General features: G+C 40.8%; 9 protein-coding genes and 1 long non-coding RNA gene across 14 annotated transcripts in view; 7 read left to right on the forward strand and 3 right to left on the reverse strand.

Moving 5' to 3' along the window:
• The first annotated feature begins 3,894 nt into the window (after positions 1-3,894).
• Positions 3,895-14,562, forward strand: prkacbb (protein kinase, cAMP-dependent, catalytic, beta b). Its single transcript, XM_056391766.1, has 10 exons — positions 3,895-4,232; positions 8,055-8,116; positions 8,197-8,325; positions 8,620-8,718; positions 8,828-8,910; positions 9,086-9,212; positions 9,349-9,444; positions 10,351-10,473; positions 10,634-10,798; positions 13,055-14,562. The coding sequence occupies exons 1-10, from the start codon at positions 4,187-4,189 to the stop codon at positions 13,178-13,180; spliced, it is 1,056 nt and encodes a 351-aa protein (XP_056247741.1). The 5' UTR covers positions 3,895-4,186; the 3' UTR covers positions 13,181-14,562.
• Positions 14,563-15,328: 766 nt separating this feature from the next.
• exosc4 (exosome component 4) lies at positions 15,329-17,071 on the forward strand. Its single transcript, XM_056391768.1, has 3 exons — positions 15,329-15,547; positions 16,208-16,414; positions 16,545-17,071. Exons 1-3 carry the CDS (start codon positions 15,377-15,379, stop codon positions 16,902-16,904), a joined length of 738 nt encoding a protein of 245 aa, XP_056247743.1. The 5' UTR covers positions 15,329-15,376; the 3' UTR covers positions 16,905-17,071.
• A 481-nt stretch (positions 17,072-17,552) lies between these two features.
• On the forward strand, positions 17,553-23,341 carry gpaa1 (glycosylphosphatidylinositol anchor attachment 1). Of its 2 annotated transcripts, none has more exons than XM_056391892.1 (13): positions 17,553-17,645; positions 17,968-18,088; positions 18,524-18,703; positions 18,935-19,046; positions 19,199-19,346; positions 19,537-19,638; positions 19,740-19,936; positions 20,056-20,252; positions 20,359-20,512; positions 20,636-20,707; positions 20,805-21,001; positions 21,583-21,753; positions 21,855-23,341. In XM_056391892.1, exons 2-13 carry the CDS (start codon positions 18,015-18,017, stop codon positions 22,096-22,098), a joined length of 1,848 nt encoding a protein of 615 aa, XP_056247867.1. In that variant the 5' UTR covers positions 17,553-17,645; positions 17,968-18,014; the 3' UTR covers positions 22,099-23,341. The 2 variants fall into 2 exon arrangements, with proteins under 2 accessions (XP_056247867.1, XP_056247868.1); XM_056391893.1 differs by having other exon boundaries at positions 20,808-21,001.
• Positions 22,458-32,722, reverse strand: LOC130179124 (ranBP-type and C3HC4-type zinc finger-containing protein 1-like). Of its 2 annotated transcripts, none has more exons than XM_056391895.1 (9): positions 32,224-32,722; positions 29,233-29,407; positions 26,951-27,043; positions 26,660-26,801; positions 26,489-26,579; positions 26,086-26,371; positions 25,322-25,425; positions 25,008-25,106; positions 22,458-24,890 (listed from the first exon to the last, which is right to left on the reverse strand). In XM_056391895.1, exons 1-9 carry the CDS (start codon positions 32,485-32,487, stop codon positions 24,840-24,842), a joined length of 1,305 nt encoding a protein of 434 aa, XP_056247870.1. In that variant the 5' UTR covers positions 32,488-32,722; the 3' UTR covers positions 22,458-24,839. The 2 variants fall into 2 exon arrangements, with proteins under 2 accessions (XP_056247870.1, XP_056247869.1); XM_056391894.1 differs by having other exon boundaries at positions 25,008-25,109; positions 32,224-32,721.
• Positions 32,723-34,075: 1,353 nt separating this feature from the next.
• Positions 34,076-38,178, forward strand: LOC130179390 (alanine aminotransferase 2-like). Its single transcript, XM_056392335.1, has 11 exons — positions 34,076-34,747; positions 34,859-34,948; positions 35,077-35,185; positions 35,908-36,041; positions 36,123-36,366; positions 36,462-36,541; positions 36,629-36,765; positions 37,200-37,374; positions 37,489-37,644; positions 37,747-37,859; positions 38,025-38,178. The coding sequence occupies exons 1-11, from the start codon at positions 34,643-34,645 to the stop codon at positions 38,113-38,115; spliced, it is 1,434 nt and encodes a 477-aa protein (XP_056248310.1). The 5' UTR covers positions 34,076-34,642; the 3' UTR covers positions 38,116-38,178.
• Positions 38,165-49,373, reverse strand: dhx30 (DEAH (Asp-Glu-Ala-His) box helicase 30). Its single transcript, XM_056392334.1, has 19 exons — positions 49,202-49,373; positions 48,409-48,530; positions 48,193-48,303; positions 47,818-48,087; positions 47,582-47,731; positions 47,350-47,502; positions 46,434-46,904; positions 45,500-45,883; positions 45,280-45,358; positions 45,067-45,171; positions 44,809-44,984; positions 44,459-44,665; positions 43,810-43,891; positions 43,501-43,694; positions 43,241-43,400; positions 42,150-42,307; positions 41,911-42,014; positions 41,685-41,824; positions 38,165-38,794 (listed from the first exon to the last, which is right to left on the reverse strand). Exons 1-19 carry the CDS (start codon positions 49,371-49,373, stop codon positions 38,535-38,537), a joined length of 3,498 nt encoding a protein of 1,165 aa, XP_056248309.1. The 3' UTR covers positions 38,165-38,534.
• Positions 49,374-50,067: 694 nt separating this feature from the next.
• Positions 50,068-52,072, forward strand: LOC130179084 (chymotrypsin-like elastase family member 3B). The gene is made up of 8 exons (XM_056391820.1): positions 50,068-50,202; positions 50,354-50,442; positions 50,535-50,617; positions 50,822-50,947; positions 51,230-51,366; positions 51,525-51,667; positions 51,756-51,908; positions 52,000-52,072. Exons 1-8 carry the CDS (start codon positions 50,163-50,165, stop codon positions 52,015-52,017), a joined length of 789 nt encoding a protein of 262 aa, XP_056247795.1. The 5' UTR covers positions 50,068-50,162; the 3' UTR covers positions 52,018-52,072.
• A 51-nt stretch (positions 52,073-52,123) lies between these two features.
• On the reverse strand, positions 52,124-58,569 carry wrnip1 (WRN helicase interacting protein 1). Its single transcript, XM_056391825.1, has 7 exons — positions 57,798-58,569; positions 56,635-56,829; positions 55,907-56,145; positions 55,008-55,231; positions 53,884-54,039; positions 52,932-53,011; positions 52,124-52,815 (listed from the first exon to the last, which is right to left on the reverse strand). Exons 1-7 carry the CDS (start codon positions 58,431-58,433, stop codon positions 52,534-52,536), a joined length of 1,812 nt encoding a protein of 603 aa, XP_056247800.1. The 5' UTR covers positions 58,434-58,569; the 3' UTR covers positions 52,124-52,533.
• A 179-nt stretch (positions 58,570-58,748) lies between these two features.
• Positions 58,749-80,454, forward strand: mylk4a (myosin light chain kinase family, member 4a). 3 transcript variants are annotated; one of them, XM_056391824.1, is made up of 15 exons: positions 58,749-59,571; positions 72,531-72,668; positions 73,144-73,240; positions 73,602-74,049; positions 74,635-74,984; positions 75,721-75,826; positions 76,388-76,481; positions 76,875-76,984; positions 77,280-77,421; positions 77,532-77,602; positions 77,699-77,827; positions 77,904-78,056; positions 78,182-78,260; positions 78,620-78,674; positions 78,927-80,454. In XM_056391824.1, exons 1-14 carry the CDS (start codon positions 59,491-59,493, stop codon positions 78,671-78,673), a joined length of 2,052 nt encoding a protein of 683 aa, XP_056247799.1. In that variant the 5' UTR covers positions 58,749-59,490; the 3' UTR covers position 78,674; positions 78,927-80,454. The 3 variants fall into 3 exon arrangements, with proteins under 3 accessions (XP_056247799.1, XP_056247796.1, XP_056247797.1); XM_056391821.1 differs by lacking the exon at positions 58,749-59,571 and adding an exon at positions 68,937-69,829; XM_056391822.1 differs by lacking the exons at positions 58,749-59,571; positions 72,531-72,668 and adding an exon at positions 68,939-69,829.
• Positions 80,455-140,689: 60,235 nt separating this feature from the next.
• Positions 140,690-141,835, forward strand: part of LOC130179177 (uncharacterized) — a 2,965-nt gene continuing 1,819 nt past the window's right edge. The window contains exon 1 of the long non-coding RNA XR_008829247.1: positions 140,690-140,793. This is a non-coding gene — a long non-coding RNA (uncharacterized LOC130179177). The remainder of the gene's footprint in view (positions 140,794-141,835) is intronic.

Here is a 141,835-nt window from a genome sequence, read left to right on the forward strand (position 1 = left end):
AGCCTGTTTTTTAACCTTACTGAACTTGGGTAAATTTGGCAGCATCTGTGTATTTTTCTGTCTTTTTTCATTTTGTCCTTTAGTAATCTCTGATTTTGATAAGTGCTTTATAAATAAACTTTATTATTATTATTGTAGGCTGGACATTTCCAACCTTGAGATTGAATTTAATTTAAAAAAATGAATTATATAATATTCCTTTATAATGCAATTCAAAGGTGAGAATACACACCTAAACCTAACTGAGGAATATTGTACCAACCACTAGCCTCAGTGGTAGGGTACCACAGAGGAGATATATGCACTAAGCTACAGAGTAAGACTGCAATCAAACCGAAAACACAAATCATCAGACACCTTATCAAAATATGACAGCTGGCTGAGTATGTCAGTGAGGGAGGAACCTCCCATCCCTTATGTTGATGATAATTAGATCCACGATATCTGCATAAGGCTGTGCAGTGACTTCGGCCATCCCGACCACCTCAACTGTTGTCGGCTGCACTCTACATTACCCTGTGCCAACTGAACACTTGGGCCTATCAGTAGTTATACAATCATTTCTAAACTTGCTGTCGGTCCTATAGACAGTTGGCTGATTGATCTGCCCTGAATCGGTCAGTTACTAAGCAAAACTACAGCAGTACACAGATTTAGCTTCTTTACTTACATAAAAGTAAAAATACACTACCACAATGTAAAAATATTCATGAACTCATGTACTTAAGTAACAGAGCATAAAATCATCAAATTGTAAGTAAATGTGCTCCCTATAGGCAATAAAACTCCTTTCAGAGAGTTACATTATCATATATATGATGCTGGATGTTTATTATTACTGATGTGATCATATGTAAGTAGTAATATTGCACCTGGTGGAGGTGTAGCTATTTTTATAATTATAACCATATATAATAATAATTATTTATTTTGCAAAAACCAGAGATTACAAAGTGTTTTATGTTTTAAAAAAAAAGAAGCACATTTTGCTCAATTCATATATACAAACATATGTTAAAGAAAACAAACTTCCATAATACACAGATGCAAGAAACATTACCAAAATTATTATTATATTATTATTATATTATTACATTTTGATTGAAATACATTTTTACAAGGTATTCAAAGAAGAATTTTAATTTGAAGTCACGGTAGTTTAATGTATAGTGATGATTTTAATTTTTATTAGTATAGGCTATTTTTGTATGCAAAACTTGAATTGCTCACTGGTAAATAATCATCCACCATTTTGTCAGATCTGTCAGATCTTTCTGTGATCAGATGACTGCTGACCAAGCTAGCCATTACACCAGCTGTCCGAAGCTAATGTGTTGCTAATACAAAATTTTATGTAAGTGTTAATTTCCTGCTGGGTTACAGTGATGTTACTTGTCTCTTTTTACTTTTTTCTTGTGGACTTTAAGTAATGGCACACTTTATATTTATTACTTTCTACTTGCTTGATACTGTGTTGACACTTTTATATTGTCTTTTTGTATCACCTTGTGTAACCTTTATATCTTGTCTCAATGCCTTTTATGTGTTATGTAAAGCCCTTATTGTATTTGCTGGAAGGTGCTTTACGAACAAACTCTACTAATTCTCTTTTGCAGTATCTTTAGTATTAATGTATGTTTATTGTATCCCATCTTTTTCTGATCTGTAGTGACTATCCTTGAATTGCTTGTGTTTTATTACAATTGCATTCAGTAAAGATGTCAAGGGCAACTGCTGTTTTCAACCCTTACTGGAAGCCTATATAGATCTGATCCCACTCGCACAATGAGGATGTAGCATATAGTGGAAATATTAAAATAAATTACAAGTGCTTCATTCATTCCACATCAAACTTGGAACAGTTAACAACAAGCTTAACCACAACTGTACTAAACAAGTTGTACAGCTGTGGGTGGGTGGGTTCATTGTGCTTGCTACAGTGATTTAGAATGCTGCAATAATACTGCAGGGCCCAGTCATTACATCATTTTGTAAGTGTATGCAATTATGTAATTTTGACTGCATGCCGTTAAATGAGGCCAAATTTTGAGGAAGTGAATGTTGGCTAGAGGAGGAGCTTGAGACTGTGCTGACAAGTGGACAGTTTCAAGTGGATAAATGTTGGTCATATCTGCTAAAATTATGCATTTTACCTTGAAAATTAAAACTTAATATTATGGTATTTGAACAATGTGGGCATTGTATTATATATAATAATGGTATTTCACACTTTTATCAAAAAAGTGAAGATTTGTCTCAGATGTTAAGATTTGTTCTCTTTTGATACTTTACATTTACATTTTGCCCGTGATACATTAATGCAGGAGTGTTTTTACATTGTGGTACTATTACTTTTGCTTAAGTTAAGGATGTGAGCACTTCTTTTTTGTTTTTTAAGCATTTTGGGTTATAATGAAATTAAATGACTTCACTTTCCAATGATTGTGGTATAATATTTATTTTTTGGATTGTTTGACATTTTTTTTTATTAAACTGTATCTAAATATCAGTTTCTCTATCAACTTCTATGCTTGTCATTTATAAACACAAAATGCTGTTGTGCACATGATGTCAAAGCATAAAGCATGTATTAGAAAGTCATATAATAGGATAGAACTAAAATAAATAGGATAAAAGTTTCTAGGAATGCTTAAAAAAATTATGGTATATACAAAAATGTTAAGTCATCATGGATGCATTGTGACTAAATTTCAGATGCATCAATTGACAGTTGGATTAGCACTGGTTGAAAGTAACTACTTTTACAAGTACTGTGCTTATCATTTTGAGATATCACTACTTGGAGTGTTTTCATGTTATCCTACTTTATACTTCTACTTATGAAAGGCTAATATATCCTTTTATTTATTTATTTGACAGCTACAGGCCTATCTTTCAAATTAAGATCTAACTGAGTTTTCATCATACTCATGATTGTCATTTCTAAATAGATGAACCTGCTGAGATGTGCAAGAAGGAAAAGTTTCAAGGAATGCTTAACAATTAAATGCCTGTTATATATTAAAAGGTTAGATCTGAATGACAACAGCCTATTACTCTTTGAGCCATAAACACTATTAAAAATTGCAGTTGTCACAATTAACACTTTAATAAGCAGAAAATAACTACTGATAATTGTATTTACTCAAGTACTGTACTTAAGTGCAATTTTGAGGTATTTCTACTTTGAGTATTTCAGTTTTATCATACTTTATACATCTACTTTACTAAATTTAAGCACGACTTTTAATTGTAATAGAGTATTTTAGCATTCTCATTCATTATTACTTTTAAGTATAAGGATCTGAGTACTTGTCATATGTAATGTTAGATTATTTGAATAAAATAGATGTGACTTTAATTTTGTCTTGTCTTTGTCATTTTATTTATTTATTTAGATTATTTAAATACAGTCTGTTTAAGTTAGTTATGCTTGCCATAGCTAAATACATAATGACAATTTTCTCACACATATAATAAAAGTAAATGTGCTGCTAATAGAAAGCATAATTGTCACGGGGTAAAAGTTTATAGGAACACTTAAAAAAGAAATGTCTGCTCAATACTAAAACATGAGGTCATAATGGCAACATATAAACACTCCTGAAACTGCACTTGTAGCCATTAATAGCTGCATTAGTAATTGCAAATCAAACAAACAAGAGGCATTAATAAACGCCTGAGTTATACTTAGCCTCTAATAAAGTCAGGCAAACGAGAACTCAAATGTCATCCCATATCTGTGAATGCAATCGTGATGCTCCAAAAACGCGGAAGCAAGGCTCGTTTGGTATCTTGACAGAGACATCTCTGACCAATCCTAACTCTAACCATATACCGTGAGTGCAGCTGAGGGCTTGGGGGGAGGACGGGGGGGGGGGGGAGCAGCAGCTCAGTCAGAAACAGAAGTGACCGCTAGCTTCATGTCAACCACACAGATAGTGCTCCATTAGCAAGAGCGGAAACCTTTCAGAGGGAAGAAGGCGAGGGAGAGACAGAGGGAGAGTGAGGGGGGCTGCTGGAAGGGACACTGGCCTTTATTTCCTCGCGTTTGAACTCAACAAAAATATTTGTATCGATTTGTGTTTACCTATCTGAAGGAGCTCGGGAATATCAGCTGTAGGAAGGTTAGCTATAGCCACCGCCATCTCCTCTCAGTCGGAGCGACCGCCGTGTCTTCCACACCATGGGGAACGCTGCCACCGCCAAGAAGGGCAACGAGCTAGAGAGCGGTGAGTCCGGGCTGTTGTTTTGGCCTCAACGGCGTTTCATGTTGTATTTAGTCGTTTGACACTTATCAAGACCAACCATAAAGTAGCTAGCTACCCTTGTTATAGCACTTAACACTGTCCTATCTGGCAGCTAAAGTAAAGCAGGGGAGGGCCGTCCGTCATCCCCCGCACAGTTATCCCACCAGCGCTGCAGACACTTCGCCGTTTAGTTGTCGAAAAACAACAATTCAGGCTTTGTTTTGTGCGTGTAATCTTGCACATTTAATTAGTTAAAGGCCTAGCGAAGGTGGCTAGCAGCAACAAGACCCCGTGAATGTTGTGGTTTTCTTGGCTGTAAGGCAAGGGGGTGGGTAAGGGGAGCATTGACTGACAGTGTTAACAACAAGCTATTAAAGCTTATCACAGAGCTGTGAATGCAACGCTTATTGATATATTCTTCGTATGGATGATTTCACACGTTTAAAAGGTTACTCCGTGTGTGCCAGCTGGAGTACAAGAAGGATCAAGCTAGATGACCAGCTAGCCTGCTAACTTTAGCTGTGAGGGGGGGATTAGCCCTCAGAAGGCCCCTGTCATTTCATTGCCTCTTGATGGTGGTAGCTGTTCAGGCCTGTGCACATACAGTTAGCCGAAACGTGTTGTCGCCTCACATCTATATCTTTGGATAATGGCCCCAAACTAGCATCACCTCATCATCTCTTCTGAGGTGTCATCCTTAGCTTATAACAATCACGACGTGCTTCTTACTGTATGTTTTGTTGCAGCCTCCTCTCAGCACAGGCTAGCTGTGTGAGATAGAAACTTTGTACTGATGATCTTAAATCTGCAGCAATAAACCACAAACCCATGAGTAATTGTTATAAATAGCCAATAAATTTTACTTGAAGGCAGTGTGGGACTGTTTCTGCCTAGGGCTTCACTGCTACATTTTATTCCTGGCTACATAAACAAAGCTTTCCCTCTGTGCAGCACCCTTACCAAATATGGTGAAGAAATGACAAATGCCCTCTTTCCATTCATAAAACTGAGACCTACTACTGTCTTCCTGGCATATGCGCACACACACAAATACACTACAATTGTGTCAGTTGTGTTTATTTAGAGCCCCATTTCTAATCTTGCTGTGGTAAACGTCCATCAAGGCTCACTTCTCACACTCAGCTTGTCATTGACTGGAGCAGCTTGTCATCAGACCTTCGTCAGAGGATAAGGGGTATTACAAGCTTTGAAAGGTTTGACGTAACTCGGCCCAGGCCAGTGTTACTTTGCGCTCGTGTACTTTGATGTGTGCAGCTGGTCATCGTTGAGCATCCCATGCAGTATATCATACATGTTTCCCTATGCCTGGTTGTAAACATAAAAGCTGTAGGTGTTTATTGCTTGTTGCAGAATCAGTTGCATTTGATGGCTTAAAATCAGTCACGTATGCACTGACTTTTCTCTGCTACCTTCATGCACTTTTACACTCTTAAAAACTTGCACAGTACCCTCTGTGTTCAGTTATGCACTTAGTTTGTTTAAAGTAAAGTCACTGTATGATGCAGTGAAAACGTTCCTCTTATTTATCGACCTGTTGAGAGAGACCAGGCAGGCACAGTGAACGGTGCCAACCAGAGACACTCGGGCAGACAGAGATGATCAGATCAGCAATAGTTCTCATACTGCTAAGCATTTCTTTTGAGTGTAACTATGATCCTGAGATCCTGGGCCTCAGCTAACTGTTAAACCTGTTTAAGCTGACACTGTGCCCTGAGCTGCAGATTTGTCTGGAGCGTAACCGCTCTGACAAGACGTCCTGGTTACCTATAGCACTGTTTATACACTAGACTACCTGTGTTTACGCTATATAGCTGCCACTAGCTGGATCAGTTGGTCACAGGGAGATTAAACAGTTGCCTTCATGACACCTATTTTGTATTGTGTTTCACAGTGTAGTGCAACAGGACAGACTGACATAACTAAACCATGTTATGCTTGTCTGGATCTTGGCATTGCTGTCAGGAAGGGCTGGCCAACTGTGCTGGCTTTGGACCATTTATTTTTCCCTCAAGGTACAAAATGTTGGAGAGACGTTTGTGTGAACAAAAAGAGCTCAGATTTTTCAACTATTTAAAGTTTCTGGATGGGGAATATTAAATCAGCATGTAATCGATGCTGTTATTGTCATTGTCATTATCAATTAATCTGTAGGTCAATTTCTTGATTAATCATTTGGCTCATGAAAAGTCAGACTACAGCTGAAACAGTTAGTGATTAATCTGTTAGTTGATCTTTACAAAATTAATCTTTGTCTGTTTCATAATTCATTAATTGTTTAAATCATGTTTCAAGCATAAATGAGGAATCCCATCTGTTTTTGTTTTTCTCTGTTTACATCATTATAAATTTAATATATTTTGGATTTGGATAGTTGGTTGTACTAAATATGACATTTGAGGACATCATCTCAGGCTCTGGAAAATTTGTTGCAGCCCTAGTGTTGGTCTATAAAATGTCTGAAAATATAGAAAAATGACGTCACGTGACGTCTTCAAATTGCTTATTTTGTTTAATGAAAAGTTCACCAGTCAGTCATGTAGGTAAAAGAAAAACAGCAAAGCCTGGCTGTTGAGAAGCTAGAAGCTAAGACATATTTGGCATTTTGAAAAATCAGTTCAATCAGTCATCAAAATAGTTTTAATTCTTTTTGCGTCAATCAACCAAGTGAGTAAACAGCAAATCGATTTAGATTTATTTTGTTAACGCAAATTCAGTTTTATCTCAGTTTTCTGAATTAGGTGCAAAAAACCCAAATTATATTTTTTACAAAAACCCAGAAGCTTTGTAGAACATAGTATGGTTTGAATTTCTTTTTCTCTAGTATGGATTGTTATCTTTTGGATCTGACTTAATGTGCATGACTGAATTTGTGCTACATGGCATTTGGGTACACCTGTTCTTCGAAAACCACTGGAGACAGTCAGTCTCTGTGTAAATTCCTCAGGTGAATGTCAACTCTGTTTTCATTCTTGTTGCTTTGGTTCACTACATATGCCTCATGTTTTTTGATGTGGTATACTTGTTGTTATGTACATGAACTCTATATTTCTCTCTGTCTTCTCTTCTGTATCATCCCATCCATGTGGGTGATTGTTCCTGCAAAACGTTGGTGATCAATAGAGACTTTTGGTATGCTCATTCCTCCAAAAGATGACCAGAATGGCAGAATGGCATTGGTCTCATTGTGAAAAACTTGCTAGATGTGCTTGCTTATATTGTGTGCTTTGATAATAAGTTGGTGTTTTTGTTATCCGCATTCTCTCAATCTGGATATCTGCTGTCTGCTGTGTTCCCCATACATTGGTTTGTCTCTGCTTACCATTTTTATGCTGTTTTTAATAGTTTTCCCTTAAACCGTATCAAGTGATGCACAAGTTGCTCAGATAAACCTACCCTGTAAAGTGTTGTGGTCCCTTTCCCTTTTGAATAAGGCTACTAATTAACAGAAAATATACTGAGTTTCTTGGCATGCATCACTAGTCTGCCTGTCTTGAATGGTGTCGTCTTGTGTTTATGTTTTGTCTCACCTTTAGAACAAAGTATGCGGTATTTTTTTAATATCCTGTTTAATTTATATCCAGATGAGAGTTGACGTTGCCCCGTTTTCTTCTCCATTGATTTACAATTTAATTTCCATTTCCCACATTTCTTCCTTTCCCCTTCTAGTAGAATAGCATTTGGTCTTTTTGCCAGTTCCACCTAAAACCTGTACCTGTCTTTATAGTAATGACTCAAACTGTGTTGCTAAACTGTGTAGGCTAACTGTATCTTTTTTTCTTTTAGTGAAAGAGTTTCTAGCCAAAGCCAAAGAAGATTTCTTACGGAAATGGGAATGCCCACCACAGGTCAGAATAATGGAAAGTTGAACTTAACATTTGCTGTAGCTTCGTCCACAGAGTAATCTAACACATTGTTATTTTCACAGAGCACAACGTGCCTAGATGATTTTGACAGATTAAAGACCCTGGGTACCGGCTCATTTGGGAGAGTCATGCTGGTGAAACACAAAGGAACAGAGCAATACTTTGCCATGAAAATACTGGACAAGCAGAAGGTCAGTTAAAACATGTATCGGGCCTCATGGGACATTTTCAAATAAATAATAGTGTTGACATTAGCAGCTTTATGTGCAGCGACAATAAATGTTTGGTGGCACTTAATATATCCAGCAAATACCCTAAAAGATGACATTTGAACCTGTTGCTGTTGCATTACAGGGTTACTAGAGGACACAAGTAAAATACATAAATAACTAAAAGCTTTCTTTCCTCTCAGTGTTTGCAATCTCTATTGCTAGTGTCAGTGAGATTGGCCCGACAAAATCATCTTATCTCTTTTTATCTGACAGGTGGTGAAACTCAAGCAAATAGAACACACATTAAATGAGAAGAGGATATTACAGGCTGTGAGCTTCCCCTTTCTCGTCAAACTTGAGTACGCGTTTAAGGTACAGTATCCTTTTTTTTTTTTTTTTTTTTTTTTTTTTTTTTATGTAGTAATTAAGATTCCTTTTTAAGGTTATCAGCATTGTTCAAGTGTCTTTTCCTTTATGGTAGGACAACTCCAATTTGTACATGGTGATGGAGTACGTTCCAGGAGGAGAGATGTTCTCACACTTAAGAAGAATTGGAAGGTTCAGGTGAGTATTCATTACGTATAAAATATACAGCGTCTTATTGTGCAATGCCCCCTTGATTTAACTTTTTATTTTCTGCTTATAAGAAACATTGATCAGTTTTTGAGATTACTTGTGTTGCATGTTTTTTTTTTTTCGTGTGTGACTGTGACCACACTTATCTCTTATTCCTTTCCAGTGAACCACATGCACGATTTTACGCCGCCCAAATAGTGCTGACATTTGAGTACCTCCATTCACTAGATCTCATATACAGAGATCTGAAACCTGAGAACCTTCTCATTGACCACCACGGCTACATTCAGGTGAGCTAGAATGAAACCAATGAATAAGTAATGCTGCTGTGTCCTAAATGTCCACACTGTGCACATGAATGGTGTGTATATATATATATATATATATATATATATATATATGTGTGTGTGTACTCCTGACTTCTAGGTGACAGACTTTGGATTTGCAAAGAGGGTAAAAGGCAGGACCTGGACGTTGTGTGGGACACCGGAGTACCTGGCACCAGAAATCATCCTCAGCAAAGTATGGAGTTTCTGTTTTTTTTTTTTGTTTTTTTTCTTTTTAAGTGTTTGAACAGATGAATGGTCTTTCCTTTCTCTGTAGTGCAACAAAAAGTCCACCCCACAGTTCTTAATATAGTAATACAGTAACTGTTTTTGCATTTCCCAGAAGACCTTGTTTGGCTGAGTAATTTACTTCCCCTAGTAGATAACATCAATTAATCAATCAATTTTTTTTTTTTTTTTTTCCAGCCAATTTCAAGCAATAAAGTTGTAAATTTACCTAAAACATCCACAGTAGATGTCAGGATTCTTTTTATACTGACCACTTCAATCATCAAGAGGAAATCTGCTCAAGAGGAAGAACTTTTTTCACTTTCAGTAGCCTCAGTAGACCATAATGTAATGCAGCAAAAAAGAGGAGTGATGGGTTTTTCCCCCTTTTTTTTGTGCAAGGCTCCAAATCTAAGTTTTTATCAACTGGAAGAAATTGGACTTTGCTGTTGCAAAAACTCTTTCCACCAGAAAGTACAAACTACATTTGAATTACACAAGTAGAGAAAATCACTTCGGTTGCTGGTATAACAAAAAGCTCAATTACAACACACAATAAAAGTATCATTAACGTGTTGTATCCCACAGTCTGAGTAAGCAATGGTGGATATTGCCTTTTACCTTATGTGTTGTATGTAGACAGAAATGAGCATTGTTATGTTATGTTGTGAGTTTTCATACTGAACATGGTAATAAAATTACAATTAAAATTAAGCATTTTTATGCAAGTCTCGAAAAAAAGAATATCTCCCCAGCTTAATGTTATCATTTGGTCCAGATGAGGATGTAGGAAGCATTTGGAAGTTATTTCTTAATTTTAGAAGATGTCCTAATAAGGAAGCTCTTACACCCGTGTCTGTCTTGACTGTTTTAGGGCTATAACAAAGCTGTGGACTGGTGGGCCCTCGGAGTTCTCATCTATGAAATGGCAGCTGGCTACCCTCCATTCTTTGCAGATCAACCTATTCAGATCTATGAGAAGATAGTGTCTGGAAAGGTAAGCAGGCGTTTGTTTCGGAAATGTTTACATTTGAAATGTGCTTCCTCCCTGCACTTTGCACTTTGAGAATTACTTAGGTCTTATTGTGCTTGTACAGAACGCTGCTATTTAAACTGATTGAAGGAAAGTCTAATAGATTCTTGCTTCCTATTTCTAGGTGCGATTCCCCTCCCACTTCAGCTCCGACTTGAAGGATCTCTTGAGAAACCTGCTGCAGGTGGATCTGACCAAACGTTACGGCAACCTGAAGAACGGAGTCAATGACATTAAGGGCCACAAATGGTTTTCCACAACAGACTGGATCGCTATCTACGAGAGAAAGGCAAGACACCAAATGCATTTTGTAGTGACACCAAACAGCGTTACCCCTGTGAAAAAAACAAGTTAATTAGATATTGATTTGTTCATATTGTTTTTTGCAAGTTGTAAAATTCCCAGCATTGATGCCGCAATAGTATTATTTTACACTATTTTGTTATCTGAGGACTGTTCATCAAATTTATTTTAGTCTTTTTTCTGTGTGAATGTCAACAGACATTTCAAAACTGGGCGGTCAGAGTCTTATGTTTTTTTTGGTTTTTTTTGGTCACTTGGAAATCACCCAACTCCACTGATGGCTGTGAGGTATCAGTGTCACATGCCATTTTACAGGGACAACAATAGAAATAGTGTTTCGATTAATCAAAGTAGATATTTAGCTCGGGCCTGAATCCTATTGATCTGTTGATTCTTTTTAACCTCAGTTAACAATTGCAACAATTGTACTATGTTTTTAGAAACTTTAAACCAGCTCCTCCTTGTCAAATGCACCCCTTAAATCTGAGCCTGCTTGTCCAGATTTATTACAAGATTGTACCATTTTCATTAACTTTTTATGTTTCTCTTCGATTTATTGTTGGTCCCCAGTAGTTACTGGCTGCAAAATTTCTGCTTCTACTAGACAAAACCTTGTGACAAAACCTAGTGATTCTGATGTAGAAACAGTTAGTGAGATCCAACACACAAATCAAGAAGCCTGCTTTGTTTTTCTTGTCTATTGACAATCATTAAAGGTGACTTTTTTTGACTTGTTAAATACTGCTGTGTGACAATGATCGAATATAGTATTATACTGCAGGGTCATTTCAAAAGGGGATTTTAGAGCCGTTTTCACTCTGTGTCTCTTTTGCATTTAAATTTTGTCTGATAATATATTTTCTCCTGAAAGATGAATTAAAAAAAAAAAGATAGAAAGTCACTATCTGTGCAGATGTAATGATCAGATCAATTGGGTTATATTTGATCATCTGCAAACAATTAACAACTCAGTGAAGGTTGGTGTGCACACAAACAAATTCCTGCATGTTTTTGAATCACAACTAAGGTCATTTTCTTCCTCTTTCTCTATCTCTCCGCTTTCATTCTCTCTACCAGCCAAATACAGTATGTTTACTAAATACAGAGCTGAGGGAGGTGGACTGACACCTTTTGAAGGAATAGTACGGCAAAGATTTGACATTTGTGTCATGTCAAGCTTTAGCCTCAAGAAGATGTTGATTGCTGTATACTGTGTGCCTCTTTGAAAACATGCAAAGTGTAATGCAGCCCGGGAAACAGAAATGACATCGACATTCATTAATAATGAAGAGAAAGCCCACGTGCTCTGCCAGTCTCTGGTTTTTAATTGGTTGAATGTCAAGTGTTTCTGTGTAAATTTATTGAAAATAAACTGTTAACACAAAATATTAAAAGGAAATGGGTATAAGTAAATTTACAAGTATGTTTTTTTAGGGATTATTTGCAAAATGTGCAACTTCACAGCCAAACATTTGGTAAAAACATTTGGTAATAAACTGTGAAGGTTTAATCTCAGGGTGAATAATATACAGCCAGCAGAGGTACAGTCATATGCAAAACAAAATCCATGACATAAGATACCTTTTTAATGCTGGGCTATGCTTGAGATGAACTACAAAGTGTACAAACTGTTGTCCGACCATGTCTAAAGGCACAAGTGTCCGTGCTGTAGCTGTTCCAGATGGCAATGCTCAAAGGTGGGATGAAAAGCCTGCTGTCAAAATTGTTAAAACACGGATTAAGGCGCACACTTTCGGGCACACTCTTCCTCAAAAGAAAGTCATGCTGTTGCACTTGTTTATACATACAAAAATTTTGGGAGGTAGTTGTGTGGAAGAAAAGAACGCTTAAAAAAAAGTTCTAATTCTTCATACTGACTTACCTCGCTGTGTGAACGGGGTATGATTGTCAAGTTTGGAAAGTCACAAAAATTGTTTGACCCAGACATTGGAGAAGTGTGGAGGGAGACAGTTTCACATACTGATCATCTGACTAGCACTTCATTTAAAGCTTACTGCCTCCTTTAGCTGTCAGCCTTCAGTGTATGTTAGCATAACTGATGCTACTTAACACACAGTAGGTCTGTTCTATCTTTCATTTGTGCTTAGTGATTTGAATCTTTTTCACAATTTCTCTGTAAGAATAGTTTTCATTTTCTGTCTCTTGCTGTTTTGCCAACTGGCTGTTTAGACATAAATCTAAATCCTGCATGTTAAAATGAGTATTTCTCTTATTCTTGCAGGTGGAAGCCCCATTCATACCAAAGTGCAGAGGCCCAGGGGACACCAGCAACTTTGACGACTACGAAGAGGAGGAAATCCGCGTTTCTTTAACAGAAAAATGCGCGAAAGAGTTTGCAGAGTTTTAGGACGCGGGAACATGGATAAATCAGGGAAAATAAGGGGATCTTTGCACTCTTCTAAAGACTTGGGATGGAGCAGAGACCATCGTTTTTCAGATCTACTACATAGTCCCTTCATTCCACAAGGCTGAATGAGGTCGCCATGATCCTTGGGTGCCGATAACCTCTCACTGTCACGTACACCTGCGTATTAAAGCAGACACACCACTTGTTTCTTTTTCTTTTCTTTTTTTTGTACCTACCCGCTGTTTTTTGTTTTTTTTTTTAACTTTGAAGCAGTTAGTCTTGGATGTTGTTATCCCCTTTTAAAATGTGATATTTTTCAATTTATGAGGAAAAACTGAGACAACGGCCAATAATAGTCCACACATTTTAACTGACTTGTCTGTGGCAATTTGACACACAGTTGTGTGGGTTGAAGGGTACTCCCTCTAGTCGTCAATGGTGTATATTTAATGGTCTGTTACAAGTCCACATCAAGTACTGGCCAGCTTTCAGAGGTAGTATTTGTCCTATGTGCATATCTGTCAGTTTTGTAAGACATTTGAACACGTCAGGTGTTTAAAGCATGACCAAATAGAAAACAGTGGAAGACACAAAAAGAGAGGTCCTTTCCTTTCTTTGCTTTTTGCCTTAGAGAGCCAAGTCCTCAGACCCCCACAAAAGCATCCACTCACTGTCTTCTTGGTATTCTGGCACAGCAAGCCATTGCAGAAAATGACAAACCTTGTTACATTAGTAAAATCCAAATCCAGTTGTTTGTTGGATCCTCTTGGATCTGTTAGTTACATGTAAAATTTGTCATTCGGTATCTTAACCTTTTTTGTCGCTGTGTCTAACATTATAGTCATATTGTCCCTAGATTTCAGGTCTGCTTATAAAGACCTATCGTTACGAGTCTGTGGAACAATGTGACTCCAGTAAATGGAAAAGAGTGAAGTGAAAACCTTTTTAGGGTTTTCATTGAGTGTAATGTAAAGCTGAGAAGGTCAATGTGAATAGTGTTGCGGCTTTGTGCCTCAACATTGTTAGTGATACCTTAAAAAAGTACAGAATTTATAATGTATTAAATCAAAGATGTTTTAAAATCTAAAGAAACGGGAACGCAAAACTGCAGTTTGCCATATTCTCCCTGCCTCCAAACAGATTATGTTCTTTCATTCTTGTCAAAGAATGTAGATTTGCAACTTACAGGTATGCCTATTTGAAAGCTTAATTTCAAGGTACAGTTTTCCTCACAATACACTGTCTAAAATAAAGACTGCTCCTTTGTATCACATGTAACCCTGTTATTGTTAAGCTCATTACATTATACGTATATGCATTGTTTCATATATGTTTTTATTTATACACATTAGAGAAGCTAATAAATTTTATTTTTAAAAGTGTTGAAGTTGTGCAACTCTCCTTGCATTGTGACATTTACCGCTGGTACACTCGCATAAAGATGGTCTGAATTTCACCACACAGTAATCTAGAATAGTTAATGAATGTGATAAACACTAGGTTTAACCACAGCCCTTATAAGTCCTTGTTTAACTTCTTTGTTGCAGTTTAGTGGATCCCAGTGTGTGATCCAACAAACCCAAGATGATTTGTGACTAATTACAAGGGTTCTCAAGAAAAATTAGCATTTTATTTCAGTCCTTGAAAGTCAGCAAAATGTTTTTTTTTTCTTATTATCTAAGGTGTTTCACATATAGTGAGAATGTATACACACACTCATATATATATATATATATATATATACACACACAAATATATAAGAGGTTTTAGTAGTGAAAAGAAAAAAGCACGGGAACAAATTAAATTTAAATTATGGATCAGAAGTAATAGATGAGTCAACAACTCTATATGCCTCGATTTAAATGTTGAGTAAATCATTTATTTCAACTAAGTAAGGAACACGGCTTGTACATAAACTTTTTTTTCATTTTTTTCAATAGTTAACAGAAATGTTTTAGTTCAGTTTGAAACAAATAAATAGTGGTTCGCTTGCTGACCAGATACTTTTACATTATATCTACTTGTATCTGCCGAGGACAGAACCCTTACAGCGTTCCCAACCCAAAAATCCAAACTGTACATTTTTTAACCTTTGGCTTTGCCGTAGTCCTTCCAGTGAGCGGGTTTGTGGGTAATGTAGTATAGCGCAGGGCACGTGGGGCGTCGTGTTGCTGTTCATTCGAAGTTTGCGGAAACATGGCGGGTTTGGAGCTGCTGTCTGACCAGGGATACCGTCTAGATGGACGAAAAGCCACCGAGCTGCGGAAGGTTCAGGCCCGTATGGGTGTGTTCGCTCAGGCGGACGGTTCTGCGTATCTAGAGCAGGGAAACACGAAGGCTCTGGCTGTGGTGTACGGTCCACATGAAGTAAGTAGCATGAATGGAGGGGTCGGTTAGCCAACTGTTCTAGCATAACATAAAATTTATGTAGCGAATGAGCGCAGCAGCTGCCACCTGCAATTTTTGTAAATCTCTGCAAAGTGTAATTGAAGTAGGTTCATTACTGTGAGGTTAGAAAGGGCGTAGTTGTTTGCACGTATGTTTATCCGTGATCCAGATGAGCACGAAATGTCATTCAAAGTGAGTGAAAATCCAGTTAATATTTTGACGATGAAAAACACTTTGTTTAAAGCTGACCCAGAGAAAAACAAACTGAGATCAGACTAATCGGGATTATCACCAGACATAATCCTACTTTAGTATTTTATGATCAGTCAAGTAATGAGTTACCAGAGCCCAAATAAATGTGTTATTAACTCATTGGTCTGACCACCACATTAGGGCTTGTCAACATTAAATACACAAAAGCATGTTCTTGGCCTACATCTGTTTTTCATGGTTTAGTTATAATGAAGGGAAATCTTAATGGTTCAGCACACAATGACACTTTCTTCCAACTTTGAGGAAGTTTAGGGAGCGACAGAGCCCTGACCTCAACCCCATGCAACAGCTATGTGATGAACTTGAACATTGAAGCCTGGCTTTTCTGCGAGATGTCATGAGATGTTTCATGTTTGTCATCCCTAGATGCGAGGTTCACGCAGTCGCACTCTTCACGACCGGGCCGTTATCAACTGTCAGTACAGCATGGCCACATTCAGCACAGCAGAGAGGAAGAGGAGACCCCATGGGGATCGGAAGTCCACTGAGATGAGCCTCCACCTGAAGCAGACGTTTGAAGCTGCTGTGATGACCCAGCTCTACCCACGTTCTCAGATAGACATCTATGTCAAGGTCAGTAATTAGACTGTTGAACAGGGAGAAGCGGATTTGATGGGTTTACATGTACTTTTTGTGAGTTGATCGGTGTGATCTGATATTTTTGTTGTACTAAAGTTCTTTAAAAACTTTTCTTTCCAAACAGATTCTGCAGTCAGATGGAGGAAACTACAGCGTGTGTGTGAATGCTGCCACTTTGGCAGTGATTGACGCCGGCATCCCCATGCGGGACTACGTATGTGCCTGCACTGTCGGGTTTGTGGATGAGACACCCCTCGCTGACCTTTGCTATGCAGAGGAAAGTGGAGGAGTGAGCTCTCTGGCCTTGGCACTGCTTCCCCGAGGTGGACAGATCGCTCTGCTGCAGATGGACGCCAGACTACACCAGGATCACCTAGAGACTCTGATTGAAGCTGCCATGACAGCCTGTAAAGGTGTGAGCAAGGTGCTGGATGAGGTGGTGCGACAGCATCTTCAAGAAGTGTCAGTGCTCACTGGAGAGTGATGTAGGGAGGAGGGGGAACATCTGGACTGTGTTTTTGGGTGCAGCCTGGAAATGTTATTTGACTGTGAATGGAGAAGAATGATGGATTTTTTTTTATGCATTCATAGCAATTACTGTGTACCTTTTGTATATATGTAGTGAAGCTAATAATAAATATGTGAACTCTGCATCCTTTCTTTGTTGCTTGTTTGTGGGTAGTTGAATTTATGTATTTATTCAAGTAGTTCAAGACATAATCCTTTTCCCAGTGCAAAAATGAATACAAATGCTCACTTATTATTCAAATAACGAGCATATAAAGAGAGTGACAAATTAAAGGAAAAACTTGAATATGCTCTGGCCTTTACAGTCACCAGATCCCAATTCAGCCTGATTTGCCATTTATAACTATCAAATTTATGTTATTAAAATTGCAGTGGATTGAGAATTTTAATGCACATAAACTAAGTTCTTTGGAAGGTCAATTTATTATTGAAATAATAACAATAATATTAATAACAACAATTATAATGATAATAACGACAATGAAGCAATTGATTGATGTGTCCAGTAAAATTCAAAGCTGTGGCTGTCTTATACCACATTTTTTAATTTAATTTTATTTTATTTTTCTGGACCGGATGTCAGTCCGCCACATTAATGTTCCCGCAGAAACAAGGAAATTGAAAACATTTAGCAGCGGCTGCTGTGAATGAGCTCCACCTCTGCAGGTGGATGTGACCGGCTTTACACTGGAAAGAGGTATGTCTTCATACATATTATGCGAAGTATTGAAAAATTAACCACGGAACCTTTAATAATCATTTCCCCTTCGCAGAGGGCGGCTGTTTTAAGCACTTCACCATCCAGCGAAGTTAGCCTGCTAGCTAACACAAGGCTAATCACAGCTGTCAAAAGATGCAGAGACAGAGGACGGCAGTAAACCCTCATAATGTCCCGACTCATATAAAGATAAAACCTATGATATCCATGGTATCCAGTTTTGCGGCTGTCTGTCTCAGTGACAATTGATCTATAATTTGAAATAATAGTTACAGTTATTGCCTATGTGTGCTGCCTTCAGGGTCCAGTGTGTCTAGGCTTCAGCACTGTGTTACAGCCGACAACAACATGGGGCTGCTGTCCGACCCAAACAGAAGACGGGCCCTGATCAGCCTGCTCACCCGCCTCAATACCCCAATCTGGTGAGTTTTAGCATGAAACAATTCCTGCAAAGGCCCATGGGCTCAAGGGGTCAGAGCCAAAGTTGTAAGTGTGATTGTTATTCATTGTTGGCAAGTCAGTCAAGCAATCACACGTGGATGCAAAATGACCATTAAGAGACAAAATAACCGCAAAGAAACACAAATCGACAACTAAGAGATGCAAACTGACCAGTTTTTGTTGTCTTGCTTCAGTCTGGGTGCCTTGCTTCTATGTATGAGGGGTGGGGGTCCCTTTACACTTCTGCAGGGGCCCATTGTATGATAACCCATTCATTGTTTGTAGTCACTGAAAAATTTAAATACCAAAGTTAAATGTTACATGCACAAGCAGATTTATCAGTTTAGTACAATACCCGCTGTGCACCTGTGTGTATACCTTATATGATTTCTGCCACTTCCACGTCTCTGTCTCAGTGTGGTCTGCTACATGGCGGGCGTGGCCTGGTTCATGGGTTTAGCTTTTGAGCCGTTCACTCTGCGGACATACATGTCAGAGAACGCCATGGGGTCTACCATGGTGGAGGAGCGGTTTCCAGCCGGGGAGAGGGCACTGGCCACCGGCAGGGAGTTTGCGGCTCATAAGAAGAGAGCAGGGTAAGTTACATGCAGCTTCAATTAAAAAATTGTAGAAAGCCTGAAAATAATCTGGTGTTGGAGATTGTGGAGGGTCTCATTTAGGACCATAACAAACAAAAGTCAGTGTTTAAATTTGTCATTCTAAGTCTTCTCAGAGTCTCACAGGATTTTAAAATTTTCCTTTCTGTTTCTGACTTTAGCCGCCATACTAAGTCCAATAGCATTTGCTGTTATGTTGTTTATCTGCAGTGGGATGCCTGTGGATTGGTTGGTGAAGACCATGCGGGCTAGAGGGCTAGAAGTGTTTACCCAGAGCTTCTCTCGCACTCTTCCCTTTCCTGATGAAAACAAAGAGAGATATGTGAGTTTGTGATGGAAGACTTGTTGCTTTTTTGTTATAAGGATGCCTCTCTGTTCACTTTTCTTTTCTTCCTCTTGGCAAGCAACTGACTGATTTTTGTTATTATCTTTTTGCATATTCTGTGTCTCTTCTTCATCTCACCTCGTCCTCAGATGGTGAAAGGCACAAATGTATATGGGATCCTTCGGGCGCCTAGAGCTCCACGCACTGAAGCCCTGGTGCTGAGTGCTCCCTGCAGCCCGGGCGATAACAACAACCAGGCTGTGGGACTGCTGCTTGGTTTGGCACACTACTTCAGGAGTGAGTTCAGCTCCCACTGTCTTCTCCCAGCCTGTGTTGTATCTGTATAACACCACAGTGTAACTGCATGCAGTGCTGTCACTATGTCACTAAGTCACTATACTGGATAGTTGGTGCATTTCATCCTCCAGTTCTTCAGTTTGTGTTTCAGTTCCATCTCTTGTTTAATGACTGCTGTTTTCCTCAATAGATCAGATTTTCTGGGCCAAGGACATCATCTTCCTCGTGAATGAGCATGATCTGATTGGTATGCAGGCTTGGCTGGAGGGCTACCACCACACCAACACTACAGGTGATCACCTGCTTTCACCCATTAACAAACCACATCAACAAGAACAGTGAATTTCTCTGTTAACTTTTCTTCTGCAATACCAATTGTAATGGTTCCTCTAGGAATGGACTGGTCCCCGCTGCAGGGCCGCGGTGGTTCAATCCAGGCAGCTCTGTCCCTGGAGCTCAGCAGTGATGTTGTCACCAGTTTGGACCTAGTACTGGAAGGCCTCAACGGCCAGTTACCCAATCTGGATTTAGCCAACCTCTTCTATGCCTTCTGCCAGAAGATAGGAGTCCTTTGCACCATCCAGGGCAAGGTAAAGTCTTCTTAACACCTCTCTTAACACATTTTCTCTTTTCTCATGTGTTTGGTGAAGACATTGGTGATGACCCTGATGTATGACAGGTCATATTCAGATTTGATCTGTTTCTGTAGCTGCAGAGGAATGACTGGGACAGTGTGTCTGGCTACAGCCACGCAGTCAAGACCATGATGCTGATGGTGATGAAGCAGGCCAGTGGACGACCTTGGGGGGACCACGGCCTGTTCCTGCGTTATCACATCGAGGCTGCCACCATCAAGGGCGTCAATAGCTTCCGCCAGTACAAGACTGATACTACCACTATTGGCAGGTCAGAGCAAGTGTCTACTGCCTTTTGCTTGATGTACTTTATTTTCTAGATTACACATATTTATAAGCTGACAACTGCTGCTTTTGTCCTGATCAATATCCTTTAGGCTTCTGGAAGGGATGTATCGTAAGCTGAATAATCTCCTGGAGCGCCTGCACCAGTCCTACTTCTTCTACCTTATGCCGTCACTCTCTCACTTTGTCTCTATTGGTTACTACATGCCTGCTTTCGGCCTGCTAGCCGTCATCCTGCTGCTTCGCGTATCCTTTAATAATTATTTTACTTACAGTTTGTCTGGTTTAGATTACATGTTAAAATTATGACTTTTGGCATTGCTGTTGACATGTGCTTGATTGCCAGACTTTCCCTTGACAATTCTACAGGCCTTGGACCTGTGGGTTCAACTTTCGACTCCACCACCAAGAACAGAAGATGGAGTTGTTGACATTGAACAGGTGAGACACATGCATCCCATCAGCGTGGCAGATATTGAAGTGTTTACATGGCTTGAGTTGATAAATCAGCACTTTAATAAAATCTGCTTCCTCTCAGCAGTCCAGTCCAGGAGTGCTGTCTGTGTTGACTCCTCTGGTGATCAGCCACCTGACCGGAGTGGCTCTGTACACACTGCCAATCCGTTTTCAGGAGATGGCTGGTGAACACTTCCCGGTGTCAGAGACTGAGGCTGTGGTTCTGACAGCTATTGCTGTTTACACAGCAGGGCTGGCTTTGCCTCATAACACACACAGGTAAGTACTGTCACCTGCAGCACACCTCGGATTTTATGATTTTTCTTTTTATATGGTTTTAATGCTTTTTGGACTTAAAAACGGCATTACTCGTTATGATATACAATATTCTGAGTTGTCTGTGCAGTGTGTTATGTACAAGGAAATCCTGTTACACACCGAATCAGAAAAACATGCGAGTACAATGTCAAAGCAGAACACTGCACCCAAATTTCCCACTTAGTGTGTGACAGTGAAGTACACATGCAGATACATGTAAGTGTTATGCAGCCTTGCATATCCTGTGTATGACCTCATTCTTGATATAATCTGTTCCCAAATCTTATTTTAACCATCTCAGATTTTAACTATATGTTTTTATACATTTACAAACTTCAAAGGTTTACAAAGGGCGATGAACAACCACAGGTTTTGAAATTATTCCTGACCGTCACGTCACAAGCTTAAAATCCTATTGACCCCGTATTTGAGGAGCTGAAAATGACCAAATAACAATTAAGTTGAGACAGTGGGAAACTTGCGCAACTTTAAGGTCACCGTGATGCAGGAGAGTGAAGTGTTCGTCGTGCTGTTTGTTGCAGATTCCTGTCAGGTGAGGGGACGGAGCAGGGCTGGAGAGTGCTGAAGCTGGTCGCGGTGCTGTACCTGGCTGTGCTGCTGGGTTGCACCGCCCTCATCAACTTCTCCCTGGGCTTCATCCTGGCTCTCACCCTGGTGCCTGTGGCTGCCTTCGTCACACCCCACATCCCAAAGTAAGAAACGCACATAGATGCTTAGTGAGATGTAACTCTGTACCGTTGTATGTTACTCACATGGAAGTAATACTTAACTCTTCTTCTTCTTCTCCCCTAAGAGTTCTGTCAGCCTTCATCTTGGTCGTCCTCAGCCCAGCCTGCACGCTCCTCTTTTCTGTCTTTTTCTTCCAAGAGCTACAGGAAATGCCCATCAGCTTCCTGGAGGGTTGGTTGCTCTACCTGTCAGTCATCTCGCAGGGCATCCTGGACCACTCCCTGTACGGCTCTCTGGTCTACCCACTCATAGCCCTGCTGGTCTATCCTTGCTGGCTGCTTTTCTGGAACATCCTCTTCTGGAAGTAGATGCCAGTCATGCGGAACCACTGAAGGCTTTCATGGGGAGAGAAACCCTCTGAGGTGTTCTCAGGTTTGCCTTCAGCCAGGGGAATATGAAGAATGACAGTTAAATCCACTGGAGAGATCGGAAGTCGACTTGGAAAGTGCAGAGACCCTCTTTTTTTTTTTTTTTGACATTTTGTTGGTATTTTAGTATCAACTCCAAGTATTTCATTCTTAAAACAGTGAAGAAAAATCAGATGTTCTTGATAAACTAAGCAGAACGGACTGTTTTTTTTTACATCTCATTTACAAATAACTAAGTGGAATAGGGGACGAGCTTTTCGCAAGTAACGATAAATGTCATGTTTGGGTTGCTTTCTGTAAAAAAAAAAAAAAAAAACTAAACAAAAAAACTATTTGGTTTAAGATTTTTGTTTGTGATACATAAGGAAAACTACTGCACTGTTTTATGTTTCATTTTTTTTCGGGCAGGATTGTAATGATGGAAGAAGTTGAGACAGTACCAACATAGATTATTCTAAGAGTAAACAGTGGTGAAACAGAATAAACCAATTGGCTGGTTGATTGTCTGCATCCTTTAAAGGATAACCCTGAGATTTTTTAACCTGGGCCTTTTTCCCTTCATGGTTTTGGGTGTAAATGATTGATATGGAGAAAAATCAGTGCACTATTGAGCAAGAATGGGGGCAAAGTACCCCATTCTATAGCTAAACAGCTGCTGCAATGTAAACAAAAGGACGTTTGGTCTGCGTCAAAGTACATCCACTTTAAGTGCTTGTTTTTGCCACTGACAGGTTCAGACTGTTATAAGTGCCTGACAGCATTATGGATAGGATTCCTACTGAGATGCAGCTTTTTGTTAAAGGCCAGAAACGGTCGTTACATTGCTTGTTCAAAAGACACCAGACTCCATTGACAGGAATAGAAATCGCTGCCTCGATTGCATGACTTTCAGTAATGAAGTGTTCAGACCCTTTAAGTAAAAGTATCAACACAATAACAAATAAGCTAATCGATCAAGGCAGCTCAATAATGGACCCATTGCAAAGATTTTTGCCCATTTTACACTCAAACTTGGAAAAATAAGGCCCAGGTTATAGAAAACTCTTTATCCTTTATGATGTTTATACACCTGTGTCTGAACAAGCCATCGCTGCGTCTAATGTTTTATACTTGTTTTGATAACTGTCTCTGAAACATGTTTATTTTATATTTATGAATGCCAAAATAAAAGACTGGAAAAGTATGGCTGCTGTGTTTGGAGCGTGATACTTCCCTGTATATTACTGCGCTTGCATACAACCTCAAAACTAAGGAACTGATATTTACTTCAAAGTTTAATTCAAAAACATTGTACAAAGACAAAATCTGGAATATTAGCAACACAACCAGCTGCATTTATACAACTTAAGACTTGAGCCTGCTACAAACTGAATAACATCAAAAAAGGGTGAAGTTTAGTGATTTAGTGTATCGGCTCTGTAAGGCAGTACTGAGATTATTAAATCCTGTTCATGTTAACCTTCTGTTGGAAAACTCGGGATCACTGAAGTAATTAAGATAAAATTAACTGGGAAGCATGAATGTCTACAAATGTTTTTGCCAATTAGTCTAGTAGAGAGAGAGATATTTTGCAAGATATGTGAAAAATCTAACCCGCCGGCGGCGCTATAGGAAAAGTTGGCTATCAACAAAGTCCTCAGGTGACATTGTCTGAACTCAAATTCATTGCAATCCATCTCATTGAAATATTTCAGTCTGGAGCAAAGCGGTGGATCAACCAACAGAATCAAGAGCCAGGCTGCTCACAAGACAAAAAATTGCTAATTCATGTTCACACTGAAAGTCACAAACATGTTTAGAGCCACAATTTGTCCATCAATCAGTGTATCTTAGAAAAATAGATCAATAGGTGGATCAACAGGATTTCTTTAGTCCCATTATGTTTATTCAGCTAATGTAAGTTTTTACAGTATTATGTACTGAAAACAGATCATTCCATTTCTGTCACAGCTCAGAGGGAATCGAGTAAAATTAGATCTGCTGCTAAAATGTACATCAATTACTCAATGCATCTTGTTAAAAATAATACACTTAATACAATGTTATAAAAAAATAAAAGCACTTGACAACCCTGTAAATGCAACATTACTTCTGTTCATTTTCCATGGCTTTTTTTTTTATTTTTTTTTTTATTTCCAACATTTTGGCTCCAACAGATGACACACTTGAACAGAACAGGGTATTGCACAAGGCTTCACCTTTCCTCTCATTTCACAGTTGGCAGAAACTGAAAGGGCGACATTCCCTCAACTTCCGCTGCAATCAAATGCCAAGAACTTACATCATTCTCTCTCCCTTAAAATAAATATAGGCCGTCTGTGTTTTTTTTTTTTTTTTTTCACCACACGCACGCACGCACGCACGCACGCACACACACACACACACACACACACACACTCCCTGTAAAATAAATAAGGTCTGGCCAAATTCAGATGTATGTCATGGTCATGTCCATAAAATTGGTCTAAGCTGACGCTGCAGTTCATCGTCTGTGCCTCGACCATCATCTGAGCCTCTGTGTCATGCTACGATGCTTCAAACGCTCCCGTCTTCAGCAGCCAGCCCGCTGCCAGAGGACTCTCAGTGCACTTGACAGTCTTGATGTGAGTATTTTGTCAACATGTATGTGTATGTGTGTGTAAGTGAGTGAGAAATTGCAACTAGACCGTGATGATGGGCAGTCAGCTGCTGCTTAAACCAGACTCTCCCCGGTCCTCTCTCCTTCCTTTCTCCTTTGTGAGAGATGGGGGAAAAAAAAAAAAAGAAAAAAGGAGCGAGTGACTGTCACTGAGGGGAAATGTTAAGGAGTTGTAGTAGAAGGGTATTGATTGTGAGATATCATGCAGTACCTGCTGGATGTGTGTGTCGGGTCTGGCTGTAGCGCAGATTTCGCAGCCCGGACGAGACGGTTTGTTGATGAAAGTGCACGAGGGACAATCCCACTCTGTCTGCTGAGAGGAGAAAAGTTGATACAGATTTAGAGGGCCAATTTAGATTTGGGGTAACTTTTCTATTCTGCCTACTTATGAAGAGTCAAACAGCTCATGGATACAGCATCTTTTTAACTATCTTTAAATAATTAGACGCCTATAGGATCCCGTAGCTGATTTTTTGTAAAGATAATGAGAAATTAAATTATAAACTGTATAAACTGGTCACATACCTGTGTTTTACTGGCTTTGGTGGTGTGATCATTCAGTTGCAGATTCTCTATGTCAAGAGCATCTTTAATATCACCTGATCTATCGCTTCCTCCACCTGTGCTCCCTGAAGTTGACAAAAACAGCAACAAACAATGAGTCGGAAAATATTCAGACAGTGCCACATTTCTGGTGCGGTCTCTGTACTGTGACTGTTTACATCCATATCAGATGTTGGAGGGAAGTACTGAAAAAAAAATGTTACAGGTTATAGACAAACAACGCTAAAAAAACACAGTATTTTCAGTATTTTCTTGTCTATATTAACTCATGAATATGTAGCACGCTGTGGGAGTTGCAGCCTTTTTTCGATTAGAACAGTTCGCGTGAACCTAAACGAAATCATCTTATTTAAAATTTGATTACAAATCTTTTGCAGGTTATGACTGACTGAAGTCTCTAATCCATAGGAATCACCAAACACTTAATATCTCTGCTCTGCTGAGGTCCTGCTGGGTTCAGGTGCTGTTCGTTTCTGGATATTTTTGATCGCAAATTAATCGTATGATCAGATGATTGAGGTCAGGTGACTAAATGCTCAGAAGATTGCAGTGTTTGGCTCTAAAACTCTCCTTTCCTTCTTTGGCTGTATGTTAAGGTCACTGTCCGGCTGCCTTGTCTGGGGGACTGTATGAAAATGGGTGTCATCATCACCCTTGAACACCCTTATAGCTAAAAGGCAGCATTTTCTGCCTGAGGTGTGATGGCAGATAATTATCAAACTGACCCTGGTTGTTGTGGGGTAGCCTTGAGGGTAGGGTGCTGTAACCCCTCCAATCTTGGGAGGTGGGTCCATTGCCTGGGGGGAGAGGTGGGGCGAGGAGGGCGCTCTCCAGATCCTGCTGGAACAGCTGGCGGGTAATACGGGCCTGTCGGGCAGAGATCAGGTAGAGGTACGCTGTGTCACCGTCCTTCTGCACCCCGTAGGACGCTAATGACCTCGGCTCGGTGCACAAACACTGACCAATCACCCAGCGCTGCACGCGAGGATGGAAACCGTACTCGAGAAACACCTAAAGAAGAAGAAGAAGAAGAAGAAGAACAACAACAACAACAACAACAACAGGAGTCAGGGCAGCTGCAAAAGCTACTACGTGATGTTCTTATTCCATTATTGATAGTCTTCTAACCTGTTGCTTGAGTGCAGCCACAGTCATGTAGGGAAACACTTTCACTGTGACGCAGCAGGATGACGAGACATCCTCCACTACCACAGATAAACTGCAACACAGATTGGGCACTGTTAGCACACCCCCGATGCGGAACACCTATCAGCCGCCATGGCCTTGACTAAATCTCACCTAATCTCTCCGTCTGCGTAGTTCTTTTCAGAGAGTTGAATGGTCAGCGCTGCTTTTTGGCGAGCCAGAGCCGACGCGTGTTGGGAAGCTGCTTGAGTGTCACCTGCTTCAATCGCCCTGGTGAGCTCCAAACACAGCTCCTCTACAAACAACGAGGCAGTGATCAGAAGCGATATTTCTGGAGCACGTTTTGTGTGTGTGTGTGTGTGTGTGTGTGTGTGTGTGTGTGTGTGGGGGGGGGGGGCAAAACAAACAAACAAAAAAAACTTGTTGATAAACAGCGATACTCACCGGTGAGCGGCAGCGAGGCTGAGCTCCACTGCTCCATAGCTGCTGCCGTGAGGTTCTGTCTGCCATCTGATTCGCACGTGTTAATATTTGCAACTGTCAGAGGAGAGATGAAAGAATAATGTCAGCTGATATCTGTATTTATTTTAGCTGCACTTGGCCGATACAGGCTCAAAGTACATATCAGCAACATACTTTTATCACAGGCAAAAGGTTTAAGAAGTTTTCATGTCTCAGGAAAGCGAGCATTTTCTTATGTACAGAACACAGAATAGATGAGTACACCCCCTCTGAACATAAAGAAATCATTTTTGGTCCTAAATGATCAACATTCCAGTTAATAAAAAAGGTGGCAAGTGAAATTTATTAAACATAAATATATAATAACATAGAAAGATATGTCATAAATATCTTAGAAATAAATAAATTCCGCCGCTTCGCTTAAATCTAGGGTTGTAAAGATGAGTACACCCTTGCATTATTTTAGTGCTTATTATGTCCAACCTTACTTTTAAAGAACTGCACTGAACTTTCTTGGCATCGAGCGTACAGGTTCACAACGTATTGTGCCGTCTATCCTGTTCCACTCCTGGAGGGCGACCTCTTTGAGAGCCTTGATGTTTGAGGCGGAGTGCTGCTCCGCTTGTCTCTGCAAAATCCCCCACAGGTGCTTGATAGGTTTGAGGTCTCGTGACATACTTGGCCACTGCAGCACTTTCACCTTGATCTTCCTTAAGAAAGCAGCAGTGGCTTTGGAAGAATGTTTAGGGTCATTGTCATGTTGAAAAAGTGCCCGCTGACCCAGAGTGTGGAGAGAGGGTAGCATCTTCTCTTTCAGGATTTTGCAGTAAATCTTTGAATTCATGGTGCCATCAATAAAGTACAACTCCCCAACACCTTCAGCACTCATACACCCCTACATATCGACACCCTCTTAAAATAATGGCCTAAGTCATTTTTTCAGGTTTTTCAGGAAACACAAAAAACTCAACAAAAGAGTCACACTTTTGACATAGGCCATTATACAACCGGGGGTAGAATTGCATGTTCCCCTCAACTGAGGATTCAGGCGATTTTACCAGAGGTGGCCAGCATCATGAGGGGGTGATTTAGGCAAAAAAAACATTTTTGTCAAAACATGACTTAGGCCATTATTTTAGGAAGGTGACGATATACAACTTAACCACCGTCATACTTCACTGTTGGAACCATGCACCTCTCACTGTACTCCTCCCCCTTGTGATGACATACATTTCGGGTTGCCATCAGATCCAAAAAGTTTGATTTCGGTCTCATCAGACCAGAGTATAGATTCCCAAAAGCCTTCAACTTTATCAATATGGGCCTTAGCAAAGGCTAAACAAGCTTTTTTGTGATTTGGCTTCCTGCGTGCACGACAGCCATGCATTGAGATGTGAGATGAAACAGTCACTCCAGTTTGCCGATTCTCTCGCACTTTTCTCAACAAAACTCACTCAATCCCCAGGTGAAAGCTTACGACGACGAACTGGACGTTTCCATCCTTTTTGAAGTCCGTCCTTTTTATATTTCTGTATCAGTTTTGAATTCTGACTCATCCTCTTGTACCCTCGCCCCCTTTCTGTGCAATGAAATAATTCTGTTGCTCAAGTCTCCAGACTATTCTGTCCCAAGTTGTGCCATTGTTGTTAGCATTGAGTCTGAGAGTAATTCAGTGGGTTAGGTGTCTAATTGTCACCTAGTTACACCTGTTTGAGTGGGATGGTTCAACAGACTCACCAGGTGAGTCTGGTGCCCTTAACGAGCACCAAAAAAACCTTCTTATTAAGACTTATTTTGTAACTTTCAGGAGGGTGTACTCATTTTACCTTTGACAAGAAAATTTACTTTTACTTTATATCTGAGGAAACCAATTTGTCCTTCTAATATTTACTCAACGTGCAGTTGCCTCTTTACATTTTTCACATTGATCTGTGGCTTATTGATTTATTCATTTTCATCTGAGGCCTGAAAGAGGTGGAAATCTAGATGTGGACACATAAGAACAGTCTTGTTTTAGTTATTTTTTAAGATGGCTGTCATAAAGTTTGCCTTTTTTCTCCAAGGCTATTACTTCCACATAATTATCAGTGCTATGCTGTAAGAATAAATGTGGTCATGGGAAAACCATATAATCTATGTGCTATTCTGTTTCTGCTAATTCTGCTATTCTTGAATAATTGTATTGAGTGTGTTATTAAGCATTTGTCATTTTCTTTTGAATTGAAAAAAATGTCATAGACAAAGGAAATAATTGTTAGACTGACCTCGATGTGCCTCTCTTAGCGACGACATCACCACTGTGGCCCACTCCTCGGCCTCTCGGTCGCAGCGGAAGTTGAAGCGGATGCAGTCGTGGGGCGGCGCAGCAAGACGCATCTCATGGCAGCGAGGGGACTTGACCTCATACTGCACCGAGCGAAGGTCAAACTCTGCAATGAACTGAGGGTAAAAAAAAAAAATAATAATTATATAAACAGATCTCAAAAGGTCCGTCATTCTGCTCAGCCATAATGCAGGAACTACAGTACATGTCATTCATGTCTCTTTACAAAAACAAAAGACAGAGAAGGGTTGTATTAATTACTTAAAAACCAGTCGAAATGTAAAAATATTGATACTTCATATTGTGACTTTTACAGGTTTGTTCTGTCTGACCAACTGGGAACAAGGAATCAACAACATTGTTTCAGCTCTACAGCGCTTGATTTGGAAATAGGCGAAATTACATTAAAGCCCTTGGCAAATTAAGACAGCCTTTGGAATTTGCAAATACAGCTATATGTTAATGTGAGAAAAAGGAAATAATCCCCTGAAATATGACAAAAACCAAATGAAATCCTTGTTTGGACAGAGAAAGACTTGTCATAAGTCCTCTAACTTTCACTGTGGAAATGGCGGGAAACATTAGTGCACTAAAGTCTGTTGTGAGTAGACAATGGCTGCAAAGGGGGATTTGCCTGCTGCCAGAGAGTGTGTGTGTATTTTTATAGAAACTCTGATACGACTGTACGAAAAGTCTGACAGACAAGCAAAAAAAAAAAAAATCTGTCCAACGTGAGATGACAAGCTGATTGCAAGTGTGTCAGATTTTAGGAAGACGGCACATAGTGAACATGATGAACAAAGGACTAATTTGAGAGTGACGTTAGTACATGATGAAACAGGCACAGTCCAAATAAAGGTCAGCTTCAATCATGATCAGTCATGTAATTCTTCAGCTGGGGCTGACATGACCATTGTCAGTCATCACCCATAATAGTGAAAAAAGGGAGAACTTGTCTGTGTACTGAAATCTGTCCCTTTGTGGTTGAACAGAGCAGTGCTGTCTAGAAACAGAGTCCCTGAGATTTTTTGAGTTAAATATGTAAAAGTAATACAGTCGTAAAAGGAAAAGTAGATCAGTAGTAATCAGCAGTGTACAGATAAATATTACGATTTAAAGCATCTACTTCAGCAACAGAGTGTAAATTTGTTAAAATCAAACCTGCTTACAACAAAAAAGAGGAAAACAACAAATACAAAACTAGCAAACATGTACTGAGGGGTTAAAGGGAAACATAAAGCACATTGGAGCAAATAAAGAAATTATACTGAAATGCTTCCATCGACCCGAAGTATAGACATCAAGCAGTGGCCGAGCGCAGATCTCATCTTTCTTCTATATCTTCAGAATTAAGATTATGATGTGTTCTGTCAGGTTACAGTGTTTGCTGAAACAGCGTTCTTGCGTCATTACTGTACGTAACTCTTTACTAAAAGGGACTAAAAGACGTGGATATTCACCAGGCAGGGAGGGTGTATTGATAAACATTATTTAGTTGCATTATGGGAATTGTGGGTCCCAGTGTTTTTGGAGCTTAACCCGTACCAGGAAGTAAAATTTAGGAAATCTCGACCACTGCCAGTTCAATTTTTTTGTTTTTTTCCGTCTCTCATTACATACCAAAACATAAAACTGTTAACTGAAAATCTGAGAGAAAACATTGGTATCCTCAGATCTTTACCACTAGTTGGGCAAAAATATGTATCATGTATATATATGGAGTCAGAGGAATAGTATGTTGTTAATCAAGTCAAACCGCAGTAGCACGTCTCAAACTTATAAGTTCATCAGGCTCAGCTCTTGCAGTCAGTCTAGGTTTTGTGCCTCAGGTGTGCAAAATAAATTTGTCATTTCAGCCCAGAATAAAGTACTTGTCAAGCTGAAATGTGTGAAATTATGTATTTATGTGTGAAATTATGTAGTTGTTGCTGTTGCTTGAAACTTATTTTAAGCCTCGTGTGACCAAATTGTATGCTGAGGTGGTGTTAAAGCATCTAGGTGAAGGTAGCTCTGATAGTGTTGAAAGTACCCAAAAAACCCTGTAAAACTTGCTGCTGCTCCACATGGTTATTTATACCTGTTTTATTGTCTACATTCACAATTGCACTTGTCGACACTCGTTTCTCCTTATTTAAAGGCTCTATGCGCCACACCAGATGTTAGAATGCAGGTTATCGTGTAGAATTTAATGAGAAGAATAGAGACTTCCAGCAAGATATAGAGAGAGGAGTGTCATGGTACATTAAATTCAAGTGTGTCATGCTACATATGACAAATTCACAGCTGAAACTGGTAGTTTGTTTGTTTGTGGAGGTAAGGAGTGAGAGGGAAAATACCCACTTGTCTTCCCACTAAATCCAGGAGTCTCACTGCAGCTGTTAACCAATACAATCACAGCTGAAGGATTTCCCCCTGATGCTGTTATAATTCTAATAAAACTAAATGAGTGGTGGTTGATGGGAAGGCTGAAAATGAAAGTGAAACTAAAAGCCATCTTAACTACAGCATTGGTAACTCATAAACAACAATTTGAGGCTGTTTACATCATACAAGTTATTCCATTGGAAAAATAAGGACTAAAATAGAGTTACTGTCAGATGGGTTCAGTTAAAAAGAAAACAAGAGGGAAAGTTAAGATTTTGCTAAAAGTTTGGCACATAGTTGTTATTGTGGATCCAGAGGGAAGTTTTAGGTTCTGTTTTAACTGCCTGCCATGATACAGACATGCACTGAAAGAAATCTGATGTGACTTTATCCCCAAATCTGAATCTGTGGAGCTGAGTCCGTGGCTGACTGCACCATAAAATGGCGTGTACAGGCCTGAGCTGGTATAAAATATAAATGTGATTCAGTAAAATGGTTCATCCAAAACATATCTAAGCGCATGGTGACAGCACTTCTTCAACACACAAGTGTATATGCGATCTCTCACCACACTACGGTTTCCGCTCGTATCCCGCAGTGCAAGTCTGAACTCTCCGGCCCGGCTCGGGTCCATGCTGAGTTGTAGGCGCAGAGTCTCGCTGCCTGCTCCGGGGAGGCACAGGGGCCGGATCCCGGAATGGCACACCGACACCCGGACTGACATCAAAACAGTACTGCAGCAAGCCGTCGGCGCAGGGCCGCCGCATGCAGCCTGCTGGGACGAGGCAGGGACCGGGGCTGGAGGAGCCCAGCCACCCGAGCTGAGTGCCATGTCGCGAGCACCAGAGGCGGAGTGAGGGTGTCTTAAGCCCCGCGGCGGGTGTTACTGCTGCCCGCTGCCTCTGTGTGGTTTATAAGGTCCACCGGTATCTGAAGGGAATGCGTTTCGTCACGGGCAGGCTTTGGTTTTCTCCTCTCTTCGCAAATTCTTCCATATCTACCCGACCCGAGCACGGAGCGAAAGAAAAACAAAACAGGAAGTGCAGGAGTACGTCTCTTGTTTTTGTCCGTAGAGAAACGTGGCTGTGAAACATTCGACCTATCTCAAATGCCATACTGAATGAATAGCACTGCATTCACAAAAAAAAAAAATCGTAATTATGTTGTAGTGTGTAATTTAGAAACGAATTACTAATAATTAATCCTAATTATGAGAACATAGGGGATGAGGACATAAACAATAACAGACAATAAAACAGCACGAAAGAAATCAGAGAGCAGTAAAAGAAATAAATCAAACAAATACATTTTGCAGATATAGGGCAAACAACATCAAAGTGATACTTAATAAGAAAAACATTTATCAGATAACAGCTAAATAATGCATTCACAGATAGATTACACAGGATTCCGTGAGTTGAGAAATGTGGTGGGTTTTTAACAGCCTCACCAGACTTTAACTGAGTTTTTTTTTTTTTCTAATCATTTAACATTTAAGTGACATTGCACAGCGACGTACACCCTTTTGCTGTAGGCTATATTGTAAAATACAGTACATCCTAACTGAGTAACTGGGTGCCAGTGTCAGGAGTTAACAATGAGAGTGATGTGGGTGGTTTGTTGTGTGCCAGTGGAAAACTTGGCAGGAGAACTTTCTATGAGTGGTAATTGATTTATAGACTTTTTTTGAAGACCTGAGAGCAATGCACTGTGTGCAGAAATTTTATGTTGTCCACCTAATCAATGACTGACTCAGGGTAAAAGGTCAGTGTGAGGCCCTAGGTCACTGTGAGCCAGCTACTGCACTAAATCTTATTAGCTTTGAGATGCTGAGGCGGCTCCTCCAGACAAAGCTGTGCTTTTGGCTGATACTGCTGGTGCACAGTCCTTGGATGGGCGGTAACAAGCGGCTGAGTGTTCTGAGAATCAGAACTCCTACATATAGTCATGTTTCCTTGTTTATGGTTAATGAACCAATAGTGTAGTAACACATCCCTCTCCAACCCCTTCTCCGTCTTATGGGGTTAGTTGACCAGTTATGGAGTGCAAGCTATCTATAGTATTCTTTATAAATGTATAAAACCTATCCCCAGAGGTTCCTGCTTCAGAATTGAGGTGACATCATGCACAGAAGCCTGTATTGATGAATCCTCCTTTCTCCTTGATCAAGCATCAATAAACATCCTCAGTATAAGACATCCTGGACTCCAGCGCTCTTTCTTCCCCACCGATGATAAGAATTTTCCCTAACACAGTGCAGTTGTTGAACCTGCTTGTAAATGAAACTTCTCTGTCAGGTCAGGCCTTTTGTTTATCTCATGCATGCAATCTGGTTTTATCTCATTCAATAATAACACCCACACTTCTTGCCTGTGGTGCACTGCATTGTGATATTGTGGAATAAGTACAGACAGTTGTGATAGTCATCACCGGTTTAATGTCGCCAATTGCTTCTACTTTTGTAACTTTGTAGCCATGAAACACAAATAAGATTTTCTTTATTTAGATTTTTGTCCCTTATGTGTTCTGAATATCTTTATCTTTTTAAATGGATTTATAGATTGAGTATAAGCTCCAGATCAAACTCAATAGCTGACTTATTCAAATCTCTGTCAGGATTTCCATAATTGTAATATATACTACAGACTGATACACTAGTGGTTATAGTTTTTAGAGAGAAGATCTTTGCAATTTCAGCAGGGTGTCATGTTCAGTCATGACTGAAAGTTAATATCTGATAAAACTGTAAAGGTGTTTCAGAATTGGGTAAAGGAATAAAGTAAAATGACAAACTGCCAACAGCAGATCGTCCCTAAACTGCATTGTCTGTTAATAAGGCACATATTACCACGTTTTTCCTATGTATATCTGTAACTAGATGTCCTCATGCATATAATTGAACTTGGAGCAAGTTGACCTGCAAGACAAAGGACCGGTCAAGACAGCCGCTGGTCTGGTCTGATAGAGGTTAGAGACAAATTGTGGAGATGTCTGTTCTGCAAGAGATCAGTTCAAATGTGAGGAACATGAAGCAGTTAGAGTATGCAGTCCTGGCCAGACGAGTAAACCAGATCAAGGAAGAGGTCAAGCAGGTAAAGAAAAAAAGGTTATGACATAAATCTACAATATATGGATGCTTGAGTCAATTTTCCAATTCGTGTTGTGATTTCTTGAACCTCTGCTTTGAATTCACCTGTCAATAGGGAGTGAGAAAGCCCTATAAAGAAATTATAGATGTCTCCTGGGGTGACCCACACAGGGCAGGCTTGAAACCTCTGTCATTTGTCCGACAGGTAATCTTTGACCTTCGGTTTTTTTTTTTTTTTTGTTAGACTTACAAAAACTGTATGTGCAAACTCCTGCATTCTCTTCTGAACTAAAATCTCCGTCTTTCTTTAACGTGTGTCTACATATTTTGCAGGTTCTTACAGCATGTATTTACCCTCAGCTTATCAGCAGCAACAAACTGCCTGCGGACGTCAGACAGAGAGCTCAGAGGCTGCTGGGGGAATGTGCTGGAGGGAGTGTAGGTAAGGGCCTGTGTATGTGATACTACAATGATGTGGTTTGAAGGTCTGCTCTCTCAAGTAACATAACCCCCCCCCATGATAATCATTTTTGTCTCTCACTTTTTTCTATATCTGTCTCTAAGATTTCTGCCCACATCCCAACACATTGGAGGTGAATGGAGTTGCGTTAGAGGTGTCTCTCAGGTCCTCTTGATAATCCACAGAGCTCACTGTGAACACTTTCCACACAAAAAATAGTTCCTATAAAAACTATTGACATCTGTGCTACTGTGGATTATTCAGAGTAAAAGGGATGCTGTGTTATGAATTTCTAAGTGTAATTTTTCAACGTTTTGAGCACCACAAATTAGATTTAATTCACATGCATAATGACAGGGTGCATTGCAGGAGAAATCTTAGAGACACTACTGACTAGATGTATGTAAGAGAGGGAGTGTTTTTTTTGGTTGTTTGTGGCAAATGGACTTTAAGCAGCTCTCAGCATTTTTTTTCTCTTGCTTTTTGTGTTAAGTTACAGTTTATACATTATGTTTGAAAAATGCTTCTATAGATTAAATACAAGTACAACTGTATAGCATATAATAAATTGATAAAATAAAATACAAACTAGAAACAGGGCAGTAATTATATGATCAACCTGCTCTACAGTGTCATCTCAGTTTTGTTTTTTTTTAATCAGTCTGTGTTTTGTGATTGTTCACCAGAATCTGTTATTTCTTCAGGTTCCTATACAGCTACAGCGGGTATACCAGAACTAGTCCACAGAGTCTCTGACTTCATAATGAGACGAGATGGTGGGGCCACGTCTCACCCTGAAAACATATACATCAGCCCAGGCGCACAATGCGCGCTCACGGTAACAGTCTCTATCCAGCCTCTTCCTCCTGTAAATGATTGTCATCTTCAAATTAACCCAGTCTTTCCCCGTGCTCACTAGAATATTCTCAACGTGCTGGTGAACAGAGAGGCTTCAACCAGAACAGGTGTTTTAACTCCAGGGCCATGCTACAGCATTGCCAATCTGTCCATAATGGAACTGGGAGCGGTCATCGTCCCCTACTACCTGAATGAGGAGCAGGGCTGGGAGCTGCAGGTAGAGGAGCTACAACGAGCGCTGGAATCTGCAAAGGGAGTCTGTAACCCTGTTGCTCTGTATGTCATCAACCCTGGGAATCCATCAGGTAGTTAAACAAAGACTGGAGATCATCTATTATATTTTTGTATCAAAGAATGTACAGTATATCACACGGTTGTTTTCGTGCTATGTCGACGACAGGTCATGTTCAAAGCAGAAAATCGATGCAAGAGGTGATCCGGTTTGTTTCAGAGAAGAGGCTCTTCCTTCTGGCTGATGAGGTGGCTGTCTTAAAGCAGTATTATCCATCCATTTGTGCACATAAACGCACACATGTACATTAAGTTAGCACGTGTCCCTCTCCACAGGTTTATCAGGACTGCATCTACGGGGAAAAGAGTGAGTTTGTCTCCTACAAGAGGGCGCTGATGGAGATGGGGCCTCCTCTTTCAGACACAGTGGAGCTGGCGTCCTTCCACTCAGCGTCCAAGGGCTTAATGGGAGAGTAAGTTCTCAGTTCCGATGAGCGTCTGGAGTTTGTCAGCTACTTTGTGATAGGTGATCTTCACAGAAGACAAGACAACGTTCATTCTTGACGCTGGACACCAGCAGCTGACGGGACAACCTCGCTATGGGGATGACAAGACGATGGAGAAGATAAAAAGCCAAACATTTAGTAAACAGTTTAAAACGCACTATAATGTAGTTGTATGCAGCTAAGGGCATTTTAAGAGTTTATTAACCACACTTATGGGTGCCCACAGGGCGAGTTATAGTTCTTGACAAATAGATATAGCTAACTATATTATGGCGTGTTAAGTGAAACGTAAGTTCTTGAAGTGCAGAAGATCATGTGATATGATGGAAATCTCCCAAACAGCTGGTAACTCTGCACGTGGTGAGACGGTTACGACTGATTGGATTCGTCTCTCCCACTAGGTGTGGTCTGCGTGGTGGATATGTGGAGCTGGTAAATCTGGACCGCGCTGTCATGAAATACATCCACAATCTTTTCTCGAAAGACAGCTGTGCCCCCGTGTTGGGTCAGCTTGCCCTGGATCTGATGTTGAACCCTCCACAACCAGGAGATCCCTCATACCCTCTGTATAATGCGGTGAGAACAGAGAAACGCTGCTCAGATTACCATCCTGTTCTGCAGGATGTCTAATAGCCTGCTGCCCCCCCCTTTTTTCATTTTTGTCCTCTTCTCCAACTCTCCGTTTTGCAGGAGACGCAACACATCAGGAACACGATGGCTCGTAATGTGAAGAGAGCCTGTGAGGTTGTGAACAGTCTCCTGGGTTTCTACTGCCAACCAGTGGAGGGAGGAGCATTTGCGTTCCCCAGAGTGTATCTTCCACCTAAAGCCATTCAGAAAGCCAAGGTTACTATACTGTCTTATAGAACCATTATATATTATAATCATATAATTATCAAACGTCACATATCTGGTGCTTTGGTTATGTGATGTCTTTGGATATTTTAGGAAGTGGGAATGAAGCCAGATACATACTACTGTATGAGACTGCTAGAGGAGACTGGTCTGTTAGTCAGTCCTGGTTCTGAGTACGGGCAAAAGGAGGGCACCTACCACATCAGGTATAAATCAAGTGTTTTTTAGTAGACAAACTGTGGTATGATTAAAGATAAGTGGTCCACTTCAGAAAATAGGTGCATATTTCAAAAAGGCATTGTAACTGCGCTGTCAATAGAGGTTTGCAACATTTTACACTTAATGTTTCCAACCCTCTTTTATTTCTGCAGATTTTGCATTATTACATCTGAAGACATCATGGAGGAATTACTGAAACGCCTGAGCAGCTTTCACACACAATTTATGAAGGATTTTTCTTAGATAAAGTGACTTAAGCAGTTCATTGAGGAGATATTTAGTACAATAAATATGACATTTACAGCATGCAGTCCATTTTAATGATGTTTGGCCAGTCATCCTTTCTCTTTACTCGTTATAGTAAAATATAGTCAACTTCTGCTTTTCAGAAAGCAAATAACCATAAACAATAAATCTCAGTCCAAAATCCATATGAATGGATTTCCTCACGCCTCAGTGCGAGTTTATCATTTGCTTCAAAAACTACAACAGTCCAGAATCCTGATCAGTTCAGCACATTAAGTGCCAACTCAAGTACTAAAAAATTTCTTAAAACAAAATGACCCTCTCCACAGAAAACAAAAATAAAGATACTATCATCTTTCTTGGTTCTTCTGTACCAGACATTAGATCCAACGCATATGTGTAGAAAGTGCTCATCGTCAATCCACCTCACTGTCGCTGTTGTAATTCTGAGCCGAAGGGTTGCAGTGTGTATTGTTGAGCAGCTCTACGAGTAAAGAGATGAGCTTTCCGTCTTGAGAGGAGTAGGTGAATGCGTTGTTGGGACTGTTGAGGTTTCGGTACAGCATGGTCTGAATGGAAGTGCGTAGCTCCCACAGCAGCTCCCACGTCTCAAGTGTCACCTCAAAGTGGACCAGAGAGCGACCAGGAAATGACACTTCCAGTCTGTCTCCTCTCACTGGGACATAAGAGAAAACAGTTATTTATCATCAAGGTAGGAGGATTTCAGTCTGTACATCTAGCAGGACAATTATATTTTATTTTTTCTGGTTTATTGCTCATTGACAGCTTTAATGCTGTTTGGAAAACCAACCCAGCCAATCAGAGAAGAATTGGGATGTCGTGTTTCTTGCCAGAATCAAAGACTAGCAAAAGACAAAAGATTGTTGGGATTTACACAGCTATACAAATTGCTCAATTAACAGAAACAATTTTAAAAATCTGAATATATATCATTAATGAAACTGAAAAATGTTAAGTGCTCCTAGCAACCGCAGCTGCTAGTTGACTGAAAATCACAACCCGGTTAAAATGACTGAACTAAACACACAGTATGCACCAGCATACCAAGTATACCTACTCTGAATGTTGAAGCAAAGGAAAACATTTCATTCTGGGAACATGTTAGAGTTTATTACACTTGAATGACTGTAATGTAATGTATCATGTAGATAAAAACGGGCCCCATTTACTGACTTTAATCATAATAAAAGAAGGGTGTTAATGTGTGGTATTGTTTATTTATTAAAAATGGTCCCACATACATGTGGGACCAAAAGTGCAGGCAAATTGCTCTTTGTTGTATTTTCAGTCTCCCTGCTGCTAGATTAGGGACTGTTATTAATGACAGTGCAGTTCATTTCATAAACCTCAGAGATGTACTTAAAAAGTCTGACAGGGTTAGGGTCTCAACAACCAAAGGACTTCAGCTGACACTGCATTTCCTCAGGTCCTCAGCAATACACCTACCAAGATGAAGTTGATCGGATGAGTGGTTGTTGTGAAAGAGACAGATTACTCTATTATTGGGAAGCCAAAATAATAATAATAATAATAATAATAATAATAATAATAGATTTTATTTAAAGGCGCCTTTCTTGGCACTCAAGGACACCGTACACAGTTACACAAATTGAGATTAAAACACATTAAGAATTAATTAATTAATTAACAACAATAAAAATGAAATATAAAAATAAAAACAATACAAAAGTGACAGAGCAATTGGCATCAGATGGCAGTTTTAAACAGATGTGTTTTGAGTTGTGATTTGAAATGGGGGAATGAATCGATATTTCTGAGTTGGGGTGGTAGTAGGTTCCAGAGACGGGGAGCAGAGCGGCTGAATGCTCTACTCCCCATGGTGGTGAGACGGGCGGAGGGGACAGACAGGTGTGTGGAGGAAGATAATCTGAGGGAGCGGGAGGGAGTGGGAACATGAAGGAGGTCGGACAGATATGGGGGGGCGAGGTTGTGGATGGCCTTAAATGTTAATAGAAGGACTTTGAAATGAATACGGAACTGAACCGGTAGCCAGTGGAGCTGTTGGAGGACAGGAGTGATGTGGTGGATGGAGGGGGTACAAGTAATGATACGGGCAGCTGTGTTCTGGACCAATTGAAGTTTATGGAGGGATTTAAGAGGGAGGCCGAAGAGGAGAGAGTTACAGTAATCCAGACGGGAAGTGACGAGGCTGTGGACAAGGATGGCGGCAGTGTGGGGGGTAAGGGAGGGGCGGAGGCGATTAATGTTTGGTAGGTGGAAGTAGGCAGATCGGGTAATGTTACTGATGTGGGATTGAAAGGATAGTGTGCTGTCAAGGATGACACCCAGACTCTTAACCTGGGGGGAGGGTGAAACGGAGGAGTTATCAATAGTGAGAGAAAAACTGTTGGTTTTGGATAAAGTAGATTTGGTGCCAATGAGGAGAACCTCGGTTTTGTTACTGTTTAATTTAAGGAAGTTTAGAGTGAACCAGGTTTTTATTTCAGTGATGCAATCAGTTAGGGAGGTGGGCGGGAGAGTGGATGAGGGTTTAGTGGAGAGGTAGAGCTGGGTGTCATCAGCGTAACAGTGGAAGTCAATGTTAAATTTGCGGAAGATATTGCCGAGGGGAAGGAGGTAGATGATGAAGAGGAGGGGCCCTAGGACAGAGCCCTGGGGCACACCGGAAGTGACGGGGGAGGGGATGGATTTAAAGGACTTGAGTTGAATAAACTGAGTGCGGCCAGAGAGGTAAGATGCAACAGTTTTTTCGAGGATTTTGGAGATGAAGGGTAGATTGGAGATAGGACGGAAGTTGTTGAAGTTGGAGGGGTCGGCGCCAGGTTTTTTCAGAATTGGAGTAATGGCAGAAGTTTTGAAAGATGTAGGGACAGTTCCATTGGTGAGAGAGGAGTGGATGATGGCAGAAATGAGGGGGACCAGAGAGGGAAGGCAGGCTTTAACAAGTTGTGTGGGGAGGGGGTCCAGTTGACAAGTGGATGGCTTGGATTTCTGAATGAGTTCTTTGATTTCTGAGAGAGTGGGGAGCAGGAAGGATGAGAATGAGTGTGTGGATGGGTGAAAGTTGGCTGAGATGCTGAGGTGAGGATTTGGACCTAGGTGCTGGTGGATATTCTTGATTTTTGCAGTGAAAAAAGACATAATGGAGTTGCAGAAGGAGGTTGTGTATAAGTGAGGGGGGAGAGAGTCCTTGGGTTGGGTGATATTGTTGAGCAGGGAGAACAGTTGCTTGGAGTTTCCTTTATTTGCATCGATGATACTGGAAAATAGCTCTACCTGGGTCATTGATTAGACTCCAGGTTTGATAACTCCTTCTGTTGATGTCATTAACCAAGGGGTTCACATGTTTCTTCCAACCCTACACTGTGAATGTTTGAATCATTTATTCAATATGGACAAGAAGAGTTTAATGATTTGTGTGTTATTAATTAAAATACATTGTGTTTGTTGTGTGGTTCTGTCTGTTCCTGTATCACGAAACAAGATTGTGGACGTTTGTGTCGTGGTTTCGGTCTCAGAATTGTTTCACCCCTATTCTTCACGAGCAGCAGTACATGTCCTACCTGTCTCTTTGATGTCACAGTCTGTGAGCAGCAGCAAGGCCAGCGGATGGACCACGGAAGAGTCTCTGATGAAAACTTGCCCGCTGGACTTGACAGCGTAGAAGAATGTCAGCCAGCGACTAGGGAAGTCTTCCCCTCCTCTACACACACAAAGGAAGACGTAAAGTTTAAACACGCATTATGTAAGTCAACACCTGCTGTAGTAAAATTTTTGAGCATGTTCAACCTGTTCACTGAGGAGCGGTGAAGCAGCACTGGTCCACCGAGTGTGCGGAAAAACACACCGTTGGGGCGAAAGCGCCCTTCTTTAGTAACCACACCTTTCTTCACCTAAAAGAAATAAAAACAAAACAAGTGAAAGATTTTTCTCCAAAGATAGATGTCCAAATTCTTTGAAGAAGCACAGCAGGAAATAAGCTGTTCAAAGCCATATTATCGACTCCACTCTGAGAAGCTGCCATGTACCTGAATGAGGTTGGGATAGAGTCCAGCCAGCAGCACAGCTTTAAGCAGCTCATCCTGCTTGCTGTGTTCATTGTAGAGAGAAGCGTGATGCTGGCACTCACTGGCACGAGAAACCAGCTCAGCGTCATGCAGGTTCTCACTGAACTGAGAGATGAGACCTGCAACAGCATGACACAAAAACAGGAATGATTTTGTGAAGCAAGTTAAGTAAAAAAGTTATTCCTAACTTTGGACCCACACTTTGGACCCACTCGTACAAGAACATTTTCTTATTTGCTTCGTACGTCTTTTTTGTCTGACACACAAACTTGTTTCAGCGTGATGAATTCTACCTGTTCACAAGTAGCTGAGATTTCATCATAAGCATAACCTACGGCCCTAAAATAGTCATATAAAAAGATACCTGTCCTGCTCCATTTATGTACAAGTTTCCATCACAAAAATGTCACCAAAGCGAAACAAGAATTTACAATACAGCTGTTGACGACATGTTATAAAGCATAAGCAGCACTCAACTGTGACGGAAGTAAAGAGAGAATGTTTCAATATGAGGTAAATGACATCTTTCTAAAGCAAAGCAGTTCATGACTAATAAGAGGGGGTCATATGACAGTCAGAGATATTAGATGGAATGACAATTACAGACAACATGTCATAACAAAAGTTGATATTGAACACTAAGTGACCTGCATAAAGACCCTGAGGCAGCTGACAGATTTGTCTTAATAACTACTAAAGTGTATTAGCTGCAATGAAAAATGCCACTAGAAATCATGAAATCGAAATAAAATCTCTCAAGATCTGGCAAGCCAATGATGATGATTTTAGATGAAGTCTGTTTGTATTTTTACATTTTCAGTATCATATTTAACGTTCAAATTCATTCAGATTAAGGCATTGTGATTTCAAGTCAAACAAGTGTTTTTTCCTTGAGGAGAAAGGCAGACTACCTCCTCATGACTTGTATGACAGGTCAGAACCGCTCATAAATTTCATTAGTACCACAGAAAATTATTTCACTCATTTGAGCCACTTCATCCCTAATCTGTGTTTGAGGGACAAAGTCGATGAGAATAATATTTCACACCAACCGTTGATGAATCGAAGGCTGGTCCTGGACAAAGTGTGTGTGTCCAGATATTCATCTCTGTCCTCTCTGTTGCCCTCGTGCTGAACTCTCCTCCAGCCTAACACAGCTCTACTGAACACCAAATAGTCACTGTAGCTGGAGCCGCTCAGCGCCTCTTTCGCCTGGAAAAACGGAGCACAGATGAAGTGCGTTATATTCAAGAAGTCAAATCCGTTTTATTATGACTATTATTCCAACTATGTAGATTAATAAACATCTCACCTTGTTGACTAGTGCTCGGTTCTGCAAGCTGTTGTGGAAGGGGTCTCTGGTCAGACAGGCAGCTATAGACAGCATGGGCAGAACACACCTGAACATGGCACTCAGGACCAGCACTTTGCCCAGCCGAGGGTCACATGACATACAGGCAACACGCTCTCCTAAAGGCGTCAGGGTTTCTGTCCCGTCCAGAACTCCTGCCAAAACAAAGACATCAATTTAATCCAGCACAGAAATACATATACGTGTAAAGTTAGACATATAACATGATTAAAATATCATCCAGAGCATGAATTGTTCAGAGTCACTCACCTATTTCTTGTAGATTTCGGACAGCTTCTCTCACAGCTTCTTGCTCTGGACTGTCCAACACTTGAGATAAGAAATCTTCAGCCTTAACAAAAGAAAAACAAGATTAGGTCAAAACCTAGTATGTGGCTGGACCGCCTATGGTCAAATCCCGATTTTATAACCATGACGTGGTCTCACACAGCTCACAGCCTTCGTCTGGGATCCACAATAATTTAGCCTTTATTTACTTCAACTCCTACTACCAACTACTATTTTGGTCCTTCATAGAATTAAACTCACTTTAAATTATTTCGACTCAACTGAACTTAATTAATTTCACTCAATTTAACTCGCTTTGGCAACACTGGACAGGCCAAGCTCCTGTGTACCAGTCAGGGCAGCTGTGGCAGACCCATCCAGTCGACCACACCTCTATAACCAATTCGGCTTTAGACTGAGGAAGGACCGCCTACTTAATTAACATACAGAAACCGAGATACATAAATAAATAAAATGTAGAAATATGTACATAAATCCTTAAATGCATAAATAAATAAATAAATGAATGTTGCGGTCCAGCCAAAAATGACATAGGGCATCATTCAATATGTGAGAAAACACCAAATAACAGTTTAACAAACACACAAAAGCTATTGTTCTCCGTCAGTACCTTGCAGTTACGACTGTGGATTTTGGTCTGCATTACTAAACTCTCCAGCGGGGTGCGCAGAATCTCAGGGATAGGAAATGGAGTCATGGATTCCAGCTGTTTTCGTGGGAACAGGTGGTAGGACTGTCCTGGCTGACATCGCCCTGCTCTTCCTTTTCTTTGAGTGACATTAGAGCGGGATATCCAAACTGTGTCCAAACAGGACACCTGGAGAGCCAAATGAAACAGGTTGGATTTGTTGCCTTTTTACATTCCAGCAGAAAATATCACAATCCCCAAATCTACACTTTTGCAGATCTGAAAAGGTTAAATGAGAAACTGGAGTAAAATGCAGATAGTATTACACTAACCTTTGTCCGTGGGTCATAATTCTGTTCTTTGTGAGTTCCAGCATCCACCACATGGACAATGTCATCTATGGTGATGGAGGTCTCAGCAATATTGGTGGTGAGCACAATCTTCCTCTGGCCCTTTTGGGTGTGCTGGAACACAGTCTGCTGGTCAGCCACTGATAAACTAGAGTGCACTAAAAGAAAAAAGGAAATAAATTATAAATGCATTCTCTTATACTTAAAAGACATAAGAGAAGTCTTTGTCTGTGCTCTTACATGGCAGGATCATCTGTGAGCCCGAGGAAAAGTGGGGCTTCCCCTCCAGTTTCTCCTGAACTGCCTTGATGTCCTGCCATCCAGGGAGAAAACACAGCACTGCACCTGAAGCATGAGGGGGAAGGAGTTTGAGGGATCATCTTAAACACTGCTGCAAGGGCATTATTTAAAGAAAGAAAGAAAAAGAAAAGTTAGAGATAGTGTATTAGTTACCTGGTTCTCCATGTCTGTCAATGTGCTCGATTACGTCAGCCACTAAATCTAGATCGGGTGTTGCCTCAACTCTTCTTCCCTTAAACAAGAAAAAATACCATTTCACATGATACAGCATAAGCGAAAAGAATCTTATGCACAGAATATACTACAGTGGGATGAATCTGAAAGTAATGCATCACATCAAAAACGAACAAATCCATCCAGACTTCAGGCTCACCTGCTCGTCTGTCTCCTCTCTTTCTTGGACTGGCAGTGGGCGTCCCATCTCTCTCAGCACATCCTCCAAGAATCTCTCCTTCACCGGGTGCATGAACCCTGGCACCTTCACGATTGGGCAGCCTCCAAAGTATTGGGCCAGCCTCTGGTTGTCCCCAGTAGCGCTCATAAGCACCACTCGTAGGTCGGGGTTTTCTTTTAAGCTGGAGCGCAGTAAGACCAGCAGCAGGTCTGTGTTTATGTCTCTCTCGTGGACCTCATCCACCACCACGTGACTGATTCCTTTCAGGGACGGGTTCGACTGCAGCTTCCTCAGCAGGATGCCCACTGTGAGGAAGAGCAAGGCTCCTCCACTGTGCTCAGGGGGTCGGCTGTCAAGTCTCACCTATGCACAGAGAAGTACTTATTCTACAAAAACTCCGAAACAGTCAAAGATTCATCAACTAATGTGAATTACTATAATCAGAATACCATTACAACGGAAGAAAGCTCTACTCTTGGAATACTTTAAAGCTTCTGCCAGTCATAAGCAAAAGTCTGTTACACTGACATGAAATCAAATTATTTAATTAACACATTTCTGAGTGCTCATCCTACAATAACAGTTCCGACAGCCAAAAGAAAAATAACAGTTATTGTTCATTTTTATGTAGCATCACAATATTGTAAAGCCCAAGATGATGTCTTTAAATTTCATGTTTTGCCTGAAAAACGCAAAAGTTATTCAGTTCACTATCACATAACAGAGAAAAGCAGCAAATCCTCACAAACAAGATGCTGGAACCAGGTAATGTCTAGAATTTTTTGCTTTAAAATGACAAACTATATAAGAAATAGTTGTCCAGCAACTTGTCGATTAATCTAATAATTTCAGCTCTAATTAAAATAATATATTAAAAAACAAAAGTATGTGTATTCTGTAAACCTGTATCTACCTGATGTCCCACAGAGTTTCTTAGGGATGGGCCCATCTCATGAGCAACACGATGGGCCACTGACACGGCACTGATCCGACGGGGCTGGGTCACCAGGATGTTGCAGTTGGCCCCCTCTCCGCCCCTCACACGGTCCTCCAGCAGGAAGCGGGGGATCCGTGTTGTTTTGCCACATCCAGTTTCACCGGCGATCACCACCACCCTGGAAGACTGCACAGCCGAGACCACACGCTGACGGTAGTCATCAACCGGGAGTTTCACACCCAGTACAGGGTTTGCCTGCTCCCATTCCTCCTGAAGGTAGGTACTGAGCTCCTGAGCTTCCTCTTTTGACAAAGGTTTGTATGGTCTGCCTGTGATGGCGTCTGCCACCAAGTCCTCCTCTTCTTTTTCTTCCCCTTGGTCTACTGTCTGCTCTCCTTTTGCTTCTTTCTCCTCCCACAATTTCTGCACTTCTTCTGCCACCGGGTACTGTTGAGAAGAAGATGAGGTTTTAGCTTTGACAGAAAATTAAAATACCATCACACGCCCTACGAGAGTGGTTCCCAAACTGGGGGTAAGGACCTTCAAATAGGTGCCAAGATAAATCTGAGGGGGTCAGGAAAAATAACTGATGAAATAAAATGTATATATATTGCTTTTACACAAATTCTGCCTGTGATAAAAGAGACCATAACCTGTGATGAGGGGGTCACACTAGAGATCCACTAGGACACCCGAACATTAAATCAAACATCAATTCAAATCTTTGGGCATTATTGTGCTGCTATAACATCCTCCGATCTTCACTGATTTGTTGCCACAAAGATGAACACACTTTGGTTTAATATATAATTGTATGTTGTGACATTAAGAATATGTCCACAAATTTTTGGCTGTGTAGTGCAAACACACGAATGCCATCCATCTTACTCACCTGTGTGAGATACTCCCTCATACGAGTCTCCAGGTAATTTGGGATTTCCAGTGGGAGGGGGCGTCTCTCCCTCTCTCCTGCCTCCCTCACCTTTTCATGGTTGTACTTGGCATGAGTCAACGGATTGTTGTTTTTATCCAGCAGCTCTAGCTCCTAAACCAGGTGACATGACACACATATTAGAACTGTTCTAACATGCAAGAGCATAGTATTTCTCCAAAGTCATTCCCACCTTCAATTTCATGCAGGCCAGAGCTGCAGCTTTCTTCTCTGCTGTCACTCTGTTACTTGCTGTAGCTGTGAACTTCATCTTCTCAGGCCAGAGCACGGTCAGTTCACATTTCTTTTGCTTCCCTCCAGTGGTTCGGAAATTCATTAGCTCCTTTAATGACAGACAGAGATATGGGTCGAGAACGTATAAGCTAGAAGTGATTAGCTTCCATTGTGGTGAAGACGAGAGCTACCAACCCTGATTCTGTTCGTTGATGTGGCCACCTGGATGACCCTGCCCAGGAGAGATTTAGGTTGAGGAAACAGGGAGAGAGCTTCAGCAACATTGGAGGTGTCCTCTACAGGGGACTGGTATTGTTTGAGTTCATCTGCTTTGGCTTTAGACATGCGGACATAATTTCTCCATGAGTTGTCCTCATTATCATAAAAGGGTGTATGTAGCCCTCCACTCCCTTGGCCAGCTCTCTTCCTGGGGAGCTGATTGTTTGGACCAATCACACCCATTTCCTGTGCACAAAGAGAGTAGAAGAAAAGAGTGAAGGAGCAAGTCACTACAGATAAGTAAAATAAATTTTAAAAAGTGCATCCACTTTTTACAGTGTAAAGTCTTACTCTGAGCTTAAGACAAGCAGCAGCTGCAGCAAGCTGTTCTGCATCACTCCTCTTGGAGGCATAACCTTCCTCTTCAATCTTGCAGGGCCACATCAGTGTGACAGTGGCTTTCTATCGAAACAAAGTTGCAGTTCAAAACTTAAAATCATCTATGAGAGAGCTCTCAAATACATGGTGTGTCCAGAAACCCCATTTCATCACGACAATTGTTCTCACCTTGACCCCCACATGTTCAGTGTAGCTGTACTGGATGAGATGGGACAGGTCACTGACTCCCAGTGACCGAGAGATTGTGTTATTCAAGAGGGTTTTAGGATCTGGAAACTCCTTCAGCAGCTCTGCGTTAAGGTTAAACCAATAAAAACAGTAAAAACAAAAAAAGGTCAGACACACAGTTCTCGGAGAATTGGTGACAGAATAATATCCTGTTGGCTGGTCGGCTGATAACACCAAATGATCAGCTACACAACTATTCAGAATTTCTTGCCGCTTCGGTTGTTCCAGTAAGTCCTAAAGATGAATAGTTTTTACGACCACTCATTCTGGAATCCTTACTTTGACTAGGCACCTTCATTTTCATTTCCCTGATCCTTGTGAAAGCTACTGTGGGCTAAAATGTGTTTCTTACCACGCAGTGGCAACAACAAGAAGAATAGAGCTTTTTTTAACATGATATTATTACAGCAGACTTGCAATCGTCTCATAGTGGGATGGTTGCATGGAGAGGGACGGACGACTGGACTTTACCGTTCAAGTAACGTCTAATAGCTAATGAAGTGAGAAAAAAATGATACAGCTATGAGAACTGTGCTTTTATACAGCCATTCTGTATTTATTATGTCATTACAGCTTCCTTAAGGCTTAGGTAAACCTTGAAATATAGTAGTGAGCGGATGTTTTCAGGATGTTTCTATGATGTTTTAGGAGGGATGTCCTTGAGGTTTAGCAGTGCTGCGAGCTGTCACCTGTTAGCCGTTAGCTAACTTAGCTAACAGTAGTTTTCACTCACCTCGTTTAGTCTGAAAATCGGAAGCACCGGGTTTCTCAAATCTTCCAGCTTTTGTAGTATACCACCGCATTTCTTGGCTCCAGTTGGACGCTGTTTTGCCTCCTGTGTAAACACGTTTGGCGATTTTGCTCAGCCCTCTCAGGCGCACGAGTAAAACGCCGGGTAGCGCCATTTTTAAACTACAATCTCGTCTTCTGCGGCAGTGAGCGGAAGTAGACAACAGTATTCACAGCGACACCGTTTGGGTGTAAAATAGACTTACATTAAAATGTTATTAAAAATGCTACTGATTTACCCGTTTTTACGTTAATCTTAATTACCGAGACATCTCTTAATCTGTTCAATTCATTTAAAATAAATAATTAAATAAGAAAAATACATGAAACATGACTTTCCTTATACTTGACCCCTGTGAACAATTAAATTCTAGAATGTAAATGTGGGTGGTATTGGATCCAGAGATCCTGTAAAAAGTGTATCAGCAAAACCAAATTCCCTTGACCATCATAAGCTCTTAATCAACAAATCAAATTTCTCCTTACACTGCATATTAATTGGTGCTGTTATAACATATAACGTAGTTCCTCTTGCTTCAAAACCTCAACATATAAAGGCAACTAACCCCTGTTATGGTAAAATAATACTGAAATTTTGGTGGGGCTTCAACAGCTGTGGGTCCCAAGAATTGTCACCTCCTCTAACTGCATGCAAGGTTCAAAGGGCACATCTGAAGTGTGGATAAAACATAACAGGGTAAAAATCAGTTTATTGCATCGTACTGGGTATAGTGTCTCAATCAGCACATGCTGTTTACAGTCTGAATTTCAGGAATTATCTGACTTCTTTGCACACAGCGCTCTTGCCACCTGGAGAATGGCTGGAAAACTCCCAGACTCTGTCTGGTGCTGTCTGGACTAGAGCCCATAAATAGTGCTGCTTGAAAAAATAGCTTTTGATCAATATGGAACTGGCATTTGTCCTCCTCTTGGTTGTCACAACTGGTGAGTTCATGTTAAACACATTGTATTTGTTGGTGTGAGTTGCTACTTAAAATGAATATGAACCAAGCTGATATCTTGATTTGAGAGAAAGCTGGGGACCCTCTTACTCTTATTCAGTATTCTCTCGTTTCTGTGTCTCACTGTGTTGAAGTTTCTGGGTGTGGTGTACCCAATTACGAGCCCAACACCAGCCGTGTGGTGAATGGAGAAGAGGCCCGTCCCTACAGCTGGCCATGGCAGGTGAGTCAGTGCAAACACTTTTTCACAAACTTTTTTTTACCCATCTGATTCTCATACTGATCTAAATCATCCAGTTTTCTATTTATCTGTAGGTGTCTCTGGAGTCTTTCTTCCCCACCTGTGGAGGAACACTTATTGCTCCTGACTGGGTCTTGACTGCTGCTCACTGCATCACGTGAGATCAAGTTTACATCTCAGATAAACAATTTTACAACTAAAATAAATAGAATGTTAGATCTCTGAATAAATGTAGAATGTTTTCCTTGCAATGGCCACGTATAATTTCTAGATTAAAATGACAGTGATGTAATAGTAATGTCACTGATTTAATTTCTAAAACTTATTTTTAAAGACATAGAGGCTCTTTTTTCCCAACCAGATTCCACACATACAGGGTGGTTCTTGCTGAGCATGACATGAAAAAGCAGGAGGGACCTGAACAGTCCATTATGGTGAAAAAAATGTTCATCCATCCCAAATGGAACGACAACTGCGTGTCTTGTGGGTAGGTTATTGTCCTTTCTCAACATATTCAGCCCAGCAGTCTAGATCTGAGGGGGATTATTAAGAAACACAGTAAATATGTCCTTGAAAAAGGTGCTTACCCTGAGACCCTGGGAGTTTCTGCTGAACAGCAGCTGAGTAAATAGAAGTTTTGTAAATGTAAATGAATGCACCTAAACATGTAGTAGAAACCGGCGCTCCACACAATTATGTAGACTCTGAGTTATTGAGAAAATATAATTAATGACATGTTTCATTCTTTGTGTTTCATTCTGTTATGTAGGAATGATATTGCCCTGCTAAAGCTGGAGAAGAGCGCTGTTATTAATGATAAGGTTCAGCTGGCTTGCCTGCCACAGCCTGGTGCTACCCTTGCCCACAACCAGCCCTGTTACGTCACAGGCTGGGGTCGTCTCTTCTGTAAGATCTGCTGCCAAGTCTGCTAACACCCAGCTCATGTCGGGTGAAGTGCACCCTTGTGGAAAGCAAAAATATTTAATTGCTCTGGGACCTGAAGATATTCATCAAATATAAAGTTTTCAGCTGTTGTTACAATGAGTGTGTCCATTTCTCTTTAGCTGGAGGTCCCCAGGCAACTACACTTCAGCAGGCCCTACTTCCTGTGGTGGATCACAGTATCTGCAGTAAAAGTGACTGGTGGGGCAGCTCGGCGAAGACAACAATGGTCTGTGCAGGAGGAGAGAGCAAGTCAGCATGCCATGTAAGAAACAACAACGTAGCTCTATACTTTATGTGACACAAATGATACCATTTTCTCCAACGTTACAATATCTGCTATAATCTTCCAGGGTGACTCTGGCGGCCCTCTGAACTGTAAGGGCAGAGACGGTAAATGGTATGTTGAGGGAGTGACTAGTTTTGTGAATGGGCGTGGATGTAATACTCCTAAAAAGCCCACAATGTTTACCCGTGTGGCCTCTTTCATCCCCTGGATCCGTGAGGTAAGGGAAACATCACTTTACATGAAGACATACAGTAAATGTACTGTTGGCTTTTTGTGAAATGTTCAAACCTTGTGTTACTTGCTTGCAGACCATGGCCCAAAACTGAAGAAGTTTCCGTAACTGAAGAAGTGACTCAACAATAAACTCTAAAATGAAATGTTCATATTATGTTTGTCTTGTATTTCAACAAAAGGGGTATAGTATTCATAACATAAAGAAAACATTTTAATCAGTTGTATACATTTTTTTTTTACAAGGTCAGGACAAGGGTAAACCTCAACATACACATATTTAACATAGTAAACATTTTAATATCTATTATGGAATTACAAAGGCATATTGTGCACTGTAGGTTCTTGGTATTTTTTAAATGAATTGAGAACTGTATTATGATCATATCTAGAACTAAAGTAAATGAAGTATATGGTTTGTTTATACTTTACAATCAAAAGCAATTGACTAAAGTAAAACTGTATATACATTTGAACATGACAAAACGTGTGAATGCAGCAGCTGCATCAAAACATATATCCCACTACTGTTCATGTGAAAAGATTATTTTCATTCAGCAGCCTTGGTTGTAGGCTATATATTGTGTGGCATAAATCATTACAAGAGATAATCATGGGTCTGAGGGTGTCCAGGTGAAGAAGTCGATGCCCTGCAGCTCCTTAGGTAAATACTCCTGCTCTACAGGGTCACTGAAGGCTGGGTTGTATTTGTAGCCTTTAGCGTAGCCCAGTTGCTTCATCAGCCTTGTGGGGGCGTTGCGGAGGTGCAGGGGGACGGGAGGCAGGGGGCCTTTGTGGTTCCTCAAACAGCCCTTCACATTACCATAGGCCTTGTAGATCGCCACAGACTTGGGTGCTCGTGCCATATACACCACACACTGGGCCAGGATGACCTGTTGAGCAGCAGATTAACAGAAGGATGACAACAGAGATGAGACACTGAAATACAACTTGTATAGCAGTTAGCCATTTTGATAGAAGACCGTGTAAAACCACCAGGTTGGCCTACCTCGCATTCAGGCATCCCGATGAAGTGACAGGCCTGGAAAGCGGACACAGCCTGAGGGAGGGCAAAGGGATCTGCCATACCTGAGAGAGACATGACAAGGAAGGCATCCAGTCAGCCTGCATTCAAAATGACACTTTCTGTGGTTAAAAACTTATCTTTCAGCCAGTGTTTTCTTTCCTGTAATAATTTCAAAGTACAAGTTGCCTGGGGTCAGGGAAAGTGACCCACATAATGCTTAGGGACATTTTCATAGGCAACTGACAGAAGACTGTTAGAAAATATTATAAGTTACTTGGTTATTTAAAGAGACAGTAGACTACAGTATGTATGGCTTTGTACTTTACAGCAATCCCTGTTCAACAATTCATCATTTTTACTGCCAACAACATTGCTACTTAACTTCATTTGTACCATTTCTCACTTTTCAAAACAATGTAAGACAGTAACATAATACAACTACAAAGCAAGTTTCAAGTGTCACCATGCTGTATGAGGACTGGCTCACAAAGAGCATAAGACCAAACCCAAATAAACCAGTGCAAAGCATAGAAGAGCAGAATATTAAAATCAGTGAATTAATTAAATAAAATTCTAAAAGGATTCTGCATAAAAACAAGTTTTAGAAGAAGAGATTTCTGACAGGCTCCATTGAAAGGATCTCCCCGCAAAAGCCCACAGTTATCTGTAGTTATGAGCTAAGATTATGTGACAATCAAAAACAACACAGTCTTCACTCTGGCTCAAACTGAACTAGTGTCAGTGATGTAACCAGGAACACAGCCATGCAACACTGCAAAACATAATCAGTAAAACCTAATCTTATCCACAGAGGCAACCAGCGTGTTAAGACCAGAGGATCAGAGTGGCAGCCATGTGCCAGCTGCATGAGTGATTAGAATAAATCATAAAAGAGAAAACACCTGCGATGGCGTCATTCAGTAATTTCACATACCAACATCCTCGCTGGCAAAGCGGACCAGTCTGCGAGCCACATAGAGAGGATCCTCACCGCCCTCCAGCATGCGGCCCAGCCAGTACAGAGAGGCATTCTCATGGGAACCTCTCATCGACTTATGCAACGCTGAGATGCAGTTGTAATGCTCTTCGCCTTTGAGTAACACAGATACATACACAAAAATACGTCAACAGGTGATGCAAGAAAAAAATAAAAGAGACAGATCAAAATCTGTTGGTGGCATTTCCCAAGCCTTCACTGTGGTGCAAAGAAAATTACATACAAAAAAAGTTAATGACTAGCACACCATATAAAACCATAATTCAAGGCAGAATACTGTCTCTGTTAAGCTCATTAGTCAAGCTCAGGGACAGTTTCATCACCATATGAAACAGGAATCTCAGTCTTTTGGGACAGCTGTGTATTATGTAACAGGACAGTGTAGAGGACATTTGAAGCCATTATTGTTCATCAAAAGGGGTCGGGTAGGGGAGGTGTAAATGACTGAGTGTTTCAGTTGAGAAAAATCCAAGTTAAAGTGCTTTCTAGTTTTATGAATGTACAGCACACCAGTCTTAATCAGAATCAAAGGCTTACATTTCGTGTTGTAAAGGGCACTGGGTCTGTACAAAAATGTGTGTAGCTTAATACCCCTACGTGACATTCACACACACGCACAGAGAAAACAAACATCCCACTCCTAAGCAACCACAATCACAGCTATAAACACCCCCACATTATATCCATTTCCTTTTATCGTCTAATGCATTTCATATGAAAGCCCCATGGCAAGAAAGTGATAACAGTTGCTGAGAGGTAATATGTTGGTGCTCTTAAGCTCAAGACCTCAAGTTATTTAGAACTTATTTAAAGTGAAGATATTGATGGTAGGTGTTATACTGAAGCTGCTGAGAGGATTTTAAAGATGTGGATTTGTAAAATATGTTGCATATTCCTCACATTTTAGCCATCATTGGCAATACTTCAATAATGACAGAACAGAATTGTATGGAAGTTACTACAGCAGATGCTGTGATAAATTTAGGGTGACTCCTTTCAGATCAGTGAGGTTCACAAGGGTTACGTAATTACAGAAACGTTCAAAGTACACCCGGGCTTACCAGCTTTATCATAGAGAATATGGGACCTCTGAAGACCCTCCTTGACATGGTCTTCCTTCACCAGTATTTCTTGAGGAGAACTGCTTTGTGCCAACAGGTTTGGCTGAGTCAAGCTCACCTGAGCCTGAACAGCCAGCTGCAGACTATTGAGTCCTGTTCTTGCGTCACCATCACAGAGGTAGGCTATGGTGTCCAGAGCTTTTTGCTCAATGTAAATCTTTGGCCTAGGAAAAGAGAAAACCATATCAGTGTCAATATTTTTTTATTGTAGTAATTTCCCATGTAAAGAATCAATGCCTGAGAAATAAAATGATGACAAATATTAGAGATTTGTACTCATTTATGATGAGGCCACTGCAGCACGACCATATTATAAGATATATACATATACATAAGAAATAACTGCGAACTCAGATGAATGCTTGTTACTGGGTATGATGACGAATATATTAAAACATATATTCCCACACAAGTCTCTTAATTCACTTTGATATAATAATCACTGAAAGCAAAGTACTTATTAGTTTATTGTAAATGTAGTGTTTTTGTCAATGTCTGGATTATGTAGAAATAATGACTCAATTACATGTTTTGAGTCTCTGAACTTAAACTGTGTTACAGCCTCAGATGTCAGTGCATCCCAAACATTACATCTGATGCAACTACTGGATTATCTCCCTGAAGATCACATACCATCTGCAGCCAGGAGTTCATATGCAAATTCTTTTCTATTAACATATCAAACCAAACCAGAGTCTTTGAGATTGCTGCAGCTCCAACAACTACTTTTACACTCCCCCCATATATTATCTAACTAAACCCAACTGAAGTAGCTGTAGGATGACACCCGATCATTACATGTGGGACACCGAGGGCTCGGCCCCCAGAGGAGCACTTACTCGTGTCCCCCTGTTTGATCTTGACCTTTGGAATTCGCTGGATCTCGTCCCAGGACTCTGATGCCGAGTGTAGCCACGGCCCTGTCCAGGATCGAGCCCATCGCCTCCACGGAGAGCTTCTCCAGCACCAGCACCCTGCACCTGCTCAGCAGAGCAGCATTCACCTGGAAGGACGGATTCTCTGTGGTCGCTCCAATCAGCGTTAAAGTCCCGCACTCCACGTGAGGAAGGAAGGTGTCCTACAGATACACACATGTACTGAGTGAAAAAAAGGCGAGAGCAAACATATAATGAAGAGAGGTGAAAACAAGGACCATCTATGCAGTGATGATATCGAGGCTAAGTATTTATCTGACCATTTTCATAATGCTTGCTCCATCAGAGAAATTTCTCATCTTGCTGCCACTATTGCAAACACAGTCATTGATGACACTTGCCCTACTATGATATGTATTTTCATGCTTTGAACCTTATTGGGTCATTAAGCAAAGATCAAGACTGGTCCTCCTTGGCAACTAATACAGGGATTTACTGTCATGCAGCACATAGCTGCATAGAGTCATGGACGCTAACAGCCAACAGATTCCTATGGGAAAGTAAGGGAAATAAACTATGCAAACCTCAGCCATTAGCTTCACAACCTGTAGTGTACTACACAGACTTGCCTTTTTAAACATTTTGCAACTAAAGCTAACATTACAAACTAAGGTAGCGGCTCAGTACTCCACCTGTTGGGATTTGTTGAAGCGGTGAATTTCATCAATGAACAGGATGGTCTTCCTCTTGCACAGTCGGAGTTCATTCTGCGCCTGCTTGATCACCTCTCGGACTTCATTGGTGGACGTACTGGTTGCAGACAGATTGACAAAACGAGCTGTGCCGTTCTTTTTACTGGTGCTGGCAATTATGTGAGCTAGAGTGGTCTGAAAGACAACAAAACATATACAAGGTAATTTGATTAACACATATGGTCTGCCTTCTGGAATCTTAATGGGCCCAGAGGCAAAAACGAAACTGCCCGACACCACCAAAAAAAAAAAAAAAAAAAAATTCTGCTTAATAATGTTAGGGGTTTGATTATTCGCACATATATGGCATCTTTAATCTCCAGTGTTTGAGCCATACATTTAATATTTCAGATCATGTAATGCGCCTAGCTTTGAGGGCCTCATAAATCTCATCTTCACTTCAGCTGTGAAACCTGAACACTGCTAGACAATTGAGGGAGGGAGTTAAAGAGGTCAAGTGTGAGTAAAGCATGTTGACAAAGTCTAAGTATGGCGAGCTGCTGTGCAACAATCCACGCAAGTCGCTTGGCATACCCAGGAAGTCATTAACAGGCTGTATTCAGGTCTGACAAAGAGAAGAGAGGCAAGCACAAACCTGGCAGCCACAGACTGAATAACTCACCGTCAACATGGTGTAAAGGTTTCATGACTCTCTCTTTATCAAGTGCAACAGAGAGAAGAGCAATAAAAACGTACATTAAGAGAAAAGGCAGTATTTTAAGTTTTGGTTGAAGCTTAGGGCTGCACCTAATTCATTTTCTGTTATTTGACTAATAATTGACCAATCGACTACTTGTTGCAGTTGTAGTTTACATCTATTTTAAAGCAAAAACAGCACATATTCAAAAATTTAAAAAACTGCTGCTTTTCTTTGTTTTATGGCATTTTTGACTGATAGTTTCACAAATCTATTATGAAGGGCATTTTTGATTGTTTCTGGCATTTTAGAGACCAAACAATTAGTCGATTAACTGAAAAAATCTCAGTTAATGATAGTGATTATCTTAAAACTTCAGATATCACCATATGTGGTAAGAATAAGTGTTGATGATAGTCAGATCTCGTCAATAAGGGGATGGGTATCTCAGCTGTCACCACCACACCTTCCCGCATCCCGGTGGTCCCCAGAGGATCAGAGATGGTATTTCCTGCGAGTCCAGAAGTGACCGGAGGAGTGTTTGCTGGCCAATAACTTTACTCTGACCAAAGTATTCTTCCAGGTTGTTTGGTCGCAATATCTCCGCCAAAGGTTTGTCCATCGTTAGCAGTGTCCGTGATGACAAACCATGTGCTGTCTTTGGCGTCTGCCCGCTGGACGCGGATGTTTGGCTCTTCTGAGTCTCCGTACCTGCTGGTGCAGGTTCAGCCTCATTCAGGACACTACGTTGAGCCCCCTTGCTGACAGAAGTGGCAGTGTTAAGTAAACCACTCCGTTCACTTTGAACTGAAACTTTACTCTTGTTGGTCTGAAAAAGAGAGAACATAGTAGGTGTCGGGGTCCCTGCTACAGCTTTGTTGACACCGGGGCTGGCCCATGATGGTCTGGTCGGTACAGCTTCCGCATTAATGCGCGGTTTCTTTAAAGGAGGTTCACTGTCGTCTGTGGTGGACGGGCTGCTGTCATCGCCTCTCAGCAGACATACGTCGAGGTGTCCATTAATTGTGGTCGGCTCGAAGTCTTTAAAACAAACGGGACACTGCACCGACTCCAGTGCTGTGGATGTCTTCTCGTTCGCCATGTTGATTCACCGCGTAACTTTTGACCTTTAATCACGTGACCAAACACTGATTTGAGATTAAATGTTAGAAACTTGTTTTTGCAGTTGTATGTACAGTTATGACTTCCTGACCTCTTTTACCAGCTAAATATGACGTTTATTCGAATATTATGTTTGTTGAACTTTTTTTTATACTTCGTGGACCAATTTTGATTTCGTTACTGTATATACACACTACTACTAAATATAGTATGTTGTTTGCATCTACGTGCTGTGGGACAGTCCATCATGTGGACTTTTCTTAATAATGACACTTTGAAATTAAATTTGGATTGTGTCTTAGTTTAACCGCTAGGGTGGTAAGTATAGTTAACATTGTCACTAAAATATGACTATAACTGTTTTCTCAAATGTTGGCCAGGGAAACTTGTTCTCCCCGTAGTAACTGTGGTACCTGAATGCTGCATTGATCTACATATATTAACAGCCAGGCTTCACACTTTGGCCATCGGTAACATATGGAGGACTTCCGGGTTTGTCCTTGGGGCTAATGATTATTTTAATTTTTGATTAATAGTAATGGAAGAGATATAAACAAAGGCTTCAAATAAATTTATGTTATTAGTATTATTTTGTGATGTATTATAAGTAGGCTAATAGTAGTAGTAAAAGTAGTATTAATAAATGTTGATGCTCTAGTTGGTGATACTTCTGCCCTCAGAATGCTGATGTACCTGCTGATACCTTTATACAGTATATCATGGAAAGCTACTTTATGTGATTTCTTATTTACTGTAAGGAAAAAATGGTTGAATTATAATTAAAAAACTAAAGTCTGAATTGTTTTACTGCTGCTGTTTTCTTACAAACTTAATTGGTGCTTTATTGCAGCCTTCCTCAGTCTTTCTCTCCTTCTCTGCTCAGATGAAAGATCCAGCCAAGAGACACATACCAGAGAGGTCAACCAGACCAGGAAGACAGTGAGAAAGCTCCGAAGGAAAGGGCCGGCGGCCAAGTGTCCCCCTCAGGGAGAATGGCCAAGTCTAAGTCAATTCATCAGTGTGCCAGCAGCTGAAACATGACCAAGCTGGCCTTGTTCCCCTTCTTAGAGAAGGTGAAAACCATGCACTGCTTCTGGGAAATGAAGTTTGAACCGCAGGTATGCACACAGTTCATGAATTGCTTATAAAAGATACTTAGCCTAGATGAAGGAGTATTAATATGCTTTTTTAATCAGCCCTTTGAGTCTACAGGAGCACCAGCAGAGGGTGCTAATGCATTTTAAAATAATTGAAATGCTGTAACACTATAGTGGCTATAGTGTTACAGCATTTCAATTATTTTAAAATTAGGCTATAGTACAGCCTAATGGTGCATTCACTAATTAGCCCAAATTATAAACAGAGACTAGCCACTAATGATCTTTTTATAGTAAAGATTTGAAAAAAACAATGTGGCTTTGGCATTTATTTTCAATGGTGATTCAGTATGGTCTCACCTAGACTTTCAAAAACAAACCCTCTAAAATTTACCAGGGTATAAAATGACAAAATATTACACCATGTGTAGTGTCCACTCAGCACACTGTGTAAGTGCCAAAATAGCTTAGTCAATTTTATCAATTGCCAAATTATGTGATGCCTGAGAAGTGCCAAAAATAGCGTAAAACATGTAGTATGGGATTCAATTAATCACATGTTGTAGCTGAAACTTACAGTCTACTGTAAAGCAAACTGAGACATTGTAAGCAATCAAAGACCATATTTGCTTTTTTTTTTCCACCATGGCAGCCAACAGATTCATTTGAGCAGTGAGAGCAGAGCTCCCATCCAACAGTGAGTTCATTATTGTATTTGGCAGAGCTGGTTGAGAAGCCAGAGGAGGCTGGGGAGGTTTCCAGACATGCTGCACATAACTATGACTGGCCACTGTTGGCCAGATGATGCATTCTTGGCCCTCTGGCCGTATGGGTTTCACACCCAAAGTGTGTGATTGTTGCACAACGTAATGTAGACTATGTTCTATTTTCATCTGGATTGACACTTGATAATAATTCTATATTTTAATTACTGTTGAATTACATCTGTTTACTCTGGATACTGTCATTTAGGTTTAGCAAACAATAAAGGTTGATATGAAGTTGCAATGCTGAGAACATTGAGTGTATGCCCCCACATGTTAGTTGATATGACATTTGCAGCAGTAATCCAATAGCACGGGCTATTATTTACACCACATCCAAGTGTCTGTGTTGACAGGGAGACAAGACCCACCATCACAGTTCTCTCAGTTTTAAATGCCCTTTGCTGTGTTAAAGATTAATCTTGTTTTTGTTAGACTACGGCTCACATAGTTTATTCACAGAGAGGACTATTGGAGAAAAGGACATTGAAAAAAAGGCTTGCTCTCTAGCGAAGATGGGAGGTTCAACAGAGTGAGAGAGCGAGCATGTGTCTCAGACACCCTTTGCTGGCACCTGTCACTCTTTTGTCATGAGGACAAACTGCCCGTCCTTTGGCTCTAAGGAAGGAATGGGGGGCGTTGACTGAATTAACAGCGGCAGTGGAAGGATAGTGTAGTATTAACATTTGGGTGGTCCCTACTCTGAGAAAGAGCTGCCATCTCTTCTAACCCTCCACTTGAGTCACTTCTCCCTAAGCTCCATAAGGTCCTTTGTAGTTAAAGATAGCAAAAGCAAGACTTACAGAAGAAGGATGAGGAGTAAAGTGAAAGGCATTGAGAAATATGTCACAGGCTTGGACATTTGGCTGGTCAAGAGCATGTGTTTGATTGCCTCCTACTTTTGGCGCAGGCTGGGTGATTTACTCTGCTATAGGAGAAGGCACAGAGCATCTACTCCACCTGGCATTCAGGTATATAAAAGGATGTTTGAGGAACACATTTTTACTGTCTTTCAAATCATCAGAGTTGTTGTCATGAAGTGTGTTTATGTTTCAGTGTTTCAACTAACTGCCGGATGGGCCAAAGACAATTTATAGGACAAAAAAAGTTGTATTATACTCTGTTTTACACTCAAAATCCACTTTATTTTATCATTAAGTCCTACTGAGAGAATATGTTACTCATCAAAAGCTCAGCTGTGTCAGGACTTTTCTTGATTTCTTGACTCACACCTGTGTCAGTCACGTTTATGATCGTAGGTCTACCACTTCAAAAGGTCATGCTTTTCGAGGAAAACATTTTTGCGTCATGTCTCCACTTTCATATGATTGTTGTATACTGCACATATGTAGGTTGGAATTTACATATTCATCGTCATTCATAGGCATATTGTATACAAATGTGACTATACTGGAGGAAATCATTATTGTATTTCGAGTTCTGTTTGCGTTTTCCCTGAAACAACCATGGATGTGATGTGTGATCGCTGGCCACATAACATCAGTTACTACCACAGATCTTGTCCACAATTTTGGACTGTCTTCAGAGGGGATGACAGCAGCTTTAATAACCCTCCTTATTTGAGCTTAAAGTTCTTGCTGTTCTCATAGGAATGAACTATGAGGCTGGAGAAATCGTCATTTCATATTAAGGTTAATTGCTCTAATATGTCCTTGTTTAGGGCTATAATCTTTGTTCGTTGTTCTTCTGCTCCTTCTTTTGGGTGGAATATCATTTTAAATGTCTTTGTAGCTGAATTTATGTGCTGAGATGCATCTACAGTTGTAAAGATATCAAGCTGCAGTACAGGTAAACAGCAACTGAGAGATGTCATATTTAATAGAACAGAAATGTACATTTTAAAGATGGCACATGACAGAAGATTTCTTGAAACATCTACACCTACAGTGAACATCTATTGTATCTCTACATTGACTTATTAGATAGAAGTGTCCTCGCTTCCAATTTATTTGTTCTGCTCATTGTAACTATTCTCAGGTACCTTGGATAAAGCTATGATACCTCAAATACATAAGTTATTACTGATGCTTTAAGCCTGTGGGCGATATTCAGCTCACAAGTCCTTTTAAACACAACACACGAGTTGTCAGCAGGGAACTGGGGCTTCGTGCTGTTGTGATGTATTGTTGCATCAGGTTTCATGAAGAGTAGGCTCTCACCCATTTCTTATGACAGGCACAATGCTAATGGAAATGGGTTTCCTCTTTAGTCACAGCTCTATAATTACTTTACCCTCAGACAACAAGCAAGGTTGCCTCGTGATTAACTATGTTAACATATTTTGTATTATACTTTTACCAGTTATGGTTAGATATTTTGAGATGACTGACACCTCACTCTGCAGTTTATTCTTATTTCTTCTCTGCTTATGGCATCACGTTATCTATATTTCTGTTTTGTCTAGAAAACCATAAGCATTTAGCTGCATGACCTGCATGTGAAGCCATCTTTGAGTTACCTTTTTAAAGTACATTTTATTTGTGTAACTAAGTGCTTACTTTTACGCTCACATTTCCTACGTTATCCTCCAGCTAAATGTCACATCTAATTGAATTAGTTAGCTCAACATATAGGGATTATCGTTTCAGCAGTAATGTGCTTCTCAGTGTCTAAGTGAAACGCGAGACTGGTAGTTATGATGCATATGTGTTTTGCTATGCTATGGATAGCAGCAGGAAGGATAAAACACGAGATAAGAGGCCGGTGGTGTTTACGAGTGCAGCATTTAGAGAATCCGCTGTGAAGGTACAGTGAGCTCTAGTGGTAGAGCAAGACAGGCACACCGAAGGCAGCAAATCCTGCTGTTGCTGCCATCTAGTGATTTAATATTTTACATGGCTGCTGAGATGCAGCGTTGCTTTAATGGTGACATCACTGTCATGGTGTATGTGGTTGGAAAAGCAGGAGACTTGAACTTCTTAGAGATCAGTGCAAAAAGCTTTTTGCCTTATAACACTATTTCATTACCCTCTTAATATCTGCATCTCATGGGTTAACTGTTTCTTTCAAAGTAAGATATAACCCAGTGTCACTTTACCTGATTTAAATTCTAAAATGCACATTATACCACCTCGATGTAAATATATAGACTGCACGCAGATTATAAATACACACATTCTGTAGTTATCTTTAATGCTGTGATAGTGTGCCTCAGAGACCAGCTGAAGCCCTCTCACCCTCTCTTGTTTCCATTCCTCACTTGGCCTTTAGGAGATCTGCACTGACATTTACCATAGGAGATCCACAAGTATGTGACTAGGCTTTCTTTGCATTCTTTCACTAACCTTTAATAACCTTTATCACATCCTCAATGTAAAGCGCTTCTTACATTTCCATACTGATAATAATAGTGCATCGGGGGAACATCTTCCTCAAGTGGAGGCACTGAACTTGAAAGTATTACTCAAGTACAAGGGAGATTATATGTGCTGAACGGAAATAAATGTACTACAACAGCTTTTTTCAAAAGTACTCTGGTTCCCTAGTTACGTAAGATTCAATGTGTCATCCTCACTTAAACCATGAATGCACTTAATTGATGGAAAAATAGATGATGATGGTGGAAAAGTTTTTTTTTTTCTGTAATTTTTAAGCAATTTGCCATAAATGTTTTTAGCTACTCAGATATGAATATTTGTTGGTTTTCTTAATCATCTGTGGTAGTAAACTGAGTACCGTTTTGGTTTTCAACTGCTGGCTGGATGAAACCATTTCACCATGTCAGCTTGAACTCTAACAAAAATGTTGTAAAAAAATAAATACACTGTTGCCCATAAAGTTGGAATAATTTTGTTTTCAGACCCAATCCTCTGTTTCTTCCTATTTAAATGCATCAGTAATCACTTTTGACCAGGTGCAATGATTACATTATGTGTCCCAATTACCCAGGTGAAATGGAATAAATCACATTGTCACAATCATTTCATGGAAAGAGGTAAAAAATATTTTATTCCAACTTTATGAGCAACAGTGTATTTTTCGTAATGTTGTTAAAACTATTTTATTATTTTCAGGCAATTAATCAACCAAAGATATAGTAAATAATGAAAATAATCCTTGGATGCAGACTAATGCACCAAAAATTAGTACTACTCCTGTTACATAATCATTTATTGCTCACTCACAAACAGTGTAATATGTGATCAGGCTCTTGCATTGCTTTGCAAACATTAGTATTTACACCTCCTGTTCTTCCTCTGGTCAGGAGAACTGTAGAAGATGTGGATTATGTTTTCATTCTGTACAGCGAAAATCAACCCTGCTCCAATCTCTGAGGTCTCACTGTTCATCTTTTATGAACAATGCCATCTGCTGTTCAAAGTAGAAACCTAACAGTGGTGGAAGACGGACTCAGATCATTTACTTTACTCATTTACTAATTGCCAGTAGAAATAGAAAAGAAAAATCACAATACAAATAAAAGTGATGCACTCATAATTTGTCAAAAGTATTATCAGCAAAATATACTTAAAATGTCAAAGTTAAGGTCTCATTTTGCAGAATGGTACCTTTCAAAGTGGCATATTATTATATATATATTATTTATTATAGTTTTTGGTTATCATTATTGATGAATTAATATTAAGTGTGATTTTAATGTCACAATTGGTTTATGTGGAGCTAATTAAAGTACTTTACAGGGCAACTAATCTACAGCAGTGCATGATGTTTTATAAGATAATCGTGATTTATCTCATGATTAAATCGGCAAAGTAACTGTCACTGTTTAATCTACTAATCTGAGTAAATGTTCTTACTTTCCATCACTGCTAGTTAATCAATAACTGGACCAGTCACGTGCAGTTTCACATGATTTAGTTCCTCAGAGTCTGTCCAGTTCCAAAAGGCATCATGTGAAATCTCTCAACATTTGGATACTTCAACTTGCATGCGATTTATCACATTTTACAAGACAGGCATGTGTTTGAATGTGTGTGTGTGTGTGTGTGTGTGTGTGTGTGTGTGTGTGTGTGTGTGTGTGTGTGTGTGTGTGTGTGTGTGTGTGTGTGTGTGTGTGTGTGTGTGTGTGTGTGTGTGTGTGTGTGTATGCTCATTCTCATTCAATGTACTGAATCAACATGATGTAGTCCAATGTAGTTTTATAACCCTATATAAACAAAACCAAAAAGTGCAGCAGCAAAATGTGTTTACATGCCAAGAGAAAACCTGAGATGACAGGGAAAGAACAGGAGAGACTTCTTAGACATTAGCACGAGGAGTAAAGTTTCATGGCTGCCACACACATTTAAGCCCACAAGTTTCCAAGAGAAAGTGTAGCCAGAGCTGGAAGGCTGTGGCGACGGAGTGGAGACTGGAGAGGTGACTGGACAGTAGCCACAGCACACAGACCCCACTGCTTCCCAGGACATTGTGTTCTCAGTAAGGGAGGTGGTGCTCCATTTTTAAAGGTTCACCTTCCCCCAAATGCCAAACAAATAGCCTAGCCTGATAGCCAATAGCCAGAGCACCATGCAGGTCACACTATTCAACCATATTATTCATATCTATTCACATGTATTCTTATGCAGAAAAGACACTGTCCAAGCTAAGATACATTTGTGCATTGAAGTCCCTTTTTGCCTTTTTGCTCAGTAACATGCACTTTATTTGATGTAGAAAAACCATTTTGCTTTAATGATCGTCCCTGAGGCCTTCATTTATTTCGCCATTACGATGTCTTGATCTCAAATGTTCTCATAATTATGCATATTATAATTAGGTCATCTATAATAAACAACAATACATTAAAGATACAATGATAACTCGATTAATCAATTAATTTATCTATTTCAATGATCAATTGATTATATTGAGGTGTTTTTTCCATGCCCTGGGGGTCCAGCCTCTCAAATGTGAGCATTTGCTGATTTTCTCTTTCATATATGACGCTAGACTGAATAAATTTGGAATGAAATTTTCAGGTTGATCAGAGAAAAATTAGACGTTAGAAGACACCTTGGGCTCTGGCAAACTGTGATGAGCATTTTTTTAAACACTGATCAAAGACACTAAACAACATCAAAAGAGAGTAAAAAGTACAAGATCTTGATTTCATAATCATTACGAGCGCAAAGATGGTGACCTTAAAAGTTTGAAGGCTTACTGCTCAAAGGAGTAAAGCCTTCTGCTGTATATCAGTTTACCTTTACATTTTTTCCACTCGCGAAGTCCTCCAAGTTCAGACTGCAAGGTCAACCAGGACTCACACAAACACAAAATTATTCATCGCATTTTACACAGGCTATCCGAGCATTCATGCAGTTGACAGTGTCTCCAAACATCCTGATAATTTTGCTGTCACATTAACTAAACAACATTTTAATCATGCACCAGTAGACAGGGCATTGATTTCTCAGCTGCCACCTTGTGTCCTCGGGCTGTGTGTACACATGCTAGGGCTTGGCAGAGAGGGTGAGAGAGGACTTTGAGCACCAGTCATGGCGCTGTTACTTTCTTTGGCATTAGCTTCACTGCAAAGTGTAAGTGATATAAACTCGATATTTGCTTTATGTCATAAGCCTCAGAGGCCTGAGGTCTGTTTATATCCCCTGCAGGGTTTAGTAACCTTAAAGTGCCCCTCTACCTCTAAGCAATGCAAAGCAGAGCAATGCATGCTAACCTTTAATTTGCAGCAAAATAACAGTTACATTTCTTTTTTTGTCTCCTGTAACATTTGTAAAGAAATACTTTTTTTTTTTTTTTTTGCAAATCTTTTTATTGATTTTATATGTGCAAAACATACAAAAAAAGAAGAAAAAAGAAAAGGAAAACAAAAGCTACCATTGAAGGGAAGAACACTAAAGTCCATAAGTAACTGAATATTTCTTTCCTGGTGAACTAGAACGCAGTGAACTCTCAGGTCTTGACAATAAAACATTCAAATATGATGTAATAATAATAAAAAAACCAGTAAAGAAATACTTAGCATTCCTCTTGCTGCTCTTGTGGAAAGTCCAGTCTGTCTGTTCCATGCACACCACTGCATAAGGAAGTTGACTGTCGATGCCCCTCAAATTGACACAACATGCTGCAAGTGACCTACGTTGTCTGTCATCTGTTGGCATCCAGAGACAGGTGTGAGCGTCCCTGTCTCTCCCTGACTGATTAACGGTTGGTTCCACTCCCATCTGTTTCTGCCCCCGTCATAGTCACTTGTTGTATTCCGGCATAGCCACCTTACGCAGAGTGAACCCAGATGAAAATAAAAATACAGGGGAATGCATGTGGGTCAGTCGGCTCTTACAAGCCTGTAGGAAAATTACACAAGGCTTTGCACAGCGCGGCTCGGTTCTCAGCTGAATAAGACAGAGAGTAATATGCAACCTGAAATGATGACTTGTCATGAAATATGAGCCGACAGATAAACTCCTTCCCTTCCCTCATCTTACCGCGCTTGATTCCACTCTGTCTGCCAAGTTCACAACCTCCTTCTTGGTCCCTGCACCCATGAGCCCAGATTTTGGCTTGAGCCGCCGGAGTGAGGCGAGTTTGGCTGGGGTCACTGCGGCTCAGTTTGCAGTCTGCGCCTCTTTTGTCAAAAGTATTTCATGGTGGCTTGAGCAAAGCTGGATTCCGCCTCTGCTCTATCATCTGTGAATTTATGGGGGCAAAGTGAGTTTGTGAAGTTTGTGAAGGCAAACTTGTCAGGAAGTAGCTTGATTAACCAACCGTGAGAGTGTTGGAGCCTCTGGCTATTTAAACTTTGAATAATTTTGACTGCAGTATTTCCTTTCCAGTGTTTGCACCCAGTGAGTTGACATAAACACATGTCTATTGTAAGGATGAGTCACATTTTGATTTACAGGGAACATGGATTCTGGTCATATTACAAGAGCTAAGTTAAAATTGATCCCTTCCTCTCTTGAGGGAGGTTATCAGTGCATGGTTTTGTCAGTGAGTTGGCATCGTATAAATCATCAGTGTCACCCATCTCTTCTTTCAGCAGAAAGGCTAAATATCTTACTGTAGGTCCTCTTAGCCAGGAACCACAGGCGTCCTCACGTTTCCCCAGACACTGGGTGCAAGTTACCAGGTCTTCAAGAGATAAGCAGGGAATTTGCATCGCAACATGGTTCTCATTCACAATCGTATACAGACAGAACCACATGCAGCAGTGCCAAATACCCAGCTGCCCGGTCCTTTTATTCTTCTCAATGCCATGACAGTCATTTGAATAATTTCTTTTAAATTGTCAACGCAGCTTCTATTTTGAAATGATCTCAAAATGTCTTCTTCTGCTTAAAAAAAAAAAAACCCACCTGTAAACTCCATCTCTACCCTTCTCCTTTTTTGGACACCTGTGCAGTCCACTCAAGAATGCGGACCGGACATGTCCACCTGTTACAGCGAGTTAACGTCTTTGTCATTCGAATAAGGAAAACTGTAAAAATGAGTGAGCATTGTCCCACTTGTCTTACATGCTGAAGGAGTATTGTGTACAGTGTGCATTTTGACACCCAACAAGCGAGTGACGGTGGTGGGCTTAACACTTAAAGGCTCTCAAATGTCTCATAGCCCGAGCAGTGCCAAGCCCCCACCCCAAACACTTGACCCCTGCTGACGTAGGCTGTCCATTTACATTTAGGGACACCGGCTCACTCCATTCTTAATACCATTTCTATTGTGGAGAGAAGCAGGCACCAGGGATAGTAAGAGAGACTGATTTTTTTTTTTTTTTTACTTAAGAAGGTGCAGAGCTCATTTTACTTGAGCTTTACAGTTTTAGAGATTTAAAATCTTCATAGCTGTTAATTTTTTAAAATCTTTTCTGGCTGGATTTCTTTCTCTTCTTTTTTATTGTTTGATCCACATTTCTGTACTTTGGTTCATTTGCACACCAACGTGGAGCACTGAAGGGTAGAGCTGGCTACGATTGTTGAAAAAATATTTTCGTCTGTTTCACGGACGTTGCTAGTCCTATTTTTGTCTCAAGCTGGTGTCTTGACGTGATTTTTGTATCACCGGAAGCCATGAGTGCCTTGGTAAAGACGGGAGATGGCAACAATGCAAGCTTTGACCTCATCCAAAATCGGATTGAGTCACTGAGCAGCAAGATGGACAAGCTCATCAACATTCAAGAAAAGGTCCTCAACCGACTCGATGGGATGTCTCAGGACATTGACGGCATTGAAAAGGATATGGAGAATCTGAAGGTTGACAAGGAGGAGATCCACCTGCCACCCAGGGTAGTGAACCAGACCCAGGTCATGGGGCGAGAAGTGAGGGAGATATGCCAGGAGATGAGCACCATCATGTCAGTGGTGAACCAGCGCTCCGAGCAGCAGGCTCAGAAGCTGGAAGGGATGGAAAAGCTGGTCCTCAGCATGCAGCAGGTGATCAGCTTCATTGGGGAGACGGTGAAGAGTTCGAGGATTATGGAGCTGGTGTTGAAAGGCCCCGCAGCTCGGAAGGGCTTCAAATCCAAAGACAATAAAGGGAAGCAAGCTGTCAAGAGAAAAACATCCACAGAAACGTTAACCAAGAGGCTTGACAAGGTGAGATTAAGAGCCTCAAATTGCTTAGAAAATGTCTCTGCTTGAAGTGTGTATAACTACAGTCTAGTCAAATGTTAAGAGTCTGCATTATATTGCTGTTGCATAAAATGGGTTTTGGAGACATATTATTGTTGATATGGATTAAAACTTTAATGTTTCTCCAGTCTAGACTCTGACATATGCTTTTACATTTTGAATGATACATTTGATAAGGGTGCATTTATCATTTTAAGTATCTAAGCGTGTTGCCAGGGTTTCCAACCCAGCTATCGCTATGGACATCTAGTCCTGTTCTTGTCAGTGTTGTAAATGATTCTGTACAGTGTTTTCCATTCTGACACTGATTTCTTAGATCTCACCGGGGACTTGTTGTCTTGGCAGAACATGTGAAAATGATCATAGCAGCAAAGCTGACCACTCCTACGCTTCTCCCGAATGTGAATGTGGCTTGGCTTGTGTGCTTAATTCCCCATAAAGTGGGCAGGGGTGATAGGTAGTGTCTGGGCTTTGGTATGTTTACACCCGCCAAGTGCTGATTGAAGGCAAAGAGATTAAGAACACTAATTTTACAGTGTTATGTAAGTTACTCCACAATAAATATATCACTTGTAGCTTACATAAAGTCCCAATTGAACTCCAATTTATGGGGCTACTTGCTGGATCTCTACCCATGCTGCGTGGAACATGGCCTTCTTGGCATGAGGCTGACTGTGGGACCCCCCCTGGCAGGGCACGAGAGGGCCGCTGTGAGGCCAGGGGTGAAATGTGAGTGGCCCGGTTTAGAAATGCTGTTTTTGGATCTGGGCTGCAGTGTTTGGGGTCTAAGAGGGCTTTAACCCCTTCAGCTCATCAGGAGTCAGATGTCAACAGATTGTGATGAGTCAGTGTTTCTCCCCTTCTCTCTTTAGCAGCTTGTTTCGCTCATTGACTCACTTCAACTAGGTACATTACCGCCTGTCAGTTATAGTTTTGCTTCTGCACATTTCAGTCCTGTGCCAGTAATTTTGTATATTCTACATCACTTTTTCCAGCAGTTATACCCCTCTGCTATAAAGCAGGTATTGCCTAAAGTCTGTGCCATGTGGTTCTTTGCAAATTGCAAAACTTCCTGCGGCACAAAATAGCTCTTCATAAAATTTTTACTGGGAGTCCTGCTGATAATGCTGTCAAAGTGCCTTTGATTTAGAGGTTCCAGTAAAAGCCTGCATTTAACACGGCATGCAGTGTTCAAGAACGGCTGGTACAGGTTCAGAAAAGTCAAAAAGTAAATATGTACTTATGTAAATATGATCTCCATGAGGTTACTATTGCTCCAGTGTGCTTTGCACTCATATGTCTAGATGCAGAATTTACATTTTTAACTTAATGACCAAAGGTCCATTGGTTTGGCTGGATTGCCTAGAATGAATGAGGTACTCAAATGTACAATTTTTTAAAAGGTTTTTCTAAACTTTAAAAACATTTCCTGTGACTCTAAAGTCACTTCCGAAAAACAAACCTGAGGCTTTTTGTCTTAATTGTCCAATCAGAAGACAGACCATGACCCTGTATAAAGGTCACTAAGTGCTGCTTGGCATCAGAGGCATGGGTTGCTCTTACAGACTTCACCACACTCCTGTCACTTGCATAGCTGCAGACGTTGGAGTCATATCTCTTTTCCTCTCACCTGAGTGGTTGTGACGTCATGTGACAACGTTATCACATACTTGAAAAATATTTGTGTCATGGTGCACAGTGTACAACAGTGGAGTGACTTTTTTTGTATCCATATGTATTAGATTGAGGCATCATGACTTATTGAATTCAAGCCAATTAAAAGATGGAACAATGTATTTATGGTTTAGATTACGTGATGACCACATACCAATCTGATGGCTTCTACGTGAGTCACATTTCAGGGAATTTCTGTTGTCGTCAGAGCAATTGTCAGGTGGTTACTTCACCTTCAGAGGTGTGAGATTTCTGTCTGTTAACTGTGGCCTTTGGACGCTTTCCCCACTCTCCCAATCAGAGATTTGAACTCCTGAAAACACCGCTGTCACCGGGGGAAACTCTGCACTCCAAATATCTCCTGTGCTGTTTACCTCACCGAAGCATTCGGAGAAAAAATGTGAGACACAGAGGAGTTCACGACAGGTTTTTCCATGCTAACCTGATCGGAGAGTGTTTAGTGAGTTTCCTCAGCTGAGAAATTTGAACAACAGCCTACCGTTGCTTGTAATATTTTCCGCTCAGGGTCAGCATTGCATTCCGTCGCTGAGTGCGACAAGTGATAAGCTATAAATTCACTGCCCTGCTGCTGTCTATCCAACTGCCATGAATAATCAAAGGCATGCCATACAAGTGTGTCTGCACATGGAGACATGCAATAAATGTGCTAATCTGTTAGCTGAAAACGGAGGAAGTGTCGCTTAAATTTTGTCCTTTTCATGACTTTATGTGTCATTTCACTGAGTTACGGATTCACTTGTGTTGTGCGCTTTACATGTGACCCTAACTTCATCAACTCTACCTGTCACTGTCATTCAAGTATGTATTTGATTTTTGATTCATTTGTTATGTTGTTTTTTTACATGTAACCCTAACTTATATCAATCACCCATATGTTTCATTGTCATTCATACTTAACATGTGATATTTATTCCATTCCATGTTCATTCATTTAACCCTACTAAGCATTGCCATCTTGTTTTTTTACTAGAAAACTACCTCTAATAAAGCCAGTAAAGGGAATCAACAGATAACTCCTGCATGTGTGCCCAGTACTCCTCAGCCCTCTCACAGGATAAAGCTCCATGGACCAAAGCATTTCCTCGCCTCTCGAAAATGTGGAAAGTTTGTAGGTTTATTGTGCTCAAAGACCATATTTACACAGGAACATGTCTCTTTTATTTGTAATATCTCAGTATATGTGCATTTGCATTTCTGGCTTCAGGCTGGCACCTTGGTCTTCATGTTTTCAACTTAAAGGGCTGGCTCTATATGTTGAATGTTATTGTACAGACATACTTAACGAGAATAGTGTAACGATGTGAAATGTTTGCATAGCCACACCAAAGCTATGCTTAGTTACATTTGACAAGCAACAAAAAAAAAACATTGTTGCCTTTCATTTTAGCTTGGTGAACTGGTTGAAAAGATTTATCTTAAAGAGGAATGATAAAGCAGAATTTTGGAGAAGAAGAAAATGTCAAAATGTTCCTTCTAATATCATTCATATTATATCATCATTTTATTGGATAATTTCTTTGAAAACGTAAAGAAAATTGTGTGGTGCCGATTTTTCTTTTGACTGTTTTATTTGTATTTCACAGTTGAAAGACCATAAAGGTAAAGATGGGACAGAGAAGCCATGTTTGAGCCCTAAGAATCAGAAAGCTCAAAAGAAGATGAAGCCCCCAGACACAACAGGTGCTGAGATGGACATGCTATTTCCGCCACAAAAATACTATATGTCAATGCTTAAACTTCCAAGAGTTGCTCCTTTTGCTATAGTTAAAAAGCATGCATTTGCTCTCAAAGCTTCCGTGACAGGAACATCTTACTGTGTTAGAGTGATATTCTATTACACGTACAGCTATAGCCTCCCAGCATGTATACCATGACACAGAAACCAAGTTCAAAAGGTCAGAGTGAAATATTTGGCACCTTCACACTTTACCGTATAACCTTTCACAAAAACCTATTCAATCTTAAATATGACAGAAAGTTATGATGGATATTTAACAGGTTGTAAAAGATTAAATCCAAGTTCTGTTTGGGATTTTTGTAGATCATATCTCTCTGAAGAAGCAGGTTTTGCTTCTTCAAGAGGTGCAGAAGCTCAACAGGGAAAACACAGAGAAATCAGGTCACCAGCTCACCCCTGAATGTCTGGATCTGGAGGCTGGAGTGCCGCCTAAAGCTCAACAACCCGATCAACAACCTGCTTGTAATCTGGTGGACTACCTGCATGAAGATTCCCAAGTGGCTGAGAAGCTTGAGGTTGTTGAGGCGGTTGGTGAGGAGGAGGTGGGGGAAAAGGTGCCCGAGGGCGAGGCGGTGGTTACAGAGCAGGAGCCCAAGCTCGATGTGGAGGATGAGGTGGAAGAGAAAGAAGACGAAAAGCTCGAAGTCCCGCAGGAAAAGAAGGAAGAGGAAGCTTCTGCTGTAGAAGAAATAGCTGAAGCCTCAGAGCTCCCCGCTGCCCCTGACAATGAAAAAGAACCAACTGCTACAAGGTAATCAATTAAAGTTGATCAACAGAAAATTAATTAATGAATCAACTATTTTGATGATGATATTGTTTAAGTTATTTTTAAAACAAATCCCAAAAAGTTGATTCCAAATCTTCAAATGCAAGAACTGGTGCCTGTCCTCAAAAATTGAATATTTTTGCATTTAGGACTGTTAGTTAAATAAAACAAGACATTTAAGGGGTTTCACCTTGGGCTTTAGGAAATTGTGATGGCTATATTTTTACTCTTTGCTGATGTTTCATCGATCAAAAGGACTGATTACTTTCTTAAAGATGTAAAGATGCTGCTCATAAGAAAAAACTAGCTCCAAGACACAGTTCATAGCATGATAGTCTGGAGCATGTGCAACTAATGTAAGGATTAATTTGTAATTAGTCTTAGCCAATAATATCTATCCAGATGTGTCATTGATTTGATGACTTAACTCCTAACATGTTGAAAAAGGCTTTTTTTTTTGTTTAGCCATGTGCCAGCAGCCATATCTTTATACAAAAAAAACTTTTGATTTATAATAAGTAGAAGTATAATAACAAACAAAAAAGAAAACTACCATCAATTTTGTTTCAGCTCTGATGACCACGCTGATGCCGCCCCATCTCCAGTGGCCGAGCAAGACCAGACAGCAGAGATCAGCAGCGCTACTACCAATTCCTTTGTGATTGAGGAACACTTTGTAGTGGAAGAACACACAAAGAGCCAGGTGGTGGTGAGGGAGGAAGAGGAGAAGGAGGAGGAGGAGAAGAAGAGGGAGCACAACGAGGACGAAGAACAGAAGCTTGAGTCTGAGGACTGGGCCGTCTTTAGGGCAGATGGAGTTGAATTCCAGATAAACCTCAAACAAAGGTTGGAAAGAGAGAGGAAGGAAAATGCTGCAGAGAAGGAGGATGATGATGATGATGCTGAGCGGTACTTTATTGGTAAGTCAGGCCTCATTGAAAACTAATCATGGTTGGACGATGAAAGTTTAAATTCTTATATAACCAGTTCTTGCCCTTTGTTGGTGTAGAGAAAAGCCACTGTAAGGCAGCGCCAAAATAAATCAATCATTACAAAATCTATGTTGGCCACAGTTGAAATATTTGGCTAAAATTCTTCACAGTAGTGAATTTAAATACTGAAATACAGGAGTCTATAGTTGTTTTATACTGTATATCAGCTAGACTGATGAATCAACCAGGCTGATATATCAGATATTATCTCAGATATATATACATCTATATATATATATAGATATATATATGTCGGCTGAGAAGTAACAGAAACTGCAGAACAGATATGCCAAGCTACATTTAAGGTACTTAAGAAACAGTGTCGCCATCACATAGTTGACCATCTGAGAATGCTAAGTTGGTACAGCACAGGGGTATGAAGTAATATAAAGTTTTTAAGGTTGTCTGGCACTATGACTAGAAGATATATCGTGCTAGGGCATGGTTGCTCCTCTGTAATATTAAGGCAACAACTGTGACTGTAGCTGATGTTTATCATAGTACGCTAGTACACAATGTGCTAACTTGATTATGGCAGCCATGTACCCTTTCAAGTGCCTCACTGTAGCTGATAAACAATGAAGCTCTTGTGTTCTCACATTCCTCATAACCTATTAAAACAGATTATATCTTTTCTCTTGTCTCCTCTTCTCTCCAACTTTAGACACCACTCCTCCTCCAGCGGCTCCTTTTAATCACCGCGTTGTGTCGGCCAAGCCCAACCAGATCAGCAACTTCTACACTATCAACTGGCAGGAGGTCCTGGGCGGGTGAGCGTTGTGCTTGTGTGTGATGTAAAAAAAACACACAACAAAAAATTAAAGCTACCGGAGACTAATTGATCAATCACAAATAAAAGATAGTGAGAGAGAGTTTCAATTCCCATGAAGCCTAATTGCATAACCCCCCCCACCCCGCACCCCCACCCCATGTCCACCCTCGTCTCCTCTCCTCTTCTCTCCCCTGGTTCATAACTTCAGAGTCACAGCAGTTATTTTTACTTCAGGACTGAGTGGTATGTGAAACTGTATCCCCGGTGCCAGCTGGTAGCTAATCACTAAGTGTTAATCCAAGTCTTCAAAGAGGAGACAGAGCCCAGCTCAGATTTAATGAAATAACAGATTAAGCACAGCACTCTTCTAAAACATCCCTGTTTGAAGTAAGATCAGTTTTTGATTTGTCATGGGAAAACACATGAAACACTACCTCTGTCCTGTTTCACAACTGTTTCTAGGCTTCTAGGATGTACGATTTTGAGATGATAGACTTGGCAACTGTGGAAATTGCATTTTTTTTTTTCTTTTTCCTTTTCTCTTCTCTCTCTCTTCAAGGGGTCGTTTCGGTCAGGTGCACAAATGTGTCGAAAACTCATCTGGTCTCACTCTGGCAGCAAAGGTCATCAAAGCCAGGAGTCAGAAAGAAAAGGTACAGCACCGAACGCACACTGTCATGATAATGAATTAGTCCTATTTTGATAAGTGGAGTGAGAGCCACGCCACATGATATAAAAAGCAGGAGAGGGGCTTAGCTACAGTTTTTATTACATACCAGTCCACTGCAAGGCCACACAGAAGCAGAGGGAATACTTCTCACCTAGGTGAGAAATATTTGACCTAGAAGAGAAGATGCATTGTCTCATAGCAGAGAACAGCTGACACCTCTCACCGTGTCCGTGTTTGTGTGTGTGTGTGTGTGCGTGTGCGTGTGTGTGCGTGCGCGCTCTCACTTGGCGTGTGTGTCTGTGTGTCAATGTATGTCTGCAACTGTGTCTGTCTGCTTCTGCATCTGTCCGTCTGTCTGCGCCTGTGTTTTTGGTAGGAGATCGTGAAGAATGAGATCCAGGTCATGAATAATCTGGACCATGCCAACCTGATCCAGCTCTATGCAGCTTATGAGTCAAGGAATGACATCATCCTTGTACTTGAATAGTATGCTCCTTCTTTTATATTTTCAGCACGTGTTCATTAATTTCAAAACAGCTTATTGATCACTTTATAACAAGATATAACTTGATTAACTTAAATTGTTAAGTTAAATTAAATTGGTGGGCCCAACGGAATTTCTGTTAAGTAATTTAATTGTTAATTCATTTTGCGTGAGAAATTTATTCTTAAATGTACGGACAATTTTGCTAAAGTAAAATGATACTTTACATGTAATATATATATATTTAAAAATTTTGGGTTTGACTGTTGATTTTTATGCGTTTGTCTTTAACCTTAGTGTTGGTGGAGGGGAGCTGTTTGACAGGATCATTGATGAAAACTACACTTTAATGGAGCTGGACGCTGTGGTGTTCATCAGGCAGATCTGCGAGGGCCTGCAGCACATGCACAAAATGTACATCCTACACCTGGACTTAAAGGTAACAAAGTCACTTATATTTTTAGGACACTTTTTACACAGAATTCATACATTCCTGCAGTTTATTTAAAGCCTCTCAGTTAAAATCCTGTGTTTTGTTATAAATTTCAGCCTGAAAATATTCTGTGCGTGAGCAGAGTCACAAATAAGATCAAGATCATCGACTTTGGTCTCGCCCGGATGTAAGTAATGGTATTTCCTTCTATTTTATTGACAGTTTTGTCCATTGCTGTAATCATGAAAAATGTAAAATGTAATTGATTTATATCCCCACATAGATATAAACCAAGGGAGAAGCTGCGAGTGAATTTCGGCACGCCAGAGTTCCTCGCTCCCGAAGTCATCAACTACGACTTTGTGTCCTTCAACACAGACATGTGGAGCCTCGGTGTCATCACCTACATGATGTAAGCAGACACACAAACACAGACACACTTTTTTTTAAGAGACTAAAGTTAATGACTGTTTGTCTCCTCTTGTTAGTCTGAGTGGTCTGTGTCCCTTCCTCGGTGATGATGACAACCAGACTCTGAATAACATCTTGGCCTGTCAGTGGAACTTTGAGGAACAAGAGTTTGTGGAGACGTCCAAAGAAGCCAAAGATTTCATCTCCAGGCTCCTCATTGTAAATAAAAGGTACCATCATCTTTTGTCTATGTGTTGCAGTGTCTCAGTCCTAAACTGAGATTAACATCTGCTCATATTTGAAATACAAGTCTGTGCATTAAATGATATTTATGTGTCATTGTGTTTCTCATCAGTTGGAGGATGGGGGCAGCTGAGGCCTTAAGACATCCTTGGCTGTCTGACTCAGTGCTTCATCACCACCTTTATACAAAGGTAGAATACACGGTCCTGGACTGCATTTATCATAAATAAGATAAATAATGAAATAATCGTGACCACAAATCTAAGGCTTTATGAACGTATGGCAATCAACTCTGTGTGGAATTTGTGTTTGTGCCTCTTTGTGACTTTAGTGCTCTAGTAAGGTTAGGGTTAGGTGTTTTTATTTATTTATTTATTTTTATTTATGTGGTAGAAATGCTATAGTAAGTTAAATATGAAATTTTTAAAATAATTTAGACATAAAGAAATATGTTGAGGGAATAAGGACACTTATGTGTCACTGTGATAATACATTTGTTTTAATTAATCATACATTGAAATATATTATTGTTGACCTTCTCTATTTCCAGAAAACTATGTGCAGATCAAGGCGATCATCATGTGTGCCCATGACTGATAGTTGAGGTTGGTCTGTTGATTCATTTTTCGTCTTATTTTGATGTCACTTTTTCAATTTGTTTTGAACAGAATCTTATTGCTTGTCATAAGAGATGTAAATGTTACATTCATCCCTTTCAAAACATCCACAAGGGGGAAGCATGTCTCAGATTTTGTGCAGGGCAGCATAGAAGCGACAAGGCATTCAGTACCTGCCTGTTACAGAAATAATGACTGTCCCAATTATAATCATTTTCTTTTTTCTTTTCTTTTTTTTAGGACTCTACAGTGATGTGACGGCTCCAGCCATGGCCACTCGGACCAACCCTCCTGTCCATGTAAATGACCTAAATTTCAGTCAGTTCATCTGCAGCATTTTCCTGAAATGTGATCCACTGTGTTGTGTTAATGTAACCAATATACCAGAGCAAAATATAAAAAGAGATAACAGTTTTATTCAAGTGAGATTTAATAGTTGATAGTCGCAGCAAGTGTTGTACTGTACTACTTTTTCCATGAATAATGAAAAGACAGATGAAGAACATCTTATAATGTTAATCAGTTGTCTTGCAATTAATGTGATGAAATCATGATAATGAGAGTAATAACTCTTGACTAAATACCTGTTGAGTTTGTGGTGATGTTTTATTACATTACATTACTTTGTAAGGTTTTTTTTATTTTTATTTTTTTTCATCCTGTTGTAGATGGCATTTCAAAATGATGCTGTGGTCAGAATCTAACCTAGTTTAATTAGACCCATATTATCATACATACATATATATGTACGTATATATATATATATATATATATATATATATATATATATACATATATATATAAATATATATTGCACTATCTACTTCACTTTCAAGTATCCACTCGCCCTCAGTCACCTATAACCAAATACACTGTGTTGTCGTTGTTTGCTGCTGTTTTCATTTACTGCTGATACTGTAGATAATAACTCACGTTTAGAAACATACCTCAACTGCTTCTGTGTGAAGGCTACAGCATGATTCATATTAATGCAACTGGAATAATCTGTGCTCTCAGTTAGGAATGTTCTTTTTGGGCTGTAAATAGCTGCTGAACTGTAGAGTAAAATCCAGATTTTCTCATATGTACGTATGGAGAGAATGGAATTTGTGTGCTTGGTGTCATGAGCTGTAGTATGTGCACTTTATACTGATATTTATATAAACATATATTATACATGAAGCTACCGTAGTTCCATTGAAAACGCTTGTGTGGTCGGACCTCCACGTCTCCTCCATCTGTTTCATCCTGCTTTGTCCTGGTGTTCATAAGCAAATACATTTCACTTTTTATGTCTTATGAGCTAGGTGTTCATTATTTGTTGCATGTTATGTGTTTTTGTGTTATCAGCTATTAAAGCTTAAACTTGATAAATAGAGTAATAACTGTTTAATACTTTTTTTTTTTCTTTTCTTTTTTATTGTATTGTGCTTGAGCTGTCATACCACTCTAGAGCCACTCCGGCTGCATATTCTTGTCACTGTAGAAGCTTTTTACACATTACAGAGTTACCTTTGAAATACCTTCTGTGAAGGTTCACTAACTGATAGTAACACACTACCTACCTAATGTTGCCCAAGTGGATAAAATATCGTTTCAACTAAGTTTATGTGAATTTATTTTAACTTCATGATGAATGTGACATTAACTGTTGTTGAACACGGAGTGCTAGTAAAAGAAGTTGTCCTCACAGAGTGTTAACAATTTCAAATTCAGCATGTATTTGATAAGTGTGTACACACCCATTAAAGTGAAGTTGTGTCTTAAATCAGAGTTTGTTTGCTTTTATTCCACTTTTGTGAAGGTTCAGTTTGACCACATAGATTACAGCTGAGAGTATCAAAAACAATAAATAATATAATAAAACATAGGTTCATGAATTTAAAGTTGAAGGCAAAGAAATTGAAGAAATAAAAACCAGTGTTCATTAAAAATGTGTGCATAAATAAGGTTGGGGGAACTGCGCAAATAAAGAACTTGAACCTTGAATCCAAAACAGTGATTTGTGTAATTGTGAAATGCTCAGCTCGGATCATTTCAGTTTATTGTCCTTATTAATATTTACACATAGTAAATACACATAAAAATAAAGCATAACAATGTTGGCCAAAAATGGAAAACTTTTCAACTTTTGAACTTAAAATATGATCTTTAAGGCCACTGAGGAGAGAAATTAGAAGATGGGAATTTGACTACAAACCTTTGCCCCTTTAATTACCCAAAGATGTCGAAGTCTTAGTAAATGCTCTGTCACACTGTAGAAGTTATCTTGAAAATAATCTGTGAATAATGCCTTTTTTTAAATGAGAAGAAATGAAAACACAATGTGATGTTTTTTTAAGAACAGTATGCCACTTGTTAATAGATAGCATTTTTAAATTGTCACATACATAAAGCTAGAGTAATGATACACTCTTTCTAAAACAAATTATAGCCAATTTGTGGTCTCCTAATGTGAAGCATAAATCTAAACTCAACCAAATGTTTTCAACATGAGTCCCAGTTTTCTTTGGTATATCTAGTTCTGAGACAATCACATAAACGTTTTTCATGTCTTTATACTGTCTCTGGGTTATTGAGAGGAAAACATACTCTCTGTGTGATTAAAAGCAGTCTTTGTGAAGCATTTTGTCTGTCTGTCACAATGTAGTGAGCTATTTTCAGTGAGAATTTTACAATCTCAGCCCAGGTCTCTGTAAACCTTAAACACACAAACACGCACCCTTATTCAAGATGAAAGTACAGCTGATTCCAGGAGCCTAATAAAGAGCATCTGAGGGAGCCAGTGTGTGCAATACAGTTTGTTCACCTGAGAAAATAAACTGAGTGTGTGGGATGATGATGATGTCGGGGGAATGGGGCTTTGACTCTGGAGAAAAAAGAAGTGGCTATCAAGGATATTTACAGGGGTCACAAGAGGGGTTGAGAAACAGAAAAAATGAAGATGAATGACAATGAAGAAACAGTGAGGTGAATGTGAGTTTGTGATGAGCATGTACATTTGAAGAACATTTCAATTTCCACAAAGTATACCTTAACTTTCAGCCTGCTCTATCCTTAAAAAGACACTGAGGTCTTATTTACAGAACCCACAGGGTTAGTCAGGGATACGTGCAGACTTTATGGGAGAGTACCATGGGAAACGTGTACTTAATTGTACAGAAATACCAGAAAAGCAAACTGCACCACCAAAAAGCATAGAAACCCGGTAGTTGACCACTTTTTACATCCAGTAGTTTAAGACTGTCATGGCCATAAAATTGTAAGGGCCGACGAAATAATTCACAGTTTTGGGTTATTTTCATTTTTCTTCCATTTTGATTTATATATCGTGCACTGGACAGTGACAAGAAAGATGGATGAGGGACAAACTGTCTTCCATCCGTATGAAAACCTGAAATCGACTTGAGCTCAGGCTCCTTTTGAGGAATTTCTTCTTAGAAAGTGGACAAAAGAAGATGTGCAGCTAAAAATGAAAACCGGCCTTAGGAGTAGCCTATTTACAGAATGTCTGATATCAAAGCGGGTTGAAAGAGAAGATTAAATAAATAATTAACAAGTGTAACTTTAAAGTGAAAAGGACACACAGTCATAAGCAAGTCCTGTCCTGGCCAGTGAAAAACTTCAAGAAGTCACTTCTTCTTGCAGTTTCCTCAGATATTGATTGTTGATGAAAATAAATGTGTATACTGAGCATCTCAAGTGCAGATTCAATGATGAAAACACACAATTATAGATCTGGTGAGATAACTAGCTAGCAAGCTAGCAAGCATGCAAGCGGCTAGTTATAGTGAGATTTTCCTAATTTTCCAATCCTGACACAACAACATTATATGGATTTTTGTGACAGATGTCGGCTTTTTAAATGATTTGGAATATTTCCAGAACTACAGATTTCTACGGAGCCCCTAAAGGGCCATCGGGCGAAAAAAAAAAATCTTTTCTTTCTGGTGCGCACGAAAAAGTCAAAGATTCCCCCTAAGTTTTTTTCCCCCATTACCCCTCAGGGGCTCCGTAGGTTCTACTCCATAGAATGACTTCTTACCGTGATCCTAACCATTCTCACTCCTCATGCCTAACCCTAACCAATCCAAGCAGTGGAAGCCACGACCACTAGCCAATCAGAGGCAGTGTAGGGCGGGTTATGTCGCAAGTTTACATCCGGCTGCTGTAGCATTGATAGCTAATCGAAGGATAAAATCATAATGGAGGAAAAGCATTTTGCTGAATTTTTGGGCAAACCATCATATAAAGAGAGCCTGGATAAAATCCAGCCTTCGCAGAAGAGCAGCTCCACCAACATCGTTTTCGTTTGGCTGTAGTTTTTCCTTGGAGACAGGCACCCGCCGAAGTCGTTAGCTCCGCCACCATTGAGGAGCCTGCTACTAACAGGTGTCAAGGTAGGACTGACATTTGTCATTTGAGGAGCCTTTCCAGCCACTCTACTTCCTATTTCCTATTTCCTACTTCCTATTTCCGACCAGACGTTTTGGGAAAGAAACTTTCAGCCGTGCATTTACACCAACTTCGTTTGCTAAATGGAAGTGGCTTCACACCGTTGCAGAGTAAAGTCAGGTTGTGTGCTTTGCTTACGTGAAGAGGCAGCAGAGGGCAACCGGTCGATTCGGTACCCCTTCACCTTCCCGAGGAGCTGGACCCAGGCCGTCCTGATCTCCAACTCAAAATGCTAGAGGATGTCACCAGAGAGTCTCGTGTCGCAGTTAAAGATGAAGCAACATGTCTGCCTAAGCTCCAGCCACAAACAAGAACTCTGTTTACAGAAGATGAAAAACTCACTTCTGTGCCTGCTCATTTCTGTGGTCTCAATACGAGCGGACCTTCGCCACCTTGCGTGAAAACATGCCTACGCAATACCATGACCCAAAAGAGACAAACTTTCCTCTTCCTGATGCATGTCCACACTGATATTTTGAACTGATTGGACATCCATGCCCTGATGAGAGACTTTCCACAACACCTGAGCGCAAGGCCGCATTTGGATTATTACAACTACTGGAGCACCTGGCCTGCAGCTCAAGGTAAGTTATTTGGTTTAAGCTGCCGCCGAGCATTTTAAAATTCAGTTGTCAACATCACACCAATATACCTTTGTTGAAAAATGTGCGTATTTGGATATGTTCTTGTGTGCTGTGCTCACTGAGCTTTTGGACCCATTAGTGAATATAGAGACCTACATTTGATGGTGTGGTATTGTAAGCTGCCGCTGAGCCATTAAATATTCAGTTGTCAATTATTTTAAACATCACACTGATATATCTAAAAAGAAATGTGCGTGTTTGGATATGCTCTTGTGTGCCATGCGCTATGGGCTTTTGGACATGTGTATTGCAATATTATGGCATTATTGTGAACTATTTGTGTAATAGCATTACTGAGTCCTTTTTTTTTATACAACTGGCTGCTGCTGTTGTTACTGCTGCTGCTTTTTTGGTGTGTGTGTAGTAGTATTGTCGCTATGCTGTATTTGTATGGGTTGTATTGTATGGGTTGGGGTAAAATGCTCCTCCCACTACAGCACCCCCAATTTAAAACATCTTCCAGCGGCCCTGGCTGCATGCTAGTTAGCTGGATAGATTACATTATTTTAAGTTGACTACTGAAACCATCAACGTTGTAGGGACCTTTGCTACAGATATTCCTGTTTTTGGAAAATGATTTCTACTGGCGTAAGGTACATTTATTAAAAATCTTACTTCAATAACATTTTTACGACATTAAAATAAAACACCTGACACATGAATTTCAAAAACTTTCCATCCATAATTTCCTATCAAGGACTGACAGCTTTGTTATGTCTACTATTTGTTTATTTTCACACATCATTTCATCAGACATAAGAGCTTTCATGTCAGGAATGGTTCAGCGAGAGTTCATACATTCCTCAAACAGGCAGAGAATCCGAGTCAGTTAATAGCCATTACTATGAACATGCAAGTCGTTTGGCAAAACAGGTGATACTGATTTCTTCCAAGGATTTTTTTCCCCTCACTTTTACTTACTTTTTTTGCATAGCTTTTCAAGAGCCTCAGGGTTGGAAGCTGAATGTATTAAGCTCTCGCTCTATCCCTGGTCCAAGGCCCAGGTTAGAATGGTGAGAAATTCAATTTAAGAGGAGAAAAATGCCTCCTACAACTGCCCCTCCACCACCTCACCCCTAAGTCTCCTCCATCCACATCTCCAGGGGCGAGCTCGAGGAGCCAAACCAAAACCAGATGGACTTATTGGGCCTAAAGATAACAAATAGTGCCTGAGTTCCTGTCAGTTAGAGACCACCGGAGCAAAGAAGCTGAGGGCGAAGAAAGCTTACTGACATGTCTAACTCTTTGTCTTGCTGTATAAAGTAGTATTAATATTGACAATACAGTCTATGTGAACAAGAAAGTAAGACAGAAGTTGATGCTGAAGTTGGTTTGTTTGGTCCAGGTGAGGTGCTGGCTTGACTTTGGGAAGGTAGGCTGTCAGCAGTGACCCGAATCTCTGGGTGGCATGCTCTCCAGTTTGTTAGTGGATACATCTACCGCCCACACACACACTAAGTAAGAAGGGACAGACAGAGAAAAAAGGGGAGGGTGACCCCAGAACTCCTCACAGCCTCCCTGCAGATTGACTAAGAAAGTGTCCTTTGTAACAGGAGTTTCCTGTACGTAATTAAAAAATATTGGGCCCTGCTCAGAAGGGAGGAGACGGGGCCCGAGGTTGTAGGAGGCTATGTGAAGGGTAAGATTCTCTGCTCCACTCTTCGTTTCATGTACGAGCCCCGGAGCTGGCCCTGACGTTTGTCCAAACAAGAGGCGCTCTCTCTCTCTCTCTCTCTCTCTCTCTCTCTCTCTCTCCAAGGAGGTCCGGAGAGAGGACCAGCCAGTTCTCAGGGCCCGGGGGCAGGTGGTTCTGATTTGCGTGAGGGGAGGGGGGGAAAGACCACGTTTATGTTCAGTTAATGGCAGAACATGTGTCGTCACGTCCAGCGGTGAGAACATGCTGGGTGAATGATCTGTTTTTAACTTCACTGAGGTTTGCCACCAGTAAGAATACAATGTCCAGTTATCCCTTCATGGTTTTCCCCTAATATAGTCATCTTAATCCTGGATATCACTGGTGTCTAGTCTTTTTGAAGAATCTTTATGATGTTGTTCAATAGAGACTATGTAACTTTTACAATAACAAAAAGGCTACTTTCCTCATGAAACCAAAGTTGAGAGCAGTAAAACACAAGTTTGCTCAATTCTATACACACAGGGGTTTCAGCAATACAGCGTTATCTCTTCTGGTATGACCAGAAACGTATGGTGGCTAATGTTAGCTAATGTTAACAAAGATGAGAGATTACTGGGTCACGTTGCTTTATGACCCTTCTTTAATTGTTGCTGCCATTAAGCAAAAGTTAGATAGTGTTGCCTTAGACCAGCTATAATAGTTTTTTTTAATAACAGTGTATCGAATGACACTGTAAATTCAATGTGACAGTGTGAAAGGTGTTGCTCAACCTACAGATGATTATCACTTGAATATGCAGCTCCCCCTGGCTTTATGGAGCTTTATAGCGAGTTTCAGCTCATTGTGTAGCTGTCCAAATCATTGTTCTGGTTCACTCTCCTGGCTATCAGCAGCGTACTTTTTGGCCGTAGCAGGCAGCTGTTGGCAGCGAAAAAGCTCTGAAAACCCACGTTACATGACCTGTCCAGTACCAAACGGAGGAGTTGGAGACTATAGCTGGTGAACAAAGTGGAGCAATTAGCAGCTACAGAGCCAGATATTTCCCTCAGGAGTTGGTGGAAACCTAAACGGAGCTAAAAGGAGAGTGAATATTAAACTTACCGTCATCAGGTGGGCACAAATATGAGTCCAAATGAATGCTAATGTTGCTTTGTATCTGCTGGATCTTGAACTGATGAACTCATCCAATGTCAACTTAAAAGGTGATAAGATATCAGTGTTGTGTGTTTCTGCTTAAACCTGGTGTTATGCCTTTTATAATAGATTCTCTGTGCATTTGATGGAATTCTGTATTAAGTAAAATGTCTAATTAGTCTAATATTCTCAACAATTATTATTAGTAGCTTGACCTAGATAAATCATTGTGTGATCAGCCCGTACATGCTCCATACTTTTATTCTGCAACGCATTTTTTTCAGTAACAGTACGACATGACTTGAAATGAAAATAGCCATCTCCCACCCACACGCAGATTGATTTCCAGACGAGGGGGAAACACAGCAGCTTGCTGTGTTCAGTGTTTTCAGTCGGTGGTTTCAACACTGATCAAATGGCCACGCCGAAGCCTTTAATGATCTTGGAGGTTCCCTGCTGTTGGGTCATCTGCTTGGCTCCATATCATCTCCAGGTTGGGCCCTACTGCTGGTCAGGTGGTCCCACAATGGGGCCCTTTCCATCAGCTTTGTATTTACTCGTCCCTCTGGCTCACCCCTCAGCCTGCACGGGGTCTCTGTTTAGTCTGCCAGCCCTGCTGAGAGGCTTCAGTGGCCAAGAGAGCCGTAATCCATCAGGCCTCTGCGTGTGTACGTGCTTCGCTCTTTTATGCTTTAGCTCTTGCTGAGGAGTCGTTGCTGAAGGAACTAAATGGAGCCAAGCGTCTTGTTCAAACAGAGTGAAGGAGCATGTTCTCTGAGACTGAGGTTAGTGTGTTAACACAAGCTTGTGTGCTTGCGTGGGCGTATGAACATGCTGCTTGTGTGCATATTTTATCACATCAGACCTCTCCAGCCAGACAAATGAACTCCTTCTTGACCCCTTACCCATGCAAACATCTACTTTTTGTGCCCGAACCATACCCCTGTCATGTTTTATTGGATCCCCTTTATATACTCCCACACTCTCGCACTCGCCCACACACACAAACACACACGCACACACGCACACACACACACGCTCGCATAACTTAATTTTGTTACAGAACAGCAAACACTAGACATGCATAAGCTTCATACATATCCATATCCATACATGTCTCGGTTATGCTCTCCCATCCCACCCACAGAGTCTGTCCTCCCTCCCGGTGCACAGTGATCGATGAGCTGAGCCCCGGTCTCTGTGCAGCAGGGACGTACTGAGGGGAAAAGACCCTTAGCCTGTTCTCTGTCTGTCTCCCAAAAACAGCTCCAATGGCCAACAAAAACACAGCACAAGGCACCCAAATAGTAACCCGTGCTGTTGCCGCCATTGTAGTGTGAAATGTTTCCCACGATGGAGCTCAAGAGCGGAGAGGAGGATTGGATGTATGGCACAACCCTGAGAGTGAGAGACAAAGGTCAGACTGAGGTGACGCAGAAGATGAAACGAGTTCATTTCTGTCGTGGCAGTATGTATGTTGTTGAGATGTAAAGTATAGTGTGGTGAAAATCAGCACAACTTTTGCAACACCGCATATTTTCAAGGAACAGGGTACAACCTCAGCCACCCATTTGGGTTTTGATCGGGGTGGGGGGTGGTGGGGTGGTTACTGATACCTGACCATATTTAAGCTAAAAATTCATTGCCTGGTTTGTTCTTGGTTTGGCTTTTTTTTTTTTTTTTTTTTGGGGGGCCTGCCTTCATTTCAGTCCAGTCTGCTTTTAGACAGGGGAAACAGGAAAAGAGTCACAGCGCTGCGGTTCATTCTTCAGGCCATATTCACTTGACCACACAAAGAGCCCATTTTGAGGGAGACATTTTATGTGTTGTGTGGCAGGCAGCGCAGGCAAAAAAGATTTACTGTGTCTGTGTCTATTCAGGGGTGTTTTGGATGATGTTCATGCTCTTACTGGTAGGGGCCAGGGATTTATTGCGGCTGGGAAACACTGTCAGGTAGATGTTTCTGACAACAGTGAACACTTTTATTTAAAAACAAATTACAAATATACAATTATCTCCACCTTTCAGATGAGCAGTTCAGTTTTAAATTGATATTCTGTCAAATAATAAAGCTGCATTTTACACTGTTAGAGCACAGGTTTAATGTCTGTGTAATATATATTTACACCAATGTTTCAATACCTTCATAAACACATGTGCACTGTATTATTATAGTCAGTATTACAGCAATATATTTCACAGATTAAGAATAGGCTACATATTAAAGAACTGTGTTGTGTTGTAAAATTTTAAAGGCAGCATGAAAGAAGAGGAAAAATATTTGATATAAAGATTTTACATGTTCTTCTGTGAATAGGATTTTAATACTTTTTATTTTTATATTCTTTTGTGACCTGTTTTATAAAGGTACAAAAGACAACTATGTTTAAAAAAATATTTTTGGACCAAAGCTTTATTATTTTCAATCAATAATGTAATTATAAAATGGTTACATTTCATACATTGTATCTATTCACTAAATTAACATCAAAATATTGCTCATACATTTTTCAAAAGGCAGCATTATAGATCATAATTTAATTCTTTCATTTTTAAATGTTATATTTATTTATTTAGTGGTTAAATAAAACAAAAAGTCAAGATCTGACTTTTTCAACATCCTTTGGTCATTATTGGGATCATTAAAAAAAATGTCTGTGAATGTTCTTTTCCAGTTCAGTTTCAGTTAAGCTGACTTTTTGATTCATGCAGTAAATGTAAATCCAGCAAATGCGGTGATGTCACATAATGGCTAATTCTATCGCCATAAATAAAAAGTTATAAATGAGTATCAAAATGAAATAAAACTGTCGAGTTTCAGTCTTTTTAAATAAATCAAACTCATACTGTAAACAGAAATATGCATAGTTGTGAATGGTGTATGCTGTTGTGTATGTGTGTCTGTGTGTGGATGTGTGTGGGCATGGAGGTTGGTGGGAGAGGAGGAAGTTGTACCACTGAGGTAGCACTTGGAAGGACTAACAATGGCCCACACGTATCCTGTGGCTGTCAAAATCTTGAAGACCCTACACAAACACTCTGGAGTCAGCGCCCACAATTCCCCCTTTTTTCCTCAGTGTTCCAGGTTTTGTTTCACTTGCAATCTCTCACTTTTTTTCAGCTGAAAAGTGCAGGGATTTTTGTTGTTGTTGTTGTCTGTTTCCCTGTCTTTGTGGAGACACAAAATCTGAAGTTAAAGATGGATTGTAGCCTCATCTGGTGAGGTGAGGTGTCTTGGAAGAATATCCGGTCTTACTTTTTTTTTTTTTTTTGATTCATTTGATCACGGACCCTTTCTCCCTGTGTGCTGTCTCAGCAGATCACCTCCCTTCAGCCTGAAAGCAAGAGGCAATCACGACCTGCAGAGCTCACATCAGCATGGTGAAAACACACCGCTGATTGCCTCAGGGCAGGAACTCACTTTCCAGAAACTCAGCAGAAAATTAGTGCAGAGTGGCTCCATGTTGAGGCTAATGCACACACACCTGTATTTCCCCACTCTTTCCCCCCTCCCTACCTCTCTTTCTCCAGCAGTCGCTCTTTATCCCTGCCTGGATGTCTGCCCCCAATAAGTAGCCCTTGAACACCTCATATACAACGCTACCAAAACAAAATTAATATCCCCTTTACCCTCTCATCATGCCACAGTGGCTGCCTGCTTGCTGAGAATACAGTGTCCTGCCAGGGAGCATTTTGAGAAAGCCATTCAATAGCTGCATGCCTTGCTTGGCCAATGCTGTTTGCTTTGATGGGTTGCTGACAAGACTGACCTAAGCAGAAATCTTTTCACTGCCCAAAATTGGTGCAGCGCTTTTCTTTTTACATTCACAAGCGCTTGCTGTCACTGAGTTCAACAATGTAAAGGGGACCACCCATGCAAAAATAGATGTCATGATGGAGCTTGCTGTGGTTGCCTCGGTGGTAGGCTGTAGTTCTGTGCAAACACACCACATTATTGCTGACAAGGAAAGGAGAAACTGTGCAGCCTGTAACCAGCAGAGGGCGACTAAAGCTTTGGAAAGAATCCCAGAACATTATTAGGCCAACATGAACTCCCCCTCCCCATTTCTCAGTGTCAAAAATAACATCTCCTATTACGTTCATGGCTATAGAAGAAATTTAAGTAGGGTGGTATGAAACCTCCTGCCAACCAGAGCTGAGACAAAATTTAATGGCATAAACTGCAAGAAGAAATCGTTCATATTCATTGCCTGTGTAACTGAGAGATGCAGCAGCTTCATAAATTTTCTTTAGATAGTCACAGTATGGCATTCTCTTTTTCATAATGGTTTCATGGTTTTGTAATGGTCGTCAACCACTGAAAAGCCCAAAAATACAAAAATGCACTGCTGTGGAGGAGCCCAACAAGAGGTCACCTGGCCACACGATGCAACGGCATCCCTATATATTTTAAATGTCAAGGACTAGCTGCATTTAATCATACCTTCACCCTCCTGCCTGGTCCCACAGCATAGAAAATCCTCACCACTAAGCCACCGTCAGCGCCACTCCCCCACCCACTCCAGCACCTCTCCCCGTTGTTCCCATGGTGAGGGCTGTCAGTGGCCAATCCGAGGCGGCCGCTAGGACCTTGGTGGTCTGGAGTGTCTCCGAGGTGGCACGGCCGCAGGGCTGCAGAGAGTAAACAGGACACTGGGGGATGGAGGAAGAGGGATAGAGGGATAGAGGGATATAGGGATGAGATTGTGGAGTCAGCAGCCTCTCCGCCCTGCCTGGGGAAGAGGAAAGCCTGTAAAGCCTGCAGATTCAGAGCTCACACAAACAGTGGACCGCCCTGAGACTCAGCTTAGTGGATAAGGCTTTGGCCAGACAGAGGGGGTAGTCAAATAACTGCTGAATTAATTTTCCTGAGAGCACATTTTCACCAGAAGCCAATTCATTAGATTTGATTATTTTATTTGAGGACAATGTTTTTGGTTTATTTATTGTGTGATATTCCAGCCACAGAGTTACTTCATTATTTATTTACTTCACCTACCAAACTTTCTGTTTGGACAATGGTGGAATGAAGCACATTCACTCAAGTTCTGTGTAAATTTGAGCTGGGCCTACTTGAGACTTTATTCTTCTACTCCCCTTTATTTCAAAGGAAATGTTCAAGCTTGCGCTTGTTGTCTCTCAGTTACACCAAAATATCCATCTCTTAGACAGTCGGCTAATATAAAAGTAACACTAGCACTGGGTCAAAACAACCTGGTGTTAGTGAAAGTTCACCTGTTTAACCCAAAGTGGGTCAATTATGAACCCAGTGATTTTAAATAAGCTTAAATTAGCACAGGACATAAAACTGTCACATTGATCTCCATCTTAACTAACTACAACAGTAACATGCTGCTTACACACTAATACACAAGTAGTGATAATCAAATAATTTGATATTCAATACTACAGGGCCAGTTTTCTGCATGGACAACATGTTATACATGTTGTAAATACCTTCTGTACTTTTACTTAAATAGTATTTTTAATGCAGGACTTTTACTTGTAATGGAGTATTCATTCATATCTTGGAGTCATACTGTTTCTTATTTTGCAAAGGATCTGAATTCTTTCACCACCACTGACAATGAACTTAGAGTTTATATGTAAAAGGGTGAGCTGTATCAAATAATTATCACTGGGAAAAAAAAGACATTAAAATGTCTGCCAAAAGGAGGTTTAAAGATAATTCATAAAGAAGTGTGGAATTCACTGGTGCCCAAGTCTTAAGGGACCGTGAAACGAGTAGCCAATATCCACATGTTATACACACCGTCTGTTTCCAATAATATTACCCTTGCGGGTGATGACAGGTTGAAAAGTGATTTACCTGAGCGGGCTTTTATTACAAATCTTTCTTGCACCGTTCCCTCTGCTACTTAAGGAATCAGACTCGCTTCGTTGTGGAACTGAACCCCAGTACTAAACAGCATAGATGGCTTCCAACTGTTTTTGACTCTCATTATAGATCCTCGCAGAGGATTTGCAAATAGCACTGAAAGATTTACTTTGTTTGTGGGTAAAATTGAAAGTTAAAGTGTAATTCTTGCAAAAATTTTGTCTTTAAACAAGAATTTTCAAAATCCAAATGTGCAAAATATAATAAATACAAATCAGAAAAAACTAAAAAAGTAAAAAAAAAAAAAAAAAAAAGTCTAAAGATGGCATCACAGCTAACCATGACAGCAGACTGTGTCTTCTCAATTGAACTGTCCTTTGAGAAACAATTTTTTTCCCCCAACAGTGGCTTTTTCATTATTTTCTTTTAGAATCCACATCCAAAGCAGTGTACTTAGTCCATGTTTTCATAGATTCAGAACCAGTCATCTGGGTTTTGTCTCTCTATTTAATCTGCCAAGGGGGAAGGCAGAGATGGAGGCTGTTCTACCAGGAAATATAGGTATCTAATAGATCTACTCCCCGCTTGTATTTTGACAGCAATGGCAGGTCTCGTGAACTAATGGCATGCTTCTCTTTCTGCCAGGGGGGAGAAATATACCGCCACAGGGGAAGCCACAATCCTAACAGGCAGCTGGAAAAAGAAAGGCAGACATGAACTACTGCACTGGCTGCCCCGAGAAGAAGAAGAAGACTCACTGCATAACAAATAACATATACTGAATTAGGAGCGACTTTTATATGATTCATTTTATGTGAGAGGTTAAAATGGGGCAAAATATCCACAGATAATCTGAATTCGATCGTATTTCACCGAGACATGTGCTTCCCCTTTCCTGGATTACTGAGGCATGTAATAAAACACACACTGTTTGAGTTGCTTCCTCTGAACCCTGGAGCCCCTAGAAATGTTGTTTAAGGTGATGTGAATGCTTATGAATTTCATATTTAAGAAAGGCAGAGAAAAGCCAAAGCAGGCAGGTAAAAAAGACGAAGAGACGGATTATAAAACATTTCTCACTGTAACTGTCACACCAAATAATTAATATTTGCATGAAAGCATTTTTTTTTTTTTTTTTTTTTTTTGCTACAGCTATAGTTTTTGAAAACAGAATTGCTTTTGTGAACTCTTTCGGGTCTGCGTCATGAAATGTGAGCAAAGGAAAAAAATCTCGAGACTTTTTCTGCTGCGCTGCTGCAAGAATTTTTCAAAAATTAAATGTGGGGTCATAAGACCTCCAGGGATTCTTATCTGTAAATGAAATCCTTTTACTTTTTCCAATTACAAAAAGAAAAAAAAAAAAGGAAAACAGTCCATAGAGAGGGCTTTAATAAATGTAATGGAAGCAAGCGTCATTAAAAACAGGATTCAGACAATTAATTTGATGAAACAAAGTGCTGGCGTGGAGCCAGAAGGGTGAAGGAATTAGAGGGGTTACTGCTGGGTGACTCAAGAAATACTGATATTTAAAGTACAGTCAAATCATCATTAACAGGCAGAAACTGACAGTCATATTTTTTTTTTTTATTAGTTGCTGTTTTTCTTTAAATACCTTTGAGAACTTAATTATATTTAAGATCTTTATTATTTATTTTCTTTATTATTTAACATTTAATTGCTGTTGTACGAACATGTGGGATTCAGGTGTTTTGCATACCAAGGTAGTTTTTAATAATTAATGGTGTCTGTAGCATTTTGGGAGGTGAGGGAGAGAAAAAAAAAAAAAGAGAGAGAGAGGAAAAAAACAAAAAACAGCTGTGTTTCATAAGAGAAAGACCAGAATTTAAAGCATGCTTGATTTGAAAGCCCATGAATTACTTTTTTCTAGTGTGTGTGTGTGTGTGTGTGGCCTCCATGCCGGCCTCTCGTGTGCTGGAGCGCAGAGCATGAAATGGCTCTAAATTGGCTGTGTTTGCCCTCAGAGGACCGCTCTTTTGAGATCATATCCTAATCCCTCAGAGAGGCAGTCCACAGGGTCGCTGCTTATTCAATTAGTCCGAAGCCATGGCTCTAAACATGGTAGGGCAAGAAGGAGTGTGAGAAAGTGTACAGATGGAGAGTGGTCTGTGTGTGTGTGTGTGTGTATGTATGTTGGAGGTGATGGTGTGGGGCCATTGTGGAAGCTGCATCTGTTTGTATTGAATATTTAGACACCCATTCTGCGCCTTTTATTATGGGCTGAAGGAGGAGGAAACATCTAAGACAAGTACATGAAAGACTGGAAGACTGAAAAGTATTTTGTGATATTAAGTTGGTGCAAAGCGTAGATGAGGTCTCCTGCCAGAGGGTGGCGCCTATATGACATCTCATAAGTAGGTGTTAATAACTTTGGGAGCTTGATAAAAGGTACGTGAGAGGATGCAGCTCATTCCAGAGGGGTCATCGCTAAGCCTACAGCCGAAACCACACTCCCTGAGGCAGCTGTTCAGTTACCTGAAGCTCTGGACTTCAACTCCATGTAAAGTCATCAAGTTCTCCCTCTCGTGTAAAAATTCAGCACAGGAAAAGTTGCACTCTTATTAGCTTTTCCCCATACAGAGAAAAATACATCATTAGTGTTTATTAAGAAAACATAATAAAGATAAAATAGCAGTTACATTAGCAAAACTTACTTATATGTTTTTGGTATTCTTCAAGGTATTAATATTGTTAATCAGTAGTTGTTTTTTTTTAAAGAAGTTTACATGGAGCAAAAGAATTTATGAAAAAAATCTAAATCAACTTATATTTGAATGTGTTAAATGCACGGAAAATAATAATGAACTTTCAAACACTGTTGTTTCTGAAACAGTTGATGAAGTCCATACCTGACGTGCAGTTGGGACTGAACAAAAATTTTATTATATACATATAGTAAAAACAAACAAACAAACAAACAAAAAAAAAAAAAAAGACAGAAGAATTGATGAATAAGGCAAATATTTTATTACCATTGTTACCATGTGAATGTTTCTGTGTAGAACCACAGGGCATCACCGCATGAATGACCACACTAAATGTACATTCAAAGCTCCTTAAAGAGTATGTACATTTTTGTAGATGTTGCATATCAGAGCGAAGTCATGGATCATCAGCCTGCTTGCAGTTTTGACTTGCTGTGACATTCATGAGTATGTTGACCTCCATTTTCAACATGTCGTGATCTTCACATAAGTATTTGAGCTTGTTTGAACCACTTATAAAACATTATGTGACGTTGCTGCATCCATATATCTCTGTAGTTAAGATAATGTATAAAACAGTTGTTGTATCCCACATGACCGACTGTCTAACAACTGAAGTATGACTCCAAAACATAAAGAATACAACGATGGAGGGTGAATAAAAATGTCAACTTAGGATGCATGGTGACTTGGGTTTTGAAACGAAGCCACGTCACAGCTGAAACAGAAGCCAAGAGGAGTTGAAACATCTGGTTGAAACAAGTTTAGAAAATGAGTACCTTTTGAGTTTCACGTTATTGTGTGTCATCAAACACACACCACCTCTCATTTTGGGTAAAATCTGACAAAAATCTCTACAACACGTTAATTCGTTCCTGTAAACATTTCTCTCATTTCTCACTCCTGGATCTGATTTTCACAGCACTGTCTCCTCCTTTGTCTGCAGGGAGAAAAGAGGAATATTTCTGTGTTACGGTGAGCTGATAGACAGCGACACTTAGACTAAACAAGGTCGAGGCGATGACAGGAGCTGTGCAGTCAAAGCGTGGACGGCCCACCCTGCCAACACTGCTTGTCACTCTGGAGGTTTACTGGCTATGACATTAGGTGCCATGTGTCCCGCTGCAGCCACCCCGAGCCCTTTCCTGACCACCATGGTGCTTGTAAGTTATCTGTATCAGTCTGCACCGCTTCATGCGAGACCTTTCAACCTCTACATATTTTATATTGCAGCATTTAAAGTGGGGCATCTTGAGAAATACGCTTCAGAGAAGATCAATAGCTGCTTCATCTTATCAGCATGTGACATCACGTGTATAGCATCGCTTAGCTTTGTCTCCAACTTTGGGAGAATAACTATAGAAGCGATTGCACAGCCACTATCACTGGTTGTTACAGTAAATCAAAAAAAGAAAAAAATCCAATACAATTCAGGTATTGAAAGCGATCAGGCTGGCTGAACACAGGAGTTCAGAGCCATTACTTGACCGTGGAAGAGCAGGAGACAGGCTCTAATGTGCGTAAAGTAACGCAGCAACGCAGCTTGGAAAATACTGAACATGCACGTTGACAGTGGAAAAGAGGATTATGTTAGCAGGAGTGGTTTGAGAAGTTTCTATGGATGTTTTCTTTCAGCTGTGAAAGTTGTTACTATTGGAATCCATTGTAACTGCAATGAATCCAAGCTGACCACGGCCTCTGTTCTCTGTGAAGGACAAAGTGTTTTTTATGTCTCAAAAGATGCTCTTTGGGTGCAATATCACTTTAAAAAGCGAGTCCTTCCCAGATCTTACATTTCCCTGACATCATATAGCAAGTGGCTTTTACCAAAAATGTTCTATTTTTAATCACTTTGTGTGTTGTGAAAAGCGAGCACAGGATAACTCAAACCTTTATGTTGCATTAACCTGACTCGAGGTTTGGGCTCACTACTTTCTTTGGCAAGTCATTGCAGTGTTCGGCACATTCTTCTACCCACCTGAATAAAAGACGAAACCTCATTCAGATGAGGTACAAATGAGTGTGCTAGTACAGCGCCAACTGAGAGCTCTCTGTGCTGCGGTGGGGGCCGACCTGTAGCCAACCAGTCTTTCAGCAAGCCAGCCTCTGTCAGACCAGGCAGTCCAGAGTGCATAGCTTTACCGGAAACCAGGGCAGTTTGATTGAGTTCCTGTTATTGACTGCTTTTCTTTTTTTTTTCTTTTTTTTTTTTTTTGCGGAGAGCAGGTTTCTGCCAGGTTAATTTTTTCCTCTGCCAGCTGTCAGAACACAGACTGCACAGAACCGCACACCCAAGCACTCAAGGCCCCACCAACGCTTTCAACTCCAAATACTCGTTTGTCTTCCAGTGGCAAGCATGCAATATTTGATAAGCAATTCAATATTTGAACGTTCCCTTTTCTCCATATACTGCACTATTGTGTTAAAGGATACTTGTCTGCATAGTGTGTCCTGCTGTGGCTTCTGTGTACTCTGGAGCAGGAAACCCATAGTATCCCTCAGACAGTAAATCAGCCCGGGGATTGGGATGCTCCTGTTCAGAGGAGGGCTAACTATGAGAGATGGAAGCAGTGGAGGTTAGGCGGTGAGAGGTAATGCATTGTTTGGCCCCTGTCCCAGCCCATATTGAGGCCGGTGTTGGCTCGAAAGCCTGAAAGATGTGTTTGTTGTACAATAAGTTGTAGCACCATTGCCATCTGGGTATAGACCTTTGGTCAGTGCTGCGCAGACGTGTGTGTGGTTCCCCGTGCCAGAAATAATAATAATAAAACAAAGAGGCCCATTCATTCCTCCTCCCCCAAGATGAATTTACCACAGTAATGATATTAGAGGTTCAGAGAGGATTAGCAAAGTAGTAGACTTTTTTTCTCTTAATGTCACTGCTGAGGGCATGCAACATCCTTAAATCCTTTGCAAAGGGACCCAGTGGATTCAACATGCATCATATCTTTAACAGCTGCTCAAGCAGAGCCGCCTGCATAGAAAGTCAGTCTTCCTGTGGTGTAACATTTGTGTCACCCTTTAAAAAAAAAACCCCCCAAAAAACAGTGTCTCATCACCTTAACAAATCTCTTTGTAAATTTTAAAGGAGTTAGCTTATAGGTCATGTGAGGTAGGCAGCGGGTGTAAATGGTGTCCGTCCTTTTTAGTACACCAAGGTAATTTTAGTAGCTAGACAAACCAGCACTCCTACACTTATGTCTTGAGATAATGTGATAGTGTGTCTTTCCTTACTGTCATGCAAAGGTGAGATACACCATATACCAAAGATTCCTGGTGTTCATATTATATGTCTAGACAAACACCCCACCCCCACCCCCCACCCCTTTCCAGCATCCTCCTCTTCCACTCTCTCCCTCCACCCATGTCCACATCCTCTTCCGGCTACCGTCCAAAGTGAGTCTGGAGTGAAGCATGATATGAAGACTATAAGCTGCTAAGATCCCTGGTGGGTAAGATGAGGACTGTGATTTGTGTCCCAAATCATTCTTTATTTGCTGTCTTTTACTTTCTATCATTTTATTTGAGTGTTCAAATGAAAGTGCAGTATTCCTGCAAAACCTCCAACAATGAAACAAAAAAAACCTCTTCTTTAATTTATGCTAAAAAAATGTCCTACAATGGACTGCATCACTTTTGCTCCTGAGTTTACAGATGTGTAAATTACAGTTATGCAACACTTCACATATTAGTGCTGACGCAGAATTTTAATGATTAATACGTGCCCTGCCATCAACTTTGGGCACAGCTTCTGTAACTCAATGTAATGTCTTATTGAGGATTTATAAAATGTGTTCACATGGTTTACTATCAACAAGTCCCCCAACCTGTATGAACATAGAGGTAATTTGTCCCTAACCAGCAGTGTCTCCTGAATTTGTGCAGAAAAAGCAGGAAATATGCCACAGAGCATCTGTAGAAAAAAAGACACTTATTAAGTATTCATTTATTTTTATATTAAAATATAAATATATATATGACTTGATGTATTTTTGTATGAGTGTTTTGTTAATAAAAGTGCAGATAACTTTTTCTGGCTGCTTATTAGAAAATGAGAAACTCATAACCCTGATTTACTGTCATTTAAAAATGAATTCTTGATATTGTATTGGAAAGTTCTTATAAATTGAGCTACATATAGTTAGATAGTGATGAGATAGTGTGTGAGCAGGAGTGATTTTGGACACAGATGAGGCTGGAAAAAAAACAGTGTGCTAAAACACTAAGTTAAATGTGAAGCACACTTCTAATTTGTCACATACATACATACATACATAGCATCATCTTTGCTCCATTGTTGCATTACAACATGTAACACAAGGGGCGTCTTTTGATATTGATTCTGAGGCACCACCGAGCCACCTGTCAGCAAACACAGCAATCCATTAAGAGCTACCCAGTGGTGCTGATTGCTTTGCCCCTGACCCCAGCTGCTTGTTTACTCAGGGCATGGTTGCTAGTGGGGGGGCACGGGGGTAGCGAGGAATAATTTGAATTCCATAGAGTGGAGTTGTGGTGAGGGGCGCAGGTCCTTTTCCACCACCCTCTATCCCCTCCACCCAAACTCACACAAACACCCAGTCAGTCTCTGGGTGATGGGCTGAAGCCAGGCTCCTGACACACCACCGGCCCACTGCCTGCCTGCCCGGGTAGAGCGGGGCCGTGTTGATACAGCTGGGGTAGGCAGAGGTGCCGAGAAGTCAAGTGACTTGACCGGGGTCAAAGCACCTCTCTCACCAACATACACACACACACACACACACACACACACACACACACACACACACACACACACGCGCAGACTCACAATGACACTCAATATGTCTTTATCATCCTTCTTTGCAGGGACTGCCTTAAATTTCTCCTCAGACAAATGTATTGTCTGCACCACTTCAGCTCTGTTCAGGAATGTGTTTATGAAACACCCTCAGATTGCCTGTGCTTCCCTCCTCTGTGAATTATACCAAGCTTTCATCATGGGTACACTTTCAAGTCTACCTCAGGTCTCACCTTTCTTGTTTCTGTAGTTGACTTAATCTTTGTGAGAGCCAAGAACAGCTCAGGAAGGCAAATAGACCACAAAGGAAGCCAATATCCTTCTCACTTCTAGGGCTTTTTAATGTTTTGCTTCAATCGTCGACCAGTAGGAGGTGCATTGTACAGTGAGTTACGGCCTTATCGTCAGTAAGTGCATGTTTTGGACTGCTGGTGCACAATTATTGCTTCATTCTACCTCTAATCTTTTCCAACAGATTCATAATGTGTTTGAAGAAGAAGAAGAGGTTCATAGGCAAAGCTGTCTTTGTCCTTCTTTTGTTTCCGCTGGTGCTCTGCAAGAAGGGATAACGTTTCAGACAGCTCCCAGAGCAGCACCACAGCGCCAGCCGGGTTCTGTACCCTGCCCAGGTCTCCATCTCTATCTGTCTGAGGTCGTGTTAGACTGACTGTTCTTCGTTGTTCTGACAGGGTAGGAGCGTGTTTCCACCTCATGAGTCAGCCTGCGGAGGCCCAGGTGTTTTTAATCCAAACTCTGAACAGTCCCTGAAGAAGATTGATGAGCCTTGTTATATGTGTCCAGACAAATAGTAACAGGGAATATGCTCAGCCACGCCAGACGGCACACACACACACACACACGCACACACACACACATACATATACATATACACACTCGCTTTTTCTGAATGTGTGTGCTCGTGAATTACTGAGTGATTGAGTGAGCGAGTGAGTCAAGAGTTGTGTGTATCTTTGGGAGCATGTGAGGGTGTTTGTCACCTTGTATAGGTGTGGGTCTGTGGCAGAAAGGGGGCCAAATAAGTTTTACACAACTGAACAAATCTCTTCCCAGGTCAAATGACTTCATCGCAAAGAGAGAAATAAATAAAAAAATAAAAAAACTAGAGTAAGAATCTACAGGCATGCTAGCAGCTCTAAAGCAACAGTGCTTCGAGCTAAATGCTAAGATCAGCATGCTCATGATGACAATGCTAACATGCTAATGTTAAGCTGATACAATGTTTACCATCTTAGTTTGGTGTGTTAGCATGCAAACATTTGCTAATTAGCAACAAACACAAAGCACAGATGTGGCTGTTGGGAATATCATTAGCTTTGCAGGAATTTGGTCTTAAAACAAAATCTTAGCAGTGAAATTTTGACCCAATGGGAGGAAAAGTTAAAGGACAATCAAAATTGATTAAAATTGTATCCTTAGGCAGAGATGAATTTGTGAACTGAATTTCACGGAAATCCATCTAACAATTGTTAAGACATTTCACTCAAAACTATAAACGTGAAACTCATTGTGGCACTAGAGGAAAAGTCAGGGGATCACCAAAGATCATCCAGGAACATTGTGTAACCCAGGTTATTTTCTGTAGCCCCAATTTACAGATTACCCCCTAAACGTCTGGCAAGCAGGCTATTTATTGGTAGGGAATTTCTAGGCTGCTGCAAGAAGCTTGCTAAACTGTGATGTAGCTGTTGAGAGAGGAATTATCATTGGATGTACTCCCTGGGCGTTTCTTCTCCATTTTGTGGATTATCCCGGTGAGTTAGCTACTCAAAGTTAGCCAATTAGCATTAACACTTCATTGCTATAGGGTGGAGTTGTGTGTGAATGTATTTTGAGAAACATGATAAGCAAAACCAGTCAGGATATAATGATTTATGTGATGTGAAACTGTTTATGGTTGTTATGAGCTGTTTAGCCGCTCACCTTTGTCGGCTAATCGCGGCCCAAAAGCTTCTTAGGTGTAATGGTTTTAGCTGTTGAACTAGCTCTAGTGAAGCAAAGAGTGAATTGTGTGCTGTAAAAAGAAAACCAGCGTCTTCTTGTCTGGACGTTGTGCCGTTCTATGGGAGGTAGGAAACAAGCAAGAGGGATTTTGACTAAGGAGGATTCATTTATTCCTTTGCACTTTTTTTTCTGAGATCTCGGGTTGTTTTTTCTGTGGGTCCAAAATATTGACTAAACAACTTTTAAAGGATTCGTTTTCCAAAGGAGTGAATCTCAAAACTCATTTAAACTTGGTAACTTTAAAGGAAACAAGGAATGTTCAGAAATCAAAGGGACAAAAACTATGAACAACTATAACCGAGCAATTTGGGTTTAATAGAGATGTAGATTTAATTTTTCTTACACCTATTACCAGGGCTGATTATTTTTTTTATTCTAGTTTTTTTTTATTGTTACTGAATGTATTTCCTTAATACGTGAATGTATTTCCTTGGTTGCGTGTACTAGATTTTAATTTCCATAGTAAGTTTGAGTCGAGTTGAAATGGTTGAAAAAAATTGAACTTTGAGTAATCTTTTCCTTGAGTAAGTTGTGTGCGTTTTTGTGTGCTGGAGGTCTTGTTCCTCTTACCTAGAGTCTGCTATTCCCAATCTCCTTACCAGGCCAATTGAACTGATGAACCTGAGAATCGAGTGTATCTGTAACCATACTGAACTGTAAGATTTTAGGTTGGAAATACTTTGAGAACCCCAGACTCTGATACTTTAGCAGGAAAGGTTACACATTAGAATCCGAATTATAATTGCACTAGGCTACATTAAAAATTGTTGAGATTCATCAACAAAGTGCTGGACCGACTGAGCGACTGACATTGCCATCATTACAGCTGTGCTTTTAGCATGGCTAAAAAGAAATCCCTCATGGGAAAAAGGAGAAAGGATCCACACACAGGGTTAAAAGGGCCATAGTACCATGCCATGGAGCCCTATTGTCTCATAGTTCTGGTCTTTTTTTTTTTTGAGCAGGGCTGCTGTTTTTGATCACCTATCCCATCTGTGACACAGCACGACTGACTTTGTATGAGAGGGAAGTGCTGGCACCAGGCGCTGGGCACCGCGGGGCCTCTGGTCTTATCAGCAACCAGGTCATAAGGCAAACTGGCGGGGGCATATAGGCAGGGACACAGTGGGACAGGAGAAAGCAGACAGAGTAGGAGAGGGAAGAGGGGGAGGGAGACGGGGATTGTGGGACTGCCTCATACCCGCCGGTGTGTGGTTTGTTCTCCCGGGGGACCCCTGCTGTGCTGGACAGGCATGCAGAGGGTAGATAACCATGCCAGAGGATGAATAGATGTGAGAACAAAATCCAGGGGGAATAACAACACATGGCAGTCATACCTACCAAACATAGTGAAAAAAGTGGTTTGCTCATTGTTTTTTGGACTATATTATGTTTCTGATGGTGACGCCTTGTTCAAAACACGTCTATCAACCCTACGGTGTTTGAAAGCCGATCGCACATTTCTTTCAAAACAGAAAGAAATATGTAATAAAAAAGAAATCTATAAACATTTATGACTTAAACACAGACACGTTTGTATTTTGGTGCAAAATGCACTCGCGAGTTTGTATATAAATCACCTCCTCTCTGGTGTTTGCGGCGTACATATTTTACTGGCACAACCTGGTTCTCTTCTGCTCTCACTCTTTATTTTCCAGCCTTTTTCTCCGAGTGCCTGCAATTCCTCAGGTTGCTGCTGCAGTGGAAGACAGGCCCGTAGGGAGCCACCACTGTAATGCTAAACTGAACCATTTACCACTGTGTCTCTGGTGCCAGCAGGCCTGCCTCACTTAAACACACACATGCTCCAAAGATATCCTTTCCAGAGTTCAGCTTACTGCGCTGCTTAAATGCACCAGCCACCTTATTCAATTAGAGCTTCGTTAGGAGCCATTTGAGCAGCAATTAGCTTGACTGTCTGAATGGTGATTTATGGAGCTGGGAGTAGGATTTTCCCTCTGCTTGCTCTCCTGCACGTCTGGTGGATATCTGCAGTTATTTGGTATATGATTTACGCTCGGAGCCATGACAAGCAGGTGTGGAAAATAAGTGATGTGGAGAGTGCAAAGGAAGGCACTGAGGGGAAGTTGATGGAAATGATGGGGGGAAAAAAAATTATAGATTGTAGAAAAGAGACAATGGTGGGAGAAAAAAGTAGAAAAGATAGTGTGATACAGACGGCAAGATATCTGGACAGACAGAAAGGGAGAAAGCACGTACGATTTGATAAGGTTGAGTTCAACAGAAAAATGAGTAAGAGAGACAGGAAAAAAAACGGACGGGAAAGTGTTAATAAGCGTTGATCCTGGCTCACTTCGATGACCCGTTGGAGGAGCTCGTCTCTGAGGGATTGGAGCAGAAGGGCCAGAGCACCACAGCTTCCTCCTCAGGATGTCAGTAAGGAAGGGCCACGCCGTGTTTGTCTGGGCCGCTGCCTACTTCTTATCACAATCGCTCTCTCTTCCTTTTTCTCCCTCTCCCTCGGTATCATACTACATATCTGTGTTTTTCTATCTGTTCAGAAATCTGGAAACAATGTTATTTCCTCTCAGAGAGAGGCAATAAAGCTGCAACAAGGCAAACAATGTTTTCTTTTTATTTACGTTAGCAACCTGCGAGCGTTTTATGGAAAATGGTTGACAAACAACAAACAAATATCCAGTGAAAAACTCGGCTGAAAACCCCCGTGATGAAATGGTAAGTTCATCATGAATTGAGTATATTTTAATCTAACTTTGATAGGTTCAGACTGAACAGTCGTGTTTAAATCTTTATCACAGTTTGAGACGTAGGTAGCGATCCATGCATCCTGCCTGATGTTAGTGGTGCAGGCCGCTGGTCACAGGTTTACACAACCTTGGTTTAAAACTTTGTAAATCAGCACTTCCAGCAGGTTGTGATCTATGTCTCAAAACTGTTCCAGGTACATGACTGCAGGCTTTGTTTACTCCAGAGCACACTCCCCAGAGTCCAAACCTACAGATCACCTTTGGAATGAGTTGGAACGAGATGTTGGCAGCACATATGTGTCTGGGTGAAGCTTGTGAGTTATAAAGATTTCCATGCAGCACTTTCAGAAAATGCTGACATCATGCAATACAAACACTGCATGTGCAGATAATCCATGAATTATTATATTTGATGACATAATAAGCAAAAACTTTTGCTTTTTAGTTGAGAAACATTAATTAAAAATATACAAATAACTAAACCTGCAAACAATTACCAGTGCTGAGCATTTCTACCATTTTTGTCACGTTCAAAATCTCTAAATGTTTTGCTGCACTGCTACTCTTGAGGCTGGCTCCAAAACCGAGTCAATCCCCACAGACTCCCATGTTAAAACGCATGACTTTACTGCAGAAATAAACATGAGGGGGGGGATTTTTATATAACTCACCTGTTTCAATTTTAATAAGGCTTAAAGTTCTGCATAATTGAGGGCGCGCCACTTTGAGTGACAGGTGGTAGCGTATGCTTGCCACAAGGCACCATGCAGCGAAGTCTCAGTTCCACACACACACCCCTCCTCTTTGCCAATTTTTGCATTAGCCGGGAGTTCAGCGGAGTTGTGTACCAGCAAGATGGCGACGGCAGAGCAGCCCATTTTGAGCTTCAAAACTGCTCTTCTGAAACCTATGGGTGACATCACGGAGGCTACGTCCATCTTTATTCACAGTCTATGGTTGAAAGGAACCCAAATTATTGATGTTCTGTCCCACTCTGAGAGTGACGTGCAGCTGATACACAACTTTGTGACACCTGTGTTAAACTGAGCTGTGCAACACTCTGGGTCTGTGGCTGAGAAACAATCCAGTCAAGTGGCACAGGTGACGCTTAGGTCCTTAGTAATGAATCACTCTGTATGGACCCCTGCAGCCACCAGGATATTGGCTCTAAACAGACTGTTATTGCAGGGAATACAATCAAGAGATAGCAGCACATATTGTGTCCCCCTTTCTTTCGAGAGAGAAAAAAACCCTGCTCCTGCAAATGGAAGTGAACAGGTTGTGCACGCTCAAATAAACTGCACTAGACAGCCAATAAAATCATAGCAGATCATACTCAGTCCTCATACAGGACCATGTGAGAAGACCTCCTCACACCTATGCCTCGTCCCGGTCTCTTTATCAGTCGGCAAACAAGTGAAACCGAGCGCCTGCCCCTCGCTCTATGGAATTCCAGCCATTCCCCTCACGTCCCATTTTCCTGCCTGCTAATGTAATCGGAGGGAAACAGAGTCAGCTTCCCAACGCCACAACCTCCAGATAAGACCCATTTATCACATGTCGTTCCTCTGTGGCTCGCTCCGCTCCGGCCTGACCAGATTGAGGCCCAGACCCTGTCAAATCACGGAACCTTGCCTCCAGAGGGATAGGGTGTATTGGTGTCTGGCTGAGGTCTGGCTTTTGGCTCATACGAAATGGAAGGAATGATAGTAAGACACATCTCAGTCAAGAGCCGAGCTCTTATTTTGAAAATGTGAAAGCGACGTTGGCGCGCTAGCTGTCATTCATTTTGTCGTTCACTGGACATTAATGCAAAAGGAATATTCAGGTGTCAAGTTAGGTTTTCATCTTATGAACCTTGTGAGAAAAATGTCAGTAAAAAATGTTTATAAAGTTTTTTAAAATTTATGGCGTTGACACATTACACGGTAAAACTTTTTCCTCAGACTTATAATGACTCATGTACATGCTAATATAGGGTTGTTCAGCATTCAGACATTAAGTAAGTGCTTCTCTGAAAGGACCAGTGTCTCGCCTTTAATCTCATCAGAGTTGTATGTTGATTACAAATGATGGGATTTTCCTGTGAATTTGTCAAATCTGTCAGGGGAAAACATGATGAAATTTGCTTCAAGATCAATCTGTCCTCTCCACTTGCTGATGTGTGGCGAGGTGCCAGACGTCTCTCACTCAGCAGGCACATACACGTGCAAGCACTCGCACGCACACGCACTCCGTCATAGAAGCCCCATACACATGAACACAACCGCACATCGCATGGCAAGGTCAAAAACAGGAGGTTTAGGTCAGAGTCGTCTGCGCCTGCTTTCTAACACGCTTTATTGAATCAAACAGGGTTCAGTGTCGTTAAATGTTGTGGCAAGCCCTAATCCTCTCACCTCTTTGCTTCCAAGACAGGAGAGCTTTAGTCTGCTTGCTGTCTGTAAAGGCAGACTACATTAGTGCTGGTCTTGGCTGAAAAGACTGCTTGTATTTCAGAAGTCAGGCCTGGGTCTTTTCCCTCAATGCATGGAAATTCTTAAAACACTGGCGTGACTTCAGGAAAACATTACCTGTGGCAGTGTTTGTGGTGAAGAGGGCACTGTGTGCCAGCCTTCAGTGGCCATTGGGCCTACAGGGAAGCCTGACAGAGTTACCTACTTAGGCTTTCCATGAGCGCCCACACCAGGCACACGACTTGGCCAGCAGGAGATCCAAATTGCCTGTGGCGGTTCTGCTGGAAATAGAACCTACAGTACTGCAGTCTTCTGAAATGCCTGTCATGTCTACAAAGACCAGAATGCGACCCCTGGATGGAATAATAACCACACACGTGACACTAAACATGTCAATCATTAGGGTCTATGACTTCAGCATGATTTTTGGCACTGTGTGTGCCAGAGAGGATATAGCCTCAAGTCTCAATCACGAGGTTCAGTGAAAGTGTGTTCATGATTAAGGCCGAAAATAGTGTGAAAATCCAACAAAGTAACGGCTGCATTCCATCTGCTTAAAGGAAAGCTATGGTTAACATTGCTGTTTTTGTACCGTAGTTTGGACCATTGTTTGTCTATGATAAGATTGCACTGAACTGAGTAATAGTTTATAAAAAGGTATGTTTAATTTGGTGCCTCCAATGTTATAAAAACTGATAGAACTGATGGTTGAAACCAGTTGAAAAATTAGAGTTGTTTAATACGTTAGTTTTTCTTTAAGAATAAACTTGAGGTTTAAAGTGAAATGACATAATGTTTACAGCATCCTCTGTGGCCACAAGTGGTAATGGCACATTGAAATTGGAATTCTCTTCAGTCAGTTGCCAGTTGGTCTTTCGATATCATCGAGCAACTCTGAGTGTTTGATCCACCAGAAGCGACTGGTCACACTGTACCGAGTAAGTGGCCGTTTCAAACCGAAACAACTCAAAAGGCTTTCTTAGTGGGTGTGTGTTGTTTCAGATGCTGGTGTATACTGGTGAGATTCTTGAGTGACAGATGCCAAAGCACTATAAAATCATTTTATAGTATTATGATATTATAAGACAGGATTTACAACTTTGGAAGGTTTTCACATCAGCAATTATTTCATCTTTCGTTGTGACATTTGTGAGTTAAACAGGAGAGATCCAAAATTCATTAGGCAAGGGGGTTTGTAAGTACTTGGTAAACAATGTGGTGCCTCGCCAGATGGTGCTGGATCGCAGTCTGGCAAAAGTTGAGCCATGTTCAACTTTTTTTTGCCTGATAACTCTGCGTTTGTTTTGCTGCATTTTCCCTTGGTAAAAGAGCGATTGTGTAAGTTGATCCTTCCCAACGCAGTCTCGCAAACAAATTACAGAACAGCTGATTTCACGTAAGCTGCAGCTTCTCTGTGAGGCAGACAATCGCGCGCCTGTGATGTTAAAGGCCAAAGAACCGCCTAGTCCCAACGTAATTGTCTGGGTCATCCTCAAGACAGCAGAAGGGTGGAGGACTATCTGTCTGATGACTGGAACTGTGATTTGGCACTGGAGTCAAGGGAGTGTCCCCACTCAATCACTGTCGACCACCTGACCCCCCGCCCCGCAACCACCCACTCCCCCTCTTCCACTGTCTTACTGTCCGGCCCTGGCAGTGGAACACAGGATATTCTCAGCAGGAGCCTCGCTGTTCTATTCGCAGATTTGTGTTCCCCTGTAATTACGTCCCCTCGACACACATCGCACACATGGTGTGGTTTATGATGAATTGATGAAGGTGATCCACAAAAAAAAAAAATCTTTTTTAAAATTAGCTACCACTTAGCATGCGACAGTGTAATGCTGAAAGAAGGAGTGTCTTTGTGACATGTTGCAGTAGCCTGATGAGACTTGGCCTGTGGTATCCGGGTGGAGTGCAGTGGCAAGTGGTGGATGGAGAGGCCTGTGTTTCATCTCTGAGGCAAAGAGAATAAGAGCGAGAGAGAGAGAGAGAGAGAGAAAAAGAGGGAGATAGACAGTGGTGGAGAAAGGGAGTTAGGAATTAGAGTGAGAGAGGCCAGGGAGGTGAGGGAGCGCAGCTGACAGGAGCTTCCTCTGGGTCCGGTGCCTGTTTTCCAAAGGAAGTGCAGGAGGCCTAATCTGTGGCCCCCAGAGGACGGAGACCTGGTGGCCCCCGCTTATTGTCCACTTTATCATCTCCTGCTTTTGATGGGCCTTTTTCTCCATATGGACAGGGACTTATCATGAAAAAGAGCCACAGGAGACGGAGAGGGCTGTTTTGAGTAACTTAGAAGGAAGCTTACGCGTGTCATCAAGTGGATTTCGTGAACATCAGAGGATATTAATTTTTAAAACATGCACGAGAAAACTCTCACATGACACCAATGCAGGCAGATTCATGTCAAGATTGGTGGAGTAATCCTCCCCAGAAATGATGTCTGCACAATCTTTTCCCATCTTGTGTGGTGTCTGAGAGGAAAAGTCAATCAGGGAAAACACTGTGGCTTGTGGGGTCAGGAAGTTGATGCAACCACTAGAGCCACAGTTTGTCAGGCTGTCACTTCATAATGAACAGCTGAGGAAGTCTCACACAACCGCATGCACGCACACACACTCATACACACTCACACACACACACACACACACACACACACAATTACCCTCCAGATTCACATGATCAAATGCACGATAAACACAGAAAGGTAAACATTTTAAAACCAACAGTGGATCCTTCCTCTCCTTTCTACTTCTTCACGTTCTGTCCTCCTTTACTCTCTTGGCTTCCACTCCCATGAGGTATTTGCTTTTGTAAGACAGTAGAGATATTAACTAGGTGTAGTGTTTCTGCATTTCACTTTGACCAATAACTAATACGTGCACTATGAGGCATTGCATCAGATTCCCTACATCCTTCCACTCCTCCTACTCCTCATGCTATTTTGGAGCTGTTACACACCCTCCCCCCTTTGTTCCCACTGATTAGGGGGTCTGCTGCAGGGAGTGGGCCCTGCAGCAGGGATGTCCGATGACCGGGACCCTTCCTCTGAGGGTTGCCAAGACACTCAGGTGTTTGCATGGACACACATGCACGCACACACACACACACACACACACACACACACACTGAAACACATTTCCTCCTCCTCATATCCCCACCTGCAACTGTAGTCGTCGTCTGCTGCTGGAGCTATTATTGTCATCATCATCGCCATCACGACTATTATGACTAATGTTAAACTAACCACCATCTGTTGGGTGCTGTCACCACTGCAGTTGCTTCCCAAAGAAATGATGGGTGATTTTTAAGGAATGAAAAGACAACTGTTCCTTCTATTACTCAACTGCGGTTGAAAACACTGGAAGGAGAAGCCGTGTGGATGGATTTTGGTATACCGTCATACGGCAGTCTGCTATATATTTGCTGTCACTGACTTACCTGACATGGGTTAAATCCTCTTTTTCGGATTGTGAAGCACAGGTCATCTAATGTATGATGCGTTTCCATTTTTCTGGGCTTTCTAGATGCTCCTGAAATCCTGAAAGGGTGCGGGGGTCGGCCTACCCAGCTTCACCAGAGCTCCCTTGAATTGAAACCAGTTGGAGCAGTAAACATTTCCCTGCTGTTATGTCATCCCATACTTGCTTGCGTCTACCTCCCATGGCGAGAATATGTGTTGGACTTTTAGAAGGACATGCTACCTGATTGTTGATCCTTTACAAATTAGTAACTTTCTTTTATAGTTAAGGATGAATTACGGCAGCACATGTAGCAACTCTAACCATTGTGCTCTACATTCAAAACAACTGTGGTATAACTGAATCCCAAGAAAATATTAGAAAAGATGAAAGTCAAGAAACAACAGGGAAACACTGCAAAGATACATTATTGGTAGGTTACAATCGGTACAGTAGATTATTATTTTTTTTTTTAAGTATATTTTTTGGGCTTTTTATACCTTTATTTGATAGTATAGTGGAGACAGACAGGAAACAGGGAGGCAGAGAGGGGGAATGACATGCAGCGAAAGGCCGTCCGATGCGGGATTCGAACCGGGGCCAACTGCAGCGAGGACTGTAGCCTCTACACATGGGGCGCCTGCTTAGACCACTACGCTACACGGCGCCCCGGTACAGTAGATTATTAAGCATTTCTGAAGCTGAAGACTAAAGTAAATATTGAATCTGATAAATGTGAAAAATAATAGCTGCGTAAAATTTGCTGTAAGACAATGGAGATCATATGATGAAATCCCGTCTTCCGTCAGTTCTATTGTGGTCTGCGTTTTTCTGCGTTAGATTTGCAAATGACCTCATTCACCTTTCTCTCCTTTCGCAGTTGTTCATTTCACAGAGGAGTGGCGCTGCATATACAACAGATTTAATGCAGCATTAACTGAAATAGACGGTTTTGATCTGGTCGGAAACCTGGGATAATCAGATAGTGACAGATCAGATAGCACAGGCATGCTCGAATCATAGTTTATACCATAACTACCCAAACAAAAAAAGCATATATTATTTGACAATCATTGCCTGTCAAAGTATGTTTTTCTATAAGCTTTCAAACCTTCCAGGGGTTATGTCAGGACGAATAATGTTTTAATTACATTGTCATTCATAGAACTACAACACTGGGACTGATCAGTTCTATCCTGCAATACATGAACAATTCTTCTTAGTACGCTGATTTATTGTCTGGCTTTTAGCATTAGGTTACATGTGCATTTTTAAGACTCCTCTAGCTGGATAATGGGTTATCAACCAACTTCCAGAGTTTTAGCTTTGGTATTAGCTTTCGCTAGCTAGCTACAGTTGATAAATTCGGCTAGCGACAGTTGTTATCTCAGCTGACAAAATCAACAACTGTCGGCTTCGAAAGAGAGAATCCTGCTTGTGTTTAGTTCTGTGTGACCTTTTTGTTAAAAAAAAAAGAAAAATGTCTGATTTCGAGCGGTAAATCTGCCACATTCATCACTGTAAACTGATTATATGCTGCGTGAGAGCAGAGAACTTGACATAGGCATAGCAGCAGTAACTAAGCAGTGGGGGATTAGAGAACAGTCAATTCCACTTTGTTTACAAGTATTGTTTTCAATCCTTCCCTAAGAGCACCCTCAAGGCCTCGCACAATCTCCTGTATAAGCACTATAACTGTCTCCCTCTTTCTCTCCCCCCTTCTATCTCTGTCTCACATGCACTCACATTCCTGCAATCAATGTCTGGCCTTTTCTCGCTCTCTGAAGTTATGCATCAGGCAGAATAGAGAGCTGACCTCAGCCCCTTTCAAAAGGAGCCTCTAATCCAGCACTCTTAACTCGATTACAGAGTGTCAGGGGGATCAGAGGGACTCTCTCACCTGTCATCTATCACAACGACGGGACACAACGCTGAGCCATGAAATCCTGCCAGCCGCAGTGGGGAAGGAGAGCGGGGGAGACAGCGAATGACAGAGCGACGTTTAAGGGAGTGTTAAGTGGTGTTTCATACCTTTCTATGTGAGTGAGCAATTACAAGCGTTCAACCTGTACGGTGTTTATCTGCGGTGTCGCATGTCTCTTTGCTCTTTTCTGTGCTGATTCTCCTCATGTAAAACAATGCAAACAGCATCCATCTTATTCTCTGACAGGGTGAACTCCCACTGAAATTTTCTTTGTCCTATGAATATTTGTTTTAATCTTACATTCAGATAGGCTCTTTCATATGTTTTGAGAGGAATGCCACAATTATCTTTTTTAATCAACATAAAGAGGAAATGATGTATAAAAATATAGAAAATTGCAAAATATTCACTGACAACCAATTTAATTTGTTGTCCCTATAATATTCACTATTTTAATACATTGCCAACACTATTCACAATTGAAGTATTATTAACTTTTTTTTTTGGTTTATTGTTTTGGTTGTGTTTAGCCACTTAAACTTCTAAATACAGAAAAAGTGAATAGTGACTTAAAGCACAAGACAGGGGAAGATTACCTTTGAACATACAATAAATCATCAAAATCACAATATTTTTTATAACCTTTATAACCTATAACAAAAGTGCTCTCTTTCTTTGCCTAAACCGAGAGAACAAGACTAAAGATGCAAACTCAGATGAAAATGTAGGCATACATAATTTTCTTTCTTTCTTTCTTTTTTTTTTTTTTTACAGTGTACCATGCTCCTTTTAAGGTGGCACTCTCCCATAATGACCTTATCATTTCAGTCGTCGTCTCCTGGTATCTTAATGGATGGTTGTGTTTCTTTGCGGACCTGTAGAAGAGAACAAGTGACACCAATGGAGCCTGTGATGTCGATGTTCCAATCCTGCTAACTCACATACTCTCTCTCTCTCTCTCTCTCTCTCTCTCTCTCTCTCTCTCTCTCTCTCTCTCTCTCTCTCTCTCTCTCTCTCTTCCTTTCACTCGCTCTCTTGCCTGGCATGTTGTGTGAAGGCAGGAAGGAGAGGGATTCACCGGTGGCTCATTAAAAGCCATTAAGGAGCAGCACACAGACAGGATGTGGGTAGTGAATAGAGGAAAGCAGTGCAGGGCTGAGGACACTGTTACTCTCTCAAACTCACCCCCCACACCCACACCCACACACACACACACACACACACCTCTACTCTCCCCTCCATCACACACACACACCACACACACATACACAGTAACACACTGTTATCTTCTCCACACAGCACTTCCTATGGCCCCACACATATTCCAACTAGCGCCTGCTCTTAGCTCTGCCAACTCATGTCTCACACCCCTCTGACCCGAGTGTGTGACGAGCGGGCCCGCCGATAACACGCTTTTCACTCCGCTGCTCTCACTATCTCTTTGTCTGACACCTTATCTCTCGTTCGCTCCCTTTGTTTGTACATCTCTTTGACCTTTCTCACCTCGGACTCTCCGTGTCGTTTGATAGTTGCCATCTTTTTGGCACAATGCGTACGGCGGTGGACCGGAAAAAGCCTCTATAAAAGCAAAAGCTCCAGTACACAGGTCGGCGTACAGTCTGGGGCCTGTGGGTCACAGAGCGATTTAAAAAAAGAGGTCTGTTGAGTTGGGATCGTGGCCCTGTGGCGTCAAACAGAAGCTCCACCTGAATGTGACCTGAGGCCTGGGAGGGTAGAGACAGGCATTAAGTCCTCACTGGGAGTGATGGATAAATCAAGAGGGTTGTCCTCTTTAAAAAAAAAAAAAAAAAAAAAAAAAAGCAACTGGTGAAACGTGTGATGCTTCAGTAATTTTCCATGGGCATGACCTTATTAAGACGGCTCTGGTGTTTTCATATGCAGCAACAAATCAAATTAATGTACAATCCCAACCTTTATCTTTAAGGACCTGATAACCTCTCTTAATCTACTCTGCTTCTCGCTTTACCCAGTGGAATCCTATGAGTACACTGTTAGACTGTATTGTATTATATCTGCCAAAATGAGAGTGATGCCAAAATTACACAAGTGTGATGTGGAAACTTGAAACCCCCCCTGACAAGGACACACACTGAGGATGGACCTTTTGCACTGAAGTAGGAGACCTATTGTGTCCAGCAGTTAAAATCTGGAAACAAAAAAAAATATTTGCAAATTTATACATTCTGTTGTTTACAATGAGGAGTTATGAGTAAATGTGCTTTTAAAAATTGTTAAGTAATGAAATTTTTTACAGTACAAATGTGGTTATATTACCAGGGCAAGAGTGTGGGTTTAGTCAAACTTCCTCACGGTTTCCTCCTTGATTTCAAGATTTGCCCTTTACATTGTGTCTTACACATAATTGTTTTGGTTTGGTGAAAATAGGAAGGCTCACCTCTCCTGCATTTGCCTCCTTTTGCTCTTTCTGCATGCATGTTCCCTCTCTGCAACAACACACTTACTTATTTACTACATCCTGGACTTTTAATATGCATGTTTTTGTTATCATGTTAAAACATAAACAGTGAGCTTAGGCTGAAACGTGAGGTTCTGGAGGGTCCTACACTGCAATCAAGGAATATGTCTTTATTATGTTATGTTTAACCCACATGGACTATGTCACTTATATAATGAAACACTTTCTATTGTCTTCACCTTCCACGTCATTCTTTGTCAACCACATTATTGCGTTGGCTCATTGACATGCTGCACAACTCAACTCAACTCAGCTCCTCCAAATAATTACAAACTGGGAGAGCTCCAAGTCACTTGACACCGTTGACCCTGTTAGTATTTGGAAACTTCCCTCCAAGACTGAGTTAAGAGTTACACTGGCACTGTTTACACAGAAGAAAAAAGCTGGCTGTGGTTAGTAGTGGAATGGCTGAATTGTCCCTTGCCAGAAGACAAATATAAATATAGCAATGTCATTATCTGCAGCAGTTAACCAGGATCATTTTTCTCTCCCGCTTGCACGTGCTGCTTCCAGGTGTTGCCATAGTGAGTAATCCTGTTTTCTCAGCTACGCTGCTTTCGCTGACAGAAGTTCCACATAGGAGTTTGCAGGGTTTAGGAAAATCAAATGGAGGGCAATCACTGTGTTTTGATAAGCCAAACTCTGTGAGGCCCTGATGGTTGTTTGGAGCTGATTGCCCTGGACTAAGAGCTAATCTTATGTTCACACATACTGTACTTCAGGGCAGGTGTGTAAGGTGCAATATGCAGTTCTGCTCATCTGACAACTTCCAAAATAAAATATGGGATGTTTGCTGTTAAGTTAAAAATGTTTCCCATGTGACCTCACACAGTATGTGAAATTTCAATTCAAATCAGATGAGTAGAATCTGCCTGTTTGGGGAAATAAATTAAAAACACCATGATGATTCACACAGAGAATATCTTGATCCATTGCCTCCAAGAAGGTCAGTGTCCAGGCTTGGCTACACACCGGTGTCCCAGAAACCGGTCGGAGGATTCAGAGCTCAAATATACTTCAAGAGTTCAGATGCTTGCTGCCACAGAAGACTGACCTTTGGTATTTCAGTTAAAGGACTCTAACCACTTGGCTAACATGCTTATAATTCAAGTGATAAAAGATTGATTTCAGGTAGGGCTTGATGTGGACATGAGCTGCAGCAGTATACCAGATGCAATGAAAGCCTTGAGAATGGGATGACCATAACAGGATTTCAGCATGGAGAGACAATAAAGACCCTATCCACTGAGCATTTCTCACCACAGTTACCACAATCGTCTCAATATGTGATAAGTTTGTCTCCTGTCATTGTCTCATTTCCTGGTCTTAAAATAAGAAACCATGTTTCCTTTTATCCTCTACTTATATGGCAACCGCTTACAAACGACTGGACATGGATACTCATTCCAAAGCTATTTGTCCAATTACTAAATCAATGCAATATGTTGCCTCGTTGGTCTGTTTTCAATGTTTAGTGGTCTGGGAAATGTTGTCACATGCTCAGACAACATTCCTAGCTACTACTGTATCAGCCCTCACTGGCACCAGAGCCGCAAGTTTTGCAAACTGTCCTTTATTGATGGGCAGCGAGGCCGGTTTCACTTAAATGGCGTGCCTCTACATCTTCTGTGCTGATGGTGGCCTGACTGCGCAATTTCTCCCTCCAGGGGAATACTTCAATCTGTTTGTGGTTTGCAGCTGGATGCAGGTGATGGAGCTGTGCTTGTAGCCTGGGAGACAGCTGTGTGAGTGGGGCTGGAGTACATGTGAGGCCAACAAGCTGTCCTCAGAAAAACCCAGTTAGGGAAGTGAAGAGTAGTAAGGAACAAAGGATGATATGGTATTGTTTACAATCTGCACAACGTATAAAAAGATGGTAAGATCAAATCAAAATCAGCTGAACAGGTGATACCTTTTTAAAAAGGTGTGAAGCTTGCACTGTGAATATTCTCTGTAAAAACAGATGCGTTTTAAGTGGATAAAAATGTAGAAAGTCGAGACTACAAATTGCCGTGAGGTCCTCAATTAAGCAAAATGGAGATCGGCCGTAACGTGTTTCCTGAGATGCTTTGATTCGGTCTGTTAATTTGTAAGGAAATCCACTTGCTAATTGATTGGTGCATATTTTGAAACAAAGCTGCTGATTGGTTTACTCATGGCTTGATTGCTATTTATGTTAGAGTTTCAACGACTTCCTGTTGGGCTATCAAATCCCGGCAAAGCAGGGGTTCTCTCCAAACACTCATGTACACAGATTTGATCAGAAACAAGACAACTTTACTGCTACCCTCTAGAGAGTTGGTCAAAGTATTTGTCTCAAGTAGGTCTACCTACTGAACATTATCATTTTCTTGCTGCGATTTTCCTGAAAAGATTAATATGTTATGTCATGTTAAGTGCTACTCTTCACTATGAGATGATTAAGCTCACAGTTCTCACAGGGTGAAACATGCAATGTAAGAAAGTGTTATACAACAGTGAAACCTCAAACCCTATGAGTGTTTAAAAAAGTGTCTTAATATCTCTCCCTCATGTCAGTCAAAAAAAAAAGAAATCAGCTCTGACATGTCATTTACTGGAAACCAAGAAATAACAGAATCAAGGCAGATACTAAGCCATTTCAACATGATCCCGATCATTACTCAGCACATTCTGCAGGTCCATCTTCACACACTGCAACCTCCTCACATGCTCCTCCGCAGGCAGACAGGTGGCAGCAGAGAGCCACGAGGCCGCAGCAGCTGGTGGCCCCAGGGTCCACTGCAACACAATTAAAATGTATGTGACTTTTATTCCATGCCAGCTCCATCTTAGTGTCACTTCTCGGGACGTCCAGATTTAAGGAGGTAGCAAAGCACTCCAACACGACGGCAGTGGTGACAGTTAAAAAAAAGAAAAGAAAGAAATGCAGGCAAGAAAGGATGAGGACAACAGGTTTGAGAGTGATGGGATGCAGGCCTTGGACAATATGGTAAGTAATTAGATTTTGTTTTATGTCATTTCTACTGTGCAACATTCTCTTATACTTAATGTGGAAAAGGACAAAAACTAGGCAATGTTGAAGCTGAACGGCAAAGAGAAGAATGATAAAGAATTTGAAGAAGACTTGCTTGTTTGAACTAAGTGCCTATAAATCATCCCCATCATGACTTTTTTTTTTTTTTTTACCTTCTAACTCTGTGTCTTGCCCACGCTGGGGACACCGCGAATGTTTAGTCAGGATTCTTGGTGCGGTGTCAGCATTTTGGCACAGGGGGAGTGATTTAAAGGAGCATGGCGTGCATGTCATGCCCCCCCCACGCCTGTACTGTTCCAGTCTGCCCTCCGAGTGTGTGCAAACAAATAAAGCACCAGGGCCTTTTTAATTAGCTCCAGGGCAGAGATTGGCAGCTTGTAGTGGTAGAGATAGCACAGTAACCAGCTATTACTCTAAATATTTGGTGCGTTGCAACAGTTGAGACCATAAGCGTGGGATCTCTGGAGGCACATTAGTGGGTGGAAAATTGAAAACAAGTCTAACTGTACTTGTTATTAATGTCACTCCTAATAAGATTACCAGGATTCTAACAGAATCTATATAGCAAATATTACTGCTGTGATTTGTCTTCATCCACAGCTGGCAGAGGGTTTTGTTCAGTGGTGCTTTGTAGACAAGACAATCATTTATGATAAAGCAAGGAAAGTTGGAGAGAATTGTTTTGTCATATAAGGTCATAACCTTTCTTGTTTCCAATGTAATGAGCAGATACGGCGTTTTAAAATGCTTTATTGTGTCATAGAACATTTGCACCACTCACACACGCTATGACGCCTTGAAACAGTGTTGATGTTGACCTGAAGGTTATAAAGGTCAGCCTAAATCACTACGCTACAACTGGAGAGGGACACAGCTCATCGGGGGCCTGTTATGTCAGCGTGATTGAGATGTAAATCAGAATTTAAGATTGGAAAAATATATATGTAAAAAAAAAAAAAAAAATCCATGCTCTAAAAGGAAAGTCATAAATGTGTGCTTTACTTTGAATTTTTAGTTTGATCACCACTAATCATGCCAATATCCTGACATGATTTCAACCTTTGTTTAATCGTTTGAAATCAAAAAGTAAAATAAATTAAATAGTAAACAATGACAATAACGATCAAACTATCACAAAAAAATATGTCCCCCACTTTTTAAAAACAAAATAAAACCAGAAAATGAATGAATTACACCGACATGGAGACAGGAATCACAGTCTGGTATTGTTATTTAATTGCAGAACAAATTTTTGCTTTTGATCTCAAATTCAAAACTGTTTGTCAGTGAATCAGTGTAATCCTTCAGTAATGCATATCTTCATAGGTTCTCAGAAGTTTATTACATTGATGGTTTTGGCACGGCATCAAAGGCGAGCCGGGGCAGATGAAGAATAGAAATTCCATGACATGTGTTAGATATCATATTTCAGTTGTGAAGAAATTCCTGCAAACCTCTCTGCAATCAACACATTACTCTTTTCGATTAATGTGCCATTGTTTTTCCATCAGTAAGAATATTTTTTTAATCCAAAGTTTTCCTTGTGTGACTGCATTTGTTTTTAAGAAAGCTGCAGTGCCATCATCCACAGTCTGCTAGTATTGTGTTGGGTTACGCCACCGGACAAGTAACAACATGTTGCTTCCTGATCTTTCCCCCCTGCTGAATAATTGGCATCTTTTATTGATAGTGTCATGATTTCATTTTTTTTATTATTTTTTTTAACTGGGAGTGAATATGGAGTGATGATACACTACAGTGATAATACAGTGCATTTTTTGGGGGTGCTTTAATGATTAACCCACATTTGATATGTCATTCAATAGCATGACTGTTCTTCACGTACCCTGATCATGACCCCAGATTTTTCTGCTCACGGCCATGAAAGTCATTATTTACAGTGCAACTGTGTGAGGGCATATCTGACGCTGATGGGGCTTGTGTTTATTTAATGCCGACTAAATGACGGGGTTCAGGCCTTCAGCTTCCTCTGCTCTTAAAATGTAATTATAGGGGGATTCCTTTCCTGCGCAGGCGTTTGACAACTCTGTTGAACTTTTCTCTTTTCATGATACGCTGATTCATGATGCGTTGTCAGTGTCTGCAGAATTAACCCTAATATTTAACATGGTTTCTGCTTAGATTATTTACCTGTGATACCCTGATACAGTAATGCCTTATAATATAGAACCTAAGAAATTGTTCCTAAACACTATAATGATGCTATAATTCTATTAATTGTATTCAGGCGATTATGTTTAATTACTAACTGATGGTTCAAGTCAACAAACTGAAAACAACAGAATTAGAACCAACGTTGTCTTGTGTTAAACTTCCCAGCATGCACTGCAATTGTGAGGCGTTACAGGATGTATTGTAGACAATTTCACTTCTAACTATACATATAACAAAACTCACTTCTACTGTAAATAAATAAAGATTTTATTGAAATATCATAATTTATTTATTTTTCTTTCTTTTTGGGTTATTTATTTATTTATTTTCTCATGGTAATATATTCTAATATAACCTCCCACACCCCTAATCCAGCAAACGTGTAGTTTCAAGAATGGATTTTATTTGATTTTTAAGATGAAGGACCTATTTTCTCTCTCTCTCTCTCTCCACTGAGTTCAGACCTGAATGTTGAAGAATGTTAATGTGTTTATTTTTCCTCATCTTCACGTTCGTCCTGTCGGGATTTTATTCCATCCCCAAATCCTCCTCCAGATCCTCCTCACCTCTCTGCTCTCCCCACTGCGCAGCCCGGAGCTTCGAGGTGAGCATGTTCAGCATGGCCTCCGGAACAAGGGTCACAATTAAGTTAACTTCATTTTTCTTTTTTCACTGTATGGGGGAAAAAAAGATCTCACAACGAGTAGCACCGTGCATAAAATTATAATGACCGGAGTTCAGGCTGTTTAGATCATGTAGTAGAAGTAAGTTTTTAACTGAAAAACAGCTGTAGGCCTCTAAACTAAACCAAAAATATCAACTCAAACTAAATTGATCACAACCAAAGAATTCAATGAGAGATTTTTTAGACATTATTTGCTCATTTTTAAGTGGAAATAAACAACATTTCGCGGTCGAGACAAACCGTGAAATTCCGCTATGTCGCACATGAACCCACAATCTGTCACAAAGATAAACCGAGGTAAGCCAATCCTTGGCTGCACAATAAATTGTAATGTTTTGGTTTTGCTCTTAAAATTCACCTTAAGTTTTGAAGTTACAGAAAATCTGCGTTTGGAGGCTGTTTGATACAGAGACTGAAATATTGTGTAGGGCGACGTTTGAACTGCTGCGTCTTTACATCAGATAGAAACATTCTGGATGTCTGCGTATGTTGCAGATTTTTATTATAATTAGATGTTTTGATGCTTTTACCAATGTATGGGACAGTGTGGTTGAAAATAAGCTAATACGTATATGTTTTGTTTTTTTTGGAGCACGCATTAGCAATCGTTTTGTTATGTAAAAAAAAAACATTTGATATCTATACATACCCAGAAACCTGAAAGTTTCAAAACAGCTGACGTCAGCTGAGTCTCAGAAATAATAACATCTCTCAGCCAGTTCAAGTATGTGATATTGCTGCTTTCAGGGAGTTTATTTAGTCTGCTGTTCATCCTCAAAGTTTCCTTACTTGTTCTGCAACACATGGCTGAGAAAGTAAAACACAGCAGGGCCATAGGGAAATAAAAAAAATCTCATTCAATTAATTCTTTTGCAGTTTTGTTGATTCACATAGAAACAAATAAAGAAGCAACAATAAAGATTGTGCACAGCTGATCGCACACAATTTTTATTCAGTGGTGTTTTAAAATTATATAAATATAAACAGTATAAACGCGACGAGAAATTTTAAAAACTGAGTATGAATTAGGTTAGACAATAAAATTAACTTGTAAAATGAAACTTTTACATTTTTATGCTATTTATACAAAAAGACAGTTGATTCATCTTATGTGAGTTCTGATATGTTTTCTTGATATGTTTTAATGTGTTTAAAATGTCCTTAAAGTATCATGTTCTGACTGTGCTGATAAAAGAAAAAAAATATGAGTTAAATTATTTCATATTGTGATGTGCAAGTATTTTAATTTTAAAAATGTGGAAAATAAGAGGTTAATAAAGGTGTTGACATTGTCCTTCCATGTGCTTGTGTGTGCACTTTGTGTTTCCATGCTTGTCAGAAAGAATTAGACGAATAGAGTGAGAGGTCGGACTGGGAGTGTCAGCACGGCTGAATTTACGAGTGTGTAATGAAGCATCTCTGACGAAGAAAGACTAAACAGAGACTGTGTTGGCCTAATGCGCGCGCACACACACACACACACACACACACACACACACACACACACACACCTCTTCTCTCCTTATCCTGTTACAGCTTTGAGGAGATGTACTGTATATTTAGGCATTTGCCACATACTCATTCCTCAAAAACACCTTTAACAGCAATACAAATGGAAGAAATCTCAGCAGAGGACAGACAAAACTTCTACAGATATCATGTATATAAAGTAAAACTACATTAGACAGAATTACAATTGGTAAGATATATACAGTATATATATGTGTTGCCATTTATATTTGGATAAGAGTATGAATTGAAGTCTATTGTATATTAGAAATAAATCTCTGCTGCTTTTTACCTGTAGTCAGTAGGTTTATTATTTCTCACACAACATAACTGCATAACTACGCCAGCTGTTCTTTCTGTGACGATCTCCTCACCAACCTGAGGGACTAAAGGTTTTTTTTCTATGCATTAATGATCAATTATCAATTAGAAAAATATAACAATTCAGGTTTCCTTGCTGGTTTCCACCATCATGTTTCCTGTCACACCTCAGAAATGTCTGCTGTGTTTCTTCCCTGCCCTGTTCAATAAGACCAACCTTGTCAGGAGTCAGGTGACTTTGGGAACATGTACTGTACTTGGTGATATGGGAGATTGGACTCGGATGAGGTTCTTGACTCCCCCTCCTCTCCGGCTCTGTTTTGACTAGCATGCCAGCTCTCTGACTAACAGACACCCCTGGAGTGGATTCTGGACATACCAAGGAGGAGATGCCTTTGAAAGGACAGATGTTCCTGGGCTTAACCTGCCTCCTTCCCAAACCACTACCCTGCTTCCATTGTATATTTGTTCTTGCTCTATAAATAACTGGCTGGTAACTCACAGAAAAATGTAACTGATGTGCAGCTGACTTCCAGGCCTCTCATCTTTGACGGTGAAAGGGACTTTTAAAGCGCTGGAGAAAAGTCGGTTGATACAGTCACGGTAAATGGATTTGGGCGAGGGGGTCACACTGAACACACCCTTTTTTTTTTTTTTTTTTTTTTTTGTCCACATAAGGACTAGTCTCGACGTCTGGACTGGCTCAGCTGTCTTATGTAACAGCAGTGTGCAGTCCTGGCAGATGAGGCGTGATGGGCTCGAGCCAGTGCAGCCACATTATCCAAAAATATACCAGCCATATTCACAGGGGAATATACACTTATTTGGTGTTCTTCTTAAAATTTCACAGTTGATGCTCGCCTGAGAATTTCGAAGTCGGTGGTGGAAGAGGCAGAAATTATACCCAGCAGGCTCCCTGTTTCACACGCCACCAAAATCTTATTTCTGTTTAGATGCTCAAATTTAAAACGAAGAAAAAAAAATTGTGGGTAAAAAAAATTCTGTCTTTTTTTTTTGTTTTGTTTTTTTTTCATCTTTGGTAAGAATGCGTAGAGTGTTTGCCCATTTGCTGTGGCTGGAAGGATGAATGGGTGATTGTTCGAGGGCCGTGTGACGACTCTCCTGGGGCCCATTAATTCGCCGAGGCTCCTGGAACATCAGGTCATGGCTAACCGGGATCTGAAGCTGCAGCCTGGCCTCACTGTGCAGATTTTGCCATAGTTAGTTTGAGCCCAGACCTCCAGCGCTCACAGCTGGGTCCCTTAAAAAAGCCCAGCTGAATGGTTTTAGAAACACTGCATCTCCTCTTACCCCGCGCTCTCTCGCTGCTCGCTCTCCATCGAGCACAGCACAGATATCAGATACTGTGTTTTTTACTTGATATGTTCATCTTTGCTTGCCAAAGCCCCTGGAAACCATATTAAAGTCTGCATTCCATATTTTCAACCAAAGGGCCTCTTTAGTTGAAGAATTTGTCCAAAATTTCCATTATCCCCTCTCTCCTCCTTCCTCTTCTCTCTTCTCCCCCCACAGCTCTATGTTTCCCTGTCTCTTCCCCACACGCTCACACACATCTTAATTTTCTTTTTCCCCTCCAGCGCTGCTATCGTGTTGTATCAGTTACAGCTGACCACCAGTCAGGTGGGTCTGTGGGACATTTTAGATCACGGAGGGGCAAGCCAGCTCACTCAGCGCCTCCAGCCTGCTCCTAGACTCCAGTCCCAGGCCCCGCTGAGGCCTTGTCCCAGGCAGGGCAGAGAGACACCTGGCCAAACCACAGAAACACTTCCAGCTGCAGACTGCCTGATGCTCACCACGGAGAGAATTCAGGCCAAAGGTGGAGGAGCTCACCAAGAACTACAGCACTACCAGAGAGATTTCTCTGGCTTCTACTCCGTTTCATGTTCATTGGAGTCACAGTACCCAGCATCTGTTCACACGGAGGGAGGGGAGAAGGGGGTGGGGTGGGGGGGTTCGTTTTGAACACATTTTTATCTTCTTAAAATGTTTACACTGTGTCACAATAAAAGTCGCCTTCCTCCTAAAAAGGGAAAACAAAGCAAGGCAACTTTTTTTTTTTTTTTCTAAAACTGCGCTCCTTAAAGTGAAAGTGGGAGAGCACAAGAGGTGAAAACAGGCAGAGAGAACAACAGCTCCCTTTTCTCTGCGACCAGTTGACATGAAAGACCACATTATGTCTGAGATTAGAGGCAATTACTCTGGGAGTGTGCTTTAAGACCTTTGTTTGCCAACATGACAGGAGGGAGCAGGGCTGTAATTTGATGAGGGGGCAGTGTGAGTGAGAAACTCGGCATGGCGAGCTCCCAGCGGAGAGAGGCAAAGGGAAGCCTTTGTCCGCAGCGTGGACATGGCAGTTGGCAGAAATGTGAACGTTTGGAGGAAGATGAATTCAGCTGGGATTCATTAATTAGCAGAACTGTCTTTATCCTCATCGTCAGATTTATCGTGCGGCTACCGTTTATGGCTGAAAAGTGAGTTGAAAGAGACTTTACAGCCTCAACAAGGAAAATACTTTCATCTTCGCCTTTTGTTCCAGATGACAGTTCAAAAGCTGCTATTTATTGTTTCGGCATTTATATTAATTCAAATGGCACAATTGCGTGAGTTCATTCACATGCCACAAATACTGTAAACATATGATTCAGACTCAACCTGCGGTCAAACAAAAGCACCGCACCACATCTTCAAAACGTGACATCTCCTCCATTCTGGCCCGGGTGCATTGTTTCGAACAAACTGCGAGTTTTCAGGACAGGAAACGAGCAGCTTGTTCCAGACCGAGCGGCAGAATGGAACACGTCTTTATTTGAGGGAAGTCATTCCGTTGATATATAAAACACCAAAGCAAAGTTTCCTTCCCCCTCACTTTCCTGGTGCTATCCCCTTCAAAAGGACACGGTCCTTTATACTGGTCTCACATGCACACACGGGACCAGAAGAAAAACAAACAGTGGCCATTTAAATATCAACCAACCTGCCTTCTGTTTGAATGGAGGGGGCTACTGCACGGCTCGGCCCGGGCTCGTCCAGCATGCTGCCAATTACGTGCTCGGCCTTCTGAACCATGGATGTGGACCAAAATGGGGAACAACAGCAAAACAAACCATTGTGCTGATCATTTCTGCAGGTGTACTGTGAAAATAAATATACTGTATGTGGCTGTTTATGCCAGAGACAGAAAACCACATGCAAATGTTAAAAATTGTGAGACTTTGATTCAGTAGTTCCTGATTTAAATTTAGATTTTGGACTATTATAACCAAGTCTCTCTATGGCTGCTAGAATAGAAAAAAAGGGTTTTTGTGGAAAAACGCCTTTATAATCCTGAACATAAGTTATCGAAAAACTATTGTTTGAGGTAGAATTTATTGTCATTCTCTTCAAAAACACTACTCAGCGTACAGGGGAACTCAACTGCAATACAGTAAAGGTAATAAAACAAATACAAAGGTAAAGTGCAAGTAGTCGAATAAAGTGCAACAAATGATAAGTGCCGTCACACAGATAAGGAGTGTACCTTGTTTTCATTGACAGTAAAATGTCTTATGGACAAATATGTTCATTAAAAAACAATAAGTGCAGCAATAAAACAAGAAGACATAAAAATGGCAGCAGAATCAGCAGCCATTGTTTTAGTATCCGGACCAAAACTCAGGTTGCGTATTGGCACGAAAAAATGATGGGTATCAGATCATTTTTAAACAATAGCCAGTCCTACTTTCACCTTTCGCTGTCTTGTTCTTCTTAGCCGAATGTTCCCGTAAGGGTGTGTGAAAGGAGGAAGAGGACCACCTATTAAAGTGAAATCTTAGGAGTGATGGATGGGAGCTTGTTGAGGGGGAGCGGAGCAGCATACACCCCAGGGGAGGGGGATGATGAACAAGTGGGGAGGGGGATGTGTGTGTGTGTAGGGGGGGTTTGGGGGGGGGTGGGAGAGTTCACTAAATCCCCACTCACACCTCTCGCTGTGGGTGGAGGGCACGGAGACCTCCCATGCTGTCTGACTTAGAAATGTGATTGACTTCATCCTCTGAAGTACTTTAAACTTTTGCCTGTTTTTCCTCGAATCTTTTACTTTCATCTACATTGTTAGAAATGAGAAATATGCACTTTCAAGAGGTCCGTAATATGTAAAAATGACTTATACTTCACTTCAGTTGACAGTTGCAGTGTGTGTCAGTTGCTTTTTTAGTTATGTTTTTTCAAAATACTTAATAGATGAAAGCGAGCATTACTTCATGATGTGGTGCTGAGCGGATTAGCCAACACTCATCTTACCCATTCGAAAGCTTTTCCCAAACTTTGTGGACTATGTGGTCTTTCCAGTTGCATCGTCATACTTTTGCTAAATGTGAAGCTACCTCATATTTCTCAAAAATTTGAAACATCCCGAGCTTTCAGTGACTATGGTTACATAGTGGCTTTTAGCATTTTGGACTGAGCTATTAATGTATTGGTGCTGTCCTGTGAAAACAGCTGTTTTAAGCTCTGTGATGATGCATTTTTGGATGCTCCAAACACGTATTCCTTCAGTTTTTTCCCTAAAAAGTCCAAAAACACAGAGTTTGGAGATACATGATTTTTACTGGATGGCTAAAATATGCAAATAAATCACAGACCAGTGTGGATAAAATGATCCAAAACCTTATGATACACTTGAGCTGTACTAATTATGAGAATCTGACACATACTAAGGAGGGATAACAAATATGTGCTCAAACAAACACATCAATCGCTAAATCGTCTGACTAATAAATGCTAGGATGTTGAGTAAATTTTAATCCTGTAGTCACATTTTAGGACAATAAAGGCAAATGGAGAGGCTGCAGCTCTTGTGGTTTAACGCCTGGTGTGTAGAGGAATTACTGCTGTAGTAGTTTGCCTTTAACTGTCAGGAAATGACCCATAATCTGCAAGCGTTTGACTGCTGCAGCATTCCTGTGAAATGACACAAGTTGAGGTAGATTAGGGGTTGGGTAATTAGCTCATTAGTCAACATAAACACATGGCGGGGCTCCCCCGTTTCTACACACCCTGCCCCCCTCTCTCCGCCCACAGCTGGTAGGCTCTCACAAACATATGCACGCATACCTGCACGAATGCATATACAGACACATACACTGCACCCAGACCACTTCATCATTAATCCAATTCCTTTCTTCTGGACTTTTTTTTTTTTTCTTTTTTGCTATTTTCCATACTTTTTTTTTTTCTGTATGGTTCTGCTTTGCCCCAGACAAGCCACTCTTTCATATTGTGGCCCTGGGGGCTGAGGGCCAGCCACTTTTCACCAGCACCTTGCAGCTTATCAGAGCACTTTATCAGCCTGAGGGAAAAAGATGAGGGTTAAAGCTCTTCACTCTTCTGCTCTGCACCTCAGAAAACCAGCAGGCTGTCAGCAAACAAATATTTGTAAGCTGGGGCTCAGAAACGTGCGCCTTGTGACAAAGAGAAAGGCGTCAGGGGTCATGTGTTTCAGTGTGTGTGTGTGTGTGTGTGTGTGTGTGTGTGTGTGTGTGTGTGTGTGTGTGTGTGTGTGTGTGTGTGTGTGTGTGTGTGTGCATGAAAAACACAGGACATCCTTTGTGCAGCAAGGTGAGCTGGTCCCCACACAGCCTCCCTTGTTGCTCAGGGGACAGATGCTGAACACTGGAACCTGGACAGCCCTTCACACCTCCTAAATGCAGCAGGAGGCCTTAGCTTTCTCCTCCACTTAATTTTCGGACCTTCTGTTCGACCCCCCCGTCCCCCCTCCTTCTCCTTCTCCTCAGCACCCCCCCACCTGAAGATCAACATAATGCTCTCTTTCATCAATGCTTCACAAACCATATGAAATATTTTGCAAACTTTATCAAGGAGGTGTTGAAAGTGGAAACATTCCTGCGTTTCTATTCCGCCACGTTGATAAAAACCTTCAGAGAGAATCTCGCCTTTGACTTTCAACACTTTGGAGCAGTGTTTTAGCACCTTGGATCTCAGTCACAGGCAACTTTTCATTTCAGAACAGGACTGGTTGTGTTTGCCTCAATGCCATTGGAAATAGAAGGCCTGTTTGATGGTGTTCATTGACTGATATGAATGACCATTTGTGTGGTTTTGCACTGTACAGAGCTTGTAGCGAGCCAGGTCGCTTGGGAAGCAGTGTATCCTGGTCATGTGGTGCTTGACGGGGGAAATGGATGAATGAAGTCAGCGAGAAAATGCTGTACAATCAATCAGCTGTGGTTTGCTACTGATGCAAATTGGCAAATTGGAGTTTAGATAGAGTCATCTAATTGGGAGACAACATGGCTGATGGATCCATCCATCATCGCCTCGTGAGACAATATACTCACAGCGACAGATCACACATCATGTTCTGGTTAATTTAAAGAGGAACAACACACTGGGCCCTTCCCTCGGTTTAGCTACGTTCTTTCAGATGCAGTGCTTAAAAGTTTGACTGTTTTATTTTTTGATGGGTTTGAGTGTATGGACGTGTGTGTGTGTGTGTGTAAGTGTGTGTGTGTGTGTGCGTGTGTATGTGTGTGTGTGAGAATACTTGACAGATTGTGCAACTGAAAATTTTGCTCCAGGTGCAATGAAGTCACGTCGGTTTCCAACAATCCCAGTCAAGGGTGGAGAGTTGACGTGCAGAGGCACAGTTCATTCCTTGCGTCGGTTGTGTGTCATTACCCAAGAGACGGAAGGGGTGAGAAGGCAAATGATAAATGTCTGTCACGATGTTGATGAACATATATCTGTGTGCCCCCTTTATGGCTTTATCAGTTACTTCTTTCATTGGCGTATGTTTGGGTTTTATTTACAGTCTTTTTACAACCCTCTGGAGTCTGTCTATTAACTGGAGAAAACGCTGACGGGAATTTAGTTGTTGTAACTTTATTCATATATAATTAAAAAAGCTGAGAAAACAAGTTGAAAGTGTTTATGTGGGGCGTTCACACAATATCTCATTCATGTAAACCATAAGAGATTTTATTTTAAAGTTTTTTTTAAAACTGTGGTACAACATTCATTATTACTTAACATGTAAATAGACCACCATACCATACATGTGGCGTAAGGAAAATTTAAATAATGCTAAACAAAATTCTACTGTGATGAATTTCTCACAAACATACTTCCGCTGACGGTGATTGGTGATGGAAAGTGCCACACCTTGCTCCCTGGCTGCGGGCCACAGCCTTATCAGGCTTGATGAATTACATTGACACCCAAGCTATCTTAATGACTCCGTCTATCTACCCATCTCCCCTCTCCTTCCTCTCCCTTTTCCCAGCACTTGGCCTTGCTCCTGCATCCTCCCACTGCTGCAAATATCCAGAGCTGATTTCTGCCTTTGTGTGTATGTGAGTGTGTGTGTGTGTGTGTGTGTGTGTGTGTGTGTGTGTGTGTTGTTCTAGATGAGAGTATGTTATTGTTGAGCAGTGAAGTGTGTTTTAAAAGCATATAAAGTTATCTTCCATTGGAAGCCAGTGACAGCAGAGGTAGATGACTGATGTCTTGCTGTCTGAGAAACAAACATGATACAAATAAAAAACACACCTGCCATAACTTGAACCGCACCGTGACGGGAACATTAAGAATATTAATTAGCTTTAACTCTTTTTTCCCCCCCAGACGATTAAACGTGGCATTCCTGTGGTTTGCTACTGTGTCTGATGTGTGGTGAATTGAGGTATGTTGATACTACTGAAGATTAAACAGACACTGCAGAGTAAGTAGGACCTGATCCTTAATGGTGAGCAGTTGGCATCCTGGAGTCTCATTTCCTAGTTTTTAGGAGGGCATCCTTCCTTCTTTGACTCCAACTTCCTCTGCTATAACACCCATTGTTAAAAGCATTGCTTCACAGGTTCTCCCAATGTATATTAGAAGGTGCTTCTTGTGCTTGCTTTAATTTGTTAAGGACAAATGGCCACTAACTACAGCCTTTCTCACCACCTGTCTCGCGAGGCAGCACTGTGAAGAATCAGAGCTGTCATTGACCATGGCTTTAAAGGACAAATCCAGGCATCAGTTAGAGAAAACTTGTGTCCTTGAGATGGTTTGTTGATGTTTACTCTTCCTGTCCCTCTAAATGAACCAAATGAAGGATTACTGATAGAAGAGCAAGGCTGTTAGATGTTGCTATTTTGGTGCATGCAAATATTATCTCATTGATTTTTACAAGGGCAATAGTGTTTTGCCAGGAATGAGAAATCCTGTAATAACAAGCACAACTTTGTGTGTGGGAGTAATATCATGTAGCATTGCGTAGGATTTTAGCACCAAATGATGAAAAAAAATTGAAAGATTTCTGTAAGGAAATGTGTTTGAAGGACAAGATGGTGGATTGCCTAACATTTTCACTGGGTAAAGCACTTATTCATGCAGTTTTAGCATTAAAGTTACTCTTTCTATAATACTATCTGAACTGCTACTGCTACTGCTATCTGAAAGGTCAGATAAGAAACTATGAATAAGATACAAGATGCACACTACAGGAAACAACATAACATAGTCTTATATTCAGTTTCAACAAGTCAAATCTGAGTCAAAGGAGCTATAAGGTTTGCTACTGATACATAGCCAGTGTTAGCAGTAACATCTGTTTACTCCTCTGTGTGTACCAGTCTAGAAAAAACGTTGCATCAGCATCAAACATCATTTCTTTACACGCTAAGATGACTCCCATCACAATCACTTCTTTTCTTCTACTGAATATAGCATACTAGCTCTAGCCCAGTCGGATTGTCTCATCACTTTCCAATACAGAGTCACTGCAGTGTCCAGTCTGCCCTGAAGAATTAGCGCTGCTCAAGGGCGTATTGTAATCTCTTGTCTTTTAAATGCAATGATGGCTGAAACTCTTGGCAAGACTGATATGTAAACAGCTGTTAATGCTAACGCTGACTATAGCAAAACTTACAAATAGCTCCTTTAAATTGTATTTGTTGGTTTTCCATAAAGAATTAACAGCATCTCAAAACCTCAGGCAATTTCAGTTCACTGGGGGGGAAGAAAATATCATGTGGAAGATAATTTTTGTAACATGTTAATGACGAAGACAATTAGCACAACTGGTGATGAATAATCAATGGAGATAGACAGACAATGGTGACAATCAGTGGAGAAATTCAAAATTGTTGATTTTTCATCCATGGATAAAATTCTTCAAATATGCATGTGAATATACTTCATAGTTATATGGTAAAAAAAAATACTGATTGGGCTTCATGTTATAACTTATATTTTTACAGTGTATGATCAAATTGTTTATGTAATAACAGCCTCCTCACCTTGATTAGCCGGAACTAAGACGTTTGAGACAGTTACGAGGGGGCAGGCTGGGAACTTTATCCCGCTGTTCTAATATTTCTACCCACACTTGAACCTCAGCCCCAGTCTGCCATTGGCTGTCTTACATGAACACCAATTAGGCGTGATGCAGGACAGAAATAAAGGCCGATGCACTTTGCTGCGAGGAGCATTTGTTTTTTCTTCTCTCTCAACGTCAGAGCGGGTAACCGGTGTGCGGTCCAAGTATTCTGGTCGTAATAGTAGCTCAGTGTTCCGGGAACTCTGGGATAAAAAGTGAAAAAACAAGGCGGTGAGGTTTTCTGGGTAATAACTCCATCTTTTTGTATTGGAGTGCAGGAGGGAGGAGGAGCGTTTCTCTCTCTTGCTCTCTCTCCTTTTTTTTTTCTATTTTTTCTTTTTTTTTTGTTCTGGCAGGTTCCATAGCCTCCTGTCCATGGAAAGCATACTCTGCACATTCTGCAGACAAGGGTCTTCAGGGAGGAAATAGAGAGGAAATTGTGCAGAAAGTGTAAAAAATCAGTCTCTCCTTCTCTCGTTCTCTGCCTCTCTGTGGCTCACTTCACACAAAGAAAGACTCCTTGTTTTCAGTTCACTTCTAATTACTTACATTTATCCCTCAAGGGGCACGTTAACCCAAGTAGTTTTTTGGAATCAACAAGGGAGACAACATACAATATCACTCATATACACATTACATACACATTAGTAGTTTATTCTTTAAAAACAACCAATCATTCATATGAAGTCTTAAATTACTCTATTTTTTTTATTTTGTTAATATAAAAACTTCATCATGACTCACTGACAGATATCAGTCTTTCTTGAATTCTCTAACAAGATAACATACAATTAACACTTTGCACTGGTGTTAATGTTTGATCAGAATTTTAAATGTAATATGATGCAAATCAGTGGAACTACAAGTCCTCTGCCAACTGCTGGAAAACAATGTTGATTTTCTTTATAATCCCAGGCTTTGGCAAGAATGTTGACGACAAACATGATGAAGAGGAACAGGAAACTTAAGCAGCTTTGTGAAATCTTGGCACATTTCATCCTCTGGCCCATTAGACAGATAATGGCGAAGCTCATCTTGCACACCCAGTTTGTCACTGTTACACGCCTACATTTTGATTCGAGGAGGACTGCCACGGGAGTCTGTATGCATTTATGTGAATGCAGAGGCGGCCATGTGTGTATTTCTGCATGTCAGTCAGAATTTTGTTGCAGCGGAGTGGAGATTTAATAGTCTGAAATTGGCAAGGGGAGGTGGTAGAGAGAAAGAGTTTGGTTTAGGGGCTGAGGTTTCAGATGAGGGGTTTGTAAATCTTCTCAGGGGAGCTCATTTGTGCCAGGTGGTCACACTTTTGGAGTTGGTAACTAACCTCTACCACATGCTGTCACCTGCATGTGAAGTTACGATGCGGTTTCACCACAGCAGTGCCTTTGGCATCCAATGGGTGGTGCTGTTTTTGGGAAAAAGAGACAGCAGTTGCCCAGGTAACTCGATAACAAACCCAAGTCAGTATTTTTGATTTTATTTTCATTTTATGCCTAAACATCAACCATTTCTTCACACCGCGTACTGAATTCTAATCTATACATATCTCCTGATCCAAACACCGATTACAAGTGTGTGAAAACCAGCTTTTACAATAAATTAGCAGCTAAGAGGTATGCAGTTCTTAGGGTTAGACACTGGACCCCGGATACAGTATCCCGGCCTTCACTCTGTCTATGATGAAGGGTGTTGAAGCAGATGCATCTGCCAATCAGCCCAAGATGAATTTAGGTCACTTCCTTTTCATGCCATGCCAAACTAGAAATAGAACTATGGCCAAACAATCCCCTTGTAATCAAATACCGCTGGTGGGATTTTAGAAAAGGCTATTCATTTTTTGTCTGTCACATTCACGTGTGCCACAATGTCAGGACAAACATTTACTACAGGAAGGAAAGATCTTCATTGTGTTTGGTCGTCACCTATGAAGACGATATGAAAGTCTCGAGCGTTGTGGGTGTGTGAGACTATGAGGTTAAAAATGTTGTCACCCTGGACCCAGGGTTAATAAAGCAAAGACAGAGGGCCAAAAACTTCAAAGAAACTTCTAAGTAGATTTGACAGTGGGGTGCCTTGCCACAAAAGACCATGTTTGGGATTGAATGAAAAGAAGCATGTCACCGGAGGGAAATGTGGTCAGGCATGTTCAATGTATCAAAAGAAAATAACTGATGAATTAAAGGAGGATGGCAAGGTTGTAAACTTCACAGCCTGAGCCGAGGAGGGAAGAGACCCCCGCAGTCTCTGATTATTTAACCACAAAGCTTACTCCAGTTTCTGTAGCAGGCAGCATCCTAATAATAAGATCACACAAACACACACTCAAACAGAGAGACACACAGACAGAACCACATGCTCAATAACCAAGTCACAACCTGACTCAAACAATGTGAGCATTAAATTGTGCCAGACATGATTAGGCTGCCTTTGATCACGGTGGTGCATGGAATATTATACCATTCTGAAAAATTCAGAATTAAAAAAAAAAAAAATCTAAGGATATACTTACACCACCAGAGTATATAGACTGAAGAAGATGAAAAGATGAAAAGAGGTTTTGGAATAGCCACAAGCCCTCCAACCTGAGTGACCACAGAGGTCATTGTCCCTAATGTCTGATACGACCCAGAGGGGCATACCAGCAGCAGGCGCACCAGACCTTTGTCGTTACGGTAGCAATCAGAAACATAAGGTTTACATTGGTGGAACTGTCACGGTTTTGTTAGGTTTAAGGCACAAAAACTACTTGGCTATGTGGTGGTTTGGGTTAAAATAAGTACTTCCTTAAGCTTAGAGGACGTTTGTCGTCATGGTTGTAATTAAAAATGAGCGGTTATGGTTGTGGAACGGGGCAAAAGAAACACTTTGTTTCACACGGGAAACAAACAGCAGCCTCCTGTAAAATTCATGTTTTTATCCACCCTATCCTCCTCCTAACGCAGACTTGGACATTGGATATAACAGGTCACCTAGCTTCATCCTTTGCTCGCGTCATAATTACTATGAATCACTCACAATACAAATAAAATGAGGACATGCTTACCTAGACATTGCTTCATATATGGCCAAAAATCTCCACAGGGTTCCTTTAAAGTTAGCCCTTAATGTTCAAAATGAACCTTTTAAGATTCCGGCTCATTTACCATGAGATCAGAGGGGAAAACATAATTGGACAAGGTTGCTTCAATGGAGGTTTTTTTCCCCCCTTCTCTTCAGACTTTTCTGGCTAGACAAAAATGTCGGGCCTGACAGTCCTGGTAATGGAGCGTATGAATGGTCCAGATTCCACTACAGGTAGAGAACCCGAGGCCAGGAACCTTTCAGAAACTCAGCTGATTACAGAAAAGGAGAACACTTCCACTGCTGGCTTGGTAAAATAAACAAATATGGCATGGAAACCCATCAGCTGTAATAGAGTTGTGGGGTAGACTTGGAGGGCACATTATTTTCTCTCTTCAAAGGCAAAAGAGAGAGAGAGAGAGAGAGAGAGACAGAGAGACAGTCTGCGACAGGGCAGCAAAGATGGCGCTGTTTTCCATTGCAACAACAGGATTATTCATCTCTCAGAGGGTGAGCAGATCTGGGGTCTGTGGTCGAATATTCAAGAAGAGGAGGAGTCGAGAGCTGTGTTAGAATTTGAGAAGTGTTAATCAGGGAGAGGATGTGGGCCTTCTGGCCTCTACCTGATTACCACCAAATGGGACGGCAACGGCAGCAGCAACAGCTGGGCCCTACAACAGTGTGGGGGGTAGGAGGTGGCGGGTGAGCACCACCCAAGACACCATGGTGAGGGTTGAGGAACGAAAAGAGCAATTACATGTGGGGACTGTCCACAATAGTTGAGATCCAGCCTCATATTTCACTTGTTGAGACTGACCAGAGGAATGTTGTCTCCAGTATCTGTGACGTATTATGTGTTCAGGACAAAAAAAGGTCAATTGCTAATTGTGCTGATGGGAATTGGAGACTATTTAACCTCCTGTATTTCACTTGTGCCATCATCTGTGGTCACCGCTCGCAGATGCCCCATCATGTGCTGCTAACAGAGTTTGTCAGTTCATTAATCCCAGCTGCAGTACAAGAATGCAGTTTTTTTCCCCCTGGATGATTGGTCCTGACAGTGAGAAGGAGCCAGTGACTGAGATGATCAAGGTTTTATTTTTTTCTTTCCTCCGTCCTGTCCTCATCTGAGCTCAGCGCATCGCTCACCTCTCTCTGCCAAGTTTAAGTACATGACTCAACATTGTGACATCTCTGATCTATTGTGTATCTCTCGCCGTGTCTCACTCTCGTCTTTTGTCCCCATCTGTCTTGCGCTTGTCAGTTTCACTTCCCTCTGCTTTTCAAATATGTTTTTACACAGTCCTGCTGCAAAGCCTTTTAAAGGCCAGTGATTTTTACTAGACAATAAAAAGCCAAACAGGTTCTATTTGGGTTCTCATGTGTCTTTAGTCACCTGACTGTAGGCTACATTGCTGGGAGAAAGATGACAGAATTTGTTAAAACTACATATGTTTGCATTTCTATGTCAAGTGATCTCTTGTGCCTGCAGGCCGATATTAACAGCAAATATTAAAATAACTATTAATAAAAAAAACTATTAGAACAGTATCTTTGCTGGTAGGATACAATAAATTGCAGTACAGATAATTTTTAAACCTTTACATAGTTTGTCCACCATAGAACACATACAAATGTATGTTTTAACTCTACAATATACAGTGTTAGATCACAAAATTTGAGGGATCTCTATCAAAATGCTTGTTATATTATCCTGTAGAAAAAAATGCATGTGAATTCACAGTATGTGAAACAATATTTCCTACATGTAATGAACTCACATTAAGGATTTTTTGGCCATTTCACATGTGAAATATCAAAGACATTTAGCATGTGTGCTTTTCATAAGGGATGTATGTGTATGTTAAAAACATGATATATTGCTATCACTTTCATACTGTCAGATATCAGTATCAATATTAGCCCTGTCACAACACATCTTGATTGGTCTAATTGAGTATACTGACAACTATCCAAAGTTTTTATCCACTGAATTTGTGTTATTTTTCTTAAACCTACATCATGAATTCAGGACATTCATGTAGGAGATTCAGGACATTGTAGCAATTCTCTTTGCCTTTAAACTTGATTTTAAAAAGCAGAATATGAGAATTGTGCAGTAACTTCATACATCAGTAAATTATAAAAAGACTCTCATAACACAAGCTATACTTATTTATAAATGTGGATCTACAGGGAGCCCAAAGGACTGTCTGTGACCTCATAAAGATCAATGTGAGGCTTTCAAAGCAAGAGAAGGAAATGTAACAATGTAACAATATGATTGTTTTGCACTTCCTCTAACATGAAAGCCACACGGAAAGAGACAAGTCTATTCTGAGCCATAAAAGGCCCATTTCTTGTCTTATTTTAAACTTGTTTATTTCTGAGAGGAATATTTAGAATATTTTTAGACTAAATGAAAAGTGTCAGGGGCTTGAAAAGGAGGAATCCACTTGAGTAGGTGCAGATGGTTTAAACACTCACACACGCGCACACACAGGCATCGCACATTGCAACTGCCTGCGCGTCACGCAAAAAGACGAAATCACAACATCCGGCTTTGTACTTTGCAACCATAAAGCGACCACCAAAACAACCTCCACCTGTGGAAGTGATCCCACGTGTGATAATAGCTCTGAGTGCCCTTCATGTGCTGTGGAGCACAGTGCAGCGGTTCATTCTGTCATGGCTGCCTGAGGCCAGGTGAGCGTTTCCTTCCCTCCCTCTTTCCTGTTCTTCTTAAAAGCTGGGCAGGTGAGGCAGGCAAAGCCCACTTAAGATAAGTGGATTACATAGTCTGTATTTTAAGCCTTGCAGTGACCGTATCAGTCGGCTGCACAGACACACTGGGCCTGTTTTTTTTTTATGAAATAGTAAAGCAGTGGAGATGATCACATGAGGTCCAACAGTGTTTTTACAGTTTATCAAGAACTGTCAGTGCAACTTGAAATAAACTTCAGTCTGGTGACCCATTGTTTCTTTATCCTGTTATTTTATTCACCAGTTTGATTACTTTGTGTACATAATGATGTAATAAAATGATCATTAATTCTTAATAATAGTACTACAGATGAGGAGAGAATTCACTGCAGTTTTTCTAAAGTGTTTTTATCATAAAACCTTGCTAAGAATTTAAGAATATGTTTCTTTCCGTCGTGCTTCTTTTTCAAAAAAGGTTTGGTGGTTTGAATCTGTATTAATTGTTTTTTTTGGCTGCTTGGGGGCAATGAAAGAAATTGCCCCTGATAAAGTTTCGCCTTTATAAATTAGAAATCCAGTAGACACAGAGCAGCATTATTGTTCTATTGGAATCATGTTTCTGTCCACTTGACAAATGTAAGACCAGCATTCACTACTCATTCTGGCTCTGCGTTGGTCTCCATGAGGAAAGTATCTTGCTCTTTAGCTGCTAAATGCTGCACTGTTTACCAGCTTATTTTGTTACTTTGTCAGTCCTGGGCAGGTATACAGTGGCCTACATCGGATTTATCAAAGGATTTTGGCCGAAAACACGCCTGCTGTGGCTGAACGACTGATGAAAGCAATGACGCTGAACCGAAACAGTAAAGTTGCGAGACAAAAAAGCAAAACAAAACAATAACCTGAAAGATGCTAAAATGATCCACAGCGCTGAGGAGAACTGCAGAGACCGGTGATAATTCTCTATAAGCGACCCCTTTCATATATACATAGTCTTTGATCCACTCTTAATAAAAGTACTGATTATAGCAGCTTTAGAGAACAGACTAACACATGCATGCATGAAAACAGCACAAGTGGAGTGAGTTTTCAGAGCCAAAATGAGTGAGCGAGATGGGATTAAGTTTGTTTTGGGAAAGCATGAGTGACCTCCTCAAACTCTCACGCCAGAATAATCATTTTCACTGCCACAAGAATAGCTACATAATTGTACGGAATGCAAAATTTGTGCAGTTCCTTGCTTCGGTTTCTCTAAGTGCTGTTCGATTTATCCTGTCAGTAAGCGGCGATCCCCTGGTGCCTCTCTGTAAGTGATAAAGTGAGGAAAGGAAGGAGTTTGTTGAGTAAAACGCACAGAAAGTACAGAGGGAATAAAGGCAAACAATCACTTTCACATCAGATTTGACAGAGCGAATGGAGCTCAGTTTACACAGATATTATGTTGAAGTGGTTTTCTCATTCAAGCAACTGATTTTCAACTTTCTCCATCAAATGAAACAAAACTGTTCAAATCCTCAAGCCAAACTCAATTAGTTTGTCTTTGTAATCAAAAAAACACAAGATATTCAGATGTTTTCTAGCGCCGCCTGCTCAATACGGCTGCAGTGGCTTCATAAATTGGTAAGAGCAGTGTGTGTTGTTTTTGCTATATAAGGCTTTCAGCGAGTAATCATTGAAAAAGCATGTTCCTTTAGTCACAACCTGGGAATTTGGAGATTTTGACAAGACTCTGCACAAAGTCACAGGGGCAGGCACCAGTTGGACTGACATGTGGGTGGACTGAGCAATCAGAGACAGAATCAAGGCTGTCCTTACTTTTCTCTCTTGTTCTTTACTTTCTTCAATTTATTCAGTCTTTGCAAATCTTTGAAATATCCATTTGATGGATATTTAAGTGGCTTTTTGAGTGAATTGTACTTGTTGGAGTAGTTTTAATGCAGCACACGTTTTACTTTTACTTGAATACATTTTTGGAGAAAAATCTAAACTTCATAGGATACACTACCAACAAGATACCACTGAGACCCTTTTCACTTTATAACAAGATATTTTTATATTTTCATTATTACTACAGACAATATTCTGTTTTAATTAAAACTTTTCTTGCAATAACAACATATCACTTTACATTGTTTCATCACAAAAAGTCCTTAAACAGAATATTATTATCTCCTAGATATCCTGAATGAATAGTTTGATGTTAAACAATTTCTTTAAAATATGAACTGTAATCTGGGCCTCATATTGATGTTTGCATGAAAAATGTTTTAGCAGCTCTGTTATCTTAATGATTATGTTATGATTATGTTCACTCTTTATAACTGTGTATGCTGCTGTTATGTAGCCTATTACCTTGCAGATAATGCAAATCTTAAAATGTATAGAAGTCATACATACTTACCTCTCAGACAATACAGAAACTGTTACACTGGTCACTATTAATGAAGACTCATTGCGCTGCTTTATTTCCTTTAATCGTGTCTGTTTAATAGTTCTGTTCTGTCAAAAAAATGTTAATTGTATTATTAAATTGTAGTTTAAGTAAAAGGTAATTCTTATTGTCCGTTAGCGTTACGCGACGACATCACTTCCGGTAAGGTTATTTCCGGTTCAGTCACGATACCTGTTTCGAGGTAAAAACGTAGCAGACGTGTTGTCCATGGTCTGAATATTATCTATATTTATCCATAGTGAAGCATCATATTCATTTATTTTACAATAGATTTGTTAAAAAAGTGATGATTAATAAGTTAATTAGAAACGTTTTCTTTTACAACTATGTACGATGTAATATGTAAGCAAGGGCACAGACACTGATTGTTTTTGTATTATTTATTCTCAGGTTTCACCAGCTTGCCAGTGAGGAAACGGTTTTGCTTACTGCGACTCTGCGTCTCCATTGGCCATGGTTTAACGTGGAGTTTGGACACGCTGCACGAGAACACTACACTCATGATAAGTAAATCCTTTTAATTACAGGCTAAAATTCTAAATGCACTTAAGCAAATGTCTTCCTGAATATAATGTAAAGTGGATATAAGTGTGTGGCTCAAATAACAACACTTCCCTGTGAAAATGTGTCATTGAGACACTGAAAAACATGTCCCAGACTTCCCTTTTCTAATAAGGGAAAGTATGACAGGCATGCACGCTGCCTCCCACACTCTATTTGTTGTCCTTTATTCCCTTGATGCGTATGAAAAGGGTAGAAATGAATGTGATATCTTTTTACATCTCAGTCCTCAATGCTCTCCAGTGGCTGAGGAACCCCCATATTTCCACCCCCACCCCCCCAAAAAAAGTTTAAAGCCTCTCGCTCAGCTGGGTTCTCCCTTTGTAAGGAGAATGTTCAAAGTATTACACTGTCACTAATCATCCATGTTACAACATCTTGAGCAGCGAGGGCTCTCACTCTGACTCCGCCAAACCATTATGGTGCCACAGGGTTGAAGGAATAGTCCACTTTGATCTCCTCAGAGGAGAGCTATGGAGACATCTTTCTGCTCCTCTCCTCGCTCCCCTCCTCTCACCCCTTCTGCTCTTCTCCCCCTCACTCCCTCTGGTGAGAGACTTTAAACAGTAGGCTAGAGGCTGTTATTTTGGGAGGGGCGAGGGGGCGAGTGAAGAATAATATCTTGTACTCCAGGGCCTGGATGGCTCCCCCAGCCCATCAAACGAGTAACAAATGCGGTTACAGACCCATAAAGAATAAAGGGAGGGGAGAGAAGAAGAACGAGGGGGCAACATTTTTCTGACACAGTTTTACAGCTCTGCTTATTACAAGGAGCAGCTTAAGCTCTCCCTCCTCTCCTCGCTCAACTCACCGCCTCCTTTATCAGTCATATCTACACATTCCTTCTTTTGGGACGGAGGGCCACAGGATGGAGGGCTGAGCACGGTGAAAAAGTCGACAAGAGCGTGGGGTGCCAACATGAAGAGGGGGGATTGATTAACTTAATTTTCTATTTGGTTCATCATTTTAATACTACACAATTTTAGGA

Source organism: Seriola aureovittata, chromosome 12 (genome assembly GCF_021018895.1).
Source record: "Seriola aureovittata isolate HTS-2021-v1 ecotype China chromosome 12, ASM2101889v1, whole genome shotgun sequence".
NCBI classification, from domain to species: domain Eukaryota; kingdom Metazoa; phylum Chordata; class Actinopteri; order Carangiformes; family Carangidae; genus Seriola; species Seriola aureovittata.

Excerpts from the sequence above, each read along its gene's own strand:
- dhx30 (XM_056392334.1), bottom strand. The coding sequence starts at position 49,373 with ATGGCGCTACCCGGCGTTTTACTCGTGCGCCTGAGAGGGCTGAGCAAA. Across the intron at positions 45,884-46,433 it reads GAAACTCTGTGGGACATCAG|GTGAGACTTGACAGCCGACC; the intron begins GTAGATACAGGT and ends CTCTGTGCATAG. Across the intron at positions 38,795-41,684 it reads CTGTGACATCAAAGAGACAG|TGAGAGGAGACAGACTGGAA; the intron begins GTAGGACATGTA and ends CTTATGTCCCAG.
- gpaa1 (XM_056391892.1), top strand. The coding sequence starts at position 18,015 with ATGGGGCTGCTGTCCGACCCAAACAGAAGACGGGCCCTGATCAGCCTG. Across the intron at positions 18,089-18,523 it reads CGCCTCAATACCCCAATCTG|TGTGGTCTGCTACATGGCGG; the intron begins GTGAGTTTTAGC and ends TCTCTGTCTCAG. Across the intron at positions 19,639-19,739 it reads CCACCACACCAACACTACAG|GAATGGACTGGTCCCCGCTG; the intron begins GTGATCACCTGC and ends TGGTTCCTCTAG.
- LOC130179390 (XM_056392335.1), top strand. The coding sequence starts at position 34,643 with ATGTCTGTTCTGCAAGAGATCAGTTCAAATGTGAGGAACATGAAGCAG. Across the intron at positions 35,186-35,907 it reads ATGTGCTGGAGGGAGTGTAG|GTTCCTATACAGCTACAGCG; the intron begins GTAAGGGCCTGT and ends TTATTTCTTCAG. Across the intron at positions 36,367-36,461 it reads CAACCCTGGGAATCCATCAG|GTCATGTTCAAAGCAGAAAA; the intron begins GTAGTTAAACAA and ends TGTCGACGACAG.
- LOC130179124 (XM_056391894.1), bottom strand. The coding sequence starts at position 32,487 with ATGGCACTCAGCTCGGGTGGCTGGGCTCCTCCAGCCCCGGTCCCTGCC. Across the intron at positions 29,408-32,223 it reads CGAGCGGAAACCGTAGTGTG|TTCATTGCAGAGTTTGACCT; the intron begins GTGAGAGATCGC and ends TTTTACCCTCAG. Across the intron at positions 26,802-26,950 it reads AGCCTCGCTGCCGCTCACCG|AGGAGCTGTGTTTGGAGCTC; the intron begins GTGAGTATCGCT and ends CGTTGTTTGTAG.
- mylk4a (XM_056391821.1), top strand. The coding sequence starts at position 69,305 with ATGAGTGCCTTGGTAAAGACGGGAGATGGCAACAATGCAAGCTTTGAC. Across the intron at positions 75,827-76,387 it reads TGGCAGGAGGTCCTGGGCGG|GGGTCGTTTCGGTCAGGTGC; the intron begins GTGAGCGTTGTG and ends TCTCTCTTCAAG. Across the intron at positions 76,985-77,279 it reads ATCATCCTTGTACTTGAATA|TGTTGGTGGAGGGGAGCTGT; the intron begins GTATGCTCCTTC and ends CTTTAACCTTAG.
- exosc4 (XM_056391768.1), top strand. The coding sequence starts at position 15,377 with ATGGCGGGTTTGGAGCTGCTGTCTGACCAGGGATACCGTCTAGATGGA. Across the intron at positions 15,548-16,207 it reads TGGTGTACGGTCCACATGAA|ATGCGAGGTTCACGCAGTCG; the intron begins GTAAGTAGCATG and ends TGTCATCCCTAG. Across the intron at positions 16,415-16,544 it reads AGATAGACATCTATGTCAAG|ATTCTGCAGTCAGATGGAGG; the intron begins GTCAGTAATTAG and ends CTTTCCAAACAG.
- LOC130179084 (XM_056391820.1), top strand. The coding sequence starts at position 50,163 with ATGGAACTGGCATTTGTCCTCCTCTTGGTTGTCACAACTG. Across the intron at positions 50,203-50,353 it reads CCTCTTGGTTGTCACAACTG|TTTCTGGGTGTGGTGTACCC; the intron begins GTGAGTTCATGT and ends ACTGTGTTGAAG. Across the intron at positions 51,668-51,755 it reads AGAGCAAGTCAGCATGCCAT|GGTGACTCTGGCGGCCCTCT; the intron begins GTAAGAAACAAC and ends ATAATCTTCCAG.
- wrnip1 (XM_056391825.1), bottom strand. The coding sequence starts at position 58,433 with ATGGCGAACGAGAAGACATCCACAGCACTGGAGTCGGTGCAGTGTCCC. Across the intron at positions 56,146-56,634 it reads GCTTCAACAAATCCCAACAG|GACACCTTCCTTCCTCACGT; the intron begins GTGGAGTACTGA and ends GTGTATCTGTAG. Across the intron at positions 54,040-55,007 it reads TATTCTCTATGATAAAGCTG|GCGAAGAGCATTACAACTGC; the intron begins GTAAGCCCGGGT and ends TGTTACTCAAAG.
- prkacbb (XM_056391766.1), top strand. The coding sequence starts at position 4,187 with ATGGGGAACGCTGCCACCGCCAAGAAGGGCAACGAGCTAGAGAGCG. Across the intron at positions 4,233-8,054 it reads GGGCAACGAGCTAGAGAGCG|TGAAAGAGTTTCTAGCCAAA; the intron begins GTGAGTCCGGGC and ends TTTTTCTTTTAG. Across the intron at positions 10,474-10,633 it reads AGAAGATAGTGTCTGGAAAG|GTGCGATTCCCCTCCCACTT; the intron begins GTAAGCAGGCGT and ends TCCTATTTCTAG.